At 38.8% G+C, this 144,179-nt stretch overlaps 1 protein-coding gene and 1 pseudogene across 1 annotated transcript; one reads left to right on the top strand and one right to left on the bottom strand.

Annotated features, from left to right (window-relative positions):
* The first annotated feature begins 71,462 nt into the window (after positions 1-71,462).
* On the top strand, positions 71,463-95,217 carry LOC127234948 (proteasome subunit beta type-3-like; annotated as a pseudogene).
* Positions 95,218-116,323: 21,106 nt separating this feature from the next.
* Positions 116,324-116,783, bottom strand: LOC127234927 (diphthamide biosynthesis protein 3). The gene has a single exon (XM_051202018.1). It carries the CDS (start codon positions 116,705-116,707, stop codon positions 116,459-116,461), a length of 249 nt encoding a protein of 82 aa, XP_051057975.1. The 5' UTR covers positions 116,708-116,783; the 3' UTR covers positions 116,324-116,458.
* Positions 116,784-144,179: the final 27,396 nt, after the last annotated feature.

Below are 144,179 nucleotides of genomic sequence, written 5' to 3'. Positions count from 1 at the left end.
AATCTGTTTACTGTTGCATGGTAGTGTAAATGTACCTCCTGTGATCCCAGACCAGGTGCAGCAGGAAGGTAAGGTGTTAACAATGTGAGTGAAAGCAGTAACATGAGTCAGTACAGACAGACTACTGTGTTGGAACTGCATTGAATGAGTATATCAAGCACAGTTTCCTCAGAAGGAAGAAGGTACCTCCATCTCTGGAGTAAGCATAGTTCCAAAGATGAACTCAAAGACTAGATGGTTTAAAAGGAAACTGGAATTTCCCAGAAGGAAATGAAATAGGTTTTGAGAGCTGATTCCTATGATATCTTCATATTCATACCCATTAAATTTGATGTTTCTTGCTTGGAATGTGTTTCTGGTGTACGAAGTGGTTTTTTTGAAAACTCTTCATACATATTATGTGAGAAAGTTTATGTAACATCATCTGTAAGGTGATACATACTTGTCAATTAGACAAGGAGGCATGAGTTTATGAAACTATGGCCCTAGAAAGGAAGAAGCAAAGAGTGGGTACCAGTCAGGCAGGCTAGTAAGACATCCTAGGATGTCTCAACAACAAAGAACTGAAACAACTTTTCAGATCCTGGAAGTGCTAATTATCATAATCTGTAGGCCAGTGGTGGTGAATATAGGGGATCCAGCAGATATACTGTCTGCTTAGTAACAAATGGATGGAAGGCTCCTAGACTGTTGTCTTATTATACACACTGTGTCTGTTTCCTAGAACTGCTGAACAAAAGAATGAACAATTGACAATGATATAAATTTATTTAACATAGTTCTGTGGGTCAGAAATTTAAAAAGTGTTGGCAGCCCTCCTCCCCAGCTCTCTCCTTCTCTCTCCCTATGACAATTCCAGGGGATATTTAATACTAGCTTTCTAATTGAAGGCAAACCTTCCATTCTTTGGTTTGTAGACGTCTCAGTGCAACCATTCAGCTGGCAACACTCTGTCTCACATCAGCTTTTCTGTTTATGTCTTTCTTGTGTTCAAATTCCCTTGTTAAAACACACACCACATACTCACATACGCATGCATGCACTCACACACACACGTGTGTACACACATATCATCACCATCACTTTCATCATCAACTTGGAATATGGCCTATGTTGGCCACTAACTAAAGACTATATTCCCAAATCAGGTAACATTCTAAGCCACAGAAGTTTATAACCTCCAGGTGTGCATCAGTGTACATACAGAAACCTTACGTTTCATAGTCAGATTGTGTTTACAATTGAATCCTTATTTGATTATTATTCACATCTCATTCAATAATGTTAGGAGATCTGAGTTTCCCAAGATAACAAAGTGTCTTTTGATTCTTCATAGCCATTTCCTGAAAGCCAATCATTTTTCTGTACTCATACTGATTTTATCAGTAGTTTTAACCTGCCCTCATTTCTCTTCAAAATCCAGTCCCAGAGGTGTGTGTGTGTGTGTGTGTGTGTGTGTGTGTAAATTCCCAACACACACACACACACACACACACACACACAGGGGGTTGGAGAAAGAGAGAAAGAGAATGGCTGGGCAGCAAGCTTGGTTCAGTTAAAGATTCTATATCAAGGGGGAGAAATCTTCACCAGACCTTGGGTGCACATGCATGATCATGTGTGCTTATACATTTACATATATGATATACATCATCAACACAGTAAAGGGGAGAGAGAGACATTGAGATACACAGAGAAAGAGATTGAGAAAATGCATACACACACAAATATAGAAAGGGAGATAAAGATTGAAAGAGACAGAGATACACACAAAGAGAAAGAGGGGTAGAGAGGGTGAGTTTTAGAGAGTCACTGAAAGGGAGACACATAGAGAGAGTTAGAGAGGGAGAGAGATTTTATAAATACCATCTAACAATATTGTACTCACTTCATCATCTACTTAGTAAAAGAAGCCACAAGACTTTATGTTCTTTCCTTTGTAAATCAAATCAGTTTTGTGTGTTGATGTAGACAAAATTCAGAAACATTTTTTTTTCTCACTCAAGAAGAAAACTGCTTAGCATCATCAAGTTTGATTGGGGCCAACCCTGCCCAAGAGTGAGCAAGACATGAACATTCTACCTCCCTTTAAAAGATTTCTCCTTGAGGTGAGCTCATGGACCCAAGACTGATAGCTGGGAAACCAGCATAGGACGGACCCAGACCCCTGAATATGGGTGTCAGTTAGGAGGCCTGGGCAATCTATGGGGCCTCTGGTAATGGATCAGTATTTATCCCTTGTATATGAATGGACTTTGGGAGCCCATTCCACATAGAGGGATACTCTCTCAGCCTAGACACATGGGGGGGAGGGGGGGCTAGGCCCTACTCCAAATAATATGACAGACTTTGAAGACTTCCCATGGAAGGCCTCACCCTCCCTGGGAAGCAGGAGGGGGATGGGATAGGGGTTGGTGGGGAGCACATGGGAGGAGGGGAGGGAGAGAGAACTGGGACTGATGTGTAAACAAGCTTGATTCTAATTTAAATTTAAAACAAAAACAAAGATTTCTCCTTAAAAATATTAAAGTCAGAATTTGGAGAAAGAGAACGTGTAGACAAAACAGAGTGATTGGAAATAGAAACAGAGAGGAAAGCCCGAGGAGGAGGAGGAGGCGGAGGAGGAGGAGGAGAGAGAGAGAGAGAGAGAGAGAGAGAGAGAGAGAGAGAGAGAGAGAGAGAGAGAGAGAGAGAGAAGATTTGGGGCTCTTCTGAAGCTACAATATATAAATATTGTAGGGCAGTTTGCTTTGTTCAGTCACAACTCACTCTTTCTGCCCAGACAGAGCTTGTGTTAACTTCCTGTCCCCAGCAACTGAGACAGCTCTTTAGTATCAAAATTTCTACTTATCAGCAAAGCATCAGTGACTCCTATAGTTAACACTCACCCAGATAATACCAAGCAAATTGAATACATCTCCATTAAGCTCTAACCCTAATTTAATGCAGAAATAAGTGATAATGAGGTTTCCTTCTTAGTTCAATTTCCTTTAGAGTTGGCATTTTGCACATGTAATGGGCTTTTTCCTCAGAGTAACTTGCGTAAGGGCAGAAATGATATGTTGCCTTATTTGCACCCATCATAAATCTCAGCCAAGTGCTCAATAAATATTTGTTAAATTAAATTAAATTATTTCTTTGATGTCCTAGCAGATAGTGCATTATAGAGCTTATTGATCATAATTAATTGCCATGTATCCTATTAAGATTCATCCAGTGTAACATAAACAGTACACTCATCCTAAGATGTTTTACATAAATTGTGTTCCAAATTGAGTATCTCATTGAAGGATTTCCTCCACCCTTGCTTCTGGCAGCCTGCTTTTCCTTAGTTTGAAATACTAGTCTCTGAAGACCAGTTTCCTCCAAGCAGATTATCAAGATTAACAGGCATTCTGTGCTTTCTTGTCTGTGAGGAAAAGAATTCCTCCATTTCTCCAAGGAAATAAATATACTCTCCACCCTTCCTGGTGTTAATTTATGTTATTTTGTCATTTCTGAAGTGGTGGTTATTATGGCGTTCAATTACTGGACTTGGGCTCTCCTACAACATAAAGAACATATACATAGATATCTGTGGATCTTTGAGTTTGTAATTTTGTTAATGGGGGGGTCTTTAAATACTGTAGAACTGGAGAACAACATTACCCAAGAAACTGTAATAGAAAAATAACCTTTGACTCTATACATGCCCATTACATTAAGACATGAAGGTCTTATGAAGGCTACATTTGGATGCCATGAGCATAACTAGATCAACCATAATTTAACATCAACATCTATTTACTTTTTGTTGTTGTTGTTTTTAATATATATTAATTGCAATACAATTACATCTTATATCAGTTTCCTCCTCCCTCACCTACCTCCAGTCGCTTACACATACCCCTCTCCAATTAACCCCCCCCCGCCAGTTTCAAGTTGATAGTCTCTTTTTCTTTGATTGGTATTACTATGTTTCATCATTTGTATGTACATGGTTTCAGGGATGACCACTATGCACTGGACAAACATCCAGAGGGCTCTGTGGTGATATATTATTTATGATTATTTAAAGCTTGTCTGAGGATTCAGAAAGCAAAGCCAGCCTTGAGCTATAGAGATCAGGCAGTGGCGATACATACCTTTAATCCCAACTGCCAAAAACTAGGAGGTTATGGTACACATCTTTAATCCTAGGACTCAGGATTAAAAGGTAGACAGAGTTCCATGAGTTCAAAGCCATCCAGATCTACACAAGGTTGATCTAGGCCTAAAGAGAAACAGCTCACACAGAGATGATCTCAGCACCTGGGATCACATGTCTTTAATCCCAGCACTAGAATGGTATTTTTTAAAAAAAGATAGGAGTAGGGTCTTCAGTAGCCAGTCTCAGGATTCATCCTCCAGCCACAATGAGGATAGGAAGATGTTGAAGTCTCAGGATTCCCCACTGAGGAGAGGTTACAGTCCCAGGTTTGGTGGAGCCAGGATCGAGAGCTAGTGACCAGCTGCTATGCTTTTCTGATCTTCAGCTTGAAGCTTGAACCCCAATATCAATCTCTGGGGTTTATTTATTGTGCAACAGGGCTCACGCTCAGGAGTGGCTAGTTTGCCCCCCGTATTCTGGCTCTTAGGGGTTTTCAGCTCCCTCTTCTACAATGTTCACTGAGCTATAGATGCAAAAGTTGTGATATAGATGTATCCAGCAGGGCAGGCTTTACACTGTACATCTGTGCATCAGGCCCAATTATGATTTTCTGTGATGGCCTCCATTTGCTGTGACAGGAAGCTTCTTTGAGTCAGGGTGGTAGTTTTACTTGTTTGTGGGTACAAGGATAACATTTAGAATGTAGTAAGGAATTATATTTGTCCAGCAAAGGATATAGTAGATTATTTCCTAATATCCATTACCTCACTAGCTTTAGGAATCTGGTTTCCATGGTCTTGTGGAGACACAGAAAATGGGAAGAAAAAAATCCCCCCCCTTTTTTTTTTACCGGCAAATGAATTTGTTTTGTAATATCAAGCTGTAGCCTAACTCTAATTGTGTATATTGTGTTTCTGCTAATTTGGGGAGGGTTAATTTCCTCTCACCTTCTACGTTGATTAAGGTTTATATTGCTGCTTCAACCTAGAACCCAAGTGGCTTAGATGTTATTAAATAACTTTTCTCCTCACATGCATAATGGTCTTTGTGAAAGTAGTCCAGGGTTTATGTGGTGACTCAGCAGTGTTAAGGAAACAGACATATCCTTTAGTGTTGATGCCTGCCATTCTAATAGTCACTTCATAGCTTCATCCCTATGGCACTAAGTGACTCACCCTCACATATATCCAACAGAATAAAGAGGAAAAAGTTGTTGGAGTACAGACTATACATTTTCAACTCAAATTCTATAGGGCAGGATGTGGCTATAATGTCCTATGAGATAATAAAGAACATACTGCCCTACTTTCATCTTCTGTGAACCAGAGGTTTCATCTTAATAGGACAAAGGAGCAAAAGCTATCAAAGCTAGCAAGGTGTCTTGGCCCTCAAGTTTAGCTACTCTTGTTGCTCTCCCACACAAATCACCAAGTACTAGCTTTATATATTCTTTGAAAATATAAGATATTCTACCTGAAATAGAAGTTTATCCTTAGTTATACAACAGGTCATTAGATGTTAAGAACCATAATTCAAGTTAAGGCTTTGCCACTAAATTTTTTTCTAATCACTAACAAATATCTTTTATGAAGTCCAACTTCCTCTGGCAGTTATCTTAATCAACCACCCAGGAGCTCCCAAAAGGTAGGGATTATCATTCTTTTTCTTATTAGTTTAATAGATAACTTCATGTTAAGTAATCCTCATCCTTGGAACCCAGAGTTACAATAGACACCTGCAAAGTACATGTCTCACCCAGATTTGCTTCCATAAATTGCTTATATCTGCAGCTCTATGAAAACAGACAGAATGCATATAATGTGTGATAACAGTGCAATTACAACACAATCGGTTCAGCTCTTTTCAGTATTGTCCTTAGTATCAGTGCACTCTCCTTGCTTTCCACATAACAAATGACAACAATACAAGAAAGGAAATCAGTATGTGATGTGGCTGGGTCATTTTTCACGTCCTCACACAAAGGTGATAGCAGAGAGGGACCACTTGTTCAGAAGATGTTAGAGTCTGCTCTGGGGAAAAAACGTGAAATAATTATCAGCAGCTGAGAACAAAGGAAGACAGGAATTGTTTAATGTTCAGAGGCAATCCCAAACAACAATGAAAAATCAAGATGTAAAAGCTGGTTTTGCATAGTAAATGTGTTTTACGGTACAGATGCATTGCCCTAAAATGAAGGCACAAGGTACATCAACCCTAAGTGCCGTATTAATCACACACAAAGCTTCTGTGGCCAGGTGGCATTAATTCTACGGTTTTGTATTGCGGGTCAGACCACAGGATACATATTATTTTTACATGGAAATGGTTGGGGGTGTTTGCCGACATACACTGGAGGTAGAATAATGATATGTGGCACATTTACTGTACGCACAGAATTTAGAGAAGTGAAGGAAGTGCTCTGACTCATCTTATAGGCTCAACCCACCAGTCCTCAGGTAAGGTCTATGCACTGGCTCAGCACATCCACATTATGTATGAGGAAGGCAACGTGCACAAAACAATTAATTGAAAGCCTTGAAGGGCATAAGTATTCCATTAGCGGTCTCTAAACAAGAAGGTCTCTCTCACCATGGTAACCATGAAGAGTTAGCTGTCAGCATTTTAACAGCTGAGGCTTCTATTGTTGCTCCAGGGAATCCAGCGGATGCCTTAATTTCCTCTGCTTCTAGACAGGTCTTTCCAAAGGTTATGGCACTTTTTTTGAGGGTCAGATTTAAGGTTCATTTTTTGGTATCAAGAATGAAATCAAATAAAACCCTAACTGAAAATTCTGTGTGACATATTAGAGCTTACTAAACAGGGTTGGCTCCTTCATTCCAAAACCCTGGCTGGCACAAGGCATAAGAAAACACAATGGAACACAGGAGAGTAATAATGGGATGGAGTACATAGGCACACAGGGACTTTTAAAGCTCATAGAATTTATACGTAGGCATATTATTACTTTCTGTGAGGAGCAATGTCTAAGATTTGAATACCTTTAGTGATTCTTGGGGAAAGACATTGTAACACAAATGTTCCACTGCTCAGTTTCAGCCTGGAGGAAGAACACGGATGCCCATCAGAGAAAAGTTAGATCATGAGAAGGAGGAAGTTAATGGCAATAAATGACACTGGCTGCTTCTCCTGTGATCCAATTACAAACGAACCTTCTCAAAAAATGACCTTCTCTTTAAAATATATTCTTGCTGGAATTGTTGTCTATGCTCAATCCTAGCTGGCCAACTTCTTGTGCTCATCTCCTGTAATTGATACTTTACTTACCTATTATGACACAGCAGAGGTCAACGAGCTGTGGTTGGTTGATACTGATACTAAGAAACCATCTTAAACTTGCTCTCACCCCCCCTCCACGCAAAAAAAAAGTACCATAACCTATGGAAAACATATCTAGATGCAAAGAAAATTAAGGAATGTGTTGATGATATTTAGTTATATATGCCAATTCAACTGGGTAAGGGATGTCCAAAAGGCTGGCGAAACATTATTTCTGGGTCTGAGCAGCACTTTATGAATTAGATTGGCATCTGCATCAGTAAGCTAGATGAGCAAGAGATCTACCTGTACCCATTTGGATCTACTCAAACAAAACAAACAGAAGAAAGTGAATTCACTCTCTCCTTTGGCTGTGACTTCAGTTTATTCTTACTGTCAAATATTGGAAGTTCTGTCTTTGGGCCTTCAGATCTTTGATCTCAGAGTGATATCAGCAACTACACTCCACTTCGAACACTCTCCCACCCAGGTCCTAAATGGTATTGTCAGACTAAGAGTCACACACTTTCCCTGGATTTCAGACCTTCAAATCAGACTGACTCTTTCCACCTGTTTTTCTGACTCTCCAGTTGCAGATGGCTGATCATGAGTCTTTATAGACTCCATAACAATTGGAACCAATCACAACACAACACAAATATCTGCATACATCTAATAGGATGCTCTGTAAAAATCCTAACACAGAGCCCAAAGGAATATGCCACTGAATCCACTGAGGGAATGAAGGTTGTCCACCAGGAATGAGTCATCAAAGACTCTCGTTTGTGGTGTAATTACAATAACTGAGTTTATAGACTCAAGATTTGAACATACATTTATTGCAGACCTGCAGTATCATGGTTTCCATAGAATACTTGAAAAGAAGACTAAGCTGTTTGGGGATAACACATTGATAAATATGGACTAGAAGTATATATATATACATAACTGAGTATCATATCATGAAAATATTCATCAATATGTAGCAATTTTTATAAGTAGGAGAATGTTACTAAACTCTCTCAGCACACTATCCTCAGTTTTTTTCCATTTTACATAGAGATGTCAATGGTTATATTCTTTCTAGAATGTCCTTCTGTTTGAACGTAACAGATTTCAGTAAGTGATTTTATCTAACAATTATTTAATTGTCAGATCATTCATTAATTATCATTCAATCTCAACTTTTTAATATAGATTAAGTTTGAAATGTACATAAAAACAAAAGGTAGTAAAACAGTCAACTTGATTTTAATCCAAATAGTGAAATGTCAACATATAACCGTATTATTTAAATAGTAAATGTGAAGTAAGGAGAATTGTTGGGAATAAAACAAGAAATCAAAATATATCATTCATCAACATTACAAAACATTTTCTGATCAGCAAGGGAAAAAGATACTAAAGTACCTAGGCCAACAAGGGTAACAAACACAGATGGCAGGCAGCAGTGCCTTCTAGGTTACAGACTAGCATTGGCTCTAGCTAAGGGTACTTACATCAACTAAACCTCAATCTGTAATGAGGCTTTATAAAGTATAATTCCTAAAGATAAATTGAGTATCTAGTAATGCAGAACCCAAAAAACAACACTGAATCATCTTGAAGCCTAGAAACAAAAATTGTAAGTGTGTGTGACCAGAGACTGAGAGTTCACTGAAGGGCTTAAAGACGGGTGGACCTGGAGAGTTGGAAAATGAGCAGAGAGACAGATTCAGAAATCACTGCTTTGGGTATAATGGTTACAGTGACAGAGCCGAATACAGTTAAGAAGAAGGTTATATGTTCATCAGATAATAATATTGTTTGTATTCAAGAGAAAATACTGTTTCTAACTACTGAAGGTCAGTAACATAGAACATGTGCATTTCATGAAAAATAAGCCCAGGGGACATAGCTCTTAACATGTGTGTTCTGGTGCTATAAACATAATCAAACAATAAGTTGAACACAAAACAACAAGAGGCTTTAACTGTGTTTGTCTCCAGTTCTGTTTGTATAACTTTCAAATAAATGATTCAGTTTGGTGATAGAAAGCTTTCAAATCATAAGTGGCCAAGTTGGTCCCTCTGGGGATACTTTAGCCTCAGGAATATGACAACTAGAAGTCATAGGCTTGTTCATTCCCTGGTTTTACAGACTTCCTTATCCAACACCTGCCTCTGCAACTACAATAACATCATGAGGAAAAAAAAAAAAAGATCTTTGAACAAGAATGCTTTTCCCTTATATGTAGAAACTAGTGTTGTGAAATATTTGTATACTTCATGAAAAGGTATTGCTGTGGTTAGTATAATAAAAGCTGAACTGTCGATAGCTTGGAAGAGACGAGGCAGGACTTTCAAGGACAGAGAGGACTCTGGAAAGCAGAAAGGCGGAGTGGCCAACCAGACGGAGTGGATAACAAAAGGTATAAGACAAAAGAGAAGTAGCATCACCTGACGGAATGTAGACTGATATAAATGGGTTAATTTAAGTTATAAGAGCTAATTACGAAAAAGCCTGAGCTATAGGCTGAGGTTGAGTAATTAATAAGAAGTCTCTGGGGCTGGCAGTGGAAAAGAAAGTCCATCTACAACCTAGATTTAAAATTGTATGTGCATATACACTGAGAGAAAAGGGTGCATGTGTGTGTGTGTCATTTGGGTGTACACATGCGTGTGTGTGTGTGTGTGTGTGTGAGTGTGAAGATCGTGAGACCAGAAAAAAAAATCAGGAGAGGGAAGGAAGTGAGCTCGGAAATAGAGTAATGGGGGTGTGTATACCAAGGGAGCAGAAAGAAGGGCTAATGGGCAGAAGGAAAGGGGAACCAGCCGGCGTTTAGGGCAGAAGGTACAGAAGAGGACAGCGGGGAGGGGGAATGACCAAAATGTAACACGGCTTCAGAGGTGCCATTGTAAAGTCAGTTATTCTGTAGGTTAACCTGAATATTAATTTATGATATCGGATATATATATATATATATATATATATATATATATATATATATATCTGAAGTATGCAGAACTGTTAGGTGATGACCGCCATGGGCATTCACATTGTCCTCTGGTTTGAGCTTCATCACTGTAATGTTCTGTTTCTGAGCATCCTGAGGCACCCACTCACCTACCTTACTGCCATGCCAGGGAGAAGCCGCCTCTGCCTTCTACAGAATGTCAGCACTAACTGCCCTCCCTGGCTCTGTTAGGAGGTCACAGTCGGGCAGTTTTATTATTATTGAAGGTGATGATCAAAAGCTCAGCTGCGAATATCATCACCCTTGGCAGAGGTTGTTTGAGCAGCCAGAACTTCGTTTTATGGCTCCCACTTTTAACACTGGGCGTATTTATGAAACAGTAATCCTTAAAAAGTTCAGTGTAGTCTTGATGGAAAGCCTCTTCATTGTTGCACAATGTGTGTACCATTGGCAAAGGATAGAAATATCCTTAAATTGAAAATAGTGAAGCCAGTTGTGGTGTTTTTTGTTTTAAAAGTATGTGTGTGTGTGTGTGTGTGTGTGTGTGTGTGTGTGTGTGTGGTGGGGGTGATTTCTAAGAATCACCAAACTGTCAGAGAAGAGAACCACCCTTGCTGCAACTGTGGCATGCTGAGAGAATCTACTGCAAGCAGCAGTCACAGCTGTCACTTGAGTAGGCAGGTTGGTGAGAGCTATGCCGTGGTACCGCTATTGTCTGTGCATGACTGGGTGTGCAAAGCCCTGTCATAGTAAGGTGCTGTAAGGTGACAGTGCACATCCCGTAAGTGCTGTGCTCTGCTAGGGGCATGTTATAGGAGGCCCTGTCATGTCTGTGTGACAGCCCACACGTTGAGAATACAGGCTGTGGTGTTTGCAGTGTTTATTCTAAAAGGATTTTGCCTCTTTTAAAGGTACTTCTCTGGCATTATGTAAAATCAGAGTGTCCTTCTTTTGCAAGCAAGCACAGAACCCCCAGGACACTAGAGAGTCACAAGAACTTCCATCAGAAACGTTCCTTGGTTCTCATTTTATTGGATAGATCACCTGTGTGTTGCTTTTGACAGCTATTTATTGGATATACGGTGCTTATCTCAGAAATTCTACATATTCTTTCCTGTGGCTCCTTCAAATCCCCCTGCAGTAGATGTTTTAATGCCATGTGCTGTTGCGGGTTAACTGAACAATGTGAAATTGTGCAGTGCTTGAATGGTAAGCTAGACTAACAAGCTCACTCTGTTTCAAAGGGAAAGGAAGCAAGTGAGTCGTTCAGTGACTTGTTTTTGTTTGTTTGTTTAGATCTTAAATCAGAAAATTGATACCCACCACACCCCCAAACCTCACTCCCTTTTCTCCGACTCCCTATTTTTCTGGAACACTGAAGTCTCCCAAGAATTTCTAAGTGTTAAGGGAGCATTCTTCTAGTGCATACTCGCATTATAATGTTGTTATTGTTACTCCATAATCTGAGGAAAGGTGTAAATGAGATGGTAACTCTCTTCTCACATACGTTAAGTCACTGTAAGTTGGGGAAAACAACACAACAGAGAATTTCACTGTGTAAAATTTACATGCACACATGTATTTCCGCTTTCCATTACATTCTAGATAGAGCCATAAAGAAGATTCATGAACACCTTTTAGAAGCATACAGTCTTCTACATCACTGTTTCAAAATAAGAGTTTGTTTGTTTGTTTGTTTTTTATTTAATTTTATATAACAAAGTCCAATTAAATGAAAACAAACATTTATACACAATATTTGGGAATTTGGACGTCGTTCTTTCCAAACTACTTCCTGCTGGTAAGGGGTGCTGTCTTGGGGGATTCGAAGAAGATTCAGACATCCTGGCTGTAGTCTGTAGGGCTGTTTTGTCCAGCTGTTTTGAATGTAGGATTAGCTTGTACTGTTTCAGGCGGTCTGGTGTGATCAAACCACATTAGTCTGGAAGGAATCCACATCTTTTCATTTTCTGTGGAAACAAAAATAGAAATCCTTCTCCCCAGTAACTTGTCCTTCAACTTAAATTTTGGAGTCAACGCATTTTTTTTAATTTAATTTATTATTTTACATGTCGATCCCAGTTCCCTCTCCCTCCCTCCCTCCCCCCCTCCCTCCCCCCCAGCCCTTCCTCCCTCCTTCCCTCCCTTTCACATGCACTCTAAACACCCTCCCCTCCCATCCCCCCACCCCAATTCCATATGTAGGGGAATGCCATCCAGTTGGGGTCATGTAGATCTGACAGGTCCTGTGAAGTAGGGACTAGGGCTTCTCTCCTGTCTCTAAATTAAGGCAGTTATCCCTCCATGGGGTATATGTCCTTTTGTGCACCAGGGATACATCCTGGCTCCACTGTCTGAGGTCTCTTTGACTGCTCAGTCCTTCTGGCTGAGACCCATATTCAGGGGGGCCCGAGTCAGTCCCATGCTGGCTTCCCAGCTATCAGTCTAGTGGCCATTAGCTCCTCCTTGTTCAGGTAAGCTATCTCTATGTGCTTCTGCCGCATGGTCTTGTCCTCTCCATCTGCTTCTGGGTTCTAGTTGGACTCAGTGTTTATGTATGGGTGTTTGCTCCTATTTTCAACAGGCATTAGTTGAAGGCTCCATGGAGAAGTTAGTTGTTGATCTCACTCTCCGGGAAGGGCATTTATGATAGCCTTTCCACGGAAGCTGAGATTGTTAGTTGGGAGCAGTCTTGTAGTTCTCTCGACCTTTCTTTGTGTTCAATTTTATCTTCAAACCAATATTGGCTCCCTCTTTTATGTTCTCTCTCTGTGTCTCTGTCTCTCTCTTTCCTATCTTCTATTCCTAACCAGGCTCAATCTTCCTGGTCGCACATGTTTTCCTTTCCTCCCCCTCATTTTCTCCTACTTCTCTCTCCATTCGCTGTCCCCCCCCCCACTTCACTTGAGCTCTGGAGGACTTGTCCCTTCCCAGTATATTCAACAAGAATGAGGATACAACATACCCGAACTTATGGGACACCTTGAAAGCAGTGCTACGAGGGAAGTTCATTGCACTAAGTGCCCATATGAAGAAAACAGAGGATAGTCACATAAGAGAATTAACAGCCCAACTGAAAACCTTAGAACAGAGAAGTGAATTCACCCCGCAGGAGTAGACTCCAGGAAATAATCAACTTGAGGGCTGAAATCAACAAAATAGAAACCAGGAAAACAATACAAGAAATCAATGCAACAAAGAGTTGGTTTTTTGAGAAAATCAACAAGATAGACAAACCTTTATCCAAATTAACAAAAAAGCAGAGACAGAACATGCAAATTAACAAAATCAGAAACGAAATGGGGAACATAACAACAGACACAGAGGAAATCCAGACAATTTTCAGGTCATACTTTGAAAATCTGTATTCCACAAAAATTGAAAATTCAAAGGAAATGGACAAGTTTCTGGATAACTATCACTTACCAAAATTAAATCAAGAACAGACAAACAACTTAAATAGACCTATAACCCGCAATGAAATAGAAGCAGTCATCAAAAGCCTTCCAACCAAGAAAAGTCCAGGGCCAGATTGATTCAGCGCAGAATTCTACCAGACATTCAAGGAAGAACTAATACCACTACTCCTCAAACTGTTCCACAAAATAGAAACAGAAGGTTCATTGCCAAACTCTTTTTATGAGGCCACAATAACTTTGGTACCCAAACCTCACAAAGACACAACTAAGAAAGAAAACTACAGACCAATATCCCTGATGAACATCGATGCAAAAATACTCAATAAAATACTGGCAAACTGTTTGTTTGTTTGTTTAATCTCCAAAATACATGCAAGTTTGAAGCTAAGTAATGAATGCTGAAGCTGTTGACCTTGGTGGAGAAGGACTTTTTTACATGAAAATATAAAAATACTTAAGAAGTTGCTCTATGCGCTGCACACAGGGTCTGGATTAACAACCTAGGGAGATAGAAGCCAGGAGCCCATGACCGAAAACCAATCCCAGAGCAGTCAAATAAATAGAGGTGGGCCATTTAAGTATGTGATCCATGCTGTCCACTTTAAAACAAATAGAGTAATTTGAAAGGGCGTCTGGGGGCTCTTCATTTTCACTGTAGCTGAAGCCTGATCTGGCAAGAAGGGCTCTCCTGACAAGGCTGCCTTCTAAGACAGGTCCTAAATCTCTCCTTGATCCAACTGAACTCTTGACAGGTGTGAGCTGTGATATAACCATTTCCTCCAAATTGAAAGGTTGTCTCCTGGAGAAAGGAGGGACACTCCTAAGACCCAGTAAGCTAATAAAACTTGCAAGGTTCAGGAAGTTAATGAAACTTATTAAGCTCAGCTTAATAATTTTTAAGATTGACAGGCCTCTCCCCAGGGTATCAAGTGCTAAGCAATTGCCAGAGAGACTCTTTCTGGGATCCTGAAAGTTGTGGAGGGAGCTGCTTTTGTCAATCATCATTCATGCTGGCTTTTTGAATGTGCAGCTTCCTTTGATTCTGTCATGCTCCTACAAGTAACCCAAATAAACTCATTGGTTCATTGACCTGAGTTAGTGAGTAGCACCATTTCTTTGGTCAGTACCTTATCTGAGGTGAAGAGTTGCCTAATGCTTAACAATATCTTCCCAGAAAAAAAAAATAGTCACACAAAAAATCCAAGACTGTGTTGAAAGCACATTCAACTTTAAACTCATTCTGCCCATTAAGAATTCTGCTAGAATGCAATGCATGTGCATCCATCATTCAGAAAGGTACAGTCTACCTAGTGTGAGGAGTAAAAATCACACATCAAGGTATGCAGACTACATTCTCTCTCAAATAAAGTTTCTTTGCTTGTGATGAGCTCTGTAAGTGCAACGTGAATTATGTAGTCACCTTGATCTTATTTTCTGACTTCATAAATAATACTATGAGCATTGCACATTAGCTCCAAAGAAAGTCATTGTTTTTCTCCAATGTCTTTTCAAAGAAGTAAACATGGCAGGATAACAGGAATAGCAAAACTTCCATTTTGTGAGCATTTTGAAGGAGTAATTAAAATTGAGCAAGACGGTAGACTACAAGGTTGTCTGGTCTCATCTTCTAGAAGAAACAATTGGGTAACTGCCCACAGAAAAGAGTGCTTCCATGGCAGCCTCAAGACCCAAGCAGAAGGATGTAGGATCTGATATAATCCATGACCAGGGAGGGTTACTTCTCTCAGTTACAGCTGCTAATTACAGTGTTGGCTATGGATCCAGAAGTCTCCTATGACCCAACTGGGAACTGGGAACTGGGAAAGAAGCTCTTTTCCTTCTGGAACCAGTTTGTGAAAACTACAAGGGGTATGTATTTCTCAAACATTCAGGCCTGAAATGAAGTTAACTAATCAGAGAGAGGTGTGTGAGTCTGACACCTCCAAAGGAGAATTCCAACAACTACACTTTACAAATAAAGACTTAGTAATTGATCAAGATGTCATTCAAGACCATCACTTTTTCTGAAGTGCCATGACCTAAAATATAATGTGGGTAGAAAAAAATGAGTAAAATAAGAAAAACAATTAGTGGGAAAAATTGATTAGAAATAGAAATTGAAAATCCAGACTAAATAAAAAACTGGAAAAGTTGAATGGATTAAAGTTAATGATTTTCTTAATGTTTGTTACAGAATAAGGATGCCATTCTTACTATTTCTGTGCAATTACAGTAATGCAAATCCTAAATAGATCATTTAGACAGATGATATGCTATGGCATGTCTCACAGCCCGCTTCCTGTTCCTCCAGATCCTATATTCTTTCTTCTCCATGTTCAGAGTTTTCTAAGCCCTATATGTAGGGATTGAGCACCCCATGGCCAGTTCACTACATTTTGACAAGTTGTGGGTTTCTGTAACAGTTTTCATCTGGTGCAAAAACAAGCTCCTCTGATGAAGAGGTCTATACTTACCTGTGGGTGTAAGGATAAGTATTTAGAAGGCAGTTAAAAGTTATACTAGTTTAGGTGTCAGCAATAATAAGTACTCTTCTTTGATTAATGATCTCACCAATCACAAGAAGTTGGCCAATTTCACAGTGCCGGACATTAAATTCACCCTACTGAGAAAGCTTTAAGCTAGGCAGTGGTGGCTCACGCCTTTAACCAAGCACTCAAGAGGCAGAGGCAAGCAGATCTTTGTGAGTTCAAGACCGGCCTGGTCTACAAGAACTAGTTTTAGGACAGCCTCCAAAACCACAGAAAAACCCTGACTCCCCCCGCCAAAAAGAAAGCTTTAAGCCTGATCATACAGAAGTTGGTCGTCCCCATAGGTGCCACTATTACACCATTGGGAATGTCTTGCCACGCTGCTCAATGTGTTTGCTGGTTTGTATAATTTGCAGCAAGGTAGGACTATTGATTTTTTTTTTCATGGTAACCTTCATAACACTGTAATACTATGAGAGCTGGTCCTAGTCCTCAGAAAGCAGTTTTTCCAGGTCATATACAGTTCTATGTCTTTAAGTTTTATCTCTGATGTGTGGCAATAGTGGCTTACCTTCAAGTTCCCAAAGACAACCAAGAATAAGTAACAACAATGTCCTATGTTATTTTGGGAGTCTCTTCGATGCATGTAATCAACAACTCAAGGGAAGATTCCCATACCAGACCCTGGAGATTTTATTAGATATTCTATTGTTTATGACGGGGGCAGGGCATCATCACACCAATAGTCATAATTTCATTGAACATAACATACATATTAGTGTGTATTGGGATATATGTATATGGAAGGGAGGCTGCACCTATGAAATCTAAGTATGATTACCTAAACAAAACCAACATAAGGACTACGCCAGTTCACATGCATTGGATGGGGGAAAAAAATCAGAAGGCCAAGATTGAAAGCTATAGGAAATTAATGACTGTCAAGAGAGAAAGAATCAGTTTTCTCCAAGAACAAAAATATCCAATTCTAAGTGGTCAGCTCTAAACAAACATATATACGAACAGCACTAAATGGATTCACCATGATATATAAGTCATGAATTTGAAAGGAAATGACAGGGTCATGGGTGGGGAGAGGTTGCAGGGGAATAGAAAGGGGAAGATATTATGTAAATATAGCACCCAGGTATGAAATTCTAAATAAATAAATAAATAAATGTAAGGTGTACGGTTTTTCTGCCAGCACCCGCTGGTCTTGTCCCGCCGCTGCGCCAGCCCCAAATAACACACAGAGACTCTGTATTAGATATTATACTGTTGGCCAGTTACTACTTTCTTATCAGCTAGCTCTGTCTTAAATATTAACCCATTTGTGTTAATCTATGTATTTCCACGTGGTCTTCTTACCAGGAGCCAGTTGCTGCATACTGCTCTCTCCAGACCCTCCATCTTGACTCCTCCTTACTACTTACTATTTCCTCCTTGTCTCCTAGTCCCTCCTATCTTCCTTTCCTATTGGCCAACAGTGCTTTATTATTACCCAGTATGAGAAACATACAGAATGACATCTCCCATCAAATAAATAATCTGTTTTGCAGCAAAATGGCTAGAACTTGAGGCCCTTCTGTTATTCAAATGAAACCAGACACTGAACGAAAAATACTACATTTTCTCTCATATATGCAAGCTAAAACAGATGACCTCAAGTCATGTGAGACTAAAATACTAATTGTTCAAGGCCAGGAAGAGAAATGAGAGGAGGGACTAATACATAGAAACACAGAATGGGAGAAATGCTAATGCCTTACAGAACACTAGGATGACTGTCATATCACATAGGTTGTAAATAACTAAAAGCATGAGCTTTGGAATTTCCAAAAAAAAAAAAATAATAATGAAATGGAAATGCCAATCATTCTGACTTAGTCAGTATATACTTTATACATGTACTTAAATACCATGCTCTCCTCCAGAAATTGACTGTGTTAATTAAAGGAAAATCAAAGTTCAAGAAAAGTACAAAAGAAAAGAAGCAAGTACTTTTGAAAGGAAGATGTAAATTTTTCTCAATCTTTACACAACATGATTATGATGGTTAAACTTCATCTTCAACTTGACTGTGCTTAGAAATACTTGGAATAACACAACCAAAATATTTGTTTCTTGGGTTCCATTAATTTGGGTATACTTTTCTCTCAGGGTTCAGCTAATTCATGACTTGAGTTACTGGAATACAGAAAATAAATACAGCATACTAAAATGTATTTATTAAAATAAGTTGTGACTTTGGCTATACAAATTATATTTTCCAAGAAGAAAAAAAAATAGCATCACTGAATCACATAAAACTTGATCTATCCTGCCAGCATAGCCACATACAAAAATTATCAGAGCATTTCATTTTATTTACCACTTCTGTTGTTGTGTTCTTTTGCTTTTAATAACTAGCTTCTTGCTCAATAAATGTTACATAGAGTTCTCATTAAATTTTTAGACAAACTTCTCTGAAACAAATAAACTAACCATCTTCACTGGGATATCAAAATCAGATTCTTCTATGGTTCCATGTTGTCAAACTGTACGAAATTCAATAACAAAATGCAGCTATCCAACTATGACACTTTCTGTAAGTGTGTTTCCTGTACAGTATCCCTTCTGTTCACCCCATCCTCAGTCACAAATTGGTCATGGTTTGTCAAGGAATGTATAGGGCACAGTCACAGGTAATCCAGTGGAGCTTTGCAATGAAGTATTTATGAAGAAGAGAGAACTGAGGGCAAAGTCAGTGGGAAATTCACTGCCAAGAAGAAGCATAAAGGGAACATTTCAGGATATAGATGATTAATGATGATGATAGATAGATAGATGATAAATAGATAGATAGGTAGGTAGATAGATGATATAGATAGATGATAGATATAGATAGATGATAAACAGACAGACAGATGATAGACAGATGATAGATAGATAGATAGATAGATAGATAGATAGATAGATAGATAGATAGATCAATAGATCAGAAGACAGTCAGAAAGAGAGGCAGAGAGAAAGTGAAGTGCCTCTTTGACAGCCCTGGTGCTGCCTATCCACATCTCCCACTAACAAATGCTAGGCAACTGCTAGGCAGATACTCTTAAACCTGCCCGACTTTTCCCTGGCCAAGTCTACCTAATTACCGAAAGTCATAGAGCTCTGAAGTGGCAGAACAAGGATTTAAACGTATGTTTTCTCTTTTTAAATCACATCCTTTTCCAGCAGAGAACTCATACTCATGCCAGTGTTAAGAACTGTGCGAGATCCCTTCAACCTGAGAGATACCTGTGGCTAAAAACATCACATCTAATAAAAAACGAAAAACAAAACCCTGTTTTGCATCTGGATTAAAAGCAGACCAAGGTCTTCTGGTGGCTTAGATATCCACAAAACTCATTAAGCACCTTAAAGAATGAAACTATCCATTCAGACTTTACTTTACCTTTGCCTTTTCATTCACAAAAGACAAATTCTGAAGGAAATTTTGCCACACAGACATTTTTTCCTCATTGTCAAAGACATTTCTACCACTTGAGAAAAAAAGAAAATGTCATGTATATAATACTGAAGTGGTTAGTATTTATATCCAGTTGTCTGCAACTATATGCCCAATACAAGTTGAGCTAATTTTTAGAAGATAACCAGAAATATACTTTGTAGCAATAAAAAAAAGGCACAAAGCTGATTTGGATTGGTATTAATAAATTAACCAACATGCTTCAATATCCAATAATCCTCAGGAGAAAATGAACATATGTTTTATCTCTTTTATGAGGGAAAATACTTATCCTGTTAAATAGACTGGCTGAGCTCTTTGATATTAGTCTTAACTAAGGAGTTATTTTGAGGGTTACTGAATAGAATTTGTAATAAATATTAATGGAAATATTTTAGAAATTCCTTCTGTTTTAACATTGAGGAAAATTTTCTAATGAGATTCTAGCACAATATTTTACTTTTTAATACATATGTTTGACACCCAAGTCTCTCCTTGGCATTTTGTTCTGTTTACACTCTGCTCAGTCTTACAGAAATGAAGGATCTGTATGATTACATAATGCTACTCATTAAAAGAATGAACACATATCTAAACATTTTTCAGGAAAAAGAGCATGTAAAAGGGGTGAACTGATGATATGCATGTATTTTAATTGTGTCTTGTATGGCTGCATCCATTTGGCAGACATTAAATAAACACACTGAACACACAGGTCAATTTACAGTGTCTCAATGTATGGAAAGAACTGTACTGCAAGGAAACAGACAAAATAGAAAATCAAATAAATTATTAATTCACAGAACATCATGTCTGCTGCTGTGCCAGTTCTGGAAAACTAAAAACAAATACTGCTTTAAAGGTGTGTGTGTGTGTGTGTGTGTGTGTGTGTGTGTGTGTGTGTGTGTGTGTGTAGAAACTAGTTGACAAAATATTTCCTACATAGATTTAATCCAAGGACTGTGGGAAAAAAAGGTGAGACTTTACCTTCATCTGTAATACTTTGATATTTTTGATGCTGTGTTTTGAACCAAAGACTTATATATGGCAGACAAAGTTTATCATTGACCTATGCCCCAGTGCTGAATAGTTTAAATTTAATAGGATTTTATTTTTAAAATTGTTTGTGTGCCCTTTTAAAATTTTTTAAATACTCAAAGTTCTAGAAATAAAATATCTGAACCTGCTTTCCAATTATTTATCAAAATATCTGATTCTGAGCACTTTTTGAAAATAAGAGAGGATGTGGGAGATTCCAGTAGAGATGTGGTGCCATAAGCCTCTCAGCATTTGATAGTCTATAGCATGAGGATCCCAAGTTCAAATCCCTGTCTAGGTTATGTAGCCAGTTGTTTTCTCCAAGAGGAAAGAGGGGGAGGAAGAGGAAGAAGAAATGAAAGGAAGGAGGGAGGGAAGAAAGGAAAGAAAGAGAGAAGGACAGGATGGGTAGAGGTAAAGAAGAAAGAAAATAAAATAGAAGAGAGGGGAGGGATCCTGGCTCTGGTAGGGGCTCATCCTCCAGTTTCAACACATTATGGAAGTTGACCTAACAGTGCTCAGACAGGTAAGCAGAAGAAATCACACAATGAAATATAAATCCAGAAAATTACTCAGGACTAAGCTCTTTTCTATGACAACATATTCTGATAGAACCCAACTCATTCATCCATGCACTGGGCGAAACCTCCTATGATCTAGCATCTCCCAAGCTGTCCTGGAACTAGCTCTGTAGACCATTCTATCTTCAAACTCATAGAGTCAAATGTGTTTATGCCATCACAAATGCCAGGTCAGCAAAGGGGTTATTTGAATATACTGTTGGTGATGAGTAAAGAGTCCCTGTTTAGACCTGTAAAAACCATGAGTATATCCAGGGGAAAGCCTCACCCCACAGAGGTAAAGTGGAACAAATTCAAAGTGCTCAAACTTCAATAGTTATAAGGGATAATGTGGGCAATGAGGAGGGAGGATGTTGTAGGAACATTTACTTAGATTTGGAAGAAACTGGGAGACTAGAGTTCAAAAGCAGGATTATCAGTTTTGTTACTTCATTCTCTGTATTGATAAAAAAAAATCATTATCCAGCAATTTTACTCAATAAATAAGGCGTTTTAACTCTCAGCTCCCACCTCTTCACACCTGTCAGCCCTCCCTCGTTCCTACAAGTCTCTTTCACGTGTTCATGCCTTTCGTTTTGTTTTGTGACCCACTGAGACTAATCAGAGATGTCTGAGTGATATGGAACTGATTAATGAATGCCCTGTTAATGATTTATAAAAAAAAAACTATGTGTATACATAGGAGGTGGTGTGTTCACAAGTGAAGTGTCATCAGAGTTCAGAGGAAGAAGGCATACCCCCTGGAGATGGAGTCATAGGTAGTTCTGAGCTGTGTGAAGTGGGTTCTGGGGGCTGATTCAGGTCCTCTGCAAGAGCACTCTCAATCACTGACTCATCTCTCCAGTCTCAATTGAACAGTCTTTTAGATAAACAACAATAGCCTCATGGTTTTTGTTTAATGTTAATTGGCATTTCACAAACACATAGAGGAACCTGAAATGGTACAAGGGATTAGTAACCTGAGAATTTTGTGTATTATTTTATGAATACATGTCTCATTTAACCATGTGATCTGTCTGCAGTCTATGCTTTTTCCGTTCTGTTTATTACAAAAGATGAAGAGAAAATAAAACTCACATTCAGTACTGAGGCATTTATGTTACTTAGGCATTTATGCTACTCACATCCATAGAGATAGCTGCAGACAAAGCAGCTATTCAATATTTTTGCAGAGGAAAAGCAAAACAAGACTAAAATAAGAAAAGAAAAGTGGTAATAGCCAAAGTCAGTAAGATGACACCATTTTACCTCACAGTCAAACCCTGAAAGATATTTTCCAGAAGTTAGTTCTATCAAATTTAGAAACCATTAACTTTTAACTCTTAAAATTCTCTGGGACACTTAAGAAGACCCACATATCTTCAAGAACAGTTTTGAACAAGCAGTCTTCTTAGTCACAGCATAGAATGTGATAGAATACCTCCCCCAATGTGGAATGTTTCTCTTCCCTTCAATTGCTGTCAAACCCAGCATCCCTGGAGACCTTCATTAAAGGATGAGGCACAGTTTTGCTACCCAGGACTCAAGTTTATATACAGATGCTGAAGGGTTGTTTTTGTTTGTTTATTTGTTTTTTATTTTGTCTTTCTGTCAGCTAGAGGTTCGGCATGTTTGAAGTTCAAATACATTTGCCAAATATGTTAAGCTATCTTTTTTTCTGTAAATTATCATTTTAGGAATTTGAAGCATTTGCTACTTTTCCATGATATTCTGAAACCAGGGCGACTTCAGGTCATACATCTGGGCAAATGTGTTTCCTTCTGACAAAGTTGCAGCATGTTTCCTATGAGCTGATTTCAATAATTTATAAACAGCCTATTCCAGGTCTCCTGAGCCAAGTTTCATGGTTCACCAAATATCTTTTTTTCTTTTTAACACTGCACATTTGAATAGAAGAAGCAACTGCATTGGATGGGTGGGCAAAGGGGACAGATTTGGAGTGGTGTCTAGTCCCTGGTTCCCTGTAAGGAATCTTCACCAGGAACAGGCATCAGTTCCAGAGGAATCCATGTTAATGGATTTGTGAAATGACATTTAACTGAGCAGCAACATATTTCCAATCTCAGACAAACTTGGGTTTAGCATCATGCCTTACTGATGCTACCAGGAAGTTCTTATAGCCAAGACAGTTTTCTGAGGCATGGCTAGCTGCTCTTTGTTTCCTCCTTCCTTGACTGCCTATGAAAGCAGAGTCTGATTCTCCCTGAGTTCATAGAGTAGACAAAGAGAAAGAATCATGTCAACCATACCGACACTTTCTTTTAAGACCCTGGTAGAGGACTGGAGCTCTAAGAACTACTAGCTAAATTAATATTGATAGAGAAGTGCCAAACCAAAGTGAATATTTTTAAGTTAACTTTTTTAAATACAACACATTGGGATAAAACACACTTGACCCTGAAACTCTAAAAGTAGGGAAGTATTTTGCTGCTCCCATTTTCTTCTGCAGCACAGTAAAGATCACCTTCAGGTAAAGGTAAAACCAGGCCCCTCTTCTTGAACTTCCAGTTCAGTGGGAAAGCACTCATGGTCTACAGTTTTTCCACATAGACTTTCAATTAATCTTACTACTCCATTTGTTTTTCAAAATCACCATATTGCAAATTTGAATGATGCTATTCAACAATTTTAACTTAGCTGTATTATTAAGAAAAAACTGAGCTGTTGCTGAGGATTGTGAAAAGAGGATTCAAAGATAATACTTAGTAGAGTGTAATCAACCAGATGTATTCCCAGAGATCCTTCCTCTAACACTCGACTGACATGCTCTCTCACAAAGAGAGCATCTCTGGTATTCCACCCACTTTTTCTCCGAGATTCTTCCTATTTCAATTCATTGTATTCAATCATTTTATTCAGCTGCAAAGTCACCTATAACTTGACTGGTATTTTCTTTTCTTTCTTCTGTTTGTTGGTGCTGTTGTTAAAAATTTCATATAATGATTTTCTGACCCTATTCACCCCTTCCCTCCACTTCTCCCAGATCCATACTTCTTTCCCCTGTCCACCCAAATGTGTGTGCTCTTTTTGTTTTCACCCATGAATTCCACTTTGTGTTGCCCATATGTTCTTGGCTATGTGGCCTTCCCTGGAATATGGTCATCCTACCACTCACTGGTAACACTCAAAGAAAACAGACTATTCTCCTCCCGGTAGCTGTTAATTGCCAATAACTCCTCATCTAGGATTGGATGATTCATATCTACTTTCTCTCTCCTTTTTTGAGGTATGGTATAGCTTGTCCTGCACAAGGCTTATGCGTGCTGTCATAATATTAGTTTCTGATGGGGGATGTCCTTCTGGATGTAAGTTTCTCTTATTGTCTGATGAATAAAATATTGATTGGCCAATGGCCAGGGAGGAAGCATGGGTGGGGCTACCAGACCAGGAGAAGGCTGGGAAGAGAGAGGCAGAGAGAGGACATGAAGAGACACCATGCTGCTCAAGTAGTAACATGCCGAATTATAGGTAAGCCACAGCCTCCTGGCAATACATAGATTAATAGAAATTGGTTAATAATTAAGATAGAGCTGGCCAAAAGAAGCCTGATTCATCAGACAAACATTTTATACTTAATATAAGTCTTTGTATGTTTATTAGGACAAAGTGGCTGTGGGATCAGGCAAGACAAAAACCTCCATCTTGAAGTTCCTGTATGCAGTTACCATGTTGTGCCCAGAAGATAGTGTTTCCTTATATTCATTAATTGCCTCTTGTTCTTACAGTCTTTCTGTTCCCTCTCACACAAAATCCCTGAATCTTAATAAAAGAAGGTAATGTAGACATCCTGCTTAGTGATAAGCATTCCACAATCTTTTTTCTCTGCATCTTGGTGAGTTTTGTATCTTTGTGCTAATCATCATCTACTACAAATAGAAGTTTCTCTAATGAGGTATAAGAGATGCATTGACCAATGGGTATAACAATAAGACATTAGGACTCAGTTTAATACTATGTCCAGAATAATAGTTGTAGGTTCTCCCTAGAAGAGGAAGTATCTCTATATTAGGACAGACACAAAATCATTTGACATATGCCTAATAGTGATATAGCTGTATCATGTGGTAGATCTATTCTTTCTTTCTTTTCTTTTCTTTTAATGAGGGATTACCATGCTGATTTCCATAGTGGCTTCACTAGCTGGTATTCCCACCAATAATGAATAAGCATTTCCCACACCAGCATTTGCCATCATTTAATTTTCCAGTCTGACTGGGGTAAGATGAAATCTCAAAATATCTTTAACTTGCATTTCTCTGATAGCTGAGGATCTTGGCCATTTCTTAAAGTGATCTCAGCTGTTTGTATTTCACCCTCTGAGAAGTCTCTGTTTAGTTCCACGCCCTTGATTTCAGCATGCTGCCGTACCTGTCATTCTCATTCACTCTTTCCATATATCTGCTGTTTTGCTGTGTGCACCTAAGTGGCTGTGGGGAACATGTAAAGAGGCTTCAACAGTTTCTCAAAGAAAGCCAACATGGAATGGATATGCTCTGCAGCTCCAAGGTCTTGCTTTCTCACTAGTCAATAATTGTCTGTGGGGATGTTAATTCACTTTTAGTTTCAGGTTGGAAGTTTTAGCATTTGAGAACCCCAGTCTTAACTCAGTTTATGTCACCTTATCTTAATGTTTAAAAGATGAAATGAGAAAACTTTAAAAACTAGTGATAGTTGACTGCCTAGAATTAGAGGGAAAGGCATCTGGAGGACAGAGTAGTCTCTATAGCAGAGGTTCTTGCCTTGGGCACCAGTACAGAATGGGTTCAAATTAAATCATTGACTGTAACATCAGTGGTAACACATACCCTGGATGTGGCTATTTCTTCTGCCATCATATTGCGTTTTTTGAAGACACAAAATGTGTTCCATAGAATAGTATTAAGAAAAAATTTGTATAGAAAGCTATGTGTAACAATGTTTTAATTATACTGTGGAATCTCTTAGAATTTTTTTCTAGGAAATATATTTACTTCATTAATATTTTGAAATTAAAGAATTAGTATGTCAAGAAGATCCATCCTCTGATTCCATTGTAATTGCTCAGATTTGTGAGTGTCACCAAGATATTGGAAGACAAGGAATGCAGTGGGACAACTAGGCCCTCACAGGGGGAAGGGAATGAGAGTAGAAAAGAATGGGCCTTCAGTGGAGTTAGAATCTTTTACCATTCTCTGAAATATTGCCTCCCTCTAGATAAGCAAGAACTCCCATTGCAATGACAAATATCCATAGAAATAATGTATGGGAGATTGGGTTTATTTTGGCTCACAGTTTCTGAAGTTTAAATCCACCATGGCCAGGCAGGTGTGGCAGAGCAAAGATGCCAGCACTGTTTAGGCTAGGAAGTGGATAGAATGCATGCCTTCCAAAACTTTCCATTAATACCAATTATCCTAATTAATTCTAGTAACTCAATTTATTTATTCTGAGCCCCAGCCTACAGGATGGTACTGCCCATACTGATAGGTATATTTTACTAATATCTGGACACTTTTCAATCCAACCAAATTAGCCCTCAATATTAACCATCATGGGAGAGATGATTAAACAGTTAAAGATGCTTGCCACCCATGGGTGAGAGAAGGATGCCCTCCCCGCTACACCCATTGCTACCTGCAGCAGGCAAGAGAACTGGCACTGAGGTCACAATAGAGAGAGAACTCGCCCTACCCCTCACCAGCTGCAGCACACAGGAGAATGGACCCTGTACTCAAACAGGACAACACACTAGAGCTGACCCCATTATAGGGTGTGCAGGTGAGCCAGCCCTGAGGGCATGAGAGTAGCAGAGCAGAGCCCCTCCCCCACCCCATGGTATGCCTCCTACAGCAAGCAGGAGAGAGGACACTGCACCTTGCCTGGGCAAAACTGTAGAGCTGGCCCTGGTGGTGTGAGTATGAGAGACCCAGATCTGAGGACCCTAGAGCAGGGTCCTTGTTGCAGGCTGAAATAGGTGAGCTAGCTGAGGCAATGCTGGACAGCTCCCCCATGTAGTGATGGTGAGGGAAAGCTGGCTGACCAACCACCTAGGCCCAGAGCCAGAATTATGACTTGGGTCACCCCAACATCCACCTCATCTTAGAACTGTTAGAGCAGGGTGAGTGGACAAACCTACAGATCCAAAACAGCAGGATCTCTGTGACACAGGACAATAGGTATCCAGCAGGAGCCCCAGTGAGAGCCCATTATCAGTGGTACAGCAGAAGCAGCAAGAGGCCTTAAGCCAGACCACTAACTCCTGGCAATGAAAACTTGCAAGTAAAGATGAATGGACTAAAGGGTAAAGGGTAAGCTGTGACTTGATGGACAACACTACAGCTTCCATGACAAGATTCTTCTCTCTTTCTTTTTTTGTTTTGTTTTGTTTGGATTTTTTCTTTTAAATTTGGTTTTGTTTTGGAGGAAAGGGGATGGAGAGATGAGTGGGATGGAAAGGCACGATGTGAAATCCACAAAGCATCAATAGAAATTTAAAAAAAAAAATTGTTTGCCACCAATTCTGGCAACCTGAGTTAAATGCTGGAACCCACACAGTGGAGGGAGAGAGAACTGACTCCTGAAACTTGTCTTCTACCCTTCACTCCCATGCATGATGTATTCACCACCAAACACACACAAGCACGCACACACTGCTCCACTCCGTACACTCGCTCTCTACCTTCTACAGTGTGTGACAGCGTCCTTTGTCACCTACTATCTTAGCAACTGCAGTCTTTTGCAAATTTATCTTTTTCTTTTTTTCTCTCAGACTTCTTCCTAACTTTATTTGACATTGCAGTTCTAAATAATAAATGTGAAATTCTTAACATCCATACTGGGGGAAAAAAGTTACAAAATAAAGTTGTATGATGCCTCCAGCTATCATTATAACTGAAGAGCAGAGAATATTTTACAATATTTTGGAAGAGAACTGTTGTGAAATATCCACATTGTATTGCTGCTTTTTCCTCTTAGAGTTGAGATGTTTCTGAACTTTGCAAAATTTCTACAACCAGTATGCGGTTCTTATAGTAGTCTTAATAACATGACATTAATTTAGGAGATGTTTTTAAATGACTACTAGCAATCCTAACAGTATGGTGGTACTGATACTCTCATAAGTATTGTGGAAAAGCACACTCTACCTGGAAAACAATTAGCATATCACCTTTTTTAAAGGATTTGTTTACATCTGTGTGCACGTGCAGCTGTGGCATTGGTTCAAAGGCCTGAAGAAGTTGTCAGTTGGTTTCCTCTGTCAGTCTTCCCTCTTCATTTGATGCTTGTGTTTCCTTAGCTGGATTTGAAGCAAGCAAGCCCCCCCCCAAATCTTTGTCTCTCTCTTCATCATAACTAGAGTTATAGATATATCCTTGTCTCACTCCTCATCAGAGCTACAGTTAGAGGCGTGTCCTAGATTCCCATTTTGTTATATGGATATTAGCACTTAAACTCCAGTTCGCATGATGATACATCTAGCAAATTTTTTTAAGCACCAACCCATCTCCCAACCTTACCTGTTAATTCTTCTGATGACAGCCATTGACACAGTGACATCACACCATAAAATTTCTACCTAGGAAGAAATTGTAAATAAGGATGCAATTCCACACATAGGAAACTTTAGTTGTTGTATTTTATACATTCTTGAAAGCTTAGTTAAACTAAACTATCTAAAGTTTATTAATGACTAAATTCTATTCATACTATAAATATGATGTAATTATAAAAAATTAAGTGAATCAAGAGCCTTTACCTCTCTACTATTGAGGTGTTTAAATACGTTCAGTATATGGAGAATTATATAATGAATTTCCAAATTCTCATCATCTAGCATCAGCTATTACTAATACCTTGCTAAGCTTGCTTAGTAGACATTCCCGTTTACTTCAACACTCTCACAAATATGTTTTCAAACAAAGCTCTAATACGTCTTCAAGACAAGGACTCTGAGAATACTACAGTATTGATATTAGACTTACAACGTCATTAGTTCCTTAGGAGTAATAAAATATCATCAATATTTTTGTTACCTATGACAGAATACTTTTAGGCTCATGATGTGATAATTGCCTATCATGTTAAGAGACAAATGCAAGATACCGACTTGCATATAGAATACTGCTCAAATGCATTTAGTCAAGTGTAAAAAGAAAATACATGTGGGCCTTTGTGTGTGTGTGTGTGTGTGTGTGTGTGTGCACCTGTACATTCTATTCTAAAATTTTCCTTAATTCTTTTTCAACTACTAATGTTCCCTTTATTATTGGCATTCCCCATACTAGAGTTTATGACTGCACACTATAAATTTGTTATTTTTGTCAATTAAGACTGTTTGATCGTTTAAAAGAAAAAAAAATCTCAGATCTGCCACAAAATCATAACACCATGATGGCAACGTGTAAAGGCATGTGGGCAGTCCATTGGTCTTACATTTGTTCTCCATAGCACATAGTTCACTGACTCTGCATTGACTAATCCTCTATTGCTATAAAGCCAACCATAAACTCTTAAAAAAAGAAAGAAAGAAAGAAAGAAAGAAAGAAAGGAAGGAAGGAAGGAAGAAAGAAAGAAAGAAAGAAAGAAAGAAAGAAAGAAAGAAAGAAAGAAAGAAAGAAAGAAAGAAAAGGAAAAAATAATTAAAAATCTACTGCCACCAAACACAGAAGAACTTAATGGGTCCCACTCCCCAATATTTGGTATCACTAAAATAACCTCAGTGAAGTGTGCTGACTTGTGTGAAAAGAAAAAATAACAACAAGCAAAAATTATAGAATAAAAAGAGTGAGATGAAACAGTGACTAAAAGCACTTGCTGCCATGCCTGACAACCTGAGTTAGATCTGTCGGGAGAGAATGTGCTCCCCCAAGTTAACCTCCGTGCATACACCACAGCACACATGTGCCCATATGTATGCACAGTGTGTAAATAAATGGATGCCGTTTTAAAATGAGAGCAACACTGATAACAAAGAGAGATCGTTTGAGGTTGTTTGCAGCCCTTTCTCCTCCTATATTCCTGGACCAGGCTGAGCCTCTGTCTAAATCCCACGGAACATTTTTCCTCCCTTGAGTCAAAGTACAAAGACACAGATGAGCAGCACATGGAAATCGCTGCTTCTAAAGGGCTTTTGGGAGTGAAAAGACATGTAGTAAAATTCAAATAAATAAATAAATAAATAAATAAATAAATAAATAACATAGTATGATGTGCCCTCATTAACCATCCTATCTACCAAAAATCAGAACTGTGTACACACTAGCTCTTAATTTCTACACCGACTCTTACTCGGGGGATGCGATATGGACATGAGCAAATGTCTTTTAGTTTGTGCAATATCGCAATACACACACAGCATGTAAAAACTGCCAGTTGACTTTATCCTAAAAAATGATACATTTGGGTGAAAAACACTGATGGTCAAGGAAAATAAATGAGCTATTAAAGTTAAGTTATAATTATTTTAACAATACTTAGGAGATATTCAATAAACCAGAAGTAGGTTGAATCCAAAGTAGGTTGACATACACATTTCTTCCAAATTTATAGTGTGCATGTGAGTTGCTGTGGGAGAGAGACCGTGTCTGACTGAAGAAGCCAGACTCACAGGAAGTCCACATTTCACTCTGTGCATGGTGTTCTTTTGGACCATTCTAGGAACTCCCTGGTCTTTCTTGGAAAAAAAAAATTACACTACCTCTTTCAAAGAAAATATGAGACAACTGTTAAAATTAGAAGGAAACAATTTTCTACTTATCTCATTGAAATGTAGATATAAATCACAAAATTGCCTGTTTTAAAACCTCTGAACTCTATTCTTAATATATCATCATAGATTTTAATATGACCATCGGTAGCCTACAATGTTTTGCAGAATATGATAGAAAAACACAATACTAATTTTGAACTTATTTTCAAATTTTGAAAAATGCAGTAACAACTCATCAATAAAAATACTGCTTTGTGTAAGTTTACACAGTGAATTAAATGCTAGCCTAGGTATGCTTTACCTGTAGCTGAATACTTAAGTCTATATTCTTAGTTTTCACTTTTAGCATCTTTGCAATCAAAACAAAGAAAAAGATGAAGGTGAAGGGAAAATCATGACATTTCACCCATCTGTTATCCACTTAAAGCTGTCCATTAACTCTTAATTGAGCTGACAAATACACTTACATACATGGTGTAAGAAAAAAAAAGTACTAGAAATGGAGAGTTAAAACAAAATGTCTATTTTTTCTTCACTGTTAGTTAGATATACGAAGGAGCACAGATGTCCTGGACCACTAACTCTCCTTGTTGTGAAGTTTCTGCAAGATACAGCTTGAGAGATGATGACTCATATGACTCAACAGTGGTGACAAGATATTTAGGAATAGTTTTATCTTGATCAAGTATCAAGAACTGTGAGATATCCACCACAAGAGTCTTCTCAAGGGACAAGCTATGTGTATAGGATAACATCTCTGCCACAAGCCATACATGTCCTTGATCTCATGGTATCTCTGTCACGATCCTGTGCATACAACAGCAGAAAAACTGTAGTAGATCAAAGCTATTGTTGGGTTACCTATATGTGACTCTCTAGCAACCTGCTTTTACCCATGAATACAATTTATAATAGTAAGAAGGATAAATTATTGCATATACTTAATAATCTTGTTTGATATTCTAAGTTGACACACATGCTGGGCTCCTACTGGTAAAATAAGGGTTAAAGTTCCTTGGAAAGAATCTATTAAGCACAGATTGATTAATTTTGTGCCTAAACAACAACAAATAGGTTACAGCTTTGATGCTTTAAATAAAAGGGAATGATTTACTCTTGAGTAGAAAGCTGGGCAAGTTATATATGCAGGTTGATAAAGGGAATTTGGCAGAGTCATGTTTTCTCAGCAAATAGTGCCAAGAGCACTCTAAAACAAAAGTAGTCTCAATATTCTTTCGTATAGCATATACATAAGCATTTTTATACCAGAGAACTTTTACACCAGGTCTTGAAAATTATCCTATTTGCAACCTCTTCAGTACATTACTCAAAGGACACCTCATTTTAATTAAGGTAAGTTCTTGGTGCACCTATAAAATAAATTTGATTTAAAAAATGTAATCCCAAGTAGTTAAATTAATTGACCTACTGTATAAGAGTTTTAACTCTATGTCAATTATATTTATAGGCTGCCCTCAAAAAAAAATGAAGAGGTTTTCAGAGGAATTGATCTTAAGTCATTCTTTTTTAAAGGAATCTTTTTATATAATTTAAATTTTTACTACAATGTATTTTAATCATATCCTTTTCCTTTCACTTTATCCAAAATCCTCCTTACATCCCTACCACCTTCTTTATCACCCCCTTTAAAAGAGAATAAAATGAAAATCAAAACATTACTGTCACAGTGTTAAGAGGATCACTCATCTACTAAAGCACACCTAGTTCCCACAGAGGAGTCTTGTCCTTTGCACTGGGGGACTGTGCTGGCTAGTTTTGATTGTCAACTTGACACAAGCCAGAATAATCAGAGAAGAAGGACCCTCAGGGGAGGAAATGCCTCCATGAGATTTATCTGTAAGACATTTTCTCAATTAGTTGTCTATTGGAGAGTAGGGCTCAGCCCATTGGGAGTGGTGCCATATTGATATTTAATAAGGATCAGGAGAAACAAATAGGCCAAATAGATGTTTATTCAGGGAGAAATAACTCACAACATAGACAGATGAACACCAGCAGGTTCCTGGTCCCAAGGATGCCTCTGGATATACTCCTGTCTGTGCTGCAAGCAAGAGAGCTCTCCTCTCCGAGCACCCTCCTCAGCCTTAGTTCCCCCAGGACACATCCGGTCCTGTCTCCACCCCCAATGTGCGTGGTCTATGCCACAGGTGAGGACAAGGTGAATATCTCACTACAGTGCTATCCTTGGGGGTTGGTAATCCTGTATTCTATAAGAAAGTAGGCAGAGCAAGCCATACGAAGCAAGCCAGTAAGCTCCATTGTCTCTGCATCAGATTCTAACTCCATGATCCTGCCTTGCTTGAGTTCCTGTACTTGACTTCCTTCAGTGACAAACACTAATGCTGAAGTGTAAGTGAAATAAACCCTTTCCTCCCCAACTTGCCTTTTGGTCATGGAGTTTCATCACAACAATAGAAACCCTGACTAAGACAGGAACACTCTGATTCTAACATCAGCAGAATGTCTAGCCTTCATAGGAAAATAAGAGAAAGAAAGGAGACTATGTTGGTCCTGTTTGTGTTGACTGGGGTAAGTTTTATTTTTCCTACTTAACATGGAGGCCAAAGTCAAGTGGATCCAACACACAGAATCATAACCTACAGACACTTTGCCACCTAACATCACATGAAGTAAAAATCACATTTGCTTTTGCAGAGTGGTCAGGACCATTTCTCTCATTCTGCTTCAGCTATCTCTTATTCAACACAGCTGTATTATTATATTGGGAATCAAAATTGACAAGAAAATTAAGCCAACATGAATTAATACAAACTTTGAGCCCAACGGCAGACGATTTAAGATTGCTTTACAGAAATATTGGGATAGGGGAATTAGTTATTTGTTTTTGCCAGATGACCTACTGAACTAAGTCCATCTTTTCTTGAATAAGGTCTACACACTGGTTTGGTCGTTGTATTATAATTCATTGTAGACAATAGAGAGGCCTATATCTCAATCCTCTACAAAAAGAAAAAAACTACTCTATGCATAGTAACATGCATTACTCTAGGCTTTTAAAAATGCAGCCACTGTTGTACTGAGACTCTCTGGGAGTCAAACTTGTCACATGTTTGTGGTATCTTTCTTAATACTTACCAAGCCTACCAAATGATGTCTCCCAGTTACAGCCAAGATACCCTGCCTAAAAAGAGTACAATCGTGAGAAATCCATCACAGGTTCAAGGAGCTAAAGACTGTGTAGTTTGGGATTAGGATCTCACCACTTGGAGCAGGGCACTAGGGATCCCTCTGTGGAAGCATGAATATCATCTCCTTTGAAAGCCATTCAGCTCCTTTTTTTTTTTTTTTTTTTTTTTTTTTTTTTTTTGGTTATGGCTGGCTTGTGTTTTTGCTTTGTTTCTTGCTTAACAAGATAATATAAATGGAAAAGCGTTTGAGTTGATTTACTAAACACAGCTCATCTGACCTTATTTTCTAAATTACTCTTAGAATACAATGCTCCTTGGATTTAATTCATTCATTTATCAAGAAGTATTTCTGTAGCTAAAATCATAACATTTTCAAGAAAAATGAGTGGAAGTAGCAACTATTGTATTGTGTGAAACAGGTCTGACTCAGAAAGACAAAGACCGTGTTTGTTCTCTCCTGTGCAGTGTTTGTGCATTGAAATTATGAAGAGGATTGTGAAATGGAAGGAAAGATATTTGAAGTAAGAGACAAAAAGAGGGGGTAATGGAATTTATGACATGAAACTTGATGAAGGAATTATCTGGAGAAAGAAAAGAAACCAAGGAAAAGACATCAAAGGGGGAGAAGTACAGATGAGAACAAACTATAATGACATTTGTGAAAATGCCATGATGATGTGACAGGACCATCCTAACCACTGCAGTTTAACTTAGGAGTGTCAAAAAAAAAAAAAAAAAAACAGCTTCCGGGCCCACAGCTAACTGAGTCTACACTGCCACCAAGCAGACTTTTGTCAGCAAGAGGAAGGTGGCACACTCAGTGGGTGCTTCGCCACTTGCCTGCAGCCCCAGGGAAAAGACTGCTCACAACAAGGAATTCTCCTAGTTCAAGTTGTTGTTTCACTATAAGCAATATTGGGAAATAGCTCCTATTCTGTTAGTACCAAAGGTAATTGTTTTCAGTAAGAAGCATAGAAATAAAACACAAAATGTGGATGTTAGCATGGCAAGGGTGAAGATTCATGCAGTAGGGAAAGGAGGAGGTGCTTTAGGGAGCTGGAGATTCAAGACATTGATGGCTGCCCCTCCAGGGCAGGAGTTAAGACAGTGCCTTAGCCCTGCACCAGGACAGCAGAGCCCACACCTACATGAGCATCCTGCATATTGGTAGGGACTCTGCTGTAGAAGTGGCTCCATGCTGTGTCTGAGGTATGGGACCTACATCATGAGCCAAGACCTTACTCAATTCTATTGATTTCTGGCTGGAATTTAGCAGCCCCATTTGGAGAATAGGAAGCCTTTATCTCACGTGCCTAACACAGAAGCTGTTGTTTGAACAATGTCAAGACCTGTTATTTCCTGAATACACTCGTCTGCCACCTTCAAGACCTGTTATTTCCTGGTGCCACCTTCAAGGCACCACAGGAAGAACAGCCATCAGTAGAAACGGGACTACAGCCTCAATATCTATGTGGATGCTTGGAACGTCTCCCAGGAGATATGTCCAGTTTAAACATGGTCTGAGTGAGGTTCTGTGTTCAAGCATAATGCTTTGTACTGGGACCTGGGTATGTCTGTGGAACCTTGAAAAGAAAGTAGTTATTAGAAAGCAGGCTGTGTCTGTATGTATGTGTTGCCATTGGATGGCCAGTCCCTCCCACCCATCCTGCCTAAATGTCTGAATCTGTCAGCTCACGCTGCAGGGTGTACCAGGAGACCCCTATTATTCTGACTGTCCCAGTGCCTCTCTGATCCTCCTTGGCTCAATTCTGTTCTTGCTCTTGTTCTGCTGATGAAGATCTGTCAGGATGACTGAGACCATCCATGTGAGAGTCACCATTTCCAAACAACTCTCCACTGAATCTCTGGGCTTCCAGCATCTACTGTCATTTGCCTTCACTGAGGCCTGTCCACTGTGCACCAGGACATTTGATCCGATGCCAGCCTTTATTTATTGTGTCATGAAGAAGGGTTGTCTTGTTAAAGAGACTTTCCTTGGCTTGCAGTTCACAACTTCTGTCCTTCACTGGCTAGCCTCATGTCAGAGTAGAAGTTGCCAGAGTTTTCTGAAAGTCTTTACAGTAAGTTGGCTGCTGCTGAAGGGGTTTGTCCATATAGAGATAACATCTCTGTTCTGGAATCTGTGGACTTGGAATAGGCCTGGAGCTAGTAGCAGGGACAGATGGTGTGCAAGAGGCCCCCTCCCCAAGACTATGGGCACCCAGCAGAGCCAGTCTGCCCAAGTTAGTGTGAGGGTCCAAGAGTCTACAGGTAACACCAGACCATTTCTTTTTACCTTCTCTAATAGGTGCCTAAAAGAGCACTCACTGCTGGCCCTGTAGGCAAGCTTGTAGATGGCCATGTATTTTTAAAAGTAGTATTTGGGAGTTGGTAGAGCACCTATCTACAATGCATGAGGCCCCGGATTGATCCCCAACACCACATAAAACTGGGTGTGGTGTTGTATACCTGTAATTCCAGTACTTGGAAAGTGGAGACAGGAGGATCAGAAGTCCAGTGTTACTGTCGATTACATGATGAATCTGATGCCAGCCCCCAAAAACGGCAATATTGGTAGGTTCTCTCATTCTAGGGCTGTTTCCTGGGAAGCTCCAAGATGTAGGCTTGCCTGCCTCTCATCCCTAAAGCACAAGCTTTGCTACAAAGGGCCAGTTACCTTTCTACTCCCTCAGGCACAGACTTCTGCTGATGAATGATACTTTGTCATTTTTGTTGAAGTAAATACTCTTGAATGTATTAAATTGTCATGCCTTGAAAAATAAAAAAGAAAAAAAATGCCATGATGAAGTCCATTACTATGTCTGCAAACTTAGAAATGAAAAAAATAAATCTTATTACTGACATTTTGTCTATTGTTGGAATGCTGAGAAAGCAAAGGACAATCAAATGAAACTTTACCTTAAAGTTCCCAGTCTTCCGAATTCATGAAATATTTGGAATTTAGTATAAAATTAAATTAATATGAAAGGAATATTTTGATTTTAATAATATAGCCTAGATACAGCAAAGCAATCATCACTAGAATACACATCTCACATCTTAGTTCTTCATTCTTCTATGTTATCATTGCTTGGTCCTTCCCTGAAAGCCCTGTAAATACTACATTGATTCTCAGAGAAACTTTCATGTTAGAAATGTGGAGTGAAAAAATCCCAGTCAACTGTATCCTCAAGCTTACACACTAAGTGGTGATCCTAGGAAGAGGAATAATGCCTGTGAAGGAAAACCAGAGCTGTGTAGTGAAGCAGAGAAAGCAAGCTTTAATTAGTAACTAATGTAGCAGGGAGAAAAACACTTCAGTGCAACATAGCTCAGTTCTCAATGAGTATGGATGGGTGGAGATCTATAAACAGGAAGCAGGGTAGGCCACTGAATGGAAAATAACTAAAAGGAAACAACAGGAATACATAACTCACACCAAACAGCTTGACAGAATTCTTATTTAAAATATGACAATACGATCAGATCACAGGATGAGGGGGATGAGGGGAATGAGGGGCTTGGTTGAAAATCATTCCTAGATCTTTGAAAGTGTGATTCCCAGTCCCTGAATCAAGATTTTTTTGAATGTAGTGAGATATTGGAAATCAGCTGAGGATAATTGGATGTAAAGGCTTAGAAGCACAAGAGGAAGTGTTCCTTTCTTTAACTCAAATTATTGATAATTCTTCAAATGCTGAATCCTCAAAGGCCAATGTTAAGTAAAGTGTTTCCTGTTCTATAAATGAAGTGTACATATAGCTACAGTCCATCCATGAGCAGTGGACACTAGTGACTGGGCACTAGCAAAACAGTGTTTCTAAGTCTGCACTAAAGGAAGAGTCACTGGGGAGTTGGAGGAGGCACCGGTCAGATGGTAACATAATACTAAAGGGATGGCTAATGTCAGACATTTCATTTTTTGGTAATACATCTCTATATAACGAAGGCAAATTGTCTTATTATTGTGTGAAAAACTTGAGAAAAATAAAAAATGTAATATACCGAGCAGTGCAAGTACATCAGTGGCATTTGGGAAGGAGGTTCTGATACTAATGGCCTCTGTTCCCAATTCTGGACTTTACTTTGAAGATATTAAGAAAATAGGAAGGAGATTACCACTTTAAATATGAAATAAAATGATGTCTCAATCATGTGTTTCTTTCCCTCTGAGAACCTCACAAAATCACCTAAAATGCAGCTATCAGCAGAATGTTTTAGTGTAGAGACATGATTCCTCTATAGAGGAAGACCAGCATGTAGTTTGCAAGGGGTTGACTGTACATTAGCTTTTCTATCTGAAAAATAACAAAAGGTACATTGCATCAAAGAAAAATGGGAGACAAGAGAAATTCACCAGCTATCCTTAATTATCTAATTTTCCTCTCATTTTTTTTATTTCTCCAAAAATTTTTGTTCATATATCAGTAGCCTATAGTGAGTACTTTGCCTTTTTATTCTTAAGTTCACCAAACTTTTGATTTTCAAAACATTTTCCATCAAACATATAAGGTTTCTTTTCTGATTTCTGGCAAATTGGTCACTTTGTTCCCAAATGGGTTCTACCATAGTTGGTGATCTTATTTATTCAAACTTCTTGTCATGTGCTTTTAATATTTTCTTAGAATAGGGCTCAATGTGCATTGTTTTTCCCCAAATAGGTCAGAATTAGTTAAGGAGATAAGTTATAGACACATAGGTCACTAAATAAGTTTCTAGACCTATATTCACTGTGGAACAATAGTTATCAGAAGAGTCTTCTTTGTTGTTTGTTTTTAGGAAAAAATATATTCAACTTGGTTCTAATCTATAAAGAATACTAAATAAAAGATAAATGAAAGCTATGAGGGCCAGAAGCAGAAATGGCATCCATGTGTTTTATTTCAGAAGATATTGAACTTGTCTGACCAAAGGGAAAGAGTTTTCTTAAACTGTCTTAGTCACTGAGTTGTCCCAACTTCCTTTGCACAGAATGTTCAGTATTGGGACTTAATTCCATTGATATGTTGAAATAGACTCATTTAAAAAAAAATGTTTGAGATGGAATGCTCAAGGTACGGCAGTTGTCTCCAAATCATATTTCTTGACAACCCATAAGAGCAGAACAGTAAAGGCCTCAAGCTAAACAAAATCTGTCCATCAATACTAATGAAAAGCAAATAGGTGTAGAGAACCATTACTGCCACTTCTGTGGTGGTATTGTGAACCAAACTCATAGCCTCCTTATACAGTGTCTTCGGTGCTACAGAACTATGCCAATAAGTAGTTTTATGCTCTCAGTGAGAATATTTAAAGATCATTTTTTGACTTGTGTAATGCACAGGTTTACATCTCTTCTTTAGAAATGAGAACATCTGAAGTATGCACACTATCCTGGATCACATTGCTATCAATTGCTGAGATAAGGTTTTGTGTGTGTGTGTGTGTGTGTGTGTGTGTGTGTGTGTGTGTGTGTGTTAACAGAGATGAAACCTAGGGCCTTGCACATGCTGAATAAGACCTCTACCACTAATCTGTATCCTGGGCAGTCTATGTCTTTATCTTGGACAGGATGGTCTGGAACTCAGGTTTCAGGGCAAGTAGACCTTGAATATATGCTTCTCCTGACTGAGACTCTGGATAGCTGGGATTAGAGTTCTGTACCACCATTCTAATCCAAGGCCAAGTTTTGTTTTTTGGGCATTTTGTTGTTGTTGTTGTTGTTGTTGTTGTTATAAAGCTGTTGGCCAATGGCTAGAGCTTCTTATTGATTCTGTCTTAATTATTAACTCATTTCTATCAATCTAAGTATTTCTACATGGTCTTATCTTACTAAGAACACCAGACTCACCCGTCCTCTCTTCCTGAGATCACATCGCAACTCTGACCTATGTTTCCCAGAACCTTCCACCTCTCCTAGTTCCACCCCCACCTATCTTGCTTCCCTATTGGCCAACAGTGCTTTATTCATTAACCAATAAGAGGAACATATTTACAGAATGACATCTCCCATTGTCTTCCCTTTTCTGTCTAAATAAAAGGAAGGGTTTTAACTTTGACATAGTAAAATATATAACAAATAAGAACTATATTTAGTTAACAATATTTAATCTATTAACATTATCATGAATTAAATATATTCTATCATCTATCCTATTTGTGTGAGTCTAAAGTCTTATTTGTAACTTATCTCCAATCCTAACTAAGGAAAACTATAACCATGACTATCTGTCTTCAACTCCCTCAAAGACCACAGAAGGATAATATATAAACTGTACAATTGACAGAGACAACTTGCTGCCTGGTCAGCCACCTGAAGTTCTTCTGTAATGTTCCATCTTCAGTCTATAGGCCATCATGTGTTTGGCAGACTCCTCAGCAAAGCAGGATATTTTCAAACTGTCCTACACTGTATTGGAAGTTTGTCAGTCATTTTTTCTGTGTCCTGTAATATCTATCATGCTCTTCCATGAAGCAAGAACCCTGTAGCACTGTCCATCTTGTTTCAGCAGTCACTTTCCTGTGGGTCCTGCATGTCTACTTTATGAAGCATATAGTTAAATAGTGTAGATAAGAGCATCTTGCCCAAATGGCTAGTCTTACCATATCAGAAGCAAACTCCATAACAAGTTTCTGTGATGTCCATCTTCCTTTCTGATGCAGTTGGTGTTGCCAGGAACAGTTACGCCTCACTGTCAAGAGAAACCCTAAACCATTTTAAATGACCAAGACCAAGTTTAAAAACTTGCCTTAGCATACCATATGCACTCAGCCACCAATACCACCATCGCTGGTAGAACTCTGGGTGTGTATGGCCCTGCTAATGAGGTCACTATTGTTATTTCCTGTAGGTTCTTCCCTAACTTGTAGCACTTTGATACAAAGCTGGCTGAATTACCCCATTTTCTGTACAGCCAGTAGGTTCTCTGTGGACAATTACACTATACATTTGTGACAGTATTAATAAGAGGTTAAAGAGCCATCATTCCTAAAACTGCAGGAATATCCAAGTTTCCTGGCTTTTACTCACTACAATTTAAAATAAATACATGAAGATGCAACTGTAAGTACATTACTTCCTGTTGAGTGGTGATGATCTAATATATGTATAAGAGGTTCATTTTGTTGGGTTGATGGGAGATGCCATTATGTATATATGTTTCTCATACTGGTTAATTAATAAAGCACTGTTGGCCAATAGGAAAGGAGATAGGAGAGACTAGGAGACAAGGAGGAAAGAGGAAGTAGTAAGGAGGGTCAAGATGGAGAGTCTGGAGAGAACAGAACCGCCATTCCTCCACTCTCGGTAAGACCACACGGAAATACATAGAAATGGGTTAATACTTAAGACAGAGCTAGCCGACAAGAAACAAGTAACTGGCCAACAACATTATATCAAACACAGAGTCTCTGTGCATTATTTGGGGCTGGCGTGGTGGCAGGACAAGACCAGCTGCAGGCAGAAAAACCATACTCCTTACATTGGGTATTTCTTCAACTAGTTGTTCAATACACTGCAGTCCCCAGATGTTTTGCGTGAGAGGCAGTCAAGTCATTACTACTTTGCCAAATGATAAAACAGCTTCTGGTTTTAGAAAGATTCATCCTGAACATGTTAGATTTCTTTCTCTGTGATCTATCTAGCAAGACCAAAATTCTGCATAGAATTAGGCATGATCATACCTCAGTCAACTCCATAACCACCAATGAGCTTTATATACTCAATACTCTTAGAACACAGTGGCCAAGGTAGATTGGCATGCCTCTCACCTTTAAAATAAAAATAATCACTTAAGAGTAAGACAGAAGTGTAGAATTCTAATTAAATTTTGAAGAGTGTCTTGACTTTCTTAAAGATTAATAGCATGGCAGACCCTGCTTTTCAAAGGGGATCATTAATTTTCCTTAATTTGAAGCTAAATCTCAAAGTATATTTTATTCATATTCAGAAAAGGATAAATAGAAGATCAAAAAGCAGTAACTCAGACCTCACCAGTGCCCAGCACCCAGGGGAACCATTGCACTGTTTATTTTTTTTTCTATGTGAACAGACCTTTTCCTGTTCATGAAAACTTAGCAAATAATCACATTGAGTTGATTTCAGGCACATATATCCTTTGCTTTCTGTCTGAACTGTGAAGCTCAAGTGTGGTTATCTGACACTGGAATGCCCTTACATTCCATCTTTTGTTAAAGCAACTGTACTGAACAAGGAAATGAGCAGCTGCTGGAATCCCCCATCCCATAGCTACACATGCCTTGCTATTCATCTTTCTCCATCCACACAGCATTCTTGTTCTATTTCAAAGTGAGTTCTGGGGCTATGGAGGTAACTTCAGGCACAAAGAGCAGAAACCACTCCACTTGTTAAACAAGCCCTTATTCAAGGTGTTGGAAAAAAGAAAGTTGATACAAGGTGTCATTTGGTCTCAGTAAATCACCTTTAAGTTTAACATCTTAAAAGCTCCTATCAGGCATCTTTCGCCCTGTGTACCCTTATATCATTCACAAGTTTCATTATGACTCACTGACTGAGAAAAAACAATGCATTACAATGCAAGATTGAGTAGCAACTATTTATTTTCACTTTATAAGACAGGCAGTTAAGAGATAACTTGTTCAAAGGAAAGCAAAAGGCACTCAAATGTCACAGGCTCAAGATAAGCCAGCTGGCACTATCAAGCATGCCAGGCAAGCTACAATTTATAATTCAAATGTTGGAATGTTTATCATTAGAATGTCCAACTTCCTGGAGCAAACATTTATTGTTTGCCAGTGAGAGAAGCCAAAATGCTATTACATTCCGCAGGGGGGTTGCAAGAGGATAAAAGGCTAAGCAACCCGTCTTCTCCAAACTCTCCATTTGTCAGCAGTGGCTACAGGGAAAAGCCACTTGCCAGTGCATGTGATGTGCTCCAGTTTGTAGGATAAGAATTAATTTTATCCCATAACTAATAGATCTAGCAATCTTGACATGGTATCATTTCTTTTTTTATTATTTATTTATTTCTAATTCTTATTTACTTTTGAGTTTTTTTGATACTTTCACTATTCCATACATAAATAAAAAGTGTGTCATTTTACCCCCATTATTCTTTTGCCTTCTTCCAACTCCTGCTACTGACTCCCTTCTCTTTTTCCAACTATCCCTTCCCTTGCTTTGATGTTGCCTCTGTTCAGGTAGCTCTACAGCTGCTGGGTGTTCAAGTAATGACCAAGTCATCTCCATATCCATCATATTCGTGCACTCTAGCTCTTACAGTTTTCCCACCCACCTTCAATGGTGTTCCCTAGACCTGGCTGGGGTTACTGTAGGTGTCCTGCTTAAGCTTAGCACTCAACAGCCACTCATTTTCAGCAAACTAATTATCAGTTGAACATAAATATTAGTCTGTATAATACCTTCTCTAAAATACATTTGTATGCAATTTTCTATGATCCGTGCTACCCCAGATCAACAGATTCTCTTTACCAGAAAAGATACAAGATAGGCACCTTTTCTTAGGAAACAGGACGTTTATAGATGCTTACAGAACACTGAGGTGGAGAACAGGGTGAACTTGAATGGCCAGGAAGAATTCAGAGACTCTGTGTGAATTTTTGCCCCATCCTCTAACAATCCTAAAGTTCAAATTTCTACCAAACTCATTAACTGCAAGATTAAGAGCAAACTACCCTAACATTCTCAGTGAAAAGGCTAACCCCAGGTAGAAAATAAGACCAAAAGAAAACAGCATGCCAGGCAGTTTGGAAAAAAAGATTTAGGAAACTCCATATCCACTGTTAATTTTCACATGAATCCCCTATATTGCTTTCTTTCCTATCTCTAGCCAGCTGTGCTTTTAATAGGACAGTTATCTGTTACTTTCATGTGTTCTGATTATTTCTTTGAAAATGAAAATATCTACAGGTTCCAGCAAGTTTGTCTATTTGAGCAGATTAATCTACGCTCTTGGTTGTCCCATGTGGCATTCACTATGCAATTTAGATCATGTGGAATGACTGTTATTAGTGGCCACTAACAACAGTCACCTTAAGCAGCAAAGATAAAGATTCTCTAAGGCTTTATTTTGAATAGAAACAATGGAGGCTAACCAGCAGGAAGTAAGCGCAAAATTTTGGTGTGGATTAGGGCCACAGGAGAAGCCTTTTCAAGGGGTGGGGATGGAGGGGGCACACGTGAAAGCTGGGGTCAGTCACAGTACAGCTCTCACACAACACCTCCACAGGAAGGAGTGTATTAAATGCCAGCAAAACCTCCAACTGCTCATTATCACACTCCGCACAGGAAAATAAAGAGCTGCTGCCTTCATTAGTACTTTAAAGAAAACAGGGTTTTTGACATGATGAAAACTGCAGGCACTGATGTACTCAAAAGAATTTTTAAAAGTAAACAGCTTATTTATACTTTGGGCACCACGGGGCACTGTGGTGTGTGGGGGTGGGGGTGTTTGCTACTCTGTTTTTAACAGAAGAGTTCTCCATTAGTCAGCAAACACAATGAAGGAACGGACAGAGATGTTCAGTATCAGTCCACATTTTGACATCATCATTATCTATTTCTCGCCATTTTCCTTTCGAACTTTATTCTGAAAATTAGTGTACGAGATATTAGGTTTCCTTGTGTCACCTTTTAATACAGACAACCCTCTCGATTGGCCTTCCCTGCTTCTTGCTCACCCATCTGCACCTCTCTTGTGTCCTTCTGCTCCTCTCCCTTTCCGTGTTGTATGTACTTTAATACCCTCCAATCCTTCACTGCCATTTCTAGTTTCACGATTTACACCAACATGTACACGTTAAAAACTGAGTCCACAATCAGGAAGAGAATGTAGCACTTGTCTTTATGAGTCTGGGTCGTCTAAGAACTCAGTTATTTCTAGATCCATTCACTTCCCTGAAAGTTTCACCATTTTATTATTCTTTAGCTGAGTAAAATTTCACTGTGCGTATGCATCACACATTTCGCATCCCTTCATCCGTTGATGGACATCTATTCGACATTTTCTTTTAATGGATTATTCACACCTATGTAAAAAGTGACTGTCCTGGTTTGTCTCATTTACCCCCTCATCTTTAAATTAAACAAAAAGGGGGGGAGGACACCAAGTTCCTATTGTCAACAGCACCCTGACACTGGTCTAGTAAGAGCGTGCCTATCTCTTTCATTATTCATTACATTTTCTCGTTGAACCTACATTTGCTATTTTTAAAAGTGTCCTGGAAAAGTCAGCTTAAATCAGAACTGGCCCTCATTGCTCACCTGGAGAGAAACAGAAAGCAGGTTCACCCCCAAAATGCCCTGGGAAATAAAGGAATGACCTACTTCTCACCAAATCTAATGGTGCATTTTTCAATCCTCATTCTCCTTGATTTTTTTTTTCTCATTTCAAACTGTTTAACACCTACTCTCTCCTGAAGTGCCTCCTTAACTTGTTCACAATCCACAAACTTCATCTTCCAGCCTCCAAGCACAGCTGCTACCCACTCAGTGCTGCACAAGGACCTCATTCCCTTACCCAGCCTCCACCTAGGCACTTCTCCCAAATCCAATCTCCCATTTACCACTCTCCTTATACCTGTAAGAAAGTCCATCCTTGATTTCATCGTGTTATCACCTCTGTGTATTTGAAAATCAAATCTCACTTGACAGCTCATCCTTCATCTGATTCCAGTACTGTATCTTTCTTTTTATATCACATAGATTTTTTCCAGAAGAAAAGAATGGGGCTGTCATCTCCAAAGAACTGTGTACCCAAATGATTACCTCTCCATGTTCTTTATTTTGCCTTCCTCCTCCATGTAACAGTAATGACTGAAAATGTCATTGAAACAGAAGGGACAAGACCAGTCACACAGGTTTCGTGGCTACGTTTCTTTTTTCAATCGCTATGTCTATTTTTAAATCAAAATTATTAAGCATTCGTGGGTTCATGGATATTCTAGTTTCGGTGGATATTCTTCATAGGGGTCATATACCTCAGCATTCTATATCTCCTTTTCCTGACCTTAAAACAAAGTCAGTCTAAACATGTGATATTTTATTGGAATCAATGAACACAGGGGCCTCCTGGGAGAACACATTCTAATTCATTAGAAATTAAAGTTGGTTCATGAGAACATATTGTAAATTTCTGCTACTCTATCCTCAGAAAGAATTCAATGGCCATTCGTAAACAACCTGCCTCTTTGTTACTGGAAAGCAGATTCTGCGCAGATGGCCAGCATGTGAAAGTCTCATGATTTGTTGCCTTAAAATCATGAATACATCTTATTCTTCAGTTTCATCTCTCCCATCTTAACCTAGGAGCGTGTCCTAGTATGCAAAGTATCACGAATGTTCAACTTTAATTTTCATTAATTTTGAACCAGTCGACATTTTCTGAGAGGGTTCTAGGTGCTCAAAAATCAATATGGTAGAACATCCATTTATTAATTGTTGATCTTAGTGCCTGTGCTATTGGTGTTCTGTTCAGAAAGCCATTTCCTGTGCCAATGAATTCAAAGAAATTCCCCAGTTTCTCTTCTATCAGATTTAGTGCATCTTTTCTAAACAGATCACCTAATAGTGCAAGCACTAAAATCAACTATTAGTAAATGGAACCTCATAAAACTGAAATCTTCTATAAGGCAAAGGACGCCATCATTTGGACAAAGTGACAGCCTACAGAATGAGAAAAGATTTTTGCCAATTCCACATCTGATAGAGAAATAATATTAAAAATATATAAAGAACTCAAAAGCTAGCTATCTGAAAAATAGTTGATCTAATTTTTAAAATGGAGGTATAGATCTAAACAGAAAATTCTCTGAATCTCAAATGACTGAGAAACACAAAGAAATGTTTAACTTCCTTAGCCATCAGGGAAATGCAAATGAAAACTATTTTGAGATTTCATCTTACACCTGTCAAAATAGCTAAGATCAATAACAGAAGGGACAGCTCTCATGCTGGCAAGAATGTGAAACAAGGGAAACCCTCCTTCATTGCTGGTGGGAGTGCAAACTTGTACAGCCTCTATGGAAATCAAGATGGAGGTTCCTCAGAAAGTTGGAAACCAATCTATTTCAAGATCCAGCTATACTATTCTTTGACGTGTAACCAAAGGACACTCCAAACTACCACAAATACAGTTGTTCAGCCATGTTCATTGAGGCTTTATTCCTAATAGCCAGAAACTGGAAACTACTTAGATGTCCGAACTGAAAATTGGATTAAAAAAGAAAATGGGTGGCACATTTACACAATAGAGTAATAATCAACTGTTTAAAAAGAATGACATCATGAAATTTGTAGGCAAATGAATGGAACTAGAAAAAAAAAATTCTGAGTGAGATAACCCAAACAGGTTATGTATTCACTCATAATGTGGATGTCAACCATTAAGTAAATGATAACCTACAATCCCATAGATCCAGAGAGGTTAGTTAAAGAGGAGGGGTTAGGTAGAGGGAGGTCACATGTATCTTCCTAGGAGGGGGAATTAGAATAGCTGTACAGGTGAACTGGTAGTAGGTGGGTGTTAATATACAGGCATCTATACTGGCCTGTCCTTGGGGTTCTGACAGGGTATGCCCTCAGCTGCAGCCACTAAGAGAACCGCCTATGCATTTTTACCATGTTCCCCTTTAAAAGGGACCTGTCAACCTCCTGTATCCCCCCCCCTCTTAAACTCTTTCCTCTCTCCTGCTGCTTCTGTCCCCAGAGGCCAGTCTACCCATTTCCTTTTCCCTTTTTATGACCCTTTCCCCATAATTAAAAAAAAAAAAAAAACCCTCTGCTTGAACCCTGTCAAATGGTATCTTTCTCTTAGTGTGCTACTTTTCTTAAATTACAACAGTGGGTACATGAGCAAGTGGGAGAATCGGGTAGCAGGTTAAATTGGGTGGAGAGAGAGTGAGTAGGAGACAACTGGAATTGAGGGGGACACGGGTGATATGGGAACTTCCTGGAATGTATAAAGGTAATCCCAATGAGGACTCCTAGTAATGGCAGATACAGAGTCTCAATTGGTCTTCTCTTGCAGCCAAGTGAGGTTTCCATTGGCAGAACTGGGTTGCATTCAACTGATTTGTTGGCTAAGGAGGTCTCATTGAAACCCTAAACAACCCAGGCTGGTTCTACAACAAAAGGTAGCTCTCCACAAACCAAAAGCAGACCCCCATTGCTGAGAAAAAACACACACACAACTCACTAAACTTGGAGAAGACCAGTTGGTGCCTACATATAGCTGTAGTAAGATAGTCACTATGGCCGAACCTGTTACACTGACCACGCCCATTACAATCTTACTCTGTATGGTGTGGAAAGGAACTTTGCATGCTATTGAAAGAAAAACAAGGACATACCAACCCAGCCACAAAATCTATGACTGGCAAATCTGACCTACCTGCAGAATATGCTAGGACAATGGTGGCATAGAACTTCTGGGAGTAGACAACCAATATCTGATTTGACTTAAGGCCTACTCCATGATAGGGAATCCATGGCCAATGCTACTTAGGTAACCAAGAACCAGAGATTAGATAGCTCAGGGACATAGGGTAAAACCAAATACAACTTATCTTTAATATATATATATATGTGTGTGTGTGTGTGTGTGTGTGTGTCAATACAATGACTTCTGATAACATTCTTCCCTACCCACAGATCAGAGTTTTATCCCCATTATCACCAGAGAAGCTTCCCCTGTCAGCAGATGGGAACAGATGGAGAGACCCATAGCCAAACATTAGACAGAGAGACTCTAAATAAGAGGTCTCTATGAAATCCCTCCCCTTGTGGCTCAGAGAATCCCAGGAGGGGGAAGGATTGTGAGAGCCAGTTTTGGGGGGAAAGGAAACAGACACCTGGAGAACATGGCTCTCTGAACCAAGTAAGGAAGGCATATATGAGCTCATGGAGCCTGAAGCAGCAAGCATAGGACCTACATGGGATTGCAGCAGATCCTCTGCATATATATTATAGTTATTAGCTGAGTTTGTATAGAATCCCTAACTGTGGGAACAAGTAGGTCTCTGACTCTGGTGCCTGCTCTTGGGACCCTTCCCCTTTTGGGTTGCCATGTCCAACTTCAATATGATGGGTTTTGCTTCATCTTATTATATTCTGTTTTGTCCTGTTTGTTGTCTCTTAGAAGACTGTTCTTTTATGGTGAGCAACAGAAAGAGATGGATTGAGAAGGGAGTAAAGGTGGGGAGAGGGAACTGGGAGGAAAGACGGGACAGGAAACTGTGATCAGGGAGCATTGTATGAAAAAGGAAACTATTTTCAATAAATAACAAATAAGTAAACAAACAAATACAGCTTAGAGGGATTTATGACTGGTAAGCCATATCTAATGAAGATTTTAGAAGGAATACTGAAGAGAGGAAAAAAACACCCAAGAGATCACAGATAACAAATATACAATGGCAGGACAGATAATCAAAACAGATCTGAGAAAACACCACAGAATCAAGTGATAGAAATTAATATACATATTTCAATAATAACAGTATTTACTGAGTTGTCTTATTACCTCAACAAAGACATGGATTAGCAGATTCTGGTAGAAATCAGGATCCACATTTTGCTGTTTCCAAGAAACACATACCTCACATTCAGAAATAGGTGCTACCTCAGAGACAAAGGTAGAAAAAAATCATCCTGAGCAAATGAAACTAAGAAACAGCTGGTGTGACTATTGTTATATATCACAAAATATACTTCAAGCTGAAATTAATGACAAGCAATAAAGAGGGACCTCTCACACTCTAAAGGAAAAATCTACCAACAGGGTTTTACATTCCTAAACATATACTTAACAAACACAGGTACAACCAATTTCATGTGAAATTCTATACATCTAAAACCAAAGATCACAGCACAGTTATAGTAGGTGACTTCAAAACCCCACTCCCACCAGTAGACAAGTTATCTGGAAAACAACAAGCAGAGAAACACTAGACATTGTCAGTCAAATGGACCTAACAGATATATACAATTGCTGGAGGACACATTATTCTCAGCAGCCCATGCAACTTTCTCTAAAAATCAACCACATATTATGACATAAAACAATCTCCACAAATATAAGAGAATTTAAATAACATCCAGAATTGTGTCTGATGGCACGATAATACAGCTGAATATCAACAGCAATGGAAACTACAAATAGTGTTCTAACTCATAGAAACTAAAAAAAAAAAATGTGCTAGTGATTAATAATTGAATCAAGGATGAAATCAAGAAAAAATTATTTCCTAGAATTGAATGTTTCAGACTCTTTTCCATTTTGTTTTGCTTCTTATTTAATTAACATACTATTCATTTCATTTGATTCCTTTCCCCAGTGCCTTTCATCTATCTTATCCATTCTGAAAGAAGCAGGCCTTCCATGGGCTTCAACAAAGCATGACACATCAAGATAGGGTAGGTTAATCTCCTCCTCTCGAATCAAGTCTGGGGAACAAACAAGTTCCCAAAACCAGCTCATGTGCCAGGTACAGATCCTGGTCTCACTGCCAGGAGTCTTACAAACAGACCAAGCTAAATAACTGTCACACCCATGCAAAGGACCTAGGTCTGTCCCATGCAGGCTCCCTAATTGTCAGTCCTACAAGCTCACCTTAGCTGTCTCTGTGGGTTCCCCTTCATGACGTTGGCTCTTTCAATCCTTCCTCCCTTTCTTCGGCAGGATTCCTGGAGCTTGGTCCAGTGCTTGTCTGTGGATCACTACACCTGCTTCCATTAGTTACTTGATGAAGACTCTCTGTTGACAATTAAGGTAGTCATCAATCTGATTATAGTAGATGGCCACTAGTGCTAGAGGTCTTAGCTGGGGCCATCAGGCTTCTCCCCAACCCATTTCCTCAAGTTCTCATCCTCCCATCCTCCTACCCCCACCCCATAGTGTCTTTTCCTGCTTTTGTATTGGCATCTGTAAGTGATTTTTCACATTATCAAGTTTTAGGTTATCCTGTTCTTCCTACTTTCACTCTTCCCAGCTCTGGTGATTTTTTTAAAGCGTTTTCTTTTGATTAGGTACTGTCCAAATGAAGGATCTATGTATTTATTTTAAAGAGCCCAGGTTACACAGCACCTGAGGCCAGCTATTGTCCCAGGGAATATCACTCAAATGTGGCCTCCCAGTATTGATCTTCTGATCTCTAGGTTGAGGAGAGTGATCTCTTTATTAGCAGTAGAAAATATATATCTAGTAAACAGTGGGCTTTGAGTGGCACTACAATAGCTTAATTAACCTCTGGCAGCATGAGATAAAAATTCCTTTGAGGAACAGGTTTGGGAAACCTCATGGGACTTTGAGCCATGGTTTTAAAGACTGAATAGAATTTTTCATATGGGATCCTGGTAACCAAACAGGTACAATGTTGAATATTTGCATGTTGACCTTGAGACTATCTATATCCTGTGATGGTTGATTTTAAAATGGCAACTTAGTTGGACTGAGAAGCCCCTAGGTAATAACTAAGGCACACCTCTGGACATGTTGTGTTTATGTGTATGAGGAATTAACAAAGAGGAAATAATCCGTAGCTGATGTGTGGGAGATACCATCCCAGCTGCTACAGGCCCAAGTGGAATAAAAGGGAAAGAGAGAGCCTGCTGACTCACATCTGCTCCCTGCTTCCTCTAACATGATCTGAACTCTTCCTCCACACCACACCTAACTTATCTGAAGCCTGTGAAACTATGTACTGAAACTGTCCGGCATCCCTTAAGTTACTCCTCTGAGGTACTTTGTTACAGCAAGAAACGTCTGATTAATTTACCTCTCATATAACTGGCTCTTCTATACTACTGATAAATTCCTAACAATTATTATGTATCCAAGATTTACCCACCTGTTTGCTATGAACTTTCTTTGCGTATGACTAGTAAACTATGGAACAGACAACAACAAGGTCAGTAATAAGCCGAGTTTTCCCCTATTACCCAAACTCTCCTATACCAGTAGCTCTGAGACACAGTTATGTACAGCATGAGCCTTGGCATGAGGCTTCATCAGGAAGTTAAACAGCTACTTCCACCAGTCATCATTCATGATCTATAATGCCAGCACTGACCTATGGGTTACATTACTGGATGCCCAGTATGCCTTGTTGTCTTTTGAAGTTGGTGACACAATAAGTGTCCCATTCAAAGCCAGTAAAACCATCTTCCCTTTTCTTTCCCCTAAACTGATCTCATGCATCTCTAGGTTATAGCAGCTGCCTTTTTCTGGTCTTTGATCCATTCAATACTTTCATACCTTACGTCTTTTCTGTTTGTAGTGTTCACAGTACGAATTTGCCTTTTTGGAACCTTATAGACGATGTCCCCATTTTAAACATGCCTTAATGAAGTTTAAGTTACACACACACATTCTTCATCCACTCACTCTTTCACAGCACTCTTCTCTGCTCCTCTAGGCTGGGTTGTGTAATTGAACTCACTGTGTCTCCCCCTTACCATGTTTTACACTCTGCACTTCAACTAGGACATAAGAGTGTTCTGGCAGGAGAAGCATGCTAGAGTCATATTAAACTGTTTTCATGACATCATGAACATTCATTAGCTGTCACTACATAGGTGTTGTGGAATCCTCCTTTGTACTGTGTGAAGATGTGTCACTGGTGGTTGGTTTAATAAAAAGCCAAACAGCCAATAGCTAGGCAGAAGGTGTAGGTGGAACTTCTGGACAGAGAGAGCTCTGGGAAGAAGAAAGGCTATGTCACCAGTCAGATAGAGATGATGGGAAGTACAGAATGAAGGTATCCAAGACACATAAAAGAACATATATTTTAAAATATGGGTTAATTTAAGTTATAAGAACTAGTTAGGAGCAAGCCTAAGCTAAGTCCAAGCTTCCCGTAATTAAAAATAAGTCTCTGTGTCACATTTATGAGCTGACAGCCCAAAAAGAAAAGTCTATCAAAACTTAGGAGGCATTTCCTCTGTCATTGCTGTGAGGATTTCCTGTCCAAGAAATGAAAGATGCCGTTGTCTCCACATGAAACTCCTCCCTCCTCTTTCAGGACTAAGTTAACAGTATTAAGTGTATGAATGTATAACATTTATTTTCTGTAAAATCAGTATTATCATGTGAAAGTAGAGAGACACATTTTGCTAAAACAACTTCACATTCCCATCTAACATCCTGCTGGCAGAGGATACTGTTGTGGCCTCTCCCTTTAGACCTCAAAGGACTTTGTGGCATGGGTTCTTATCAAATCGAAGTCCTATAATGAGAATGATGACTACCTTAAATGCCATCCTACAGCCTTCATCCAGTAGCTGATGGAAGCAGAAGCAGAGATCCACATCTTAACACTGAACTGACTCTTGGAATCCAGTTGTAGAGAGGGAGGAGTGATGAAAAGACAATTCTGGAAAAACCCACAGTAACAGATGACCTGAGCAAGTGGAAACTCATGGACACTAGTCTGATAGCTGGGGAACCAACATAGGACCAAACCAGCCGCCCTGAACCTGGGTGTCAACTAGGAGGCCTGGACAGTCTATGGGCCTCTGGCAGTAGAACCACAGTGTACAAAAGAACTTTGGGAGCCCATTCCTCATGGAGAGAGACTTTTTAAGCCTAGATACATGGGGGAGGGCCTAGGCCCTGCCCCAAATGCCCCAAAGTTTGATGATCCAGCATGGAAAGTCTCACACTCCCTGGGGAGTGAATGGGGAATGAGATGGGGGGTCAATGGGGGACATCAGAAAATGGGAGGGAGAGGGAACTGGGATTGATATGTAAAATAAGAAGATTGTTTCTAATTTAAATAAAGTTTATATAAAAAAGAATTTCTGCTATAGCTGAGCATGCTACACATACTTTTGACACATAGGTGTAATATGTCAATTAACATTCCTGTGTTTTAGAGACAAGGCTTACACCATCAGAAAGGAAAGGAAAAGAATGCAGAACCATATTCGTGCCTTCTGAAAGATTTTTATCAAACTTATTCCTGAAGCATAACCAGTAATTCGCTTTGAGAACCTAATAAATATTTTAGAATGGCATTTCATTTGTTTTAGAATGGCATTTGGCATTAGATTGAAAGAGCCAGAAGAAGAAATATAAAAAGGTTCCCTCCACTGCTCACAAGATTCCTTACACTTAAAGACCAAGTCAGCTTATGAAGGTCCTAAGAGTCACTTTCAATTATGAGCGCAGGGCAGGAAGATCCCAATCATCAATACAAAGGTGAGGCCCATTGAACCCTAAATGCACAAACCTACGATTAGCTTTAAGTGCTTAGATTTATTCACTTAGCATTTTTTAACACCTCATTCTGAGCTATTAGCATTTTTTTTAGAATACTACTGAAAGAAGGGTGCCATTTCACATATTGATTAAGAAATTTGGATACAGGCAAATCATATTGTGCTTAATGAAATTACAGCAATGTCCAGTCAGTTGACTGAAGTCCTTTAATGTCCAGGATACCCAACTGGAGGTCCTTCTCAGCAGAACACAGTGGTCCTAGAGCAAGGCAAGAGGCAGAGGTGAATAGCATTAGCTGTGTAGAATCTTAAACCAGAGGTTCCCAAGTGTGTGATTTCACTGTGGGGAGCTGCCCTGCTCATCGGAATCATTCACGTCATCAGCTTACAGCATAGTGAAGTCAGAACAAATGAAAACCCAGGTCTGGGTGCACAGCTAAGGCAAGCATCCAGAAAATAATTAATCATGTTCCTCCACTTTCCAGTCAAAGCTTCACAGCTAGTAACTTATCATCTGAAGTGTGACAGGCAAGCTCTACTCTCTCTGGTGGGGTCTACATCCTGACATTTATTACCTACTTCCCATAAGCTCTTTAGGAGCTTGGCCACAAAACCAAATCACGGAACATTTGGGGAACACAAACCTTATATGAAGAAATGTGTCCTACTGGAAACAAATTCCAATGGGCAAACACAGTATTACAACAGCTAAGGCAAGAACTCTAACTTAGTACAATATGCAAAATAACTGAATGTGACAATATATCATGTATTTAAAAGGATAAAACAATAAAAAGAGAATCAAAAAGAACTGTTATATTTGAGAAATGAATCAGTGAAAATAAAGGCACAATGGATGGGTATCTTTGGGCTGTATATGAGACATACATGTTTTAACCGGTGGGGTTTTTGTTTGTTTGTTTGTTTATTTGTAGACATGACACAAAACATCAATTTCATAGTTTTGTATTCACAGGAGAAGAGCATACCTTCAGAAAGAGAATGGCCCTGAGAAAAATATGAGGGGATGAAGCAGAGCCACCTGTTATGAATGGTTTTCCTGCCAACCTTGTTCCACATCCACGCCAGCCCCAAATAACACACAAAAGATGCTGTTTTAGATATAATTCTGTTGGCCTGTTACTAGCATTTTTTATCGGCTAGCTCTGTCTTAAATATTAACCCATTTCTATTAATCTAAGTGTTTCCACATGGCCTTGGCTTACCTGAGAGAGGGTCCAGAGTTTTGCTCTCTCCATTTCTTTGTTCCTAATATCAAATTTTCGGGGCAAACTAATTATTCAAAATAGTCAGAAAGTATGAACCAGAGTCTTAAAGCAGAGTTTCTCAGAACTCAAGTAGAGGAGCAGAGAGATAGTTCTTTTCAGGGAGCCTGGAGAGCAAACACTAACAAATCAATGCAGATAAGGTTAGAGAGATTCTGGGAAAAGATAGTTGCTAAGATAAATCCTTCTGGAATTAAGAATGTGAAGATAGATATAGATGGTAGATCTTGAAACCTAGCACAGTTCAGTGTTCTTTCATGATAATGTTTATACCATGGGAGAAGGCATTGTCATGACTTTTAAAAATACATTAGGTAATTAGCAAACAGCAGGAAGGGTATAAATGATATGTATGCTTTCAGGAAGTGCTAGTAATTAAAGAATTGATATAGTCATCAAGGTAGGATTAACTTGCCTACTGTATACATATTTTCATACATTTATACATAATTTTTTTGTAAACTATGCATGGAACTTTTTATTTTCTGTTTCAAATGTCATAGGATAATGGTGACGTTAACAAAAGTAAGCAAAGCCAGGTAGTTGTGGCACATACCTTTAATCCCAGCACTTGGGAGGCAGAGGCAGGTGGAACTCTGTGAGTTCAAGGCCAGCCTGATCTAAAGGGCAAGTTCCAGAACAGGCTCCAAAATAAACTATCAAGGTGAAAGCAAGAGTTTGTATTGCAGTAGATAAAGGAAATAGCTTAGGCACAGAGAAGTTTATTTAATGTGTGGGATATTTTAGTCCCTTAATTCTAAACACACAAAACTTAGTATGGGTAAGTTTTACCTTTCAACTAGTTACCAGTATCTCTAAGGATTCCTGAAAACTATCAAATAAATCCATTTAAGTCCGTGTGGGATGGACACATCACTTGAGCCCAGCGGGCATTTAGGATGGAGCACTGTGAACCCAAGCCGATGACTTGGGTGGGACTCCTTAGATCTGCTTTAGCTAGATGAAAACACAGGACATGCAGGCCAGGCTAGGTCTTCTTCTATCTGTGTTCTTTGATTATTAGAGTGTTTTCTTCATACCAGACTCCCAAGGACCTGTCAATCCTGTTATACACCCGTTGTCTTCAGGAGATTTCTACATACAATGAGCCTGATGGATGAAAGTTTCCTTACAAGTTACAGATAATCATTTGGAGTCATCACAGTTTTGTTTTGTTTTGTTTTTTCTGTCTTTGCTTTTACTCATGAGAATTTATCAGAGGTATTTGAATGAAGTTTTTCCCCTTAAGAATTATCATTTAAAAGTAAAGCAGCTCCTAAATAGACTGAAAAATTTAAGTAAACTGAAAGTTTTTCAGAACCTAGGGATATTAGCAGAAAAAAAAAATCCAGAAAGGTTCCATATGATAGTAAAATAGTTTCTAAAACTTGGGTAGTTGAAGTCAAATTGTATGAGCTACCATAATGTCTCATATCCACCTCAGCATCATCCTGAAATTGAATTAACATGATATATAATTAAGTGCTCAAGGAGTAATGCCGTTAGAAAAGTATGGGTGCTCCTTGTCTTTGAGAATATACTACAGTAAGATCTCTACAAGGCCTTGGGTAACACTCAGGTTACTTCAGATAAATGTTAATCAAAGCTGTTTCCTTTTCCATCAAATATGTAATATAGACCTAAGCCAAAAAATGGAGGTGGAGATTTTCCATGACCTTCACAACAGCTGGGCTAGCTTTCATCACCCAGCTCATTACTGCCAGCACGCTGACTGACAAGGTTACCCTAAACCGAGGAACCAGAGCCAAACACATCATTTGCATAGTATATTAATGATATGCAGAGTACCATTTGGTGCCACTAAGGGAATAGAAGAACAAGCTGTAATTTTCGAAATCATTAATTGTTTAAAGGAGACTGCAGCATTTTCCAACACAGGGTAGTAAAGACAGAAGAAGATGAAGCCGGTGTTTAATCACCAGAAAACCTGTGTTTAGTAGTTCCACTAAATTTTTGACCAAACTTCCTTAGTATATTTTGCATTTTCTCAAACTACTGGAAATAGAATTTTGATATTGACTGTTCATCTTTATATGGAAACAAATCAAAGTTTTACTTTGAGCTTGTATTCTGAACCTTGTTAAACATTTGTTTACTATATGATTTTGTGTAATTTCTGTATTTATGGAGGCAATCGTCTTTATCAAATAAAATTATTTTTCCTACTCTATTACAAATTTAATCATTTTATCATTTATTGATTTTTTTTTGAGATGAGGTCTCACTCCATAGCCTAAGCAGTCTTTGAAATTACGTTCCTACCTCTTCTGCTAGGATCCAAGGACTGAGATCATGTGCCTATAAAACCATACCCAACCTAACTCTTCTCTTCACCTTGTGGAATCTCTTCTGGAATAAAATAATTGGTAAAAGGGATGAGTAAGCATCCATGCCCAAGGCTCGGCACCAATGTTGAAGGAAGAGTATAAAAGCCAGAGGTGGTGAGCTAATATGAGGAAGCAGTACCCTCCAGACAGGCACAGCTGATATATCAGCACAAACACCATACAATCTCAAGCCAGACACAAATCCCTGCATGGAGATGGGAGATGAATCTGAGAATGATTGCTGATTGGTACCTGTTGGAACAGGCAAGTCAGTTTTCTTTAAGAGTGATGTCCCTGAAAGATTGACCATGTTCCACCAGAGGGACATGTTATATTAATATATATGGGCAACACAAACTTGACTTAGTGGATGGGAACAAGCGAAATAAGACCCAAAGTTTTGTGGATCTGGGGAGAGTTGGATATGGTTAAGTGCTGAGGGAAAGGCTGAACACAGTCAAAGATCACTGTATGAAATTCCAAAAGAACTAATAAAAAATAAAGGAAAAGTGGCTTAAATGGTCAAAATCAATCTGATTATGTGATGTAGATGTTAGCATGATGAAAAAAATTAAACTGAAAGTAAAATGGGATCTACCTTACTAAATAAAGTTCTGATTAAAATGTAAAGATTTGGAGACACATGAAAATTGGGTATTCAAACATTTTCCAATCATTACTTAGGATAGCCCAACTGAAACATAACAGAGTAGAGTTATAAAACATCTGTTGTGTTCATTTTTCCTAAGGAGATGGGAACAAATGTCTATTCACTCAAATAGGGCTCCAACAATGTATCAAAGCAATAATAGCACCAAAGTCCAGGGTGGTGAACGAGTGAGTTTATTGTCATTACTTAAGAGAGTAGTGGATGAGGGGTTCCTTATAGGACCATGCACCACCAAAAAGACCACCCAAATCCCCAATCTAGACAGTGGCTTATACAAACTACACACCTAGAGCTCTCTGCAGCTCCACAGGTTTGAGATTATCCAGGAAGCTTGGTCAGTGGAAGAGTCTCTGTAGGCAGATCAGCCCATCAATCTCTTCCCCAGCCAATCATTCTCTGATTGTATGACCCCAAGGATGGGTCTTGCCAATCATGTAAGTTTCAGCTTCCCTTAGACTTACTGAGCCGGTTTACTTCCTGAGACTTACGTGACTCAAACTTCCCTCCATGAAAGAATGTTTTAATTCAGAGGAAACTACTACTCAAAACTATTGCAAAGGGACCCTCATGTTTTTAGTTTTTAGGTATCAGTAAATTTATTTTTAATATCTATCTCTAAATTATCTTTCATTTATTTTGTGATTGACCATCACTTTCTAGATAGAGGATATACAACTAAAATGACATAATATGTTCCACACAAAAAAAGCCACAAAAACAGGATTCATTTCATTGGGATATAATTTGTGGAAGTTTATCAATATCCTAAGATAAATACATATTATCTACAAAGATTAGAAAATTACCTGTCACATTTACTACAGTAACACATAAAACTCTAACCAACTTAAGCTAAAACAATTCCCTAAGTACAAAATTTGATAATGTCTTATGACTAAGAGCTGGGTGCTTGAAAGTATATAATATTTTTCCCAAATTGCAGAATATTCTGTTGCACATATTTTCTTCTTGTCAGTGATAATAAAAACATGTATCTGTCAAGAAGTTATTAGTTTTTCGTAAACGATGCATACTTATAAAATTGCAAATGTCTGTTAAATTAGCATTTAAAAAGGCATTTCTTTTAGGATTATTTCTTTGGAACTTATATGTTTAAATTATTTTCTTAGTATTAGCAATTTCACTGAATATTTACATTTTATTTATACTTAACATATTGTTTCTCCTTTGATAACTGAAAATATCTGAACAAAACAAGGTAGTTTGATAATTTGATTTACCAAATATAAATATCCATTAGAATGGAGGCATGTTAGATATCACTTATACAGAAAATGATACCGTCTATTATCTGTTGCCTAGAAGTACTTCCTTTCACACAATCAACAAAATTTAAAAGAAATTAATATGATGAGGCAACTCCCATATAAAAATTGAAATATGACAGCAATTGGGGGATCTTGTCAATTTCAACACTGTACTCCATTAAAGCTATTTTAGTAGAAAAAGTTCAACTTAATTGCTTTGTATTTTGCCACTGACTGCTCTTAGTAAGGGCACCAAAGAGATGAAAATGATCCAAATGACCAACAGCCTGGAGTCGAGGAATTAAATTAAAGAAAAGAGAATAAAGAAAGAAGGAATCTCAAACTTGAGCTCTAAGTTAGGCTGGGAACTGTCTCCGAACATGGATATTGAGACATGTTTATGAACACTGAAGCCAGTTGCAATTTTTTTCTTAATAATGTAGAAGCTCTAAGGCATGAAATGTTTCTAACAGAACAGCGCTGAACTTGAAAGCACGAATTCTCCTTTATGAACGAAAACTGTTTCTCTCTGCTGCTTCAGAGGCATATGATTTTGTTAGCAATTAGATCATAGAACAGTAACTGTTTCCTAAAATTTCGATTAATTTCCCAAAGAATTTGTATAGCATTGCTCATTGCTGCAGTCTAGAGTCCCCTTAGACTTCAAAGGCCACAAGAGACCAGCTGACTGCCATTAGTGGGCTCGTCAAACAGTGATGGAATGTGGCCAGTGGGTAAAGTCTGTTAACTCTTACCTTTGAAGTTCAATGTTCCTCTCATCTAAGAAAAAAATAAATGAGTATCCTAAACCTTTATGAATGTGTTATTACCAAATTAAAGTCCACTAAATATTGGTTTTTTCACAAATACTACACATCTTTCATGAGGCTATTGCATGTTCATTGTTCTGTAACTCCTTTCCCTCCGCAGCAGAATTGCCTGCCTACAACTCAATCTGATCATTCATTGTAGATTCCTGTAAAATGGTTAGAAGCAACCATTTTTTAATAAATGGTAATGAGAATTGACAGGTGTTCCGGAAAGAGTCAGAAAGGTTTCTAATATGGTAAGATGTGTGCCTGGATAGGACATTAGTACATTTTCTTTTCTTTCAAATGCCAGTTCTTTGACACAGTCAGTTTTCATCTTCATTTGTGTCACATAGGATGATCTCATAAAGAAATCACTTTTATTGTTTTATCATAAAGAGGTTAAAAAAAGACAGCTTTGTAAGCAGTTCTTAGAGCCATTTTTAGTTGTGATGGCTTTGCTTCTTCACATTTTTTAGACAGTTTATTTTGCATACTTCTATATGACAAGTGACTTCCATAATATGTTCCCACCAGTTTACACCACTCCTATTACTAAATGTCACCTGTAGGTGAGAGTCTATGGTTGGGTTCAGTTCTCTTGGTCCACACACACTGATGTCTGGGGTCACCTTCCACAGAAACTGGTTCTGAGTGCCCAAGACAGCTTCACTCATTGGGTTGGAAATGTTTCTGAGGCCAGTCAGAATTCTCATTGAGAGACCTGAAGCTCTATAGTACAAGAGAGTTGGAAAGCTCAGACTTTCTGTACAAGTAGCCAGAGTGTTCACAGATAACATTCCAAAAAACAGGAGGTAGCAGCTGTCATATTCCTAAGAAGTGGATGCTACAGGTCTAATATAGCATAACTTCTATCATAATACACTGGTCAATACAGTCTCAGAGCCCAGCTATGTCCAGGAGGAAAAATGTGAAATTTGCCTTCCTAGAAAAGCATCAGAGAACTCTTGGACATCTTAATTTGTTCCAGCAACACACTTTCCATGCCCTCAGTTTTCATTATTCTTTTTTTCCTATTCTTCCTCTGTGTGTGTGTGTTTGTATGTGTGTGTGTGGTTTGTTAAGCATATGTTTGTGCGTGAATGTTTGCATGTGTGTGCCACACATGAAAATATGATTGCAAGTGTGTGTACATGCAATCAGAGGCCCAACATTGTTATTGGGAATCAGCTTCTATTTCCCTCTCATCTTATTCACTGAAACCATGAGCTCACAGATAAAGTTAATCTCTGTAGCCAGCTTGCCTGAGGGATTTCTCTAGATTTTATGTGGGTTCTGAGAATTTGAACTCCAGTACGCACACCTGTACAGCAAGCTCTGTAACTACTATAGCCATTCAATTCTTTTCTTTTATCTGTTACTAAATAATTTAGCTACTACTTTTAGATAAAGAATTTTATTGGTTTTCAATGAGAGCTTTTCTAATCAAAAAAGCAACAGAAAATATCAAAACACAATTTTAGCATAGATTTGATAATTTACAGATTTTTTATCTATTTCAATGATAAAATAGCCATTTGTTGCCATGTTGCAATGATAATTATGGTGCCAATATCAAATATGAAAATCATGTTATCACCTTTAAAATGTTGCTGTGTTGTCAGATTTTGTGGTAGCCTTCTGTGAGGCAACACTACATCCATTTCATGAGTTGAAATTTGAGGGCTATTAAGTGCCTCTCTTCAGGTCACCCAGCTGGTGGCAGCCCAAGTTGGGGCAATCCGTCTCTCTTGTAACTGAGAATATACGGTGCATCTGTGCAATGGAATTGCATCAATATTTTAATATAAAACCCTGAAATGACATTCTGTGGCATTTGTCCCCATTCTCTGTGAGGCTTTGACATTCAATATTTAGAACTTCTAATGATCAGCTATGCACAGTACCTTGTAAAAGTCCCAAGGCATTTATGTTCAAAACCTGCCACCTGAGCCCTAAGGACATAATAATCTATATTTATGCACTCTACAATGTAGAGATAATTATATGGCAGTTGGAACATTTTTTATAACTACCATACATACATATATAATGTTCAATAACTGCACTTTTGACAATCTGCTGACATCTAATTAGCAAACAAAAAGCCACAATGCCAATTTGGTAGACCCAAGAAGGGATATTTGAGATGAGAAAAAAAAGGGATCCCTCATGTGCCAAGGTGTTTTAATGTACAAGATACACTCAAAGATCTAAATTTCTTACAATTAAAAAAATAAATTTTTGTCATTTAACAAGACTGGCATACATATTAACTCTTTTCAAATAGCACATATAAAGCATACTTCCAGTATTATCAATAAATTCACAATTTTAGCACCAGTGATGCAACTAATGGCTATAAAAAGACAGAGGACAGATCATGGATAGTATCTAATAAAAATTATTCATAGCCATGAAATTTATAAATGGTATGAAATTTGTACTTAAATATATATTTAAGTAAGTATAGTTCATACAAATAGGCCTATGACTAACAGGTTTCACACATTTCTCAAATTGGTCCTCAAACTAACCAAAAAGAAATGTTATGTATTGCCTTGTTATTCTGCACTGGAATGTATTTTGTTCCTTTGTTGTTGTCATATATCCTTGTTTCTCCTTGTTCCTTGAAGTCTTATGTTGCTGTCTTTGAGTATTAATAAACAGTATTTATGATTGTTTGAATGGCTCCCATAAGCTCATAGAGAGTGGCACTATTAGGAGGTACGGCTTTGTTGAAGTAAATATGGCCTTCTTGGAATAAGTGTGTCACTTTGGGGAGTGGGATTAGAATAAGCTTTGAGATTTCCTATGCTCAAGATACTATCCAGTCAGTGTCTGAGTCCACTTCCTGTTGCCTTCTGATCACTATGTAGCCAGCATCATGTTTACCATCATGCTGTCATGCCCACCACCATGATGATAAAAGATTGAACCTCTGAAACTGTAAACGACCTACCCCAATTAAAGGTCTCGTTATAAGAATTGCCTTGATGATGGTGTCTCTTCACAGCAATAGAAACCCTAACTAAGATAGTACAGTTTTCAATATCAATCAATTGATTTCAGAAGGGAAATGTTTTGAGCAGTTAACTCAGCTGGAGATATTAGACTCTCTCAGATAAGCTCCACTGTGAACTTACTCTGCCATTCCTGTATCTTCTCAGGAAAATGTTGAGATTGCCTTTGCCTAACTCTAGAAGCCTAACTCTAGAAGTGCTAAGAACCTCCTGTTAGTCTTCAGTAAAACGATGTCTGCTAATGCTGACTTCTGGGCCTCCTCACAACCTGACAGAGTACAGCTAGTTTTCTTTGTAAACTGTGTGCACCCTCAATCTTTGGGAGTCTTAGTCTCTTTTCTACTCCTCAGCCTCAAACCATTTAACTGTAATCCTTGTGAGAAAGAACAGTTCTTAGGAAGCTTCTATCACAGATAGAGTCCAGACATACTTTCAGCGTGGTGTAATTTTCTTCCATTGAAGAAATCATAGGCTTTATGTGGAATTTCTGTGTGCCATTTGGGGTAAGAGTTGGCATGGGCAAAATGAAACCACCGTCTCTATTTTGCTCCGGTGTTGTAGTGGTGTGTCTCCATTTGTCTCTGACAGGCACAAAGACACTCTTACCATATGATGCTGTTGAAGGCAGTGTTTCAGCCTCCAATGGGTATGCTGATAGGAAGCTTCCATTTTGCCATATTGTTGGCACCATCCAATTTTTTCTGAAGATGAGAGAAAGTAGAACATGCTTGAGTGCTAATCATGACTGTATAGAAAGTAAGAAAGTGATGAGCAAGAAAAACAAAGCATTTTCAAAAAAAATAGCTAAATGAGGTAAATTCAACAGCATTGGATAAATATTGCCAAATCCCACTCACAAAACTGCAACAATGACTTCAGTTGCACTGACAAGTCATGGGAAAATAGACAACCTTCTCATTTACCTGCTCTGTCTACTGCCATGATTCTAAATCAAAAGCACATAAATACTAAAAGCCATTGTCTTTCCCATGGTAGATCCTTCCCCTCTGGGCTTGCCAGCCTGCTTCAGGTTTCAAGCACTTGACCTTCCCTCTGTCTCTACAGGAGTGATTTCAAAAGAATTCTCAAAGCAAATATAATAGTTCTTTGTTTTTAGACAAACAATATCTCATGCACAACAAGAGACCAAATGAATCACAAACTTATGGGGATGCAGCCCCATAACTTATGTTAGCACCCCACCATGTATTCTGATGTGTGGTTCAGCCTAAAGTTCACTATTGTAAAGGGGAAATTTTTATGCAATAAGCATTACAGACTGGATTTTAAGCAGTTACTGTCCTCATATTTACTGTTAGAAGTTCTTGTGTTAATGCTTGCCAGCGTCAACCAACCTTCCCACAATAGTCTTCAAGGTAAGCAGTAAAAGCCAAATAAATATCATTTCAAATTTATGCTGTTTTCTGTGGTCATATATAACTTGAAAAATCTCAATTTTATGAAAATGTAATTATATTTGAAGAAGAGGGGTTTTTTAATTGCTTAAATGATAATTCCAGTTTTTAATATGCTTAAAATACTATGAAAACTATATATATATATATATATATATATATATATATATATATATATATAATTTTATGTCCAGGTAATTTTTTCATGATACTTCTGGTAGACAAGGAAATACTAAAATACCGATTTGGGGGGAAGCCATGAAACAGCAAAGAACCTGTCCTTCTATGAGTTAGAGAAGAAGTATGTATGTTGTTTTCCTGCAACTTCAAAACACAAATTATAGATAGCACAAAGTTTATCTAAATAAGTTAATATTTCACATGTCTGGAATATGGTAACTTATCTTATCAAGATGTTATTTAATTCTTCCTCTGGGTATCATTCTGATTGATCAAAAGTTGGAATTAAAGAACCGTCTTTTCCTTGTTTTAAGTGTTAAAACTCATCTCAGTTGGAAGCATCATAAACTCTATTTAATGTGCTTCCTTTATAGCGTAAGCATCACCTTTGTCATATTAAAATCCATCCCTTGTTAGGAAGATAAAATTAAAAAAGAACTCCAGCAGAATATAATTAAAAACTTGGACTATCTATCTCCTAAGAGCCCAAGCGATTCCTACATGGTGGGAAGTCTGATAAGCTTTTCCACTGTGACTAAGTTCATAAGTGCATTTGCAAAGATCCGTGCTGATTATAATTACATTCTGAATTAGCAAATATTAGCAGTGTGCCAAATAACTCACATAGCATGGTTTCCATATTAGACAATCAATTACATTTCAGATGAATCCATAGGAAAATCCATATTTTTTACTTAGGATCACAGTTTTTGTAATCTAGCATATTATTAGAGCAGAGTCTTAGGAAATGTCAGGCAGGACAATAGAGAGCAACTTCTAGTTTGTAAATGTTCCTTCGTTGTCACGAACCACAGTTGTAGCAACGTGCTTCATAGGATCAGCCTTTTCACTTATTTTGACATAACCCTTAGTGTATTTTTAAAAAGAGGGCAATTTTATCTAAAATTTAATAAAACTTGGCAAACACAGCAGGCGACGCCTGTCTCTTGTCAAAACTTTCTGTGTTAGCCTCCAGCCTCTTGGGTGTTTGCAGAGGTGGTAAGGACAGTGCACGGGTAGACTGTGGCAGGTTGTTGCATGCCTGTCCGCAGTTCCTGGGAGTGAAGAGTTCCACAGTGTTTCAAAATCAAGAACTTGGAAAATGTAAACAGAATAAAAAAAGGGGGGGTGGGTTGATAAAGACTTTGAGGCCCAGTGTGAGAAGGATAAACTCAGGAAGATGCTACACTGGGTTTGGTAAGACCATAAAACAGTCAGGGGCACTGCCAGGGTGGTACAAAGGGAGGTCATCTCCCCCAAAGGAAGCCTGGACAAAAGCCAGTCAACCTCAGTTCTGTATCCAGGAGATACGGAAAGAAGAGCCAACTTCTTGACTTCTCTGGGTGTACTTACTTCCTCTGCAAATGGGAAAGCATCCACTGGGTGGTTTTAGGGACCTAAAGCCTTAGATTAGTATCTGGCATTTCCCAATAACCAAAAAGTGCTTATTCGTGTTATCAGTGCTGCCCAGAATAGTCCCTGTGCCAAAATTAAAAGCAGAACTTATAGGTCTAGTGTGCAATGAAGAACAAACCCGCTGCATTAATTTCCCTGGCTGCTGCAGCCATGTTTTGTGTGCGCAACACAGAGCTCAGTTAACTCTCTGCATGCCCCCAATTTTCTTGGAGAAAGAAGTAAGCCAGGTAGAAAAGCAGGTTAGCATTAGTTTACCTGAATAAGTCCAATAAGTGTTTCTGCTCCCTGCCTTTTCCCAGAGGCTTACTCTAGTCAATAAGAAAGTCAACGGGGAGCTAGAAGGAATTGGGTTCCTTCCTTAGCACAATGCCACCCGTGGGAAAGGAGAGAGGTGCTGATATACATCATTCAGCAGTTGCTCATAATTACCCACAAGCCACTTCTGACCTATCTCTTTTGTCATTGTTGTGTCTTCATTGTTATTGACACTTTGGAAAATGGTATTTTTCAAAAAAAAATTTAATGTCTGCAATGCTAAAGAAATTTTCAATAAGTTATGAAAATCTACTATGAGGCTGTGCCTATGTTAACAACGCTGTGTTGTACACTTTTAAAACTTCTTTCTAGGAGATATACTTCATTGTAGAGTTGTTACCACCATGAAACAAAACATAAAATTCCTGAAAAATATTTCAATCAAATGTAGACATTTTAGGTTATTTAATATTGACTAAATAGCGAATGCATAAAACGAAATGTAATTGATGTGAAGTTTTTATTTACTATATTTAAAGGCCTTATGGGACTATCTTTCAGTAACAAATTCAAAAGGAATGAGTTATTCATAGCTGTAAAAAAAATTTAGATGTGTAATATACACGAGATTCACAATAACAAAAGCAACAATTTTTCTATTTTTTTCCTTTTTTATTGAAATTTGAAACAAAGTTGTTTTACATGTCAATCCCAGTTCCCTTGCCCTTTCATCCTTTCCTATCACTCCCACCAAACCCCAGACCATCCCCTTTTTTTGCTCCCCAGGGAGGGTGAGGCCTTCCACAGGGAGTATTCAAAGTCTGTCATATCATTTGGGACAGGGCCTAGGCCCTCCCCCATGTGTCTAGGCTGAGAGAGTATTCTCTACGTGGGGTGGACTCCCAAAGTCCATTTGTATACTAGGGATAAATACTGATCCATTACTAGAGGCCCCATAGTCTACCCAGTCCTCCTAACTAACATCCACATTCAGGGGATCTGGGTCAGTCCTGTGCTGGTTTCCCAGCTATCAGACGGGAATTCACGAGCTCCCCCTTGTTCAGGTCAGCTGATTCTGTGGGTTTCTCCAGCCTGGTCTTGACCCCCTTTACTCATCACTCCTCCCTCTCTGTAACTGGATTCCAGGAGTTCAGCTAGTGTTTAGTGTGGACATCTGCTTCTGCATCCATCAGCTACTAGATGAAGGTTCTAGGATGGCATATAAGATAGTCATCAATCTCATGGAAGGGCATTAAAGGTAGCCTCTCCACTATTGCATATGTCTTCAGAAAACAACTGTAAAGTCATGTAGTTACAATGTTCCATTCCCCACATGTTCTGGGATGTTGTGGCTCATGCGGGGCTCTGCAGCAATTCCCTTTGCTAGCATCTTCATATGTACCAAGTGTTCATGTATATCACCAAAGATGTTCAAATAAAATCTCATACTCCTATTGCTCCTATGAATATTGCCAGATTTCACCCTATAATCTAACACACCTTTTGAAGGTTTATCATCAACATTAATCACTCAATTGCAAAAAGAATATAAGTATGATAATTGATTAAAATTAGCACTTGTAATCAAGTTGTCATATTTTTGTGATGGAAATAGATCACAGAGTGGTGAAACTTTTTGAAGCTGCTTTGTATCTCAGTCGTATCTAATTAACTTCCCTAATCTTCATTACCATCATATAGATTTTAGTCAAACTGCAAAATGTCTTGGTCATCATTGTTTCATTTATGGACCACCAAGTTATCTTCAAAGAACAAGATGATTAAAGAATTTTGTGCTGAGGCTCCAGGAAAACAGGATTTGAAAATAGATAATTAGATAACCAAATAAATCATGGTGATTGTCTCATTTTTTTTGTCATTAATGAGACTAGAAATAATCACCTTCCTGGCTTTATCCACTTGATTGAAAATGTGTTCGGGCTAACAGCAAATTGCTTAGGCAATCTTCAGGTCTTACAAGGAGATAATTTTTGGCATTTTTAAGGTCAACATCAATGAAAACATAAAGGCAAAGCTGAGTTAAGACTTGCCTCAATAGTTTCGACCTGCCAGTCTTTTGGAGATGACAGATTTTAGAACGCCAAACACACATTTATGCCGGCAGAGATTTTTAATTAGCTTCCCAGTCTAACCACAATAATAGAGAGAGCAAGACATGGGTCACCGCTTAGTGTGTCTTGGGCCCTTTGAAAACTGACTTTTGTTCTCTTCTGAGCCATGGCATAGACTTTGCTGTGTCCCTCCATAGGAAATTTGCACTGAAAAAAACAGCTTGGGAATAAACAGCTTAAGTTAATAGAGACAGAATACTGACCAAGGTATCCATGTAGTGACAAGGATAGAGGGAAAGCTTTAACTCCGTGAACTTCCCATTATTTTCAGAACGGCTTATTCAGTCCAAATTTAACTTGATCATTACCTTTCTCCCACAAATAGTGGGTCAATCCCTTTCTTAAAAATTATACTGTCCCAGCTCAATTAGAAATGGATGAAATATAACTGTTTTGAAAATAAATTAGTTCTTCTGGCCAAATCCTATAAATACTGTAATTACTAAAATGATAAGCAACAAGACTGCTTTTGAACCCATGTTTCCCATCTAATTAAAAAACAAATTCTTCCGTGGAAGTTTTGGGGTTTGAGGTTTTTGTTTGTTTGTTTTTTTTGTTTTTTTTTTTGTTTTGTTTTGTTTTCATTTTTCTCACCTTCATTTCAATAGGGTTATGCCATCAAAAGTTCATGGCTGGCCCCTCAGTGTCTTAATTATTTTCTGGTTTGCTGTGATAAGATAATCTGAGCAGAACAAGTTTAGGGTATGGGAGCTGAAGAGATGGTTAAGAAAACTCATGGATGTTGTAGAAGACCAGGGTTCTGTTCCCAGTACCTCCATGGAATCTCACAACATCTATGACTTCAATCTCAGGAAATCCACCATTTCTTCAATGGGCTTTGCACACACATGTCACATGTATATACTCCCATTGCAACTTAACCTAGATAACACTTATTTTTAAATCCTAGAGATCTTATTTCCATATATAATGTGATATTAATATTATCTCTGAAATATTATTTCAAGCGCAAGTGTTATCATACATCATCCTTTCTAATCTAAAAACAGAAAAAAAAAAACAATTTCTCTTCATAATCAATGAACCAAATGGCAGAGTTGCTCTGCCTCATAGTGGCTATGTAAGATATAAAACATTTCTCCAGATGTGGCTAGAAGGAAAGTGCTAAGAACAAAGACTTCATATAGAATGTTATTGAGCTGTCGCTTATTCTGCCAAAAAATAAGAATGGAAATCTCTACTTCCCGATGTGTTTCCAAATGAATGATGTCAAAATTCTCCCCCAGAATAGTTTGCTTGTGTTGTCTCTATCTACATATACATACACATATTTATATACATGTACATCAGCTGGTGCACATGAGATTTCTCTTCAATATATAGAGAGAGGTTTTGATATCCTAGTGACTCTTTTGGAGTCTACCAGAATGACTGAATAATCAATGCTTTTACCTGCTGCCTTCTTAGTGTCTGTAGGCACGATCAGACTTTAGAAGCTCCTTGTAGACCAGGAATAGTGGTTTACATTTCCCAACAGTGTCAGTGCCCGCATGTGGCCAGGGTAAACAATACTATTAACAAAATCAGCTTAGTAGTTTTTGTCATTGGTGTGGTTTTTCTATTTATTCAAATAGGCATTTTGAAAATATTCCCAGATGGATATGTTATAATGAGCATTACAGACCAGTGAAGAAGAAAGTATTATTCACCTTCAGATACCATACAGGTTACAGAATATATTCTTTAAAGGTTTTGTCAAATTTTTTTTCATAGAATACAAGGAGGCTTACAAATAATAAGTTTCTTATTTCATAGATGAAATTATTATTTCATAGCGAAGAGAGGAAATGAGAGAAACATTTACTCAGTCATCTAATGCACACAGACACTGCATCAATATTTCAAAAAAGACTGATATATGGAAAAGAAGCAATTTGAGAACTGAAAAAGAAGTTGGGGAAGGACAAAATAAGATTTGAGGAACTGAAGTTCACCACTGCTAGTGGAGAAATAGAAATTATATAGAACGCTATATATATTTTATATATGTACCTATATAAATTATATACAGCATTGGCTTGAATGTCAATGCATTTCAGAGAATAGATAATGGGAAATTATGATAAAAAGTAAGAGGCATCAAACTTTGACAGTATAATATCTACAAAATAGTAGTTGTACAAAAAACATGAGGCAAGACCATAGAAAGCCACAGCTGGTTTGCAGGAATCACAGTGGTGATCAGAGTTCCTATTAGAGCGCAATCATGTCTATTATGTCCTATAATGGAGGGACCTTCATGGCCATGAAGGGAAAAAACTATGTAGTCATTGCTGTGGACAAGCGTTTGGAAATTCAGACCCAATGGTGACCACCTACTTCCAGAAGATCTTTCTGATGGGTGACAGGCTGTACATAGGCCTGGACAGGCTGGCTACCGATGTCCAGACTATTACCCAGAGTCTCAAGTTGCAGCTAAACCTGTATGAGCTGAAGGAAGGTTGGCAGATCAAACATTACACCCTCATGGGCATGGTAGCCAACCTCCTGTATGAGAAACGGTTTGGTCCCTACCATACAGACCCTGACATTGCTGGGTTGGACCCGAAGACCTTTATTTAAGACCTTCATATGATTGCTAGACCTCATCGGCTGCCCCACGGTGACTGATGACTTTGTAGTCAGTGGTACCCTGCTCCAAACAAATGTATGGGATGTGCGAATCTCTTTGGGAGCCCAACATGGATCCAGCACACCTGTTTGAAACCATATCCCTGTACCTGGCATGGGTGTCATTGTCCACATCATTGAAAAGGACAAGATCATCACCAGGACACCGAAGGAACCGGGTGGTCCCAGTTCCTTTTGTTGTTGTTGCTTTTTTCTTTTCTTCTTTTAATAAAATTGCTCTTCTTTCAAAATAAAATAAGGCAATTAATAAAAATAGGAGCAAGCATGAGAAAAATAAAACAAGACTCCCTTTACTGAAATAAATACAATGTTTTTTAAGTTAGTATTGCTAACAGTCAAGGAAGGAAAGAGGCCACAGAGGGGGGAAACAAGAAACAAAATGTAAACATGTGTAATAATCCTGGTCATGTGCTCCAGTAACAGAGAAGTAGGGTCAGGCTTTCCTAGGTAAGAGCAGGACACTAACCAAGCATAGGTTTCACCACCGCCCTTGAGGGACTCTCACACTGAGACATGATATATTGAGTGTTGTCCTGAAATCATATGTGCAACTGTTGTATCAGTCATCCATGAAGGTCAAAGGTTGCATGTGTTCAACTGGCAATAACTCAAAATATTCCATCCACTTAGCATTCCCTTATGGGGAAAAAAGAAATCACCCACTACAAAATCATTTTACATACTTAGTGGAATTTTGGTCAGGATCTCAACAAGACTTAGGGTAAAAAGACAAAAGAAACTTTGGGGGAAAAATCACTAATAATGATAACTAATATCACTAATAATAAAATAATGAGTAAATTGGAATTAGCCATATAAATAACAAAAATAAATGATAAAGGTACATCAATTAAGTTGATACATGTGGGCTTATACAAATCTATTAGTGGGTAAAAACAAAAATTGGAGAAATAAATCCAACCACAGTAGAAATTAAATATGTGACAAATTAAATTATTTTTTAAATGATAGTAATATCATCTGGTAAGTAGAAAATGTAGCTATAACAGTATTTATTCTTTTAAATCCCCTAATACTTGCATATAAAAGTAGAAGTAAGCCTTGTGTGGCATGGCACCTGCCTGCAACGCCAGCATTCAGGTGATGGAGGCAAGAGGATCACAAATCCAGGTCCAGCCTGGGTTACCCTGGGAATTCCAAACCAACAACAACCACACAGTAAAACTCTATCTCAGAAAAAATTATTGAAAAAAAAAATCTATATAAAACACAGCTTGAAGTAGTTTTGATTTTCGTGCATATCCCAATAAGACACTGAACTTGCCTCGTTATGCTCAAATCCATAGAAAAAAGTAATAATTATTATAAAACAATATTTAGCGTGCTTACTGGCATGGCCCATGCTCCAGTGGATAACCCTACACCCAAACTCACAGGGGTAGCACTAATTGTATTCAGTGGGTTGTGGAGGACAATCAGGAGAAGGAATGAAATTGGCAGGAAGACCTAGTATGGTGGTAGTAGGAACAGGAGACTGGATAAAGGTGACTTAAATATATTGTACTGTTAGGAAATTATCAAATAATATATAATGAAGGTCTTAGTCGGGGTTTCTATTACTATGAAGAGACACATGATCATGGTAACTCTTATAAAGAAAAAACATTTAACTGTGGTGGCTCACTTACAGCTTCAGAGGTTCAGTCCATTATTGTCATGGTGGGACATGGTGACACACAGCCAGACATGGTTGGTCCTGGAGAAGTAGCTGAGAGTCCTCCATCTTGCAGGCCACAGGAAGTGGTCAGGGACACTAAGTGGTGTCTTGAGCATATATGAGACCTCAAAGCCCACCTCCACAATGACACACTTCCTCCAACAAGACCACACCTATTCAAACAAAGCCACACCTGCTATTAGTGCCACTCCCTTTGGGGTCATTTTTACTCAAACCACTACAATGAATGTAATGAAATAATAAAAATGTTTAAACAACACTACTCAGTTCCACTCAAAATTCCAACTGAAAAGTTGATTCCCAATTTGCAAAACAAGGCTAATAGACAAGAAATTATATATATATATATATATATATATATATATATATATATATATATATTTCTAAGTCTAAAGTCAGAACAGAAGTGTTTGCTGGGTAGTTTCTGTCATCTTAACACAAGCTAATCTGAGAAGAAACCTCAATTAAAGATTTGTCTCCATCAGGTATAACTGCCTGATGATTCAGAAGAACCCAGCCCATTGTGAATGGTTCCATCTCCAGAGAGTTTGCCTGGGCTATATAAGAAAAAAATAGCTGAATAGCTGAACAAACCATGGAAAGTATGAAGTAAGCATCATCACTCTCATCTCTCCTTCAGTTCCTGCCTCTAGGTTGCTGACTGTATTTTAACTTGTATTTTCTCAGTGATGGATTACAACTTGCTTGGGAGTTGTAAGGTGAAATGATTAATTTCCTCCTCAAGTATGTTTTGATTAGTGTTTTACCACAGCACCAGAAACCAAACAAGAACAGAAAATTGTTCTAGGGAATGGGTGTTGCTGTCATGGACCTAACCATGTGACTTTCATGTCTTGGACTGTTTCATAGAAGGAAGATGGTGGATTTTGAAACGTTGTAACTTTGCGTGCAAAAGCACCTGAGTGTAAGAGTTTAATAAACCGTTGTAAGAACTTCAATAGTTATGCTGAGAACAATGGAAGCCTGGTTTATGGAGCTTCAGAGGGAAGTTTGCTTAAGAATCCCTTAAAGACTTAGTCAAGGCTTTTCATATGATAGATCTGCATGAAGAATATGTAGAAATAAATGTCTTGTGACTTACTGGGAAAATGAGCACTGACTGAGCTAAAAACTCAGCCATGATTATTAGGAAAGTACTATCACAGAGACAAAGTCTTCTGAGAATTATTTCCTCAGGATCAGCACAGGGAAGCTGTGGTCCAGAGAGTTTCAAAGCTGTGTCTCAAGATGTCAGCCAAACTCAGTAATGTATAAGAATCTCCCACATGGTACTTGTATTGAAGGCATGAAGGAGTTATGGAGAGCTACTGAGACATATTGTGTGGCATTCAGACACTCCCTGAAGAGAAGCCAGAACAAGCCTTTTGTTACAGTGGAAATCTGAGGATTGAAGGGGTAATGAAAACCCTAGCATGTTGGAGATGTTGGAGCTGTAGGATGACTGCTAAGGACAGAAGCAAATGACGCGGGGAGCCGACCAGTCAAACTGTGTTTGCTGTGGATGGCAAAGCTGGAGAAACAGAGCTGCCCAAACTCAGAAGATCATGAATTACTCAAAGATGCTGGACATTCAGTTGCAGGCTATTTTTTACATTGCTAAAACATTGGTTTGCTTTGATTTGAATGTAACTGTTCTCAAGTTCCTCCCTCTTGGAATGAGAAGTGTGTGGCCTATTTTTCATTTCCTGGGTGCCCACAGTTGAGAGATTTCAAACTTGTGAAGAAAACGGATTTTTAAAGTGAACTTGGACATGCAAAGTGTTAAAATTGTTAAGGGCTGTTGGACTGTGTTTTATATCTTGTGATGCTAACACTAGATATGAGAGTAAGTATGAAAGGGAAATTATGATGGTCAGACAATGATGTGTTTCTATGCTGCATTGAAGAGGGACCATCTGCACTGGTTCAGTTTTGTCATCTGAAGACAAAGAGAGACCATCTGCACTTATTAAGTTTTGTCAAGTTAAGACAAAGTAGAGTCACCTGGTAATAGAGAACTTCAACCAAAGAACTGCCAGCATCAGAGGCAATTGTCTATGGGCGTGTCAATGGGGCCATTTCCAAGGTGTTAATTTGAGGGCCCAGGACACTGAACAGGGTCATCCCTAGACAAGTGGGGTTAGATTGTGTAAAGAATAGTGGAAGAACAGGCGGTGGTGGCAGACATCTTTAATCCCAGCAGTTGGGAGGCAGAGGCAGGCAGATCTCTGTGGGTTCGGGACCAGCCTGGTCTACAAGGGTAAGTTCCAAAACACAGAGAAACCCTATCTCGAAAAACAAAACAAATAAACAAACATGTAAAAGTAGAAAGAAAGAAAGAAAGAAAGAAAGAAAGAAAGAAAGAAAGAAAGGAAGGAAGAAAGAAAGGAAGGAAGGAAGAATAGTTGAGCAACCTGGAGGAAGGACACCAATACGTATTACTCCTCTATATTTCCTGCCTCTGCTCCGCCATGAGTCACTGCCCTGACTTACTTCATCAACAGTCTATGATAGGGTCAGCCAAAAAAAAAAAAAAAAAACCCCTTTCCAGCCCCAAGTTGGTTTTGGTCAGTGCTTTTTCATCCACAGAAAGACAAACAAGGACAAGAAGGCAGGAAAAAAAATAAAAAAAAAAATTTTAACATTCCAGAAATCTAGGAAAGGACAAGGAGCTGAGGAGATATGTAATATATGATAAGGAGGAATTTCATCTCTGTATTAATGAGTGAATGGACAGTGTTAGAACAACTGTCCCTGGGAAGAGATGAAGTTAGACTGCAACCTTATGATAAACACAAAAACCAGTCCACATGCTTTAAAGACTAAAGCTATAAAAACTGTGTGAGAAAACACAGACAATAAATGTGGATAATACATTCATCATTTTATAAGAACCTTTAATTAATGTGAGAAAGTTGCAAAGGCTTTTACCATGGAATGAGAAAATTGATTACGTATTTTGTACACTTTAGTATAGCTAATATATTATAAGCAAAGAAAATATTGCTTATACCCAAAAGAAATAATATTCAAAATATTTAAGGAAATACAGTAAATTACTATGGGGGAAAGCAACAAAATAAAATGATAAAATATTTATAAGTGAACGAAGAAATGAAAGCACAGATTATTACTAAAAATGTAAAATGCTATGAAACTTCAGAGGTAACAGAGGAGACCCAGGTAAAACAAGTGGGATACGAGAGATAAGGAGACACACAACTAAGCTGTTAAACTGCTTAGAATGCAAGCATTAAGACTGAGTTCAGATCTTCAGCACTGAAATAAAAAGCCAGGTATGATGGTTCACACCTATAACCTCAAAGCCAGGCATGATGGCACACACCTCATCTAGCTGTGGGTAGTGTGAAGAGACAGGGCATTCTGGTAACTTGCGTGACAGCTAGTTTTATAGAATCAGTGAACTCCAGGTTCCACGAGAGACCCTGTCTCTAAAACAAACAATAAATAAGGTGGCATGAAATAGAGGAACAAGCCCACTGTCGAGCTCATGTTCACACTCATGTACACACACAAACATATATACTTATATTCACCACACACACGCACAAAAATAAGTGTTTAAAATTGGATACAAATATGTGGGCAGTTATTAGAATGAGCCAGTTATAGAGTCTACCCAAAACAATGAAATACTCAAAATTAAATTTTGTTTGTATGAGAGCTACACGTTCTGAATTACAGAGTTGGCCTTTGTAAGTCAAGCGAAAGAGAAAAATTTAGCATAAAATAGATAGTACAGTGTAAGCTTGTGTTTAAATAAGGAAACAAGGCAACCAATATGCATCAGAATATATGCAAATATTCATTTGTGAAAATATTCAATGTGTGAGCATTTAAACCCATAATTGATATAGACCTTAGATATGAAGCACAGTGATTACAAGTAAACCATGGAGAGCACCAAATTACAAGGACTGTGACTAGAAATGAACCACAACATGAGCTGTCATGTTCACATGGGTTCCATTTAAATATTTAAATGATATTCTAACATGAACCACTAACTGTTGACCTACTTTCCAAAGAGCTTTGTTTGGAAGATAAAATTGGATGCACTACTTCTCTGCAATATTGTCTCAAGTGCCGTAAAATTCAGAGCACTTTAATAATCTGTTGGCATGGATAATACCACATTTACAAAAACCCTTGTAAGTCTGCTCCCCAAAAGAGAAAGAAATTCATTAATGCTATATACGCAAGAATAGTATAATTAAATCAGCTGATCATTGTTGCTACTCTATGCAAATTCTGCTAGCATGAAGACATTGAGAGAAAGAACAACCCAATGTCTTACAAAGCCCGGGGGTGTCACACTCATACTATTTTCAGGATATCTCAATGAGCACTGCAGAAAGCCCTGTACTGCCACTAGTTAATGCTCAACACCTTCTTACTGCTTTCTACATTCTTTTACTAAGCATTAGTGTTCAGGCATCTGTACTGGCCTCTGCTTGGGGTTCTAACAGGATACACCCTCAGCTGCAGCCACTAAGAGCACCACCTGTGCACATTCACTACTTTCCCTTATAAAGGACCCTGCCCACTTCTCATCCCTCTCTCTCTATTTCTTTCTTTTCCCCCTTTCTGTCTGTTCCTCTCTCCCTCTCTCTCTTTCTCCTGCTGCTCCTGTCTCTGGAAGCCAGTCTCCTCCATTCCCTTTCCCCTTTTTATGATCCCTTTACCTAAAAAAAAAAAAAAAAAAAAAAAAAAAAAAAGAAAGAAAAGAAAGAAAAGGAAAAAAAAAAAAGCCCTCTGCTTGAATGTATCTCATCTTTCTCTCACACAAGCTGCTTTTCTTAAATTGCAACAATAAGACTTTTGTTTAATGTTTCATTTCAAATCTAAATTTATAATTCAAAAACAGGTCACTTTTTAATTCCACTTTCCACTACATCAACACATGCAAGTTTTGTGAACACTGTGTCCAATTACTGTATACATATGCATGCACATACACGCACACACAAGAGAGAGAAAAAGAGAGAGAGAAAAAAACACAGAATATTCAACCTCTGTCCTCACTGCAGTTAGAACCCAATATGCTTTAGTAATGTGCTCTTGCAAATTAGTTTCATTGAAAACATAGATGAAAGAAATCAATACTGAGGCTGATTGCATAACTCAGTGGCATAACGCCTCTTGTCACATGGGCATATACGTTTAGACAACAACCAGTCATCTAAGTTGAAATTCCTATTACAATTCAGACTTACTCATTTTGGTTTTCTCACTTTAATGTAGTTCACTTTAATATAGCACTTTAAAGAAGCAGTTGAAAACAGTAGGACAATCATATTATAATACTGAAAATGTCAAATGAATAAAGGTATGCAATTTTGCTCATTTTAAAGCAATTACAAAAACAAGAAAGCCATTTATGCTTGCAAGGCAATTATTTTTGAGAGGTCAAAACCTCAGGTGCAAGCTACTCAGGGGCCGTTGATAATCACAAAAACAATGTCCTAAGTTCTACTTTTATTCACTGATCACTATACATATCTTGCTTGAATTATTAAAGAAGTGATAAAAGCAAACCTAGCAAGTATACTTTAAATATCTTTAATGGCATTCTTAATCTTTAAAATTAAAACGTCAGGTCAGTAAAACATTTTTTCTTAAAATATAATTTTATCTTTCGTGCTCATCTTTACAAAGAGATTTTCCTGTTCTTTTGAATCTTAACACATTGATTTAAGAAGCAGGGTGGACTGGTATCGTGGTTTAATAAGGATCAGGATAAACAATTAGGCCAAACAGATGTTTATTCAGGGAGAAATAACTCACAACGTAGACAGGTGAACTCCAACAGGTTCCTGTTTTCAAGAATTCCTCTGGATGTACTCCTGTCCCCGTGTGGCTGGCAAGTGAGTGCTCTCCTGCACCTTTGACCTAGTTCCCCAGATCACTTCCCCCCTCGCTCCAACCCCCAATGGATGTGGTCAGTGCCACAGAAGGAGACAAAGTGAATATCCCACTACAATTCCCCTTTTTTGTCTAAAGAAAAGAGTTAGGCTTTATGCAAAACTATACAAAACAGTGAATAACAAGGGTGCTCTAAGAAAAGGAAAATCGAGAACAAAACGACCTACATATCTAGTCCTAGGGTGAAAGCAAAACGGTATTTACAATAGAGTTGTCCTAAGCTGGAAAACTTAAGTCTAGTACCTCATATATCTAACTAGAAAGAGAGAATAATAGTTGTGATAGTTTAATCTCCAACGTCATCAAGACCTGAGAAGGAAAATAACGATACTAGGATAGATAGGAAGTGCGGCTGGGCAACTTCCAAAAGGTACAGCAAGAACAAAAACAACAAGCTACCTGGACATTAATCCAAGTTCTCACAGCAACGCTGGTACACCCAGTTTTGGCTAAGGCCAAGAGTACTTGACAGACCACAACAACAGCAGGGAGATAGAAAGGCTGTCTTACCCTGACTTGGCAAGGGGAGTCTGGAGAAGGCAGAACCACCAGCCACCTCTCCCTGGTAAGACCACGTGGAAATACATAGAAATGGGTTAATAGTTAAGACAGGAGGGAGGGACTAGTCCCTACTCCAAATGATTTGACAGATTTTGTTGACCCCTCCTGGAAGGCATCACCTTCCCTGTGGAATTGGGAGGGTTGGGATGGGAGGGTGGTGGGGAGTGCATGGGAGGGTGGGAGAGAAGTAGGGATGGAGGGAGGGAGAGGAAACTGGGATCAATATGTAAAATAAAATAAAATAAATAAAAATAAACAGGGTGGAAAAAAAAAATAAAGAAGAATCAGGGTGGGCATGGACTAGCACGGCTCAGTTCTGTTGCAAGCAAGTGGTCTGGCACTTGCCTAGCTGCACAAGGCTAGTTTCAATCCCCAGCATAGAAAATAAAAGAAAGATGGTTGGATAGAGAGGGAGGGAAAGAGTGAGGAAAATGAGAACTGGCTACTTCCAACACTTGCAATAGAACGCTAGAAGAGAAACAAAACAATAAGTACTTCCATCTTTTAGAGCACTTGGGTATATGACAGGTTCTCAATTGTGTCTCCTGTTTAACAGCAAAACAGCATAAAGGACTAGATGTCCAACTGAGGGCTTTTCTTCCCCACAGTTCTCTGTGACCACCAAGTAAGAACTGAAACAAGACATCTCCAGGGATATAAATGTCCATCTGGCACTTATCAACTAGAATTGCCCCTGGGAAAGCAATGGCCAAAGCCTAGAAGAGTAGCCTCTGCTAATGCTAACTTAAGCCTGTAGATATGCTAGATATAATCAGTGGTAAATAAATACTATTTAAAAAACCATCCTTCTATGCCCAGATATCCCAATGATCTGAAATAATTTCAATATTAAGACATAGTATGGTCAACCTTCAGAACATTGTAGCAAGTGCCAAAGAAAGAAGTATTTATCAAAAATCTGGAAATCTTTATGTCTTAGCAGGCTAGACCACCAGTCACTATAACTTCTGCTAATTTCCAAAATTACTGGGAATCCTAAATAAGGGAAATAATCTGCCTAAGGCTGTAAATATAAGAGATAATTTTTCTTTGCTTTGTTCAATCAAATTCTCTATACTTTCCTTCTATTGGAACTGGAACTAGCCATACTTCTCGAAAATGTTACAATTCATTGAAAGAACCACTTTAGAAAAAAAAAAAAAAAAAAAAAAAAAAAAAAACTTGATCAACTTTATTTAGGAATCCCCCAAGACAGCGCTTACCAGCAGGAAGTAGCTTGGAAACAACGACGCCCAAATTCCCAAATATTGTGTATAAATGTTTGTTTTCATTTAATTGGACTTTGTTATGTAAAATTTAAATAAAATAAAAAAAATTAAAAAAAAAGAACACAGTCAACAACAGAAAGATCAATATGACATCTCCAGAGTCTAGGGACTCCACACCAGCAAGATTTGAATATCCTCACACAGATGAAGCAGAAGAGAATGACTCTAAAAACAACTTCATAAAGATGATACAGACCCTAAAAAAGGAAATGAAAAAACAAAAAAAAAAATAAATGTAAGAAATCAACAAATCTCTTAAGGAAAGCCAAGAAAAAACACTCAAACAGATGAAGGAAACAATTCAAACAGTTCATGACCTGAAAACTGAAATAGAGACAATAAAGGAAACCAAACTGAGGTATTGCTGGAAATAGAAAAGCTGGGTATACAATCAGGAACTACAGATGCAAGCATAACCAACAGAATACAAGAGATGGAAGAGGCAATCTCAGGCATTGAAGATACACTAGGAGAAATAGATTCATCAACCAAAGAAAATCTTAAGTCCTACAAATCCCTAACACAAAATATTTAGGAAATATAGAATACAAAACATAAGAATAATAGGTATAGAAGAAGGTGAAGAAACCCAACTCAAAGGTGCAGAAAATATATTCAACAAAATCATAGACGAGAAGTTTCCCAACCTCAAGAAAGGCATGTCTATAAAAGTACAAGAAGCTTACAGAACACAAAATAGAATGGACCACAAAAAAAGTCCTCTCTCCACATAATAATCAAAGCTCCAAATGTACAGAATAAAGAAAGAATATTAAGAGCAGCAAAGGAAAGGGGGGAGTTAGGGAGAAGAGGAAGGCATGATGGAGCAGGAAGATTGAGTCAGGGAAAGAATAGAGCAAAGCAAGAAGAGAGATACCATAATACAGAGAGCCATGATAGGTTTAAAGAGAAATCTGGCACTAGGCATATGTCCAGAGATCTACAAGGATGACCACAACTAACAATCTAAGCAATAGTAGAGAGGCTACCTTAAATGCCCTCCCCAATAATAAATTTGATGACTACCTTATATGCCTTCCTAGAGCCTTCATCCAGTAGCTGATGGAAGCAGAAGCCGATACCCACAGCTAAACACAAAGCTGAACTCTTAGAATCCAGTTGTAGAGAGGGAGAAGTGATGAGCAAAGGGGTCCAGATTAGGCTGCAGAAACCCACAGAGACAGTTGACCTGAACAAAGGGGAGCTCATGCATAGGACTGATCCAGACCCCCTGAATGTGGGTGTTAGTTAGGAGGACTAGGCAGTCTCTGGGGCCTCTGGTAATGGATCATTATTAATCTTTAGTATACGAATGGACTTTGGGAGCCCATTCCACATAAAGGGAAACTCCCTCAGTCAGCCTAGACACATGGGGAGGACCTGGGCCCTGCTTTAAATGATATGATAGACTTTGAAGACTCTCCATTGAAGGCCTCACCCTCCCTGGGGAGCAGAGAGGGGATGGGATGAGGGTTGCTGTGGGGAATGGGGAGTGCGGGAGGGTGCAGGAACTGGGATTCATATGTAAAACAAACTTGTTTCTAATTTAAATTTTAAAAATTATATAAATTAAAAAAAAAAACTTGAAATGGCCAGTGAGTTGGCTGAATGGTTAAATGCACTCACCATCAACTCTGATGACCTAAGTTTGACCGCAGAATCCACATGGTAGAAGGAGAGAACCAACTTCTGAGCATTGCACTATGACCTCCACATATGCACAAGCAAATGAATTAATCAATGTAAGAAATGTAAATACTTCTAAAATAACCAACATCAAAATACTTAAAGGAACAGAGTGTGAAAACAATCCACATACCTATAAATTTAAACAAAACATAAAAAAAAAGTTTAAATTAAATAGTTTTAGACAAAATTAAAAGTAAATAATAAACAAAGATCATGGAAAATAATAAAAATAAACTATGAAAAGTAGTTGGCAAATACCCTAGTGGCAACTTAAATTATATTGAATGGGAGAGAATAACCGGCAATATCAATGAAAAAATTCAAACATGTGTTTTCTTAAGTTGCAAACTAACCAAATACCTGTTAAATAAAAATGAAATATCAAGAACACAGGAAAAGAAAGTAAGGACACACCTGAACACCGTGGAAGTTGCACACAGGTTAGCAGACGACAGCCTCCTTTGTGCACATAGACTCCTTGCAGGGAACACTGGTTGGAGCATAGTACAAAGTCTTGATTTTCCCTTTCTACTGCTGGCACACACTTCCCCTGTTACTCCTGTGGGTTAGGAGTGCACATCCCACAAGAGTATCTGGGCCAAATGACAGGTAAACTCACCGGTCAACCCTGTACTGAGGAAGGTTTCACTAGAGAAATTGTTTGTTTGTTTGTTTGTTTGTTTGTTTGTTTTAAGTTATTAGAATGACTTACATGGTAAAAGCTACATAAGTCCAACAATGGCTATCTATAAGCTAGAAATAGTGAGAACCCAGCAGCTGTTCATTCCAAGAAGTCAGAACAGTCTGGCACTGAAGGACTGAAAAATTCAGTCCTTAGTCCACTCAGGAGGGTTAATTTGGAGTCCGATTCAGGAGGAGGGCGCAGCAGTGGCGTCAGAGTGCAGTCACCACCAGCAGGGGGCGCTGTAGACAAGTAGGCAACTCTGTCTAAGGCCATTACCTATCCTCCAGCCTCTTCATATCTGGCCACAAGCTGGAAGGTGCTACCCACTCCAGGCTCAAGCAGAGGGTCTTCACTCACATTTCTTGTAAATGTCCACCCAAGCTCCTGGAAGTATGTCTTTTGGTTCATTCAAGATTGACAGTCACAGTACACAGGACTCTAAACAAAATTACTCATGGTAACAATATGTTAACAACCCAGCAGAATGGAGTTTTCATGTCAAATTCAGTCAATAGCTCTTAGTTAGGGTTTCTACTGCCGTGAAGAGACACCATGACCGTGGTGACTCTTACAAAGGAAAACATTTAATTGGGTGGCTTACAGTTTCAGAGGTTTAGTCCATTATCATCATGATGGGAAATGGCAGGATGCAGGTTGACATGTTGCTTGGAGAAGTAGCTCAGATCCTCCATCTTGCAGGCAAGAGGAAGTGGTCAGAGACACTGAGCTGTGTCTTGAGCATATATGAGACCTCAAAGCCCATCTCCACAGTGACACACTTCCTCCAATAATATCACACCTTCTCCAAATCCTCACCAACATAGGTTCGTGCCTAGACATGAACTTAACAAACTTAACAATGGATGTGCCAAAGGCCTTAACTCTACACAAAGAACTACAAGCAACTAAGGGATGCTAAGGATGGGGGAAAATAGTCTTCTCCAGGGAAGAGCACCACTTAACCAGTACCAAAAAGTCAGCCCCAAAACACACATACAAGTAACATTATGCAGCATAAGGTAAGTGAATTATATTTAGGGAATATATTGTATGTGTGTATGCATGTTTATAATAACAGTTAATAAAAAGATGTGACGTGAATTTGGAAGAGAGCAAGGAAAGGTGCATGGAAGGGTTGAAGGGAGAAAAAGACAGGGAAACAATGTAATTACATTATAATCACAAAAAATAAAAGAAATAATTTTTATAAACTATACTGAGATCTTGGGATTTCTGCGTGACTATTTAAGCCATCAAGAACACTCACACCTTTTATTTTATAGGAAGGAGCAAAAATATTGAAGTAACAATATTAAAATACTTTGTTCCCGTAATATCAAAAGGAGGTCTGATGAAAAAATTTACTTCATACTATAAAATTAAAACTCTACTCCATAGCACCCCAAACTCAAAGCACTTCTAAGGTTCTGACATGCATCACAGTTAAGCAAAACTTTTCTATTAAAAAGAAAGAAGAGATGTCGGGAATAGATGAAACTAAATTATAGTCAAAAGTGCACTGCACAGATGGCAAGAAAGATAACGTGTCCCATTTTAGCCTTTACTACACTAAATATTCCCATTGAAATATGAATGAAATAGATATATATATTCAAAATTAAGACATAATATGTGACATATTGCCTAATTATCTGCAGGGATTTGAATTTAAGATTTAATAATCTCCTTTGCTCATTACATATTATCATAGCCCTGGATGAAAAATAACATAATTTCTCAATAAATTCATATTGTCTGTAAATACCCTATAAAGAAGTCTTAGCAGAGAGTGAAAGTGATGCCCTTTGTCCCAAGGAAAGGAAAATTAGGAGTATACCCCTAACTGCAGGACCCTTATCACATTCTAAAGAGCATTGTCTAGTATTTTGTATGACAAATCTCAGTTTTCTATTGCATACTTACTTTTTCCAGCTTTTCTCAATGGTAAGTTCTTCTTGAGCCAGAAACTCTTATTTTCTTTTCTTTTTTTTTTTAATTTAGCCTTTTTAAACACGAATTCATAGAAAAAAATCAGTACAGTGAAGTGAAATGCAAATGCAAATTCTAAGTCAAAATTCTAAAACCTAAAGTATTCCCGAAGGGCTGGGGTTTTAGCTCATTAATCGAGCACCCTTGAGGCATGCCCGGGGGCCCAGGTTTAGTCCTCAGTACAATCAAAAGGAGAATGTCCCTGATAATCACTAGACAACAAGGCCTGGATGGTCTAACCCCAAGGCTTTGAGTCTCCATTTCCACATAACGATTCCAGTGCAAGTCTCACAGAATGATTGTGAAAAGCATAATGTGCATGAGCCCATATGATTCTGTGTCTTGTGTATTATATTATTAAATGAATTAGAGGAAATCATTGTCAGGATTTCAATGGATCATTCAATACAACGTGATAACATAAGTTCCTAATTGACTTTTATCATCAAATAGCAAATATGTGATAACAATTATAGGCAGCTTTTACTTCCCTGAAGTGCATGAAGAACATAAGGTTAAGAACCTAACGGGTGTTGTACAGCCAGAGGGCTGAGCAGGCAGATGAAGGCACTGAAAGAGAAAGGTGGTATGCTCAAGCCCATCATTTTAAACAAGTCTCTTCTTTCATTTGTCCTTCATATTTTGTCCTCTTACTTAAAAACAAAGTTGTTGGGGGTGAAGTCAGTGCTGTCATACAAGCTGATAATTCCCTGACTTCAGGATCTTCAAAGCCTCATCCAAGAGCCTTTCAAAAAAAATACCCTTGATTTTCCATTAAAATTCAATTTGTTGATTTATGTATTTCAAGATAGGACTTCTGAGATCATTTTAAGAAATCAAACGCTCTATTTTTTGAGACATGGTTCTTTGAACCGTTGATCCATTGAGTGCCCTCTGGTTTTCAAATTTGGTTGCTTTTCCCTTTAAAAAAATATAAATTCCCCAAGATAAAAAGGCACTACTGCCTGGGCCCCCTTTGAAGAAAAATCTTTTCAATATTATACTCTTAAAAATGGCAAATTTATCTTTTAGCTGATCTAAAGAATTCAAAGGAAGTTAACATATGCTTTTTCGAGATCATAAATGTTTCTTTTTTCACACAAGGATCAGAAGAGAATCTTGATTGCCAAAAATACTTTTAGAATTCTACTATATGTATAGATCATGGGGAAAAGAAAAGGTCAAACTGAGATTTCTGTCAGGATAAGATAGATGAAAGAACACACTGAAGATTCATTGGAGTTGTGGTCGCCACAGAAACGGTAAGCACTCATATTAAATGTCATTGGACACTTGGGTCACTGTTTATTTAGACACATGGGCTTCTTTTGTGAGATTCATAAAGGGAAGCCAATACCTCAAAAGATTCCTTGGTCTGAAGGAAGTAGCTAAAAAGAGGCTCATGTTTTCATCAAAAGTAACCAAATCTATGAAGAGAAAGCTGAACCATCAGAGGTATTTGCGCCAACTGAATTTCTACACTCCAAAAGTCATAATCTTTCCTAACAGGAATTATTATTATTAAAAAAGAAATGAACTAACCTAGGTGTGAGTTTGTTTGGTCCTTATTCAAAAAGAAAACTTTGAAATATAAGTAAAGGCATCTGGGGAAAGTCTGAATACCAATGGTGAATAAGATTAAAGAATCGTTTTGATGTTAAGAAGTGATCGCTCATTTTCAGCTATGGAAATACTAGAACAGTATTGTTTTAAGCAGAATTTGCCCTTGTAATTTAGATGAAGATATTTATAAAGATATTTATAATGCTACTGTGTCTAAGATTTACCTCAAAATAATCCCCAGGTCAGGGAAAACCTGTTTGGGAATTTAGCTAAATCAAAACCGGTCATACATTGATAATCACTGGTTTGAAATAAAGGTTCATGGTGGTATGATCTCAAATATAAATGATTAGAAGTTTCATTAATAAAAATTTGAGAGTACTCCATCCATACTCTTTTGCTTCCATGGTTCAGATTATCTGCATTGAATCATGATCTGAACATATTAGTGGAAATCTCCAGAAGTAAAGAAGTCACACATTCAAATTGTGGGCTATTCCGAAAAGAATGGTGAAATCTTGTACATCTATCCTGCCTGGGATAAAAATAACTCTTTTGTCTAATGTATCCACATTATATATGCTACCTACTCATTAATCATTTTGAAGTTATCAAACTGACTGTCTTGGCATTCTATTGTCCATATTTCAAGTGATCTTTATTTAATATTTGCCTCAAAGTGCAAAAGTATTTACTTTAAGGCACTTGTCTGTTTGGTCCTAGGGAATGCTACCATTGGACCAGTCCTAGTGAGTACATTTCACATGGATATGTCGGATGAAAGCAAAATAAAAAGAGTAGTTTTCAAGTTGGCCTGGAAAAAAATCTCCATTTTTATGGTATTTTTAATAACCACATTCCATAGTTATATTTTCTTGTTTCAAGTTAATCAATTCATTATGCAATACTCACATCTATGAATGGGACAAGAAACCATCATTAACTCACCACTAGCTTCATTTTGCATGAAATGTAGCCTGCAAAAAATTCACATTGTTTTCATCTCTCCCTATGTTGCAAGCAACGGCAGGAAACAAACTGTAGAGATTCATCAGTTAATCGATACCTTGTACATTAAAACCTCAGCATCTCTCCTCATGGCCACCACATGTTTAATCATTGTCATGGCACTGTGAAATTCAAGAGTGCACCATGTCCTCATCAATAAATATTTCATGCTTCTCTTTGGAGGCTTATTTCTGTTACCTGTAGAATGCCTAGGAAAGAGGGTATTTTTATTGTTCTTTCTAAACACAGATCATAGCCATTACCACACCACTTACCATCCAGTTTAGAATGAATTTGACTTTGTTTTCTTGGTTTAAAATACAAATATAAAAGAAACTGTTTTTTGTTTTGTCTCCATATGTGTTTCTAAAGTGCTCCAGAGTGGTTTTTGTCTTGGGAAACTGTTTGACTAACGCTTGAATTATTAACAGCCCCTCAGAGGAGTTCCTATAATGGCCTTGTTGTTTAAGGGTGTCTTGTCACATTCATTTTTAAAGGTAGGGTAATGAATATGGAGAGAACAAAGCTGGCCCTTTCACAGCTGTTTTCCTAGACGCTTGTCAGACTCTCGCAAGCAAATAGCCTTGAGACCACACAAAGTAAAAGCAAGATTAAGTCTAACTTACCCTTTGATTTCAAATAACACAACGGTAGCAGGAACAAAGAAATTTTTCCCCCTTCACTAAAAATTTACTTCTAGATCTCAGCACTATGAGTGGGATTAACACATGACTAACAATTTCTGCTGTGCAAAGTCACTCCGGATTGTGATTCATTTTGAAATTTTCTTTAGCAAGAAAAGAAAAATCCAAGGTAGTTAAACTTCATCTCTGGAGGTTCAAAAGAAAGATGAAAAAAGAAAAGAATTGAAATGATTTTACCTGACAGTTATGTGGAGATAAACACTTTAAAATGGCCAGTTTCTGTCATCACTGTTCTTAGGAGCCCCTTTGCCCTATGCCAAATAGCTGGAGAAAATACAAAGCACAGGATTCATTAGGCTGGAAACATATTGTCCATACAGCAGGATGGAATGACAATTTCCCAAAAACAGCCAGGGAAGGCATACTTTACAACCCAGATTTTCGACTTTTAACCTGGAAACTTAACAGCAAAGGCAATTTCTGTTTGCTTTGTTCCCTTTCAAACAGGAAAGAAAGCAATACCTGCTTCGTTACCAAACAGAGCAGGCAATATTTTATATTGCCATAGTCAATTACATGAGGCTGGATAACCTTTCCCAGCTATTATGGTCTTTACATCTTTCTGTGCTCATGTTGCCAACAATACAGAAGTCACTTCAAAGCCTCTCTGCGGTGTTGGAAAGAGAAGACAGCTAGAACTGCTTAGAGACAGCACTGAGATAGCCAGTCTTCTCATTTACAAAACTGGGGCATCACATGCCAGAACACCACTGGGGGTTTGTGAAGTTAACCTTCTAGCTCTTCCCTCTTTCCTTTTATTCGGTAAACACTCATTTACTGAAACAATAAACAAAATACACCTAAAAGCTTTCACTGAGCAGACAGCGCGCACGCACACACACACACACACACACACACACACACACACACACACTCAATTCAAAAAAAAAATAATAAAGGCACAAAATGAAATCTTCCAATTTATAGCAATGTTATCCTCAAAGGTACAACTCCAAGATAACTCTACCACCAAACTGGAGAGATAGATGAGTGACTTTATCAGTCTTACTTTCAAACTCCATTAGACCTTGGATAATGAAATATTCACTGTAGCAATTAATACCTGAAAATCTCACAGAGTTTCAACTTTCAGTGAATTCTGATGTGAGCCATTTTGACAATTAGGCTCTATTTGATGAAGCAGCTGAGCCATTGCATAACTTTTAATAATGCACAACTTCCATTCTCTGAAAAATATCATATAATCCATTTTGATCATACCCACTCCCTAATTCTCCCCCAACTCTTCCTGGACCTACCCTTCTCCTTACCCATCTCCACTTTGTGTCCTTTTTTTATCTTTTTAAAGACACTGTCTCCCAGAAAACACCCTGATCCTCTGAGTCTAACCACCTTTCTTCCCTTTCTACAATGTTCCCTGAGCATCCGATATAGGGGTTGTGTTGTAAATGTATTAATAAGGGATAGGCAAGCCTGAGTCAGTTGTTCTATGCCCTTTGACTTGTTTTGGCATTCTATAATGGTATCTCTCCACTACAAAAAAAAAAGCTTCTTTGATGAAGGCTAAACTCATCTGTGGCTATAAACACAAATATTTAGAATGCAGTTAGGGATTATACTTGTTTAGGAACATGACAGTAATGGATTTGCTTTTATACTCTATTACCTCACCGGGCTGGGTTTACACTGTCAGGTAGGAACTGACTCTAATTGAACTGGCCTTAAGTCTGATAAGGTGGATGTTGGTTATCCCCAGAATATGAATGCTGCTATTGCACCTTTAGGAATATGTTGGCATGCTGGTCATTGTAGTTTGTAGGTATTGCAACTGGATAGGACCATTGCTTGCTTTTTCCTTTGGCAGCTTGCACAGTTCCTTCTATTGCTATGGGAGCTAGTTTCTAGTGATATGAGGAAGACTTCTAGACTTTATCCAAATTGATTTTTCTAAGGCCTGTTTCCAAAGTATATGGTATCTTCATCAATTAGGTCTTACCTTTCTAGAATGCAATCAGGGGTTATAGAAATAGCCTATAGAGTTTCTGAGCTCTCCTGAAAATTAATTCTACAGAAAGATGAGTAGCTTAAGTAGACTCATCCAAAACAAACAACAACATTAGTATGGACGGTGGGCTGGGGCATGGCTAGACAGGGTAGATGGTGCATTTAACTATTATGACCCATGCACTAAATTGTTTCCTTAATCTTCCATTATGTCTCTAGACCCAACATGGCCCCACATAATATTTGTCCTTGATTTTTCACAACTAAGAAATATGTTGAATGTGTGTGTGTGTGTGTGTGTGTGTATACATATATATAAATATATGTTTACACATTTTAAATTTACCTTCTACAAAGTTATGACTTATCCGAAGTGATCCAAATAACAGTCACCAGAAATAGGCTCAGAATTTTCCTCTTCTTACCTTTAGGCCAATGTCCCTTCTTGTATTTTCAAGAAAATCTTGGAAAGAACAAATGTTCATATTAACAACCTATGCAACTATTGGGCACTGTATTTCACATGTCCCCTAGGGGAAAACAGGAATTGTTGCTGAGCTGTGTGCAAATTAAACAGAGTAGGGCTCTCATAAAATGATTTTGAGCTGTTTATGCCATATTGCTTTGCTCTTTCAGTCACGTGGCTTATAACTTGTATAACAATTCCCTAGATTTTTAGGGGAAAATGGCAAATATAAAGTATCTGTCATGAATCATACATGCTGAAAATTCTGCATTAAATGGAAAACCTAATGTGGCTGTCCTTAAGCACTGCAATATATTCATGTTCAAAGGCCTAATTGAGCAAATAACTCTCAGACATAAGATAGATTCACAACAGGGAACCGAAACAAATAAGCTTTTATTGAGCCCTCAATATTGAGGTTTTCACAAGACGTAATGAAATAGCCCAGAAGAAATTGTGGCCTGAAAGGAGAGTCTTTCATATGCAGCATTGGGGACACATTTTCTTAAGAGGCTTCCTACAACGCTTCTGTTTCTGATTTGCACACAGCTTGTGGACAGTGCCTCAGCTAACATCAAAGCTTATCTGATGGATTGTGTCTTTGACAACACTGTTGTTCTGTCAATGTTGAGGGGCAAAGGAGTGTTATGCCAAAAATCAGCTGTGGTTCCAGACACAAATTACAAGTACCACCTGAGAACAAAGACAGATCTTTCTTCTTCTGTCCTACATTTTTTTTTGCAGTCCTCAATGAAATGGCATGTCCTTCAAGTAAATCCTGACCCAACGAGCATGGTATATACTGTCAAAGAGACAGTTTCTTCATAATGTATCAATAGAGTCAGTATTCATGTGTTCCACATCTAACAGATTCAACCAAGCAGAGTAAAAATAATAACTACACAGTACTCACGTGTGCAGACTTTTCCTTGTCATTATTTCTGATCTATATGATATAATAAATATTTACATAGAATCTATTGTAGTAGGTTTTGTCTGTAGCCTGCAGACGTGTTACAAGGAATATTAAGAGGATGAGTAAAAGTCATAAACAAATGCTACATATTATAGAAAGGCCTTCAGCATCCACAGATAGATATATTCTGAGGGGAATGTGTGTCCAGGAGTCAGTCTCTGAAATATTGCTTGTACTAAGGAAAACACAGTAGCAATTCCACTCCAAGCAATGTTGACTACTGCTTTTGCTGCTTAGCTAGGAGAACTGACTGCTGACTACTTGTATAAACCAGCTACTTAAAGGAAATTTGTCTAGCTGTAGAATCTGTCCATCCAGGTTTGTTTGTGCATCTAGCAAGTGAGCATTCCCCCCTTTCTTCTCTCCCCAAGAACATCCCTTTGCACAAGGCAATTTGAAGTTAATCCCATCTGGACTCCATTCAGCACAGACAGCACTGATCAGTTTAAAATTTGCTTATATGAGGCCTTATTTAGAATTCAAGACTACTATAACACATGAGCTAATACTGCAGTACATAGATGAGGAGGTGAACATTTCTGTTTCCTTCACTAATGAATGCAGATTGATTCTCAGGTAGCAGTTGTAGTGAGATATTCACACACACACCCCTTCCCTCTCACCAATATATGTATCGCTGACCATGACAGTTTGGGCGTGGCCACAGGTGCGGACATGACTGGTTAAAAGGACTGAATTGGGGTTGGGAAGCCCCTTCTTCGGGTCACAGAGAGCATCCAGGTGGCAGGGTCTGCATGCTTGGAATGGGAGCCCGCGACTGTCATCTGTTTCCTGTGTGTTATTTTCTCCTAATAAAGTCCACTTCATGTTACTGGTCAAGCATCCTTATCTCCATCAGCAATAAGCAGTGGTAATGAGCTAACTCTGAGAACTGGCAAGAATAACATGGCAAGACACAACTGTTGGGGTTTTAAGCCCAACAGTTTCTGACAGGCTTTCCAACATTTCCACTTTTCATCTTGTCCCAGTAGAATTCTGAAGCCCATAGCTCCATCAGTCTCTCTGTTCATCACAACATTCCATCACTCTCCAAGCAGGAAAATCAAGCAACTCTGCATCATCACTACCTACTTTCTCTGTGTCTGCACGAGGTCGTGGGTGACTAAGAGGTCTTTCTCTATCTCTCTTTGTCTGGATATGAAATGATTCTGTGTCTGCTATGCTGAGGCACAGCGCTGAAATAACATAAGCAGAAATGAAAGTCTCCAGTCCCTCGCCTAACCACAGAAGCACAATTCTAAGATGAAGCCTCTGATCCTCAATTCAGACTCTGTGGTTGATGATCCAGCCAGATACACTCATGGACATCTAACTTCCTCCAATGCACTCCCCGCTCAACCAGCTCAGGAAGCTTCTAAGGTCAATGTGTGCTGCACATGGTGCATACACGCATGTCTTTCTTGTCCGGTAATGCCTTTACACACAGCCCTTTCTCCTGAAAACAGTTTGCTCAAATCAGGTGAGACAAATTCTTCAGCTAAAAATGCAGAAAGAAAAATCACATTCATTCTTGAATTTTGAACTACCCAATTCTCTAGAATCTAAGCATAATCTTTAATATTCTTGTTTCTTCTCTAGATTCATAACATTTGGTAAAGTGCCATTTCATTTTATTCTCTAAGATAAACCTATACCTTGGGTCTTACACAACATTTTGTAGAAAAGCTGATATTTCTGCTACAGGCCACTAAATCACACTGGAAAAATCAGGCTGGAAAAATCACACTCTTTATGGTCACCATTCAGTGACCTGTAAATGTATACAGACCCACTGTTGTCTCAATGGAGGCTGATGAGAGGAATTCTGACTTTTACAAATTGGGAACTGAGAAGACTACGCCTTCATATTATCACATAATCCAATGCAGCACTGGAAGTTCACAGTCGACTTAACAAATGTGACTCAGTGTCCTTCCCTGATAATGAGATTGACAACTAACTTATCCACCACCATAAAGACCTCATCTACTAGCTGATGGAAACAGAAGCAAACACCCACAACTGAACACTGAGCCAAACTGGAATCCAGATGTAGAGAGGGAGGACAAGACCAGGCTATAGAAACACATAGAGGCAGCTTGCCTGAACAAGGAGGAGCCAATGGGCCCCCAGACTGATAGCTGGGAAACCAGCATTGTATCGACTCAGACCCCCTGAACAGGGGTCTCAATTAGAAGGCCTGAGCAGTCTAAGGGACCTCTGACAGTGGAACCAGGATGTATCCCTGGTACACAAAAGGATTTTGGGAGCACATTCCCCATGGAGGTATACTCCCTTAACCTAGAGGCAGGAGGGAGGGCCTAGTCCCTACTCCAAATGACTTGACAGATTTTGTTGACCCCTCCTGGAAGGCACCACCCTCCCTGTGGAGAGGGGTGGGGGGAATGGAATGGGAGGGTGGTCAAGGGGCATGGGAGGGAGGGAGAGGGAACTGGGATCGATATGTAAAATAAGAATAAATAAATAAATTCTCTTCTTTTTCTCAAAACAGAAAATCACTTGATCACCAAGTCTAACAGGAAGTTTCCTTTTCCTGAGATCCCCACATCCAAATCATCACAGAACCAAGACTTCTTAGCAGAGAGAGATCTCAGTCTCTGTTCTGGCACAGAGGGCACAGTACCTAATGAGTTCAATGTGAACATTACATCAACTGCCTACCCTGTGTGGCTTCAGGAGACTCTGACACCTGATGCATGGTGCTTCTCTACTGATTCTAGATCCTGTCCTTCTGGTTTAAACCCCAATACAACTGCCATGGAAGCATGATGAATGCCAACATTGCATGCTTTCTTGTTTTACATATTCTCCTGCTGTCTTAGTTTGTTTTCTACATGGTCAAAGAGACCTTGGGGAGGAAAGGTTTCTTTAAGGTTACAGTTTATAGTTTATCATGAAGAGCAGTCAGGGCAGGAACTAGAAGTAAGTACTGAAGCAGAGACCATGAACAAACACTACCTAGTAACTTACGCCCCATGGTTTGCTCAGCCAGCTTTCCTGTGCAACACAGGACCGCCTGTCCAGGAGTGACACAACCCACAATGACCTTAGCCCTTCCACAGCAATCATTAATAAAGAAAATTACCCATAAATTTGCCTAAAGGCAATCTGATGGAGGCTAAATTGAGGTTCTTCTTCCAGGATAACTTGTGTCAAATTGACAAAAAAAGAAAAACCAAGACACCTTAACAATGACTCTCACAGTACATCCACTGTGTTAAGATGGATACATTGAAAGAACATTCTTGCATCATTTGTGTGGAGAGTGGATCATCATTTAAACTCTAAGGTCCAGGCCTTGATTTGTGATCACCAGCATAGTTTCACACTTTTGTCAAGAAAACTGCATTTTAAGAGATTTTAAGTTCATGTGTAAATAAGCAAACACCATCATAATCCACACTAATCAATCTCCTAGTTGGGCTTGTAGGTGAACTGATCCATTTCCCATCATGATCAGATTTATTCTGCCAAGGAATAACATGTCAGTCAAATCATTATAAATATTGGTTATATCAGGAAAAAAATTGCTACAGAGCCACTGATGTTCACAAAACCTATATATGTACTTTCAAAATGTCCTTCTTAGTATTCCTTATCTTTGCACAATATACAATGATTAATACAGAAGCTCACAACTGGCTAACAGGCAGAGAACAAGTGTCTGTGAAGTGATTGGTGATAAACAGAATAAAATGGGATGCCTATATCATACTCTCTCCCCCTCCATGTTCAGGAAACATGACAGGAGAAAGACTGGAAAGATTTTGAGATCCAGAAGTCAGGCAGGACTGAGGGAAAACAGTGTCTTCTGGACATGACTGGGCTGCCGCACTCATGAATTCAGAAACACAGCCAGTAACATTTCCAGCTCAGATTGGGGAGGGGTACGCAAGCCCACACCCCTGTATAAGAAACTATGGGCAGATGACGGTTGCTAGGGGAGAGAAAGGTGGTTTTCTTCCGGTTGCTCATGTCCCAGCTGATGGTCCTACATGCATGTATATATTCAGTGTGTCATTAAAAAAAATAAAAATTTTACATGAAACTGAGAGAAGCGAAGAAAAGGACCCAGGAAGTGTTTGAGGAAAAGAATATGGGGTGGATATTTTGAAGTACATTTTATATGTTTATATGGGATTCTCAAAGAATGAATAAAAACATATCTTCCAATACACAATCAAAGTGAAGAAAGTTAGAGCTTAGACATGTTATAAGGTTTTAAAATGATAGGAGAGACCATGTTTATGCCCAGAAAAAAAAAATAACAACTTACAGAAACACTAATAAATGATATTGACTTTTTGATTTTGGTAACTGGAACCCTGATCTTTCAAAAATCATTTCTGGTGCCTCACATGCAGGAGCTTCAGAATGTCTGGTGTTTTGTCTTGTTTTGTTGGGAAATGTTTATGGTTTCTATAATTTCTAGATAATGATGTAAAAGCAAGCATCAAAGGAGATAGCTCTGAAACAAGCCAGGCCATGAGAAGCCCATTTGTCAACATAGTATACTACTGAATCAGAGGGACTTAGCAATCAGGATATTTCAGGATAAACACTAAGCATTTCCATGGCATTTCCAATTACCATGTGACTTCTAGTGGGAAGATAGGAACAAATTCATGAGGTCTGTCTACTCGTGCTAGAAAACTGACAGCATACCAAAGAATTATCTCCATCAAAATGTAGCTTGGCAAAACAATTGGTTCATTAGGATCACATAGAGAAGTATGGGTGGCAGCTACCAGCTTTGCATTCCTAGACCGTCTTGCCCAACTTGTAGGCGACTTCACCATTCTCCTCCCCTAAAAAAAAAAAAATTGTTAACTGCTTCTATAACTTCAGGGATACCCCCATCACTTTGTAAATTTCTTGTGAGTTCTTATGCATTCCCTTGAGCCTTTCCTCATTTCCATGAGGAAATGTTTTAATCTAGAGGAAACAACTACACGGCAACAAGGCTCTGTCTAAGGCTACTTGGTAAAATGGAAAGGGTTTGTTCTACCTCGACACTTAGGCACTCCTTATCATCCCAGGTGTATACCTAAGCCAAAAAGAATGAGTTCAGCCAAGTTTCAAGTAATTGTTTGATGGTGGGGGTACCTGAAAGCTCAACTTGGGATCCTAAGGAAGAATGCAAGTGAAGGGTAATTGTGACATCAAATGATAAAGATAGCTGAAGCCTACACTTCTGTTAAAAAAAAAAAAAAGAAAAGAAAAGAAAAATTGTTTGAAGAAACCATGTAAGCACACATGTTGATCGCTGTCATGGACCACTTGGCACATCTTCACATTTGCCTGAGTCTGAGTGGCTTGTGGACAGCAGGAACTCATCTCTTGAAATTCTTAAATTTGGGAAGCCTTCACTCAATATGTCAAGAGCTCCAGGATGCAAAGTGAGCCAAGTCCCTGCTTCACAGATGGCTACTTTTCACTGTTCTTAAATGGTGGAAGGAGATGAAACAGTTGCCTAGGGTTTATGCCATAAAGTCACGAATCCCATTCATGAGGGTGCTGCCCGCAACACATAATCCCCTCCCAGATGACCTTACCCCAAAACACCATCACACTGATTAAGTCTCAATTCATGAATCTGGAGAGATATATGAGCATTTCATCATAAAAACCACCTTTAGCCATATTTTCACCTCACCTTCTATGTGATAAGCCTATATATATAAATACATATACATATGTATTTATACACACACACACACACACACACACACACACACATATATATATATATATATATATATATATATATATAATCCAAAAAGCTGTTGCCATTTTGTGTCTCAGGTCATTATCACTTATGAATAATTAGTTTGGATACATTTACATCTCGGCCTCTAGTCTTTATAACGCTGTTTTTGTACAAACATAACTTTCGTCAAAACAAGTAAAGTTTTCACAGCGCATACAATTGGAAGAGGGAAAGGTGAACAAAAACAGCTGCCAAACAATAGTCTTGAAGAAAAAACACTGCTTGCATGTATCAGTATTCTCTGAGCATGCATTTCCCAAAAGCCAGACAGCCAGTGGGAATGCTCCATCTTCTCTGCCTCCCATACACTTCTTCTTTCCCTGAACTATATCTTACAGAACTTTTGTGCCTATAGTTATCCTGTCACAAGCTGCAAATGGGAAAAACATAACCTACATTCATGTCATTATTCCAATAACCTGAGTACATGTTTTTTATATTTTAAGTATTAAATACACTAAAGGAATTCCCAAGGGGGAATGCACTGCTTTGAATTATACTTTATACATAATAATCATCGTGCAAACCGTATCATTCCATTGTACCTGGGTCCCAACAGCAGACTTTGAACACAAAAAAGTCCTTCATTTATCATGCACCTTATTTTTGACATGCACACACACGGAAACCTTCTGACTCTTTCATTATCTCATGGAGATGCAGGCTTTTTTAGATCACCCCATGCCTGCTTTTACAGCAGTCACATAAATAAACAACGCTGAACCTCACTGGAAGGAGATAGGAACTTTGTCAGCAAAACCCCTTGAAGATCATTCTCCGATCTTTTCTCAGTTCAAAAGTAGAGGAAAGAACCCCTCCACAACATACAAAGGCATGACTGCTTCAACCTATCGGACCTCACTCATCTATCTGTCCATCACCAGGCTTTCACTGGCCTCTATTTCTCTCTGCTTGTTATTTTGCCTCCCAGAATTAAATTTTCATGTCCGTACGACCTGGCACTGAAATAAAGCTTTATCAGAAGACATATTATGGCCGAGTTAAGTAGAGTCTTTTAAGAGAAAACAGGCTATAAGGCCCACTGACAAAGTTATTGTGGCATGTGATGAATGCACTTTGTACTGACTTACACAGATGTTTTCAGGACTGAACAGAAACCCAAATGACATCATTCACCCGGCCCCCTTAACCTTTTCAAACTTGCTTTTAAACCTGTGCATACCGGCTGAGGTCGCTTGCTAATCAAATGACTTAACTGAAATGTCTGTGTATTATTAAGCTATAACTCTTGTTTTCAGAGAGTAAAAAGTACACTATGCTGGCAATGTTCCCTGACCCAGGACGCAATATATAGAGCTGTGATTGAATGCTAAGACTGCTGAGGTGTTTGACACACCTGTATTCTGGTCTTTCTTTTTTCCCCCAGACTTCTGAGGGACACTCCCATGATTAATAAATAGCGGTTGTAATTAATGGGGACTCTGATTATGATCCTGTTGTATCTGGTTGTGGTGCACTACAAACGAAGATGAAGACATTGTCGGTATTTACAGCTCTCTGATGCCTTAATTAAACATTTAAGATAAATTGCTGACAAGTCAGATACTTTTCTTTATAAAAGGTAACAATGATATGTCTGCGAACTTGGTACTTAGTCCAAATCCCAACACGTAAACGGCAAGACAGTGACTAATTTAATGAATTAACCTGCAGAAGACAGCTAACTAACCAGCAATCTCAGAAAAGTTTGCTTGTTCTAGGAATGCTTACTACATTATCCAAGATTGTGTACTGAGCCTGTTACTGTCTGGCAAAGTAAATACTTCCATTTATGAAAGGAAGATGTGCAAAGTCAACTATTTTACTTATTTATTTTATTTATTCCATAAGCTTCTCTTTCCCAATTAAAAAGCCATTTTCTATATTGTAATTACATCCAAAATAAGTACATCATGCAACATCTCTTGGGTTAAGCAATATGCACAATTAAATTTCAGATGCCAATTAGCTAGCAGGAAGTACTTTCTCCCCTCCCATATGTGTGTGTGTGTGTGTGTGTGTGTGTGTGTGTGTGCACGCACGCATGTATGCATGGGCAGATGTTTAAAATGAATTCTTAATGATTTTAAAATATATTGATTTGTTTTGGTTAAGCAATCTGGAAAATTTCTGCTACCATGAAGAAGAAAAGATAAGAATATCCAGTTTCTGAACCCCAAACATGTGTGTAGTAATTTCTATGATTCCAGCACACAATCTACTCGTAGATAACTGGAGTTCTCTCACTGTACGAACACTGGGGGGGGGGGGAGTCGATTTCCCTGAACAGTATTATCTGTATGATAGCCCCAATAAACTGAATTTTATTCCAGAAAAGAAAAAAGTCCATGCCTTGTACTCTTAACTCCCGGTGTGACTTCATTAGAGACAGGGCTATTGCAAAGATAGGCACAGCAAAATTGAGTCACAGGAGTGGATGCATGTTATAAGTCTGGTATCCTTTTAAGAAGAGGCAGCCTTCTTTGAAGGCACAAAGAGACTACGCAAGGATGTGGCAAGAAGACGACCTATAATTTGCACGCCAGTAGGGAAGTCCTCACCAGAAACTAGCCTTGCCATAGCTTGATCTTGGGCCTTTAGTCTCCCAAACTGTGAAAACTATTTATAGCATTTGAACTACCCAGGCCACTGTAACTTGTCTTTCTTGGACTGACTGGTTCACAGGGAACTGTGTGCCTTGTATCTAGGAGACAGGCACTTTTGGGTGCGGATTCCTGCAAAGACAACAGTCCTGATCCGTATTTTGCAGAGAATGTGTTCCTGAGAGCTTTGTGTCCTTTTACAGCAGGAGCAGCAAAAGTAACAACAGAAGGAGCAAGACATGGCCTCTTAGTAGATCCTTGGCTGTTACATAAGGAGGAAAGAGAATAAAAGTGCCAATTGACCTAGTTTGTTTTGAGGTTAATACCTCCTGATCAAGCAGAAAATCACAGCATGTAGGTATATAGAATTCAAGGACAGAATGATTTATTTTATGTGTAAAATCTATTAAAAAGAGGTAAAAATATTGACATACTTCAGAATGGCTCATTTAATCTGAATCTAAAGATTTCCAAATCAATTATTTTGTGTTAACTAATTCATCTGAGATAAAAAGGTGAAACTGTTAAAATAAGAAAAAATAATAAATATATATAATTTATTAAAAAAAAAACAAAGGTGAAATTGTTCATGAGCCAAAAAAAAAGAAATGTTTGATCTTGCTGATGCATTTAGTGTTCAAAGTACAAAAAAATAACAGGAAATAGGATTCAACATTACCTCACAAATTAAGGCATTGATAATAACATGATAAAGAAAAGATCTCATATTCCAACAAATCGCTGACATTCTTCCTTTCCCTCAGGATTACCTGAAATATAGTCCAGATACAGGGCAGCCATTCTCACGCCTGCATATCAGGCTTCATTGGGTCATAATATTTGTTTATACCTTTGCTTTGTTAATACTTTGTGTTTAAATAATTCATTGATTTCACAGAGATCTAGATTTAATATTTCTCATTGAAAACAAACAAGTGGACCTTACAACATGTACTGGTTCTTATCAGCAGTTAGTTGCTCATTGGTTGAAGCACCCTGAAAACACAGCCTAGATTATTTCACTAAATTGCATTATGTCTTTGTCTGCTTAGACATAATTTTGTTTTTCCTCCGATGACAACTGGAGTAGGGAAAAGAACTTGCAATTGTAATTCCAATTCTAGAAATCACATCCTATACAAGAACATTAAAAGAAGATTTAACCAGGATAAGATATGCAGCGATGCATATCTTCATTTAAAATTCTGTGTGCTTAGTCTGTCACATAAACTCAGCATATGCATTCAGCAATGGAGAACAAGAGGAAATGAGGTAGAATTATACCACCTGGTCCCTCAAAACTATCTAGTAGATAAAATCCTTCTGGATTCTGAGTGTTTGACGTGGAGTTGTACCTCAACCCGATATTCAGCTCATAGCCTACAAAGAGGATATGGTAGCTCACAAGTAGATAAGGAGTGAATCCCAAATGTCAATATCTCCTTCTGGTAGAAAGAGTAAATTAAAACAGAGGGGCATGGAGGAAAATGCTAACAAGGCTAACAAAGCAAATTGTTGCAGAAATGTAGAGAGGAGCATTATCCCAAATATCCTGATCATAGACAGGAAAGTAAAAACAAAAAGAAGAAATATTCATAAATGATTAAGATTTCTTAAAATGCTCTAGGTTATAAATATTCACAGCGTTGAACAACTATCACTGCTCATCCAACTCTTGAACTTTTCCCATCACCCCAAACACTAATTCTGAACACATGTAAAATAGCATCCGGTATCCTGCCCAGACCCTAGCAAAAACCATTTTTCAACCTACTGTCTCAATGAAAATAAGTAGAATCATAACGTATTTGTCTTCTGTGACTATCTTCTACAACTGTGTAATTTTACATGAATAAGATGACAAATTTTATGCTATGTTTATTTAGCCACAAAAAAAAAAAAAAAAAAAAAAACTGAGACTAGCTGGGGAAACAGCTCATTGGGTAACATGCTTACTCTACAAGCATAGCAACCTGAGTCAGGATCCTGAGTGCCCACAAAGAAGTGTGGTCATCATAACACCAGAATTGCTGGGCAGAGAGATGATGGATGAATCTTGTGAGCTCATTGGGCAGTCAGCTCATTGGTGAGCTTCAGTGAAAAAGCTTGTCTCAAGAAATAATAATGCACAAAGTAAAGAAAGACACCTAGACTCTTCCACTAGCTTCAGTGTGACAAGTGTACAGATACATGTGCAAATATATGACACCACACACACATACACACAGCCTAATTAAAACCAAAACTTTCACAAGAGCATCCTGAGGCCTCACAGAAGTAACAGCACACACGGGGATAGTTGAGCTTTGTGAGTCAAAGATAAAAGCTCTGCAAGGCATGGAAGGTTTCTGTGTTTCCCTCCCTCCATTATTTTTTTTCTTTCCTGCTATTTGGATTGTTGTTGAACTTTTAGTTACTCTACCTTTAAAAAAGCTTTCATAAAAAGAAGAAGAAGAAAACCATTCCATAATGAAAATCACTCAACCCTTAGTCGAACTACCCAGATCAGAACTTGTATTACTTCTGAAGCACACCACCCTTTTAGCTTTTCTGATGAAACTCCTGCTTTATGGTTTGCCGAAGACACCAAGCTCTTTCCTTGGAGCACATTTTTCAATCTCATCTCTGGTTTTCCTTATAATTACTTCTTGTGCTTTTGTAATTTTGTACTGGTCTTTTTAATTCCATTCCGTGTGGGAGCTGATCTCAAGCCTTGCCTGTGAGGCATCTATTACTTCTGTGGGGACCACTGAGCCTGTCTTTCTCCTGACTTTCACTTCCATTATCTTCCATGCTTCGTTTTTGCATCCCTCCACATTTTGCTCCAAAATGATTCATCATCTGCATTGTCTCCACCAATCACTTTTGTTCTAATTGCAAAGCTAAATAAATTACACTCCTGCATTGTCACTTCGGAAGCTTCTCTTTCGGCTAAACACTTCTAATTACAGCCTGGCTCGGTCCTAAAAATTAAGATAAAAACTGTTCCATTACAAGAGCACCGTAAAGTACTGTGAGCACAAAAGGAGATTTTTATGTATAAATAAATCTCTGGTTAAATTTGCTCCTGTGAAGAAGGAGCTTTTCGTGTCCTGAAAACTATGAGAGACTGCATATGAAAATAAACAATGGACCGACCACATGTAAAATAAAACTCTGTCCCATAGTCTATACAACCATCCCAAGAAAGCCAGTCTGCTGTTGTAAACCAAGTAGAGTTGGAGCAAGTCTCACCAATGCCTTCAACAGCCAGTCTGGGAAGCCAACAAAAACCCTTAAGTTACTCCAAGATGTCTTGTTCAACAACTGACAAAACCCTTAACATTGCCTCTTTTTACAACTTACAAGCAACTTCCTACAGGAAGGTCCAGAGTATCTTTTTTTATTTTCATGTTCTTTGCTTCTGTCTACAATGTTCATGTTACTTTTACGTAAGACATGAGAATTTTTTTTTACTTTTATTTTTTTATTTATCTTGCTCTTAGAGATATAAAGCTTACGTTCTTTTTGCTGCAACTTTTAGCTAAAATCACACTGACAACTGTGGCCTTGACAAAATTGCTGTCTTTTTTGTGGTGGCATATAGATTAATTAACTCCTGCTTATGGACTATTTGTTCTGGGGCAGATAATGGGAAATACACAGATGTTGCAGTCTACCTCAGTGATGGTGACTTCATAATCTACCCTTTATTTCATTGAATGCCAAGGTGCTGAGCTTTTACCTTTACTTATAAAACTTAGTACAAAGAGAAGAGTAAGAATGGAAAGTTCACAGGTTTGTCCAGCTACCACCTGGAGAAGCAGCTCAGTCTTATGTAACTGTCCTGGCGACAAGGAAGCCCATGAAATGGTTTGTTTTCATAATGTTAAGACAAGAGAGCAAGTCTCAGCCAGGCAGTGGTAGTGCACACCTTTAATCCCAGTACTCATGAGGCAGAAATAGGCAGATCTCTGTGAGTTCAAGGCCATCCTGGTCTACAAAGCTACACAGAAAAATCCTGTCTTGAAAAACCAAAAGAGAAAGAGATGATGGGGCTATCCTTCTGTGTATGTGTTTCTCTTATTGGTTGATGAATAAAACACTGTGTGGCCTATAGCCAGGCAGGAAGAAGAGGTGGGGCTACCAGAGGAGGAGAATTCTGGGAAGTGTAGGCAGGCAGGAGTCATCATGTAGAGCCAAGAAAGAGAGGACTCACAAGGTGTTCTCTGGTAAGAAAAGACCACATGGAAACACTTAAATTAATAGAAATGGGTTAATAATTAAGACAGAGATAGCCAATAATAAGTCCAAACCACTGGCCAATAGTTTCATAATTAATATAAGTTGCTGTGTGTTTATTTGGGGCTGAGAAAGGCCACTGAAGAACCAGCCTGAACCAAGAATCTCACGTAACAGAAAGCAGGTCTCCAGTATCCCCCATGGAAGCACAGAGTTCATTTCATCTCCACCAGGAACCATTATTTTTGTTTAGTGTTAGTGAGTCACACTAAACTAAGCAGCTGACTAGGCCTCTGACACCACAGCCTCAATAAAAGCTCAAAAACATGTCTGGGAAGATGGCTCAGTGGGTGAAATTCTTCTTGTACAAACATGAAGAGCTGTGTTTGGATTTGTAGCACCCATGTGAGAGAGCCTGGCATGACAACATCTCTAGCCCTCACTGGGATGCAGAAATAGGGACAGATCCCTGAGAAGAGCTGTGTTCAATGACCAGTTCAAACACCATGTTCAATTGTCTTAAAAGTAAGGTAGAAAGGGGCTGCTTTCAAGTGTTATCTGTTAAGAGCAGGAAAACCAGTCTCTCTGAGGGGAAAGAATATGGTAAAAATATGTTGTGTGACTTTTTAACTTTTTAATAATATTTTTAATTCTCTGAAAATTTAACAAAGTGTATTTTTAATCATATTTGTTCACCAACTCCTCCCAACTTTGTGTTCTTTACTCCCCAATCCCAGTGAATTCCATTATGTGCTTCCCAAATACTCCAAGATGTGGGGTCTGCCCTGGATCATAGTCGGCCTATCAAGCATCATACCCTGGCATTTAGCTTTTAATTAAAAAATAACTTAAGTTTCTTTATCAATACCTAAAGGTGACCTCTGGTTCAATATACATCATACACACAAAAAAGAAATCCCAAAAGATGATATGCAAAAAAAAAAAAAAAAACATTTTGTATCTGTAAGTTTCCGATCTAATGTGTGGACAGAGCTAACAACCCCTGAAGGACAGGGTTTTCCCTCACTCTCTCTAAAGCCTTTGTCCAGATTACCATAAACTGAGCAACAACAGAGTGAAGCTGTCACTGCTATAAGAACTGAGCCATGGTACTATTGCTCTGGCTTACAAATACTTAGATATACCATCTACAGTTAGAAGAAGAGAGAATTCCCCCTCTTGGAATTAGGAGGAAGAACTATTTCTCCATATAGATCTGCACACATGGATGTATACATATGTGTATATACATGTCTCATGTGTGCATGCATGTATGTGAATTTATGTGTGTGTATATGCCTGTAAATCTATCCACACATAGGTATGTGTTATGATAGAGGCAGGGTGATTGCATAGCAATCAACATTAAGAAAGAAGTTGAACTACTGTGGAAAAATAAATCATGACAATTAAGAGGGAAAGTCAGGTGGCAAAATAGCCATGTTCTTCAAGGCCAGGGTTCTCTGATATGAGAGAGTTGCTAATTATCCTGTGTGCTGAATTCTAGCTTATTCTTGTTTCCACTTAACCGACGGGAATACAGAGTTCTGTTTGGAGTCATTGCTAAAAAAGAAGATAAGGTCTTATCATCATGTATCCTGTAGGGTTTTGTTTTTTGTTTTTTTTTTTTTGTTTTGTTTTTTTTTTTTTTCAAATGCTACATTTCCATGAGTATGTGATTCTGGATGCCTAACTGAAAAGAAGTGTTTGTGAATCTTAATTACAAGACCCAGCATGAATATCTAAAAATATGCCAAGGGCGTAAAACTCACACCAGAGTCAAACTCTAAAATGAAAATATTATACAAAGTATTTCAATTACTCACATATTCCTATGGCTCCTGGGGGGAATTTTGAAGGTAGAGAGAGAGAGAGACAGAGATGGAGAGATTACCTCTGTTAACAGTCCCCTGGTCACCAGTGGGGAGAGGATACAGGCAGAATTACTTTCCCTTTGCTCTTTGCAGATGAGTGGCAATCTCCCTTCTCAGAAAATATGTCGGGTGCCCTCAGCTTTGCTATTAGTTAATGCTTGCACTGAGGAAAAAAAAATGTTTCTGAACTGTAAAATTAGGACGTGGATTAAGATGATATGGTTCTGCATGACACATAATTTAAAGGATTCAACAATACTTTTCTTGCACCTATAAACAAAATCACAAAGAGATATTCATGATCCATGGAAAAAAAAAGAAGAGAAAGAAAGGAAGGAAGGAAAGAAGGAAGGAAAGAAGAAAAGCTTGTCTTAAAGACACTTACAGCCTCACATAAAGTGTGATTTCTAACCTCACCAATGTAATGACTGTAGGCTGATTCAAACTTCCTTCCCACTAAGCCTTTTAAATTCTTCCAGATTTTTTTCATGTGTCCATACTTGGTAATTAATCCCCCAAACGCACTGCAAAGTTTGGCTAATGCAAATGTGCCTGTGTTTCTAGAAGCACCCAGCTGAGGAGGTGATGCAGGTAAACACATCAGCATCTAGAATATGATTGGAAAATAGGGGTGAGGGATACAGGCTACAGAAGGAATGAGAAAAATGAAGCCACAAAATCAACCAGGCAACCCTTATATTTCCAGAGACAACAGAATTCACTGGCTAGATTAAAAATGCCCAAGAAATTTTATTAGCATCTTATTTTTACAATGTAAACATTATTAAATGAAAAGAAACAAGAAACCAATTCAGTTGCACTGTGAATGTAAATAACAGTAATAGGAAATGCAGTCACACAAGGTATCTGACCTCTTGGGTCTCAGACTCGTAAACCAACTCTGCTTATGGCCACAAATGCTCCAGGGTAATGTGATATCCAGGACCAGTGAAATTGCATGCAAAATGGAACAACTTTCCATCCAGGTCTCTTGTGCATTCTTTATAGTATGGTTCTAAGACTGCCTTCCCGGAATTTTGCACCCATTTTCAAATTCTACCCTGAATGGCAACTTTCTATACTGAAATCGTTAATTGATTTGGTTTAAAGCAAATAACAAAGTAGAATATTTTGTGATTATATACCTCACCTGTATTTGTGGGAGGTTATGTGTATGTGTGCTTGTGTGTATAAACATATGTAGGAGTATGAGCGCGCTTCCCCATGCAGGCACTTGTAGAGGCTAATAGATAGATGCTCAATGTCTCGCACTATCACCTCCCATCTTATCTTTTGTGACAGAATCAGAGAACCTAGAACTCATCACTTCGCCTACACTGGCTGTTAGACCATCCCTTGGGGGATCTGCTTATCTCCATCTCTTCAGTACTAGGATTATAGATCACACTAGTACACATAGCTGTGGGTGCTGGGTATCCACATGGAATTCCTCATTCTTGCACAACAAGCACTTTATCCACTGAACCCTGAAAACAATAAGCTCTTTAGAAAGCTTTTTAGAAGTATTAGAACCAAGCCATATGACAATTAAAGTGCTAACAGTGAGTCCAGGAATGGCTGTAAGGATGGGTACCACCACATCAGCTGTTTACTAAAAAAAGAAAAGAAAGGAAGAAAGAAAGAAAGAAGAAAGGAAGAAGGAAGGAAAGAGAAAGAGAGAAAAAGAGAGAGAAAGGAAGGAAGGAAGGAAGAAAGAGAGAAAGGAAGGAAGGAAGGAAGGAAGCAAGGAAGAAAGAAAGAAAGAAAGAAAGAAAGAAAGAAAGAAAGAAAGAAAGGAGAGAAAGAAATCACAATGTCATAACATAACAGCAGGAACTACAGCCACCCCTAAAGGAAGAGAACAACATGAAAAGGCAACAGGAAGATATAGCACCATCTAAAACCCACAGCTACTGGATATACCCTAATACTTGCCCACACAAAATTAACCAAGAAAACACCATCCATTTCCTATACACGGGGGGTGGGGGTAGATGGACAATACAACAAATAGTTCCCAAACATAGTTTGTAAACTCTAAAACACTTATAAATAAATGTCTGGAGATGGATTTAAGATCCACATAAATATTCTGAAGTGTACCCAAGTGACGAGCTAAATGAGTGGAAAAGGAAATCCACTCTAGAGATGGTTCACTGGTTGCCAAGATCACTGTCCTTGAGCGAATGTATACGCTCTGTGATGTTTCGGCAAACATCCTAATTCTAAAGAGTGTTACAGATCTTTTCAAGCTGATTCTAAAAGCTATGTAAAAAAAAAAATGTGATGGGAAGGGCCTAGACATTTTACAAATGGAGGAAACATGTGCCTGATGTAATACAGCATTGTAGGAAATTAAACTGTGGGTAAAGATGCTGCAAATGACAAGAAGCTCAGAGATGAGGTGGGGATTGCAAAGAAGGCCTGGGCAATGCAGCTAAAGATGCTGAGGAACAGCAGGTCAGTGTAAGGAACTGGCTACTTTTTAAGCTTTTATTCCCAGATTCTCCTTCACTACACATCGATTCTCAGTGTTGTGAAGGGCGCACAAGAAACACAGTGGTGTGGGGGGAAATAGGAGAACTGTTAATAACCTTGGGGAGACATGCAAAGCTTTCATAAACAAAACAGCAAGTAGAGAAAAGGAAAAGGCAGGGAAAAAACTGAACTGCATTAAAACTTTAATCTCTACTAAAAATATAAATGCAAGCCCAACCTAAAAGGAGATGCATTTAAGGAGGTATGTACACCCTTCATAGGGGATTCTATTCATCCCAGAAGCCATAGGTTGACAAACAAAAAGCACAATGCCGGGTGTGGTATCCCTTCCCTCAAGTTGTTGGTCAAAGGTATCCCAGAGAAGCCAAAACCAATAGAGGATATCGTCGTTTCTCTTGGTTTCCCACCAGTACTTATTGTAACCAAAGACAACACACACATTGGTCACAAGGTTCAGAAAAATCAAATCACTACTGACCAGTGTAAGGATTATAGTTTTTCTGCCCGCCGCCTGGTCTTGTCCCGCCGCCACGCCAGCCCCAAATAATGCACAGAGACTCTGTATTTGATATTATGCTATTGGCCAGGTACTAGTTTGTTATCAGCTAGTTCTGTCTTAATTATTAGCCCATTTCTATGTATTTCCACGTGGTCTTACCAGGGAGAGGCGATTGCGGTTCTGCCTTCTCCAGACTCTCCATCTTGACCCCTCCTTCCTATTTCCTCTTTCCTCCTTGTCTCCTAGTCCCGCCTATCTAGCTTTCCTATTGGCCAACAGTGCTTAATCATTAACCAGTATGAGAAACATTTACAGAATGACATCTCCCATCAGACCTGGATGGTTCTTCCCTGCTGGCTAGCTGGAATGCTACTAGAAGGAACTGTTCAGGTTGTTGCAGGGGTCAGGATGGCATCACCAACCGTGTTACCCATCTGTGACTCCTGTGTACGCCAGTGATGACACAATTGTAGTGATAACCAACTACTTACCATTGTATTTCGAAACTGCAATGTTAGGAGACACGCCAATCCAAGGCTTTATTACAGGCCCTAATGAAAGAACAAGAAAATGCTAGTTCTGTGTTCTTGCCCATGAACAGACTTGGCAAGGTCCAATGTGGGGCAGGGACAGGACCTTGTGGGAGTGAAGGTTTCAGTTCCTGAGAACCTGAGTTTTCCCTGTGGAGCCTTTCCCTGAAAGGCTGTGGAAGGTCATTGAGTACTCGGTCTGACACACTTAAGATAGCCTGTGTTCCCTTTGCACAATGCTTGATAAGCTTTTTGCTGATTTTGCCCCATTGCGTGATAGGTTTCTGCTGACTTCTTCCCATTTCCCCCCTGCAAACAGTATAAAATATTGTTAGGAATAAGTCAGCCAGCCAGCTAGAACTGGTTGAAATAGTCTGAGGGGTCATCCCCTTAGGGCCAGGAAAAAATGTCCACTCATAACTTTCTCTTGAGCCAACCTGAAGTTTGCCACGAGGCCTGCAACCGCTGATGTCATGATGACCTGGACCAATGAGAAAGAGACAACACAGCATTCCAGATTGGCCTCTCCCAATCCAGATTGGTCCTGGGAGGGAATATGGGGGATTTGGGTCAGTGGTAGAGTACTTGCCTAGCAAAGCCCTGGGTTCGGTCCTCAACTCCGAAAAAGAGAGAGGAAAAAAAAAGAGAGAGGCCTGCCCATACCCAATAAACAAGTTGGCCTTTCCTTCTTACCTTCTCCCAGAGTCTGTGTCATTGATTCTGTGCCTTCTCGCCCCTTCCCCCCAAGGGGTGGCCAAGGGAGATGGTTACTGCAGCATCTCTGGAGGGATAGTAACTGCAGAAAAATATGTTGTGCTGCTTAATAAATTGGATCTCATTAGCCATCAGCTTATGCAGACCTCAACTGTCTTATTTATTTTCTCATCCCTGGTCCTCCCCTTCAACACAAAGCAGTTTGGGACCCTCGCTCCTGCATGGTCCGGTCACTGCACATCTGACCAAGATAGCTGGGGAGCTCACAGGCCCTGGAGGTGAACTTTATTATTACTTAGCTCAAAGGGCACAGTTCAAATAGCTTCTAAACTTGTATCTCCCTATCTGATGTTTAGTGGCACTCTCGTACTTAATTGAAGAAGCTTCTGCATGGAATAGATGATGGTAAATACATAAACTCACAAGTGGCCAAAGTAATAATAATAAGTCACTGAGGAATGCTTAGCCACAAACTGGACACAATAACACACCCCTTAGCCAAGGCTCAGGGACTATCACGGAACAGAGGACAAAAGACTGCAACAGCCAGACGTTGTAAAGGACCAAAACAATGTCTTCCCGACATGATAGAACCTGTACTTGCAAACCCACGGAATCTGAAGATGACTTCACAAGACCACACCAGCAAGCATTCTAGTATGAAGTCAGGAGGGTATCATGAGTTAGGACCCTTAACTGTCAAGTTTGGAGCAGTTAATAGATTCTGAGTATAAAGTCCATTTTTTTTAAGGGTTTGTCTTTTAGTTATGTCATATTCCAGTGGATGGCCCCATTCCCCATACCGGGAAGAATAGGGAAGGTATCACTGGACTATTAAATGTTTTTAAAGGAGGAAGTAAGTTTCAGAGGAAAGGTGGTAAGGGCTGATCTAGGAGGAGTTAGTAGGATTTGGAGGTGAATGTATTCAATACATGAAATGAAATTCTCACAGTATTAATTTTTAAAGAATTTTAACAGAGCTTTTGCAGCTGATGTCAGAGTTTCAGAAATGCTAAGGTATGAGAATATTTAAAAGATTGGCAAGCACTGGAGCCCTGCTGTCACAAACACAGAGGGGCCCACAAGGACGCCCAATGGAAAGTTCCCTCTGCAACTACCACTGTGAGAAGGAATCTACCTTCGTTCAAAGATCCGAACTGCACCAGAGTTACCTTTATTTCAGCCCTGCCCTACCCTTCAGAATTGAAATAATACCGACACTGTCAGAAGTTACTAAGCAAATTACACATGGATATTATTGCTGCAAGGAGGAATGAGATGATTGATTGTGCCAATAGAGATTAAGTAAGATTCATAGATATTGTCTGCATTCTTAGCAACAAGAATACATATTGCATATGCTAATGCATTTTTAAGTGATAAATACCGACCCCAGTTCATGAAGCTGGGTTTAATCTGAGCACCCTGGATGAGCAGAACAGGATAAAATGAGATGACTGCCTCTTAGATTTTAAATGAAAATATATGAAGATTTAGTTGTCAGGGCTCACATAGTTTGTTTAGGATCTATTGTTAACTGCACAGATACTGTATAAATTTGAAAAAAACGGATTGATCTTTAAGTGAACTAATGAGGTTTTCTCAGAATTTATTTCTGAGCACAGTTGGTAGCATGGGAAATATTTCATCCAAAGAAGTAAAAATATCAATAGCAGTAAAGAGGCTTGTCTTTTTCTTCCCCGAAAGAGTCAATGTAAACTGTAAGCAGCGATTTGTCTTACCAGTTTTTACAGAAAATTGCTGCCAAGTAGATGTAATTGCACTTGGCCTGCATGTTTTACTGCCATTTAAGCGATCAACCACACGATACTATTCTGGCACTCATACGTAGCATGTAGCATGTTTATAACATTTTCATCTTATTTTTTTTTTTACTTGAATGAATCTCACACCTAAAATTATCATATCAAAAGATATTTCAAACAATAGGAATATTTACAACAATGCCACCTTCAAAACTTATAGCTGACTACATTTGCCTATAGCATATCAAGTTGGTATTTCCGTGTACCTAATGACATTTTTTTAGAGAGTATCAGTTTACTAACTTCATGTTAATTTCATATGTCTCTATTTATAAGGATCTAGTTTAACTTTTCAAATGACCCATACAGATCAATTTCACTGCATCATGTTTCCCCAAGAGATTTAAGTGTTTCTAAGGCACACTTTCTAAAGAGCAGAATCTCGAGAGAGTTGAGACACTAGGTTCACTTGGATTCATTCTTATCTCAATGATTCACACCTAAATAGTTCAACTACAAGTCCTGTTTTTGTTTTGTTTTGCCTTTACATTGTGATTCAGAGGTGATCCGTATTTATCCCCTTTCTTCCTTTCCTGCTTTTTAAATAAAAAAAAAAAAAAAAAAAAAAAAAAAAAAAACATAGCCATTGTGCTCTGAACTGATGACTAGATAATGGGGATTCACTACAAATGGCTCATGGAATTTTATCATTGTAAAGAAAAATTAAATTATAAAATTTGCTGGTAAATGAATAAAACTAGAGAAAGTGAACTGAGAGAGGTAATAAAAGCCCAGAAAGACAAATTCAACCTATTCTCAGATTAGCATCCTAGCTTTGAATCTCTACTTTTGCATGTTCAATTTAGAGTGCCTTCGAAACCAGGACATTAGAAAGGTTATTGAGTGGACAGGATATTTTAAGGGAAAAGTTAGTAGAAATTAGGTAATATGAAAGTAGAGAGTTAGAATACTGGGTATTAAAAGACTCAAGTAAAAAGAGAGACCGGTGAGGGGAGAGGACACAGAGGAAGCTGTTATGAGTAAGTTTTTTTCCTGCCGGCCGGTCTGGTCCCACCGCCACACCAGACCCAAATAACACACAGAGACTCTGTATTTGATATAATTCTTTTGGCAATTTTACTAGTTTCTTATCAGCTAGCTCTGTCTTAATTATTAACCCATTTCTATTAATCTAAGTATTTCCACATGGTCTTATCTTACTGGAGAGAGGGGCTGGCGTTCTGCTCTCTCTGTCTTCCATCTTGGATCTCCTCCCTACTCCTTCCAGAATCCTCTTTGTCTCCTAACCCACCTATCTTGCTTTCCTATTAGGCAACAGTGCTTTATTCATTAACCAGTATGAGAAACATATTTACAGAATGACATCTCCCATCAGGAAGGAGTTAACCAAATCAAAGGATATATGGAGAAGTTACACAGAAACCTATCTTGAAACCCAATTTAAAATGTAATTTCTGTCTTTTGAGATTAATATAATTATATTTCCCCTTTTTCTTTCCTCCGTCCAAACCCTCCCACAAGCCCCTCCATATTCTCATTCAAATTCATGGCCCATTTCTTTTTCATTAATTGTTACCACATGCATATATGTAACATTATACAGACTGAGCAGGTTATATTCAATAATGTAAATGTATATATAAAACATGTAATTTTTTTACAAGGCACTCGTTCTTGTCAAGTTCATTTCCCCATTGAAAGAGAGATGCCAAGGAGCCAATTAGACATATGTATGTATATTCTAGAAACTGTAGAAAGTCTTGGAAACTAGGAATGTAGACCATCCCTGAAGCTTTGCTGTGAACAATATAGTCTAGCAGAGAAGGCTAAGGAATAGAAAGCCCCAGTGGCGAGCCTTGATGCATCCAAGTATCTAGTGATCATAAAAACAATGGTGTTGGAAAGTCAAGGATGGATGACCCAGCTTCCTTTGTTTCCTGCCTGTTCACACACACACACACACACACACACACACACACACAAACACACACACACACACACACACTGACCCTTTTCTGGCCATTCAAACTATTTCTTTAGTGTATACAGTAAGACACTAGAAGCCCACCCTCAAAAACCCATACAAATTCATCAAAACTCTGCCCATTGTAGTGATATATTATTTATGATTTATTAAAGCATGCCTGAGGATTCAGAAAGTGAAGTCAGCCACAAGCCATAGAAGCCAGGCACACACCTTTAATCCCAGCAGCCAGAAGCTAAGAAATAGTGGTACACACCTTTAATCCTAGGACTAAAGATTAAGAAGTAGATGATCTCTGTGAGTCCAAGACCACCCAGATCTACACAAGATTTAGACAGCCTAACAGAGAATTATAGCTCATACCTTTAATCCCAGCACTAGAGGGATATAAAAGACAGGAAGAAGCACTCAGTAGGAGGCATTCATTCTCCAGCCATCTGAGGAAAGGCTACAGTCTAAGGCTTAGTGAAAGCTGGTGGGGACAGGATGAGCCTGTCCTGGGGACAGGGGTCAGCCCGAGCTAGCAGTAAGAGGCAAAGTGGCCAGCTGCTTTGATTTTCTGATATCCAGCTTGAAGTGTGAACCCCAATATCAGTCTCTGGGTCATTTATTAATCATGTGACAGTCTCTGGGTCATTTATTTATCATGTGATAGTCTGTCTTGCTTCCTTTTTTCATACCTCTGCTCTGGATGCCTCCAACAATCTGCCTTCCGTTCCTCTCCATAGTGCAACTATAGGACACTGCCAAAAACCAACCCCTTGTTTCTCCTGAAGGCCCCGGCTATCACCTGATGAGTGTTGACTGTGTTTCTGGTGTAGTCCAACTCCAAAGCCCTCTGGTTAAGTCTCTCCCTGACTCCTGTCTTATAACTCCCCTGAACCTTTTTCCCACTTCAGAAAGAGATCAGTAGACATGAACTGCTTTGATTTACTTCCATAGCTGCAACCACCATATGGGTTTATGTGTCTGTCTCCATATTTACTCTCATCATCCTGCATAATAGTGTTCTTCCTGTCCTAACCCATCCAACTATGACCCTTCCATTCCTCTTACTCTTTTTCTCTTAGCCCTATCCTATCATCTTCTACTTCTTTCCAACACTTCCTATTTGTCCATAAAACTCTTTTTAAAAAAAAAAAATAAATAAAACAGCAAATCTTTTAAAAATGAAAAAGAGCCTCAGGACTGAAGTGGACAATGTGGTTTTCAGAAAATGATTAGTTTTAAGATATTCAAATGACGCAACAGAGAGAAAAAGCAGGCACCAGTTTATAAGGCTTTCCCTTTAAATTCAGATGGGCAATTAGGAATCCTTCTAATTCCATGTGAGCATGAAATCCAGGTCCGACATTTCGCAGGCTCATTTTTTTTTTTTGTGATGAATTCAGTAACTGATGATGATGCATACCCCTCCTGGAAGCAAGCCACAAGACGGCTGTCCTATGCAGAGCTTGTTAACTTAGCACTCAATCCATCCACCTGAGGCCATTCCCTAATGCTCAGGATTTGGGTTCCTCTGGGCTTCTTCAGCATTTAACTAACTCTTTGTTGGTTGAAGGTGCGGGGACTGTTTCTCCACACATAAACTGATCTTTGTCATAAATCACTTTTATAATGAGAGAGCAGCTAGGACACGTTGCCACATCTTCTCCGTTCTCCAAATCTTCCTTGGTGATGGAGAAGTTATCCCCACAGGGGCAGGGGTAGAAGTATGTCTCCGAGTCCTCGTCATACTGAAAGTCCTCGATCTCCACCTCGTCGTGAAACACCGCCATGGTCACCGGGTCGACACAGCATCAGTTTGCCTAACTCGGCCGGTGAAGGGAAGGCCTGCGCTTCCTGGCCTACGCGGGAACACGGAACAGGGCTTGTCCATAAAACTCTTATTCCCCCTTTTTCAAACGCCACCTCCCTAGCCTCTCCCCTTCCTCTCACCATCTCTTGTCTAAACCTTAAATCTCAGCTTCTGTCCCACAACCTCAATTTCCTATTCACTGCTCACCCACACAACTCTAGTTCCTATTTTTGTGATTCTCATGAATGTCCAGCATGTAAATGCCATGCTGTATTTGACTTTATTTCTTGCCTAGAATTTTATGATGGTCTTGCTTTAGAATAAATAGTCTTGCTTCTACCCTTTAGCCATTTCCTCTTATGTTGTGCCTGGGTTCTGCCTTTGGCCCTACGCTTTTTTTTTTTTTTTTTTTTTTTTTTTTTGTATGCTTCTTTCTGAATAATATTATCTGTTCCTTATTAATGATCACATATTCAGTAAAAGTGCCCAACTCTAATCATTGATTCCTGGCCTCGTTTGAGATTTCCACATTCTGAACCAACTATCAGCTACACAGCAAACATTATAAGACCAAGACACAATAAATTGTCTTTCTCCTTGCCAGTCTTTTTTTTTTCCTCTCTGTATGTATTTAGTTAGTTAGTTAGTTATATTATTTTTTCTTCTTTTACATATCGATCCCAGTTCTCTCTCCCCCACTATGCCCCGAACCCCCTCCAATTCCATCCCCCCCAACTCCACAGGGAGGGTGATGCCTCCCAGAAGGGATCATCTAAATCTGTCAAGTCATTTGGAGTAGGAACTAGGCTCTCCCTCCTGCCTCTAGGTTAAGGGAGTATCCCTCCATGGCAAATGTGCTCCCAAAGTCCTTTCATGCACCAGGGGTACTCCTTGCCAGTCTTAAGTTTTCTGACATTGTTTAACATGTTTTAGGCTTAATTAATGACTAAACAAGACTTTATCTGTGAATATATGATCTGAAAAATTCAGGGAAGTACAGATAAATCACCTAAGTGATGGGAGATGTCATTCTGTAAATATGTTTCTCTTATTGGTTAATGAATAAAGCACTGTTGGCAAATAGGAAGGCAAGATATGCAGGACTAGGAGACAAGGAGGATTTTGGGAGATGTAGGAGAGTTCAAAATGTAGGACCAAGAGGAGTAAGAGGTCAGGCCCTTTCTCTGGTAAGCCTAAACCACGTAGAAACACTTAGATTAATAGAAATGGGTTATGACAGAGCTAGCCAATAAGAAATGCTAGTAACTGGCCAACAGCTTTATATCTAATACCTTGTCTCTGTTTGTTATTTGGAGGCTGACACAGCTGTGGGGCCCAGCTGGTGGGAAAATTACTTGTAACACCTAAGTGCCCAAAAGTAGTTCTCATAGTGTTTCCTCTGCTTGGTTCTGGCATCAGATTTAAATAGCCTGCCAAGATTTTACCTAACCTCAGAGGTAGATGTAAGGTGTTCCTTTTGTAGAAAAAAAATAGGGCATCTCTAAAGATAGTTCTGATTAATAACTTTGGGGCCTAGAAAAGTAAACTGCACATAAGCAGAGAAGAAAGCAAGAGCAAGCACCGAAGTCCTGGTTTTCTGATGAGAATTCTCTACAGACTTTCGAGAGTGCTGTTGCACAGTGGGACAGTCCTCCAACTGTGCTGGGCTACTGAGATGCTGCCGTGAGACAACTGACAGGCAAAAAATGATGTGATTCTACCAACTATTACAAACTTAAATGAGGCACCTAATTAGGATATTTGAACCAAATATCTACGGATTTAAACTTTTTCTGTCACACCAAGAAAATGTGATGAAAAAATTCAATGTCAGAACACAGGGAGCTGTGCAGAGAGCTGTGGTGTATACAAAATGACCAGTGTCAGCATCCATTCACGAGCTGTGGGTGTCTTACCTCAAAAGAGTTCTTTGGTGATATGAGAAGTGGTGGTGAAGTATGGGCTAAGTTTGTGGCTTCCTATCCAAAATGGTAGGATAAGGGAAAGACAGGACAGTTTATCAAATTCCTTAAAATAGAACAAGATTGGTTTATGGAATGACAGTAGTAGATTCTCCTCTAAGGTCAATGACCTCTCCACCCATGGTTATTAATTAGGTTGGCAGTACCATGCATGAATTCCCTACTATTGATCAAGCCTTAACTCCAATTAGACAGCTTTTGCTTACCCAAAAGATAAAGTGCCACTGTTGAAATATTAGTAACACCTTACTAGGTCATTGTTGTGGTTCGCAGGCATCACAGATGTTTAACACTATTGATTGTTTTTCTCTTTTGAAAGCTTGCATAGCACCTTGTAATACCGTGAGAACCAGGAGGCTTCCAGTTCAACTCGAGCTCAATTCCTAAAAGTTCTGTGTCCAAGTGTTTCTCATTCTCAATGATAGGGTATTACCTTCAAGTGTTAGGAGGAAGCCAAGGGCAATACTGTAACCAATATTGGTTTGGGGAAATCTCTGACTGAGCAGCAATCAAAATGGAATTTTGCATACCTTACACTGGGGTTTTTGTTGGATAATCTATGTCTCTTGGGGACAACATTAACCCCATGTGGCATAAGTCCATTTGATACAGCTCTCATCTATCTGTCTGTCTATCATCTACTTCTACCATCTATTTAATCTGTTTCTCCCTACCATCCATGCAGTGTGTGTGTGTGTGTGTGTGTGTGTGTGTGTGAGAGAGAGAGAGAGAGAGAGAGAGAGAGAGAGAGTTTGTAAAACAATATTTTTCTGTGGTCTATTCAAATGTTATTTACCTCTCTTTCATCTCACTCACTCTGTATTACCTCCCTTCCCCCATTCCCCAGATAAAGTCTCCCTTAATTTTTCAATTTCCCCTTTCTTGCACCTGTGTGCTACTGTACCTCTCTTGAGCTCCTTTCTCCCATCTGTCACCAGAGGTCTCCCTTGACTCTGCTGGCTTCTGCAGTGACTTCAGGTTATATACTCAAATCTAGAGATTTGTAGCTAATGTCCACAAATGAGAGATAACATGCAGCCTTTGTCTTTGTATTTCTGGTCATCTTGCTCAGCATAACACTTCCCAGTTCCACCCATTGACCTGCAAATTTCATGATGTCATATTTCTTTATGGATGAATACTATTCTGCTGTATGTACCACATTTTCATTACCAATTCATCTTGAATGAAATCTAAGTCGTTTCTATTTCCTAGATCTTATGAACACAATAGCAGTGTGTAGCATGGGTTCTAATTGGTCTTAATAATAAAAAACCTGGAGTCAGATATTAGGGGGTGAAAACTGAAAGATCAGAGAAGCAGAGTAGCCAGAACTCTAGTGAAAATCCTCAGACTGAAAGGAGACTTGAATCTCCTTCCACCTTACATTCCTCTCTCCATCCAGCCGTATCACTTCCTGTCTGTATGTACAGATTTCTAAACTTCTATGGTTAACCAGTGGGTAGCTCTGCCCCATGATCATCAGAAAATCTTGATTTGGTAGAGTACAAACAAGTTATCACATCTGTGAACCTAAGTGAGAAAGTCATCACTGTGGTAGAAAATAGAGTCTTTAGGAGTATATGCCAAGGATGGTATAGCTGTGTGACATAGTAGATCTACTTTTAGATTTCTCAGAATTCTCCACACTGAATACTGAATATATCAGTTTTCAATTCCACTAACAGTGAATTTCCCCTCTCTATTTTCCTGTTCGTTTATCAGCACTTATTCTCAATTATTTTCTTTATCTTACTCATTCTGAATAGGGTAAAATAAAATCTCAAAGTAGTTTAAATTTGCAGGTTTTGTGGGGGTGATAGGGGAGGATAGGAGGGTGAAGGAACTGGGATTGACATGTAAAACAACCTTGCTTATAATTTAAATAAAAAAGGGAAACTAAATAAATAAATTAGTGCAGCAAGCATGGAGCTTTGGGCTCAACAAACATTAGTTGTTACAGTAATGAATCCTATCTCCCAGAATAGCTGAGATTTTATATAGCTATGAATCCAGATTACACCAACTGGGAAAAATATTCACAAAAAAAAAATGCATTTCCCTAATTACTAAGGATGCTCAGCATGTGTTAAGATTCCTTAGCCATGTTTATTTCTTCTTTTGAGAAGTCTCTGTTGGGTCCGTAGTTCATTTTTCAAGTGGATCATTTGTTTTATTGATTTTTTTGAGTTCCTTGTATACTCTGGAAATTAATCTTCTATTGTATCTATTACTGGAAAATATTTTATCCCATCCTACAGGCTTCATCTTCACTCAAGTGATTGTTTCCTTCTCTGTACAGGAGCTTACATTTTCCTAAACCAATATAATTTCTAACTGCATCCAAATACACATCCTTAAGCTACAAATAAGTGTCGCTCTCATGCCTCATCAAATAAACTCCTGTGTGAAGCAGAATTAGATAATCACAGTGATCCACAAATGTTCAAAATTCAGAGAAATAAGTGAGCATGTGATTCCAACCTCTAATTGACATACCTGCAACACAACCCCTACACATAAAACTCAGGAAAAGGTCTGGAGAGATGGCTCAGCCATTAAAGGCTAGGCTCACCACCAAAAATATAAAACTCAGGAAAAGTCACAGAAGAGGAAGCAGAAAGATTGTTAATAGGCAGAAAATCAAGGGCACGTGCTGTGAGAGAGTGTGTTCTAAACATGACAGGGATGCTTCGCCTATGAAATTTCAACAGTACACATGCCTAAACAAGGGCTGTGTGATGATAATACCAGTTGACATACCAACATGGATACTGTATATTTCACAAGGTCTCATCTCTAGATGAAGAGCTACAGGCAAGCAATGGCTACTGAGAGTGAGAATTTGGTTTCCCCAGAAATAGACTATAGATAGTACCTCAAGTGGTCAGCCCCAAACACACCAACACATGAGAAACACTAAACGGGCTTAGAATAATATATATGTGTGCTTATATGTGTGTATTTAACGATAACATTTTTAAAAGAGGTTATGAATTTGAGAAGGAGTGAGGGGAAACAAGGATTTGCAAGAGAAGTAGAACTATGGAATATAGCTATGGAAGTATAAGTATGTATAAAATTACCAAAAATACTTTTCATTAAAAATAAATAAATATCTTTTACAAATGGAACAAGGTTTTCCAATGCCCCCTCCCAGGTACCATAGACGATATAAGAAATAGTCCAATGCCAGGTATGGGTTATCTCCTTTTGAGTTATTGGTCAGTCTCTGGGGGGGGGGGAAGTAAGTCTGAATAAGTAAGTGTAAGGAAAATAGCTCACTGGGACATAAACAATGAGGTAAATGAGAATGAACAGTGCCAAGGAGTAGAGGATTCCAATTGCAGTCTCGGCATCAGTGGTGAGATATGTATTTCCTGTGCTAACCTAGCTGCAGTCATTTGGGTGGGAATTTAGCTGGCTCCTGCTTTCAGAGTACTCTGAGCAGACCCTAGTGGTATATGGAGAGAGGTAGCACAAAGTATATTTGGTACCTTCTGATCATTGAAATCCTCTAGCCCCACCACTGACTTGAACCTGTCACAGAGGCTGGTTAGAGGTAATCTAAACCAACTCTATACAGATACACTAGGTAGTGCCCTGCCCTGAAGGTATATGCTCTGTTCCTCCCCAGTTCCAATCCAGGGACTTGGGAACCAAGAGAGGGGCCAGACTACTGAAGGTTATGCATGTACAGGAGAGCTGTGCTATGAGGGAGGAAGAAATGGAATCGTAACAGGCTTCAGCTGCCTGCACCAAGGACTTGGCTTTAACTCTCCAGATCCAAGAACATGCAGGCCATTGAAGTTCCAAAGGAGACATGGAATAAGGTTCAAATCTCCTAGAGCCAGTTTCAAAACTAATTCCAAAGTTGTTCATAGGAAAGTCAGGGGGTATACACAGGTGAGGAGCTTCCCCAGGTAACAACCACAAACACTTGCTACATTCAGGCTGGCCAGGGCAGAACACGTCCACTGAGTATAAGCCAGTTCTCTGTGTCTCCCCAGGACCACTGCACATATTCAGACACCCTTGAAGACCCCTTGCCCAGCTCATCTTATGTTACCATCCCAGAAACATGGCAGGAGCTGAAAAGGATACCCAGGGAATTGGATATAGTTTAATGAGGAACATTGCCAAAGTTCTGGGTTCTTTGTTTGGCAGATTATCTCCACTTCAGTTAGAGATGGAGAAGAGGCCATGAGATCAGAGAACAGACACCAGACTAGGAAAGAAAAGGAAGGCACGATCTTTTCCTAAGTATCATATTAGGGTTGATTAATGGCCTGACCCAGCTGCTCCAGCATTGATCTATTAATGGATGTTATCCTGTAAAAGCTATAGAAAGCCTTAGTATGAAAAACAGATATAATATGCTGTAACTATAAACAATACACGAGACTCCTCTTCTGACAAGGCTCCTATACAGGCAGTTTTGTGGTTATCGGGTCAGTGTGTGTGTGTGTGTGTGTGTGTGTGTGTGTGTGTGTGTGTGTGTCCTAGCCACCAGGCAAGAATGGCATAGTCAATACTCTCACAGTGACAGACGGCTTTATTCAATTTGAACAAGTGTATCTCTGCAAAGAACAAAGCGTATCCATAGCAGGCTGAGTTTGCCCTGGAAGTACTTGTCAGAACACAAGTTCCCCACATAAATCCACTTAAATTGAGACTTCAATGTGAGCCTGGCTGCCACATCCAGCATTCTACCAGGCAAAGATCTGGAAACATTTTCCCTTCCAGGGATTGAGAAACTGTAACCTGGTGATGGTTTCTAAATAGCATTATGAAATAAAAAGTGTTTTTAATGATCAGACTAAAAATATTAGACACTGCTTTATGCTATATGAAAATGATACAAAGCCCCAATCTCATGTCCATAAATAATACTGTACCAGAACACAAGCACCCTAGTTCATTTGTACTCCCTGTGTGACATTCACACTAAATGAAAGAGATGCATAGCAAAAAGGCTTAAATATTTAGAATCTATCTTGTAATGCAACAAACTGTGTCCATCCAAAATCCAGACAGCAAAAGCTCTGATTCTCAGTGTCTTGAACTAACACTTTACTAAAGACAGATCTTTAAAGGGGTAATTGGGTTTCAGGATGTCCTGGTGGGGACCGCATGAATTGAAGATTGCCATCTTTGAAAGAAAAAACAAACCAGACACAGACATTTACTTGGGAAGACCATTTGAATACAAGACAGAAAACAGTCAGATGAGAATCAAGGCAGAGGCTTCTAGAGAACCCACCCCCATCAGCATCTTAACCTTTGACTCTGTCTCAAGGCCAATTCTGTTAGACAAGTCACTTGGCTTGTGATATTCTATGTTAATCTAAGAAAAATAAAACATATCCTTTGCTTAAAATGTATGTCGAGCTACACCCTCTGCTACATACTATTGCTTTAAAACTTAGCTCATGGTTCTGGGGTGATGGCTTATTAGATAAAACTACTAAGTCTGCAAGCATGGGGATCTGAGTTCAACCTATAAGCATCCACTGATATAAGCACCCATAAGACACTGAGCGTGGCTATTTGATCCTGAGAGATATAAAGCAGAGTGGCATCCAAATTATCCCTCCAGGCATAAATAGGAGCACTGTGCTTCCCACAGATGGCATCTACAGGGTCCTGGGAGGATGTGGAAGTACTGACAACCAGGTCTGTACAGCCATATTCCTTTCAACCACGTGTCTGCCTCCATACTTTTGATCAACTCAAACTGCTTCCCTTACACTTCAGGGACCCCTGGATATCATGGTCTAGAAGCATCTCCTTGAGCCACAGAATTTAATCCCCTTTCAGCTTTCACTGTGACAGTGCCTTGTTTCTGTGTCTTTCTTTGCCTCTTCTTTCTGAGAAATACATAAAACATCCTGGGATGTTTTGTTATTGAAAGCATGTCTCTCTGCATGCCTCATTTTAAAGGACAATAGGCTGCTTGTGCCTTGCCTGCTCTTGCAAAAAGGACTGTCTATATCAGCACCTGATTGCTTTGCTTTCTTCACAGCCATGCAAACTGCACTGGAGGAGAGGGCTCCATCTTCACTCTGATGTGTAGATGACACTCCATGAGGCAGAAGCTCCATAGTGACCAAGCATGACCTTTAGCCAGGACGCAGAATACATTTCCACCTTTCTAAGTGTGCATATGAAGTAATGAGACATGATGAAAATATGATCATGTTTTGGTAAATATATTGACATACCTAATCAGTTGTAAATGTTTGGCCTTTAACCAAATATTTTTAAACACCACCAAGGATGTATTTATTATATATCAAGAGAAATAACACCCTTTCCCCAACCTCTGAAAACTACAAGTAAGGGAAGAGCACCACGATCACCAATAGTCTAGGATATTGACTATTTGTCTTCGAGGCTACCAGTGCTATCTACAACCATCCATTCAGCAACCAGTATGAATAAAAGTGTTGGTCACAAGCCCACATTTTTCAGGCATTGTGCTAGGAGCCAGACTGAAAGAAGACATGGTGCTAACTTCAAGAAAACATAGAATTCTGAAGGGGATATGAACATGCAGCTAAGAGCAGCTAATGTAACTAAGAATAGATATTTCTTAGCCAGACCACAGGGAGGTTGGTGCTGGATAGGAAAAGGCTGGGATGAAGAGCAAAGGAATAGTCCCAAAAGAACAAGAAATATTTGATTCACCTAAGTTGAATCTTAAAGAATATCGAAGATTCCACTAAGTAAAAATGAGGACAAAGAAAAGGGCAAATGTGCCTCCAGGAAGAATAAAAGCTTCACATGAAACATAAAGAGAGTTTCTGTGATAACACGAAAGCTTTTGTTATAGGACTTTTTGAAGTATTTACAAGGTAACACTCCTCTGAAATCCTCACCTCCTCATGTCCTGCTAGAACTGTCCTGCACCCTGATTCCTTCATTTCCTCTTGACTCAGCCAGCTATACCTGGAAGGACCAGCTATTGCCAGACACTGCTACAGACCCCGGTAATATGAAAGCAACAAGCGAGAGCATATGCCAGTCTTAGGAACAGTTATTTTAATGATCTAAAAAATGAAAATAGTAGATATTTTTTAAAGTGAAAGTTCTCATTAGAAAGTGGTACTCATTATGAGTGGTAATTATGAATTATCAAAAAAAAAAGAACTAATGGAAAATGATAATCCAGTAACAAAGGAGAATCTGTCCAACGAGGTAGATGTTCTATTTAACTGAACCAAAACTGTTCAGAATCTTAAGGTCAGCTGCTTGATAGTGCCAGCCACATCACAGATGCCCAAGGCCCACATGTGCCTAGCAGAGAGCACATTGAACAGAGTGGGCTAGAGAACATACTCAGAATTAGGACTGTTCTGTGGGAAAGGACTGATCTTAAAAATCCCCCATCACTAACGGAGAGGTTCATCACTTGATAGTTAATGTTGTACACTAACTTCTATACAAACTCTATTATGTCTAAGTTTGATAATATCACATTATCATCTCAACATACTTTGAAAATGACCTCTTGTGAGTGTCAGCTCACATTTTGGACACAAGACTGGTGTGCTTTCAATGCCATCGTGTCTAAGATTTCTTTGCAATGATAGCAAGAGGATAAGAAAGATCAACGATGATTATTGTTAAATGAGGAGGCTTTCGAAGGATTCTAAAGCAGTGTGGATGCAGGAAAAGGGAGGGATAAAGGGCAGCCAGGAAATGACCTTGGAAAGAATTAACAGGGTCCTCAGATAAGTCAATAACTGATGGGCTGGAACTAGCCAGGAAACAGGAGAGCCAGGGTAGAGTCAGCCTCCAAGTGATTCCCTACCTCCAACTCTTCACACAGAGCACATGGAAGCCCAAAAACTTTGTAAGCCAAAAAACAAATGAGATAATGAAACAAAATGATAAAACATAACAAAGATCTACCCTGGATAAGTCAGGCACAACACTGTGAAGAAACAGGGATGCCCCACTAGAGGGGACACCCCACCCAAGCAGAGCCACAAAGGATATTATACAGGGTTCTGGTACATTGGTTCCTACACTGCACAACACTGTAGACTGTGTGTTGGTAATGCTTTGTACCAAAAGTCAATGACCAAGAGCTAATACATGCAGTCTTAACACTCACCCAGATATTTTACAGCATTATTCTTCAGTAAATTGATGAGTGATCCTCAAAGCCTCACCATGTTTTTGACAAAAATCCCAAAACACAAATAATATAAAGGAGGAAATAAAAGACCAAGAGGGTTTCTTACAGTTTTTTAAGTTTTATTTTTGAGATTATAATTACATCCCCCCTTTCCTTGCCTCCCTTAAAACCCTCCTACCATAATCTTTTTCAAATTCATGGCCTCTTTTTCTCGGTAATTATATGTAAATGTATACACATACACATTCCTAAACATAACCAGCTCAATCCTTAAAATGTGACTTGTATGTACATTAACAGAGATGATCATTTGGCCCTGAATAACCAATTGATGTGTTCTTCCCTCTCCTGTTCTCAGCTTTTCTCAGTTGCCTGTATTTTTGTGTAAGGTGAAGGCCTACTGGGCTTTTCCCCATCCACTGGGGCATGTCCACTGGTATCATCCTTGTTCAGCTCACATTTAGCCATCATGGTGGTGAAATTTGATAGGTGTAGCAAGAGTTTTAATAAGTAAGTTGAACCAAGAGTTTAAAAAGAAGAGTAAAGACAAAACAGAAAAACAACTTTTGAAAAAGAAAAAAGTCTAGTGATATATTCCAATTTACAATGAGTTGTTCTAATAAGACTCTCAGAAACGTGTGTGTGTGTGTGTGTGTGTGTGTGTGTGTATGCATGCATGTATATATGATTTCCAACAGCCTTACTAGGAAGAAGGAAAAAAAACTAAAGAATACTAAAGGAAGACAAGATGAAACTTAATTCTTTTTAATCAACCTAACAGGTTTGGAGAAAGTAAATAAAAGAAAATGAGAGGGGAATCATTATTTTTTTAAAGAAAGAAAATAAAAAAATAGCCATTTACATTTTCAGAAAAAGTAGAAGAAAAATCCCCTATGAATGAAAAGGATGCTTTAGAAAATGATAGGTGACAGATGACAATGCAGAGATATCTTCAAAATTCCTGCAGGGGCCAAAGAAAGACATTATCAAACACACCAGCAATCTCTTCCCTCTGGAGACGTTTATTAAGAATATAGGTCACCAAGAGGAATGACTACAGCAAGAAATCAGAAAGTCAGAAAAACATTCAGAACACAATGGATCCATCTTAGGAATGCTATGAAGAAACACTCTGCATGTCATGTGCCTGATGCACACAAATAACAACCACTTAGAACCAGAAAAAAATATGTACATATAGGAAAAGTAAGAAAGCAATGAAGGACACAGGGGAAAGTCTTTGGACAAGGAGGAGATAAATAGCACAGATGGTACTGTGCTTTGTTATTTGATGTTGATGTTGGGGGTACAGTTTATGTAAAGAGGTCAAGTCCAAAAGGTAGGCAAAGAAACTTCACTGAAAACAGAGTTCTAGAGCCTCGCCATCATTGTGGACTGCTAGTGAGTGATCATCCAACCACTACTAGAAAACCATCTTGTATTCAAAATTTATCAAACAACTGAAGACAAAATAAACAATTGTGGTAAAGAAAAGATTATGTTGACAATGTAAAAATATAGAAAGAAACTAAGATGTTCTAAAAAAATAAAAAGTATAGGTATCTTTCTATCACAAAGTAAGGAATCAAAATGATGATTACATCATATTGGGTAAGAAATAAAACAGTAAACATACTTAGATCCCAAAAATATATAATTAAGGAACATTATAGAATCATACTATGATAGATGTGGGCATGCTTAGTTTATTAATTGAGCGATTTCACAAAATAATCAAATGTTGAGGATAAATCAAGAAATGAGTCGTTTTTGAGCATGCTAGCTAGCAATGTAGAAATGAAGGCTATAGAAGAAGATCTGAGTTAAATGTTTCCAAGTAAAATCAGAAGTGGCATCTGTGCCACAAGCATATATTGTTTATTCACATATGCAACAACCATAGCAATGACTTTCTTTTTTGTTTTTGAGATTGTAACAACATCAATTTTCCCTCCCTTCAAACACTTCCGTGTACTCTTCCTTGTTCTTTTTCAAATGAGTGGCCTCTATTGTCATTAATTGTTCATATATATATATATTCCAAATTATAACCTGTTCAGTCTGTATACTGCTACACATATGTATGTTTTCAGGGCTGACCGTTTGGTACTGGATAGTTAATTGCTGTGCTCTTCCTTGGGGAAGGCTATTTCTCCCACTCTCAACCTTCCTTTGTCTCCTTTATTCTTTTTGTGGAGTTGAAGCTTCCTGGATTTTTTCCATCCACTTTTGAATCTCTATTCATATTATCCCTGTTCGGCTCATGTTTAGACAGCCATGTTGGTGAGACTTCATAAGTGTAGTTTCTGACATTACCGGGAGACTCAACCTCACAGCAAACTCTCTGATTTTTCTGGTTTTATATAATAGCTTTTAACAATATCAAAACCAGAATTTATATGGAAACAGTCTTATTCTAGAGGCTAGACTCTTATAATAATGCTTCCATTGAGATAGATTTGGTGAAAGGAATCAAGAAAAATACTTTTTAACATGTGGCATTCTATCAGTCGGTGGCCTTGGAACAATAGTACCAGCAGTAGCTAGAATCTTATAAGAAACATGATCTAAGCATTATGCCCATACGACTAGTTATAGTGCAGCTCTCAAATGTCCCCCCCGCAGAGGTTCCTGTATTGAATACTTTGTTCTTTTGCACCAGTGTTCAGAGGTTGGGTTTTGTAAAGTTATTACTACATGAGGGTTCCAACTTATTGAATAGCGTAATCCACAGAATGAGACAATGCACTGGGGCAGAAACTTTGCAGGTCACAGAAAAGGAGCCGGCCATTGGAAGCGTGTACTTGAAGGGTGTGTTTAGTCCCTGACCTGTGCTCCTTGGCCATGCCAAAAACAATTTGGCTCTGTCACACACTCCAGCCATGACACTCTGGCTCACCATAACCTAATGCAATGGACCTAAGATAGCCTAGCCTGAAATCTCTGAAACCGTGAGTCAAAGCAGGCTGTCATCTTTTAAGTTGATTTCTCTCAGGCATTTTGTCATAGCAATGAGTAGCTGACTGAAAAACTGACAACCATTTCTCACCCAAGGACCCATTGAATCACAACAAGGGTGTGGCTTTAAACTTGTGTTTAATAATCTTACGTATCTGGGAGACTTTGATGCCGTAAATTTAAGTAACTGTTTCAAGCAAGCATATTGAAAATGGACATTTAGTTGTTAATAAGGAAAGGTCTCAGGAACAAGACAGTTATAGTTTTTTTTTTTTTTTTTTTTTTTTTTTTTTTTTTTTTCAATGAACAATTAGGTTTTTTTCCCGAAAGGATTGGGGGGAGTGTAGCATAATATAGGAAGTTTCTAGAATTGTAAAAATGTTTATTTTGTTATAATTACTTATCCAGAAAAAAATAGGTAAGAAGTTTTAGAATAGATACAATCTCCAGACAGTCAGATGGAAACGAAAGACAAAACTGAATATCTGTACAGACTTAAGTTGGATTAAAATTCAACCAGGTGCACATAGTTGTGGAATCATTTCCCACAACCTCTTCCCAGCAAGGCAATATGTACCTTGCCAAAAGTCATGAGTGTAGCATCCCCATAGACTAGACCAGCAATAAATGTGTTAATGTCCAAGGCAGACTACATTTCTTCCTCATGAAGCTTATGCTATTTCTAGCTAAAAAGAACCCAAATTATTTCTAAAATGTGTTTGTGTTACTCATGTTTAATTTCCATAAATCAAAGTGGAAATTAATCTGTTTAATCCCAGTGAGTTTGTTCAGCTCAAAATCCTTCTGGGTCACATTCTGAAGCCAGAAAACCTCAGGTTAGAAGAGTTCTCAGTACTTGAGACAAAAGCTATTTGTGTATGAGAAAGTTCAGGAAGAATATAGAAAGGCAGAACTAAAAAATCCCAAAGCAAAACTAGAAGGAGAAAAATGGAAAAGGCAGATGACAAGGATGGTTGACGGCGGTGTGATTCAAGTTCAAATTAAAGAATAAAGCCGATAAAAATGACAAGGATGAGTTGGGAGAAGACAGGAAGTGTGTGTGTCACCCAGGAAACCCAAGGACTGAAGCATAAAATGAAATGGACCTGGAGAAAATGGAAACTTAACAGCCGTCATTACCTTTGATTTATATAATCCAGGGTAAGTGCCTGTAAGAACAACATTCAGTGCACACGGAGTTTCAATTTTTTCAGCCTTTCTCTTTTAGGAAGACTTATTTGCAATAACATTTACAGGCTAAAATTCCATAGCAAGGATGAAATGTAACTGTAAATATTGCCTGCATGCAATCTTGAAAAAATTAGCACAAAGTACTGAGATTGTTTTTAATAATATAAATTATTTTTAAAGACTGTACTAAAATCAAATAGCAGTCAGTCCAACTTAAGTCTCTAATAAATGAGACCACATTAAATGCCCTTTCCATATCACTACCTTCCCACATCATGATCAAATCAATGTAATAATTAAACTGTGCCTGTGCATGTGTTTTCATGGAAGTACACGTCTTACACAGTTTTTTGTTAGTAAAATTTAGTAATTTACCAAATATGAACCTGTTTTGATAATTAGATAAGCCAGGGGCTTCTTCTACTTCCCATGTACATATATGTCTTTCTTGAACATGCATATTAATATATCATGTGATGACTATTCTTGCTACTATCAGTAGTATTGAAATTGCAACTCAACATCCATCTCTGTCACCACTTAAAGGCTCCTAATGCTCACCTTAAACAGAATTATCAAATATTACATGAATTGCAAGTTATCAAAATATTTAATTGGAATTATATGTATTGCACGCTTTTCCTTCCTCCCTGTTTTTGAGCAGGGTCATCCCATTTGCTCTTACTGATCTAACAATAGGTTCTTGTGTTCTACACAGTAGGGCTCTGCCCTTGGCTGCTGCACAGGACTGAACTAAGGTTTATAAGAAACGTTTTCTCAGTCTTTCTATGTTGGATCTGTCTATGGCTCTCTATTGAATAATTTGGAAGATCTTCTGTGATGCTCAAGTATTTAGTCATCAGCAAATAATCAAGACATTTCTCTACACGTTAGAAGCCTCATATTTGCCTGAGATAAAACTTGATTATTCTGAAACAAGAGAAGGGGAACTGTGTCTTGAATTAATAAACCTGATGACAAAAAAGCAGGAGATGAAGCATCAGAATACAAGCACGCAAGTTAAGAATGTGCCTGTCTCTGTCTGAAATCTCATTGCTATGGAGCAGAGACAAGTGTGCCTCTGGAGCTCACTTGCCAACTGTTCTGGCCAAACCATTGTGCTCCAGAGAGACTCCAATCCAAGAAAATAAGGAAAGGGATGGCTAATGTTAACCTCTGGCCTCTTTGAGCATCTGCGTGCATATATGTACACATGCACACATCACACTCACAGTGTCGCGGTCTATCCCTGCTTATTTTAGAGTCTCTTGCTCTTTCTAGTAATTACAGTGACTGCCACAGAATCAGTTGTTTCTACGGAGAATTGGATAGAGATTTAAAAGTTCACCTGATTTTTATAACTAAATTTTTATGGCCTCTATGTCTACTGCCTTGCATGAAGCCACTGCCTGAGTAGATGTACCATGCAATAATGAGAGCATACTTCTATTGAAAAAAATCCTTACAAAGGTAAGCATACTCTTAAGATGCGATCTTTCAATCACTCCCTTTCGGTATTTGCCCAACTGAGGTGAAGATTTATTTTAGAACCAAAGCACATGGCAAGTAAGATGTCTTTCACAAAGTAATGATTAATTACACTGTGGTAAAATGAAACAATAGATAATTATTCAGGAATAAAAATAAATACCAAGCTGTGTAAAGACACACAGGGAACTTAAATTTGTCTAGGTAAATGAAGCCAATCTGAAAAGGTTACCAACTGTGTGACATTCTAGAAAAATAGTAGTTGCTAGAATTTGGCCAAGAGGTGGAGGACTCAGCAGAGGAGACTTTTATAGCTGTGACAGCGTTCAATGTTGTGATGGTAGATGTACGTCATTATTTATTTTCCAAAACCAAAAGAGTATACACCACCAAAAATGACTCTCCTGTTAGCCATGGGCTCCGGGTGCTAATGGAGTGCTCTGGTGTTGGGTGTAATTAGAAGCCATGGAGTTGAGGTTGCGCGTGTCCAGTGTCAGGGTGAATTGGGGAAACCTATGTACTTTCAACTCAACTTTCTTGTATGCCTAAATCTGCTCGGAACTTATAAAGCCCCTTAAAAATGAGACCTTGATGGTCTGAGACTGAGCTTTACCTGGGAGCCCCGTATTTTTATTTGCTAACCCTGGCAGCAGTGCTAGAAGACCACTGGGATTTTTAGTTACTCAACTCACAATGAATGTCTTGATCCATATGGCATACCGTGAGCTGCCTTCTCCCACCTCAGCAGGTTTGTCTCATCATCTGTCCAGCCTGGACACTCTGCCTTGTGGAGGATGGAGGAGAGGTGGGGCTACAAACCCTAGCACTGGATTACTGCATTTCCTACAGTTTGGCTCCCTCTAATGAACTCTATTATTATAAAGAATATCTTCTTGTCACCTTCTAGCCTTGTAAATGGACATTCTTTGTTTACATAGGGTTATTTTTGAGCACGGGCTTCTTTGCTCGCATGTGTATTGTTTTGGTAAATTCATTAAGGTCCTGTGAAGTAAGAAATTGCTATTTCAATTGTTTTGGTATTCCTCGGTAACTGAGAGTGACATCAAAAGGACACTCTGCATAAATGCTAGCTAATTTATCCTTCTCCTGTGTCAGATATTTTTAAAGTAGTACACCTGACCTTTAGTGCAACATGCTTTTTTTTTTCTTTCTGATAACAGGACTATCTGTGAGAAGCACATTCACATGTATCAGTACGAATTTTGGTTTTTTTTTTTTTTTTTTTTTTTGTTATTGTTGTTTATTCAAGGAGCAATCCCACCCATCTTGGCAAGGCCACGATTAGAATCTCTATATTTCTGAAGCCACCTGTCAACACAACTGTGCTTGAATAATTACATCCAGCAAACTATAACCTCGGGCAATTCCGCTTGCCACAGCTATGCCTATGTTGAGAATTTTAGGTATCAGCATATCACTGAGCTGACAGTAAAGCTCATGAAACTGAACCTATTATCTCTCAAATGCATCTCCAGATACCTGCATCTTAGAGAGAAGTCTATCATAGAGATACTGACATGCATCACACCCCTACTGTCCCTCTACATACATACAATATTATTGATGGTAAGTACCAACTAAGGGATATCATCGGCCATAATCAGCCTGTCTGTGTGGGATAGATTTAATTTGCAAGCATAAAATGGTCTCACTTTTTACATACCTGGATTAAACAGATGTCTGAGAAGTCTCAGAGAGTCAAAAGTCCCACCCTGATGACTATCAGTCACTGATTACAGTGGACACTGGGTAATCTTCCCTTTCAAAGGATGTTATGAATGAATATAGAGGAAATTTGAAGCTACGCAGAGACCTTCACAGAGGCTTTTATTAGAACATTTTTCCTCAAAGTCCAAATCCAAGATAAAACACCTTCGAAGACTATCTATTTTTAATGACTCCTAAGCTAGAATATAAATCCCTATTCAGCATGCATTAACTCTCACCGGGATTTAAAGAGCTGGCCTCTCTTGCTTCTGCCCATGCTGTATACAAATCCCCGGTGCAGCTATGGTAGATCCAGGGGAGTGGGGGCTGTAGAACATCTAGCTGCTGGTTAAAATGAAGATGGATGAAATGAAGACACAATCTGTGTTCTCCTTCACCCCCAGAGTCCTGTGACAGCTGCCTCCATGCTCTACGGCCCCTCCTGCAAGAACGAGACGAATTAAGGGTTTTATTATTTATTCTCAGTGAACAGAGAAACGCTAAGGGGAATGTATGGGCTGTCAAACATTAAAGACCAAGTGGTGCAATTAGAAACCAGACTCTGGGTCTTAAGTGTTTCTGTAAGGAGGAAAAAGAGAAGAAAGTTAGTAAGAGGAGAGAGAGAGAGAGAGAGAGAGAGAGAGAGAGAGAGAGAGAGCTATAGCAAATACATATTCTTAAACAAAATCTGAGAATTCAGACCATCCTTCTCATTCAGATTTCATTTATTTCACCCTTGGAATAAAATATAGCAATGCTCAGAAATAGAAGCAAAAATTTGGCAGCCTGCTACTAGTGTAAAATGGGTCCAAACACAATAAATGACACTTCTTATCAACAGTGATCTCTGACATGATGGAGTGAATTGGCCACACCATGCACAGTGGAAGCAATGATCACTCCCTCTACCTGCACAAATATATGTGCTGTGATGCACGTGCCTTTGGAGAATACCCACTGGCATATGAAAATCCCCACCAGATGACAAAATACATTATTAAAAATAAGTGAAAATTCTATATCCTTGCTTCAGAACAGATTATTCTGTTTTGTTGCCTATGTGCAAGAGCTTGCTTGTAGCTATGGATATATGGGGGTGCATGGTCCACACCAGGTGTCCACTGATCATATTGCCCCTGTTACAGGACATAAAGTGATTCTGGCACTTTTCCTTTGTCTACTCTGTAATGTATTATGTTTTTATCAATTTTCTGCAACAAGGCTCTTAGAAACTGACTTAGAGACTACAATGGAGCTACACCTGAAAAGTGGGTCATGGCAGTTGTCGGGTGTGTTTTGGCTAGCCATGTGATTCTGCTTAATTAATGACTGGTGGTCTTCACACTCCCTTTGACATTGCCAACCTATAAGCATGGATCTAGGATCTAAAGTCTAGAATCAATGTTATTTTCTGCATTGACATCTGGAGAACCTGGAATTACCTAGTCTCAAGCTCCCCTCCCTACTCTGATTCCAAAAGGAAGGTCAATGAGCTAAGCAACCCCCCTTACCTGTGAACAGCAGGCTTCCAATCCCTCTTCCCTACAGGAGCCAAGAGACACCTTTCTCCTGTGTTACTATAAACCCTGCCTCCCACAGCCCCCAATTTACTCCTAGTCCTCAGTTCAAGTAGTCCTATTTCCATATGGCTCGCTGTAGCTCACAGTGCCCTCCTTCCCCAAGCTTGGATTCACCAGGTCAAATGCTGGGGTTTCATTATTCCCTATCCTTGAGGTGTGTGGATCTATCCTGCAGGAAAAGGAGTGAGAGACTGATTGGAACAACACATCTCATAGTTGATTAATTCCCCCTAAATCTCCTCGCGCTCTTCCAAGTAAAATCTGAGCTTCTATGACAGGTAATTCAAGGCCCAGCTTCCCTTCATGCCAGGCTACAGCATAGTTCTCCCTGATCCTCTGTTTTTCAATTTAGAAACTAGTAAAAAAGATGTTGGTTATCTCCTGGGTATGTGTGCCAATAAAGGTACCCTTAGGGTTATCTTGTCATGTTAGTCATTGTGATTCATAGACATAATAGCTGTGTAGGATATTTGCTATCATGTTACTTCTGTATTTTTCTTCCTCCCTAGTTAGAGCTCTCTTCCTCATGTTTCCCATTCCCCCAATCAATTCACTTGTATCTTGCCATTCCTCTGTCCATCTATCCCTTCTGGTCTTTCTGCATAGAACTTGATTTAAGTAATAACCGCCTGCAACCTAAACTATGTCGCCCTTACCTTGTCAATGAAAAAATAATTTGTAAGGAATATTTTGATGCCACACTTTTAGCCATAAATACTCGTGGGTTTAAAGACAGGCAGCTGTTGTTACTACATCATGAGCTTGTTCTTTGCCGCTCTAGCCACCTTGGCTTTCTCTAAACTCACACGCGAAGGTTACTACTGTTTTATCCTTTAAGGAGCCCAGAGATCTTCCCAACAGCCATAGTGGTGAAAACACCCTGAAATATATGTCCCCCCTATCTTCACTACATTAATTGATATAGGATAACCCATTTTAATTGTGGGTGGGGCCATTCCCTAGGCAAGAGATCCTGGACTGTATAAAATCACAACCTCAAGCTTAACATTAACATGCGTGCATTAGTGTCTTTTTTTCTTCAGGCTGTGGCTATAATGTGACCATCCTGCTGCTATGATGGACTGTGCCTTGCCATGTGATCTAAAATAATCCCTTCTTCCCTTGGTCTGCTCTTATCAGAGTATTTTATCACAATAATGGGAAAAGAAAACTAAGACTCTCATTGACTCAGGAGCAATGCCAGCCATCAAAAAGCCTGCTGCTGCCTCAACAGCACCTACAAAGGTGAATTCTACTGAAGTTGAGGAGTCAGTCATACTTTCTTCCCAGTTCTCATGTTTACACAAATATTTGTTGAAGGTCTACTACTTAAATGGCATTGCAAGATTATGATGACATGTAAGCTATACTCTCTCCCTTCCATTGCTCACTAAAATGGATAGTGCAGGTAAAGACCCAGTTAAAACAACACAGGAAAGGAAAGGTTAATACATGGTACAGCTGGACAGTGAGTAGTATTTGGGTCTGAAAGGAGCCAGGGTGCCATGAAAAGATCTGAAGGCTCTTGAAATTCATGTTACTGAATGAAAGGAGCCAATGTGACAAGTGCATAAACTATATGCTTCCAACTACAGGACAATCTGGGAAATCTAGAAAGAGGTGAGGAAAGGGTTGAGAGAAAGAGAAGGAGAGGGAGAGGGAGAGAGAGAGAGAGAACAGAGAGCTAGAGGGGAGGAAAGAATAAAAAAGCAGAACCGACAGGGCTGACAGGCAGGCGGATAATTCTGTATGAAATTATAACAGAGAACACAAGTCTCTACCTGGATTGGGGCTGGAGAGATGGCTCAGCAGTTTAGAGCATTGAGTTCAATTCCCAGAACCCACATGGTGGCTCGCAAACCTCTCTAACTGTAGTTACATGGGATCCAATACCTTCTTCTGGTGAGCAGATTCCTATGCAGACAAAACACCCATATACATAAAATATGTAAATAAATATTTTAAAAAGAAGTAGAAAGAAAGTAAAAGGCCCAAAGAGTTTACGACTCCAGAGCAAACCAAGCTGTAAGCTGTGCTCATTCATTAATAGACATTCACTAACCTGCCACATTAATCATAACAAGTCTTCCATCCCACGGGACTACAGGAAGAGTAGAAGAATGTAGGCGGAAGAGTGGGGAATCTATGACATTCAACTTTCCTGTGAACCTATAACAATTCAAAAAGAGAATATCAATAATTGCAAATTGAAAAACTATTGGCAGGGTGAGTTTTAGCACTAATTTAGACTTTTAAAGATAACTTAAAATGACTGACTAGTGTCTCATAATCCAGCAACACCTAATCTTTATACTGTTTGTTACTCTTTCATATTCAGATGATGTAACTTAGGCAAGAGAGTAAACAATTAGCCCAGGTATGTTTGACACATGAGATGTGGCCCAGAAATTGTGGCTTTTCTTAACTGAACGTACTATCTGTTGAACTGGAACAAAGAAAAAGAGCTCTCTCTCCCCCCTCCCTCCCTCTCTCTCCCTCCTCCCCCCTCCCTCTCTGTTTGGGGGAGGGTGTTGAATATATGTTGTGTATTCACATAAGCATGCAGATATACACATACACGCACATGCATACAGAGACCAGAGGTCCAGGTCAGATGTCTCTCTCACAAGGCTCTCAAGGAGCCTGGAGTTCATCTATTGGCTGGCTGGTCAGTGGGGTCTCAGGGTCCTCTTGACTTCACTTCCTAGTTCTCGGGCATGCCAACACATCTTCATGCCTTTTAGCACTGAACCATCTTTGCAGCCCCTAACATCTCTCTTAAAATAATAACAGGACAACAATCACATTTAAAATCATGTTAATGACTTAAAGTTAGCCTCAAGCAGTGACTCCCTACTCTGAAGTTACCATTGATCTTCTGAATACTGTTTTTAAATTCATGGAATTCCTATTCTTAAAGCCTCCCCAATGCAAAAAAAGGGGGGAGCAGAAGGCTCCCAAAACCAGAAGCAAAGAGCAAAGATGCATGGTCACAGACAATGGGAGGGATGCCTGTGTCCTCTAGCTAGCTACTCCTGGCAATGAAACCAAAGAGAAGACGTTAAACAGCCTTCCAATGTTAAAGAATAAATCATGAGTTTGTCTAAAACAGTGGCGTGTCCGATTTTTTAACCTCCACGCACTGCAGAGCTGTTATTCGGCATTATTCAGAATAGAATTGTTTCTCCTGAGAGAGTCCACAGTTACATTTAATAGCATTAATTAGCCCCTATCTTTTATGTCAAGCAATAAACCCAAGTAAATCCCTAGATAAACTGAGCGTTGATTAAGGCATCAGAGGGTGTCATACCTTTTTGGTCCCTCACAACACCTACCGAAGCATTGTTCATTCATTTAACAGGACCATGTTGCAAACTGTCGTTAAACATTGTCATTAAACATACTTAATTAACTCATAGGACATTATGAGAATACAGATTATAGCCATGGGGATGAGAGATTTTGTGTACAAAAATTCTGTTGATGGGTTCCCTGGTGAGAAAGGTTTGAGTGTGTTTTCAGCTATGTTCATATACTTGGGACCTTAAAGGTGAAGGTATTTATATTTTTGTTACATAACTGGGCTGTGGCAAGCCAAGTAAGTAGTATTTCAGAGGCTCAGTTGAAATTGTTCCATAAATTGAAGAAAAAAAAATCTGTGCATTAACTTACAATTCAGCCATGCTAACAACAGAGTTTCATATTTCCATGTTTAACCAAATATAAAATTTAAAATGTGCCTTCCACTTTTGCTAATAGAAAAATGGGGATGGGGATAATGATTTCACATTCTCAAATCCATGTCGATAGTGTACAGTGATATGTCTTTGAAAGTAAAAATGAAAAACAAATGTATATGACTACAGTTTTTTTTTTTTACATGAACAGTGGTATCTGTGTCAGTGTTTATAAAAAGTGAATTAGGAATTCATTTTTAATCTTTAGCTTCGGGTTAATAATTAAAGTAAATAATAAAACCAAAAACATTTACAATAAAATCATTCTGAGAATGTGATTTACTCAAGCAAGTCTCATTGACGACGTTTAGGCAATCTAGCTACATTCAAAGCAATGCAGAAAAATTATATCATTAAATTAATCTCTGCACAGTCATCTTTAAATACTGGGCATGTTCTGGTGTCCGAACCAGAGTTAGCAAAGCTCAGGGAAACACCTCTAAATAGATTGTAAAACTTCAGGGGCACCTGAGTATTTGTGGCCAGTGTAGACTGTCAGTGTGCAGCGCCCTCTGCTGGCCAACATAATAATACACTATCATAAAAATCTGCATTATTTCTACTTAACAATGGTTAAGTAGAATTTTTTGGAATTAATATTTTGGAATCAAAACTATAATTCCAGGTAACCATCACTCACCTCTGTAGTTCTTTTACCAAATAAACACTTCGTTTTATGGAACAAACCAAATAAATGCTGATATATATGCAAAGAAATAAGCCACTACAAAAAACTACAGCTCGTTTAGAGTATACATTTAATGTCTTTCTGTGTCTGTTCAGGATGGAGATCAAGTTACCTCATTTTCCATCTCTTTATCAACATAACTTGCCCTCTTCAATGCTTCACAGCTACTTCCTGTAGCAGTGGTCATTTCCCCCTGAATCTGTGAGCTTGTATCATCACCTCTGGGTCCCAGAGCTCATTGTTGTTCATGTTGGATATCTTGATTCTGAAATCATTCAGCATTTTTTCCCATTTTCCAACCCTACTAGGTGCGCTAGGGGCTAAAGAGACTCACAACTTGTCAGAGCTCTGAGAATGAACAACTAAGTGGGACATCTATGTCAAGGGGGATGCTGAAGAAGAGGAGGATGGAAGAACGTAAGAGTCAGAAAAAGATGTGTAGTGTTGTAGAGTTCTGTGTTCTGGGTGTGATGTGGCTGTTGCGCTTACACGCTTAGCAGCTGTGGTTGCCTGCATAAGACCTGCACACCCACATCTGATTATGATTATGATTGCGGCTTACGTTTAAAAATTACATTGCACTTCCAGGGTCAAGACAGATTTCTAACCTCATCACTAGGGCATGTTTTGTAATACTTGAGATTCTAACTTTATATGAGTATTTCTTTTGGAGAGGATGTTGTTTCTGTGGAATCGATGAGTTTAAATAGGGTTACTGACAAGAACATGACGAGGAATCATTTTCAGGCGCTTGAGTAATTTCTACTGGCTTATACCGCTGAATCACACACACACACACACACACACACACACACACACACACCCCTAGCAACCATAAACTTCTTACAGGTCCTCTGCAGAAGCATTAACTGGACGATGACTGTCAGTTAGATATATATACACTCAGCATGAACATGTCCATGGATACAGGTGATGTAAAAGAACTTGAAGCAAAAAAAAAAAAAAAAAATCACTTACAGAGTTGGAAAGAAGCTGAACTGAAGGCCTGTCGTATTCAAAAGCCGAACACGAGAGTTGAGCAAATTTGGGAAATTGTAAGGAGTACAGTTTTCTGCCCGCCACCTGGTCTTGTCTTGCCGCCGCCCGCACCAGCCCCAAATAATACACAGAGACTCTGTATTTGATACAATGCTGTTGGCCGGCCCGGTTACTTGTTTCTTATCGGCTAGCTCTGCCTTAATTATTAACCCATTTCTGCTGATCTATGTATTTCTCATACCAGGGAGCAGGCCAGCATACTGCTTTCTCCTGACTCTCCATCTTGGCTCCTCCTTACTACTTCCTCTTTCCTCCTTGTCTCCTACTCCCTCCTATCTTGCTTTCCTATTGGCCAACAGTGTTTATTCATTAACCAGTATGAGAAACATATATGCATAATGGCACCTCCCATCAGGAAATCATGACAACAGCATTCCTAGTCTCTCTCTCCCTTCCCCCACTCCCTTCCCTTCCCCCAATAAAACTTCCTTACCATGTAAGTTCTGCATTGATGGCATGTTTTTCCCTCTCCTGCCATGAGATCTGCCAAGTTCCCAAGTGTTGCCTGTCATAATAATATGCATTGACATCTAGTTTTAAGGTAGTCACAGATGGCCTTTGGGTGGCTTGTTTAAAACATTCACACTCAGAGTCAATGTTTATCAGTACACATAGACTTTCATCCCTTATTAACTTGGAGTTTCAGTTATCATTTGGATTTATAGAATTACTTTGATTTAATAGATAGATGGGTAGATGATGCTAGATAGATAGATAGATAGATAGATACTTTCATTTGCTATTTTGATTTATAGAACTATTTTGATTTTTAATATATGGGCTCCATTTTCATTATTGCCTATCTTCTTCCATGAAAGTCTTCATAGCCTTTGTTTTGTGTTTGTAAATGGGCTTAATACACTATAATACAACTCCTATCATTATATAACAGGTCCTAACGTTATATCAAGTACACTTTAAAACCTAAACAATACTGTGCAACAGGATGAAAATATGCTGGCTGAGTATTAACTGTATGAAACAGACCAACCAAGGCAATCCACACAGTATATCCAGCTACTAAGAGTGGAGTTATCATAAGTGCAAAGAGACTGAAAAATCTTAAGACATGTAAGGAAAGCTTGTGAAGTGTTCATGAGATGCTTTCTAGGTTTGTGTTGAATCCATCAGCCTCCCACTCTCTAGGGAACAACTGTCAGGACACTGGAGACCACTGGGGTGAGGAAGAAATAATAAGTCTAGGCTGGCAAAGCAGCACACATCTCTTTTAGGGCATCACCGCCAGTGCTTTCAAATGACTGTGGTGATACTGTTCATATCTTGGATGCTTCTAGGCATTTCAGGTCAAAGCTTTGCAGCCAGATTTCTGGCATAGATAGAGAAGTACTCCTCTAGCCCTACTCCCTAAGGAGAAGTCACTGGCAGTTGATCGCTGCTGAGGAAGTGAGGCTCATTCTGCTTGAGGGTGTGGCCACTGGCTGGATTGGCCCCACACCCACACACATATGAGTACAGTGGATGAGTTTTTTGTTGTTATTGTTTAAAAGATGAAATGTGGTTTGGAGAATATAGGGTGGAAAAGTTATGTGGAGTTATGGGGAGGAAATTAGATGTGGGTATGATCATATTCCATAGTATCATGTATTTAATTATCAAATAATAATTTAAAGTATCAAGGTTAGGGAGGTCTATGAAAACCAGTGTACTATCATACCTTGGGGATAACTGTCATCTAAGAAAGCCTACTAGATACTACACAACCCCTTGATTCCCTCATCAATCAATCAATCAATCTCTGAGTCATTCACCGGCCACTCATATGCCCTAGGATGCACTGAACACCATGCCACGCAGAAGCCCAGGAGGACGCCCAGGGCAGTAAATAAAGATGGTATCTTCTTTCTCTCAGGAGCTGTGTAATTGGCGATTGAGAGAAACTAGAAATTAGTTAACAAACAAAAGATTTTTATCATGAATTTTTATATAGCTGGAAGCAGTAATTGAAAGGAAATAAAATCTATTGGATCAATCAGGGAAGTCTCCTGCTGATGGGGCACAGGAATGAAGACCAGCATGGGAAATGGCCAGGTGTATAGGGATGAGTCAGGGATATGAAGAGATCCTCAGGGTTCCTTAACTAGGTCTGCAGGATCACAGGGAAAATAACTGCTTAAAATGGGTAGATGATATTACTACACATGAATAACATCTATACATTGCATAGGTGTGTGTATCATACCTGTATGCCATCCTGCATATACTCTATACCATACAACTCTATCATGTATGCACGTGTGTGTGTGTCTCTCTGTGTGTGTGTGTGTGTGTGTGTGTGTGTGTGTGTGTGTGTGTGTGTCAGATGTAGATGGGGAATGAAATAAATAAAAATCAGATGGATGATGGGGTTTTAGACTGATGCACTCAGAGATAAGATGGAGACTCTGATACCCATTGGAGATGTACTTAAGATATAAAAATAACAGTTTGCTTAGGCACATCTAGGAAACTGAGAATCTGACAGTATTGTCCAGTGATATATAAGCCTCATGACTGACTTAGTCTTTGCAGTAATGTCAAAGCTCTGGCTTAGTCATATGGATGATGATTTGATTTATATTGTGATGTCTAGCAAGAGAACGAAACTATGGAGGGCACAGGGAAAGAAGATGGAGTGTTTGAAAGACACGGTAGAGAACATCTGAGAACTCTAAAGTCAAAGTCAGGCTGGCAACAGATCATATTATGATGCATCTCCCTTCCCACTTAGCAAACACAGAGTATAAACATCAGCAAGTTCTATAAAAGGCAAAATATTCCTGGGATGTTTCAATATCATCTAGAAACATCCACACCTGCCAAATTTGCCTTCTTATAACCTTAGTTTGATTGCCAATTTCTCTTCAAAAATTCTCAATAAATCCCTAAACTTTACTA

The sequence above is a fragment of the Phodopus roborovskii genome, unplaced genomic scaffold (assembly GCF_943737965.1).
Source record: "Phodopus roborovskii unplaced genomic scaffold, PHOROB, whole genome shotgun sequence".
NCBI classification, from domain to species: domain Eukaryota; kingdom Metazoa; phylum Chordata; class Mammalia; order Rodentia; family Cricetidae; genus Phodopus; species Phodopus roborovskii.
This window is presented reverse-complemented; position numbering and strand designations above follow the sequence as displayed.

Excerpts from the sequence above, each read along its gene's own strand:
- LOC127234927 (XM_051202018.1), bottom strand. The coding sequence starts at position 116,707 with ATGGCGGTGTTTCACGACGAGGTGGAGATCGAGGACTTTCAGTATGAC.